Genomic DNA, 139,478 nt, shown 5'->3' with positions numbered 1-139,478 from the left:
TGTCTGTGTGTGAGGGGGGGGGGGTTGGATGGGGGTCAGTGTCTGTGAGGGGGAGTTGGATGGGGGTCAGTGTCTGTGTGGGAGGGGGGAGTTGGATGGGGGGTCAGTGTCTGTGTGTGAGAGGGGTGTTGGATGGGGGTCAGTGCCTGTGCGTGAGGGGGGTATTGGATGGGGATCAGTGTCTGTGTGTGAGGGGGAGTTGGATGGGGGTCAGTGTCTGTGTGTGAGGGGGGAGTTGGATGGGGGTCAGTGTCTGTGTTTGAGGGTGGGTTGGATGGGGGTCAGTGTCTGTGTGTGAGGGTGGGTTGGATGGGGGTCAGTGTCTGTGTGTGAGGAGGGAGTTGGATGGAGGTCAGTGTCTGTGTGTGAGGGGGTGTTGGTTGGGGGTCAGTGACTGTGTGTGAGGGGGGAGTTGGATGGGGATCAGTGTCTGTGTGTGAGGGGGGAGTTGGATTGGGGTCAATGTCTGTGTGTGTGAGGGGGAGTTGGATGGGGGTCAGTGTCTGTGTGAGGGGGGCGTTGGATTGGGGTCAGTGACTGTGTGTGAGGGGGGTGTTGGATGGGGGTCAGTGTCTGTGTGTGAGGGGGGTGTTGGATGGGGGACAGTGTCTGTGTGTGAAGGGGGAGTTGGATGGGGGTCAGTGCCTGTGTTGGGGGGGTGTTGGATGGGGGTCAGTGTCTGTGTGTGAGGGGGGTGTTGGATGGGGGACAGTGTCTGTGTGTGAAGGGGGAGTTGGATGGAGTCAGTGTCTGTGTGTGAGGGGGGTGTTGGATGGGGGACAGTGTCTGTGTGTGAGGGGGGAATTGGATAGGGGTCAGTGTCTGTGTGGGGGGGGTGTTGGATGGGGGTCAGTGTCAGTGTGAGAGGGGGGAGTTGGATGGGGGTCAGTGTCTGTGTGTGAGGGGGAGTTGGATGTGGATCAGTGCCTGTGCGTGAGGGGGGAGTTGGTTGGGGGTCAGTGTCAGTGCGTGAGGGGGGAGTTGGATGGGGGTCAGTGTCTATGTGTGAGGGGGGAGTTGGATGGGGGTCAGTGTCTGTGTGTGAGGGGGGAGTTGGATGGGGGCCAGTGTCTGTGTGTGAGGGGGGGAGATGGATGGGGGTCAATGTCTGTGTGTGTGAGGGGGAGTTCGATGGAGGTCAGTGTCTGTGTGTGAGGGGGGTGTTGGATGGGGGTCAGTGTCTGTGTGTGAGGGAGGAGTTGGATGGGGGTCAGTGTCTGTGTGAGGGGGAGTTGGATGGGGGTCAGTGTCTGTGTGTGAGGGGGGTATTGGATGGGGATCAGTGCCTGTGTGTGAGGGGGGAGTTGGATGGGGGTCAGCGTCCGTGTGTGAGGGGGGAGTTGGATGGAGGTCAGTGTCTGTGTGTGAGGGGGGAGTTGGATGGGGGTCAGTGTCTGTGTGTGAGGGGGGAGTTGGATGGGGTTAGTGTCTGTGTGTGAGGGGGAGTTGGATGGACGTCAGTGTCTGTGTGCGAGGGGGGAGTTGGATGGGGGTCAGTGTCTGTGAATGAGGGGGGAGTTGGATGAGGATCAGTGTCTGTGTGTGTGACGGGGAGTTGAATGGGAGTCAGTGTCTGTGTGTGAGGGGGGAGTTCGATGGAGGTCAGTGTCTGTGTGTGAGGGGGGTGTTGGATGGGGATCAGTGTCTGTGTGTGAGGGCGAGTTCGATGAGGGTCAGTGTCTGTGTGTGAGGGGGGAGTTAGATGGGGGTCAGTGTCTGTGTGTGAGGGGGGAGTTGGATGGGGGTCAGTGTCTGTGTGTGAGTGGGGAGTTGGATTTGGGTCAATGTCTGTGTGTGAGGGGGAGTTGGATGGGGGTCAGTGTCTGTGTGTGAGGGGGTGTTTAATTGGGGTCAGTGTCTGTGTGTGAGGGGGGAATTTGATAGGGGTCAGTGTCTGTGTGTGAGGGGGGAGTTGGATGGGGTTCATTGTCTGTGAGGGGGTGTTGGATGGGTGTCAGTGTCTATGTGTGAGGGGGGAGTTGGATCGTTGTCAGTGTCTGTGTGTGAGGGGGGAGTTGGATGGGGGTCAGTGTCTATGTGTGAGGGGGTGTTGGATGGGTGTCAGTGTCTATGTGTGAGGGGGGTGTTGGCTGGGGATCAGTGCCTGTATGTGAGGCGGATGATGGATGGGGGTCAGTGTCTGTGTGTAAGGGGGGAGTTGGATGGAGGTCAGTGTCTGTGTGTGAGGAGGGGGTTGGATGGAGGTCAGTGTCTGTGTGTGAGGGGGGAGTTGGATGGGGACAGTGTCTGTGTGTGAGGGGGTGTTGGATGGGGGTTCAGTGTCTGTGTGTGAGGGGGGAGTTGGATGTGGATCAGTGCCTGTGTGTGAGGGTGGGTTGGATGGGGCGTCAGTGTCTGTGTGTGAGGGTGGGTTGGATAGGGGTCAGTGTCTGTGTGTGAGGGGGGAGTTGGATGGGGGTCAGTGTCTATGTGTGAGGGGGTGTTGGATGGGTGTCAGTGTCTATGTGTGAGGGGGGTGTTGGCTGGGGATCAGTGCCTGTATGTGAGGCGGGTGATGGATGGGGGTCAGTGTCTGTGTGTGAGGGGGGCCTTGGATGGGGGTCAGTGTCTGTGTGTGAGGGGGAATTTGGATGGGGGTCAGTTCCTGTGTGTCCGGAGAGTTGGATGGGGGACAGTGTCTGTGTGTGAGGGGGGAGTTGGATGGGGCGTCAGTTTCTGTGTGTGAGAGGGGTGTTGGATGGGGATCAGTGCCTGTGTGTGAGGGGGGACTTGGATGGGGGTCAGTGTCTGTGTGTGAGGGGGAAGTTGGATGGGCGTCAGTGCCTGTGAGTCGGGGGAGTTGGATGGTGGACAGTGTCTGTGTGTGAGGGGGGAGTTGGATGGGGGACAGTGTCCTGTGTGTGAGGGTGGTGTTGGATGGGGGACAGTGTCTGTGTGTGAGGGGGGTGTTGGATGCGGTTCAGTGTCTGCGTGTGAGTGGGGACTTGGATGGGGGTCAGTGTCTGTGTGTAAGGGGGGAGTTGGATGGAGGTCAGTGTCTGTGTGTGAGGAGGGAGTTGGATGGGGCGTCAGTGTCTGTGTGTGAGGGTGGGTTGGATAGGGGTCAGTGTCTGTGTGTGTGAGGGGGAGTTGGATGGGGGTCAGTGTCTGTGTGTGAGGGGGGAGTTGGATGGGGGTCAGTGTCTGTGTGTGAGGGGGGAGTTAATGGGGGTCAGTGTCTGTGTGTGAGGGTGGGTTGGATGGGGGTCAGTGTCTGTGTGAGGGAGGAAGTTGGATGGGGGTCAGTGTCTGTGTGTGAGGGGGAGTTTGATGGGGGTCAGTGTCTGTGTGTGTGAGGGGGGTGTTGGATGGGGGTCAGTGTCTGTGTGTGAGGGGGGTGTTGGATGGGGGTCAGTGTCTGTGTGTGAGGGGGGAGTTGGATGGGGGTCAGTGTCTCTGTGTGTGAGGGGGAGTTGGATGGGGGTCAGTGTCTGTGTGTGAGGGGGGAGTTGGATGGGGGACAGTGCCTGTGTGTGAGGGGGGAGTTGGATGGGGGTCAGTGTCTGTGTGTGTCAGGGGGAGTTGGATGGGGGTCAGTGTCTGTGTGTGAGGGGGTAGTTAGATGGGGGTCAGTGTCTGTGCGTGAGGGGGAGTTGGATGGGGGTCAGTGTCTGTGAGTGAGGGGGGTGTTGGATGGGGATCAGTGTCTGTGTGTGAGGTGGGTTTTGGATGGGGGTCAGTGTCTGTGTGTAAGGGCAGAGTTGGATGGGGGTCAGTGTCTGTGTGTGAGGGGGGTGTTGGATGGGGGTCAGTGTCTGTGTGTAAGGGCGGAGTTGGATGGGGGTCAGTGTCTGTGTGTGAGGGGGGAGTTAGATGGGGGTCAGTGTCTGTGTGTGAGGGGGGTGTTGGATGGGGATCAGTGCCTGTATGTGAGGCGGGTGTTGGATGGGGGTCAGTGTCTGTGTGTGAGGGGGGACTTGGATGGGGGTCAGTGTCTGTGTGTGAGGGGAGAGTTGGATGGGGGTCAGTGTCAGTGTGTGAAAGGGGAGTTGGATGGGGGTCAGTGTCTGTGTGTGAGGGGGTGTTGGATGGGTGTCAGTGTCTATGTGTGAGGGGGTTTTGGATGTGTGTCAGTGTCTATGTGTGAGGGGGGAGTTGGATGGGGGTCAGTGTCTATGTGTGAGGGGGTGTTGGATGGGTGTCAGTGTCTATGTGTGAGGGGGGAGTTGGATGGGGGTCAGTGTCTGTGTGTGAGGGGGAAGTTGGATGGGCGTCAGTGCCTGTGTGTCGGGGGAGTTGGATGGGGGACAGTGTCTGTGTGTGAGGGGGGAGTTGGATGGGGGACAGTGTCTGTGTATGAGGGGGGAATTGGATGGGGGACAGTGTCCTGTGTGTGAGGGCGGAGTTGGATGGGGGACAGTGTCTGTGTGTGAGGGGGGTGTTGGATGGGGGACAGTGTCTGTGTGTGAGGGGGGTGTTGGATGCGGTTCAGTGTCTGCGTGTGAGTGGGGACTTGGATGGGGGTCAGTGTCTGTGTGTAAGGGCGGAGTTGGATGGAGGTCAGTGTCTGTGTGTGAGGAGGGAGTTGGATGGAGGTCAGTGTCTGTGTGTGAGGGGGGAGTTGGATGGGGACAGTGTCTGTGTGTGAGGGGGTGTTGGATGGGGGGTCAGTGTCTGTGTGTGAGGGGGGAGTTGGATGGGGGTCAGTGTCTGTGTGTGAGGGGGGAGTTGGATGTGGATCAGTGCCTGTGTGTGAGGGTGGGTTGGATGGGGGTCAGTGTCTGTGTGTGTGAGGGGGAGTTGGATGGGGGTCAGTGTCTGTGTGTGAGGGGGGAGTTGGATGGGGGTCAGTGTCTGTGTGTGAGGGTGGGTTGGATGGGGGTCAGCGTCTGTGTGTGAGGGTGGGTTGGATGGGGGTCAGTGTCTGTGTGAGGGGGGAAGTTGAATGGGGGTCAGTGTCTATGTGTGAGGTGGAGTTGGATGGGGGTCAGTGTCTGTGTGTGAGGGGGGTGTTGGATGGGGGTCAGTGTCTGTGTGTAAGGGCGGAGTTGGATGGGGGTCAGTGTCTGTGTGTGAGGGGGGAGTTGGTTGGGGGTCAGTGTCTGTGTGTGAGGGGGGAGTTGGATGCAGGTCAGTGTCTGTGTGTGAGGGGGAGTTGGATGGGGGTCAGTGTCTGTGTGTGAGGGGGAGTTAGATGGGGGTCAGTGACTGTGTGTGAGGGGTGTGTTGGATGGGGGTCAGTGTCTGTGTGTGAGGGGGGTGTTGGATAGGTGTCAGTGTCTGTGTATGAGGGGGGAATTGGATGGTAGACAGTATCCTGTGTGTGAGGGCGGAGTTGGATGGGGGACAGTGTCTGTGTGTGAGGGGGGTGTTGGATGGGGGACAGTGTCTGTGTGTGAGGGGGGTGTTGGATGGGGGTCAGTGTCTGTGTGTGAGGGGGGAGTTGGATGGGGGTCAGTTCCTGTGTGTCCGGGGAGTTGGATGGGGGACAGTGTCTGTGTGTGAGGGGGGAGTTGGATGGGGGACAGCGTCTGTGAATGAGGGGGGAGTTGGATGGGGGTCAGTTTCTGTGTTTGAGAGGGGTGTTGGATGGGGATCAGTGCCTGTATGTGAGGCGGGTGTTGGATGGGGGTCAGTGTCTGTGTGTGAGGGGGGACTTGGATGGGGGTCAGTGTCTGTGTGTGAGGGGAGAGTTGGATGGGGGTCAGTGTCAGTGTGTGAAAGGGGAGTTGGATGGGGGTCAGTGTCTGTGTGTGAGGGGGTGTTGGATGGGTGTCAGTGTCTATGTGTGAGGGGGTTTTGGATGTGTGTCAGTGTCTATGTGTGAGGGGGGAGTTGGATGGGGGTCAGTGTCTATGTGTGAGGGGGTGTTGGATGGGTGTCAGTGTCTATGTGTGAGGGGGGAGTTGGATGGGGGTCAGTGTCTGTGTGTGAGGGGGAAGTTGGATGGGCGTCAGTGCCTGTGTGTCGGGGGAGTTGGATGGGGGACAGTGTCTGTGTGTGAGGGGGGAGTTGGATGGGGGACAGTGTCTGTGTATGAGGGGGGAATTGGATGGGGGACAGTATCCTGTGTGTGAGGGCGGAGTTGGATGGGGGACAGTGTCTGTGTGTGAGGGGGGTGTTGGATGGGGGACAGTGTCTGTGTGTGAGGGGGGTGTTGGATGCGGTTCAGTGTCTGCGTGTGAGTGGGGACTTGGATGGGGGTCAGTGTCTGTGTGTAAGGGCGGAGTTGGATGGAGGTCAGTGTCTGTGTGTGAGGAGGGAGTTGGATGGAGGTCAGTGTCTGTGTGTGAGGGGGGAGTTGGATGGGGACAGTGTCTGTGTGTGAGGGGGTGTTGGATGGGGGGTCAGTGTCTGTGTGTGAGGGGGGAGTTGGATGGGGGTCAGTGTCTGTGTGTGAGGGGGGAGTTGGATGTGGATCAGTGCCTGTGTGTGAGGGTGGGTTGGATGGGGGTCAGTGTCTGTGTGTGTGAGGGGGAGTTGGATGGGGGTCAGTGTCTGTGTGTGAGGGGGGAGTTGGATGGGGGTCAGTGTCTGTGTGTGAGGGTGGGTTGGATGGGGGTCAGCGTCTGTGTGTGAGGGTGGGTTGGATGGGGGTCAGTGTCTGTGTGAGGGGGGAAGTTGAATGGGGGTCAGTGTCTATGTGTGAGGTGGAGTTGGATGGGGGTCAGTGTCTGTGTGTGAGGGGGGTGTTGGATGGGGGTCAGTGTCTGTGTGTAAGGGCGGAGTTGGATGGGGGTCAGTGTCTGTGTGTGAGGGGGGAGTTGGTTGGGGGTCAGTGTCTGTGTGTGAGGGGGGAGTTGGATGCAGGTCAGTGTCTGTGTGTGAGGGGGAGTTGGATGGGGGTCAGTGTCTGTGTGTGAGGGGGAGTTAGATGGGGGTCAGTGACTGTGTGTGAGGGGTGTGTTGGATGGGGGTCAGTGTCTGTGTGTGAGTGGGGTGTTGGATGGGGGTCAGTGTCTGTGTGTGAGGGGGGAGTTGGATGGGGATCAGTGTCTGTGTGTGAGGGGGGAGTTGGATGGGGGTCAGTGTCTGTGTGTGAGGGTGGAGTTGGATGCAGGTCAGTGTCTGTGTGTGAGGGGAAGTTGGATGGGGGTCAGTGTCTGTGTGTGAGGGGGGAGTTGGATGGGGATCAGTGTCTGTGTGTGAGGGGGGAGTTGGATGGGGGTCAGTGTCTGTGTGTGAGGGTGGAGTTGGATGCAGGTCAGTGTCTGTGTGTGAGGGGGAGTTGGATGGGGGTCAGTGTCTGTGTGTGAGGGGGGAGTTTGATGGGGGTCAGTGTCTGTGTGTGAGGGGGGTGTTCGATGGGGGTCAGTGTCTGTGTGTGAGGGGGGAGTTGGATGGGGGTCATTGTCTGTGTGTGAGGGGGTGTTGGATGGGTGTCAGTGTCTATGTGTGAGGGGGGAGTTGGATGGTTGTCAGTGTCTGTGTGTGAGGGGGAGTTGGATGGGGGTCAGTGTCTATGTGTGTGGGGGTGTTGGATGGGTGTCAGTGTCTATGTGTGAGGGGGGAGTTGGATGGGGGTCAGTGTCTGTATGTGACAGGGGTGTTGAATGGGGTTCAATGTCTGTGTGTGAGGGGGGAGTTGGATGGGGGCCAGTGTCTGTGTGTGAGGGGGGTGTTGGATGGGTGTCAGTGTCTGTGTATGAGGGGGGAATTGGATGGTAGACAGTATCCTGTGTGTGAGGGCGGAGTTGGATGGGGGACAGTGTCTGTGTGTGAGGGGGGTGTTGGATGGGGGACAGTGTCTGTGTGTGAGGGGGGTGTTGGATGGGGGTCAGTGTCTGTGTGTGAGGGGGGAGTTGGATGGGGGTCAGTTCCTGTGTGTCCGGGGAGTTGGATGGGGGACAGTGTCTGTGTGTGAGGGGGGAGTTGGATGGGGGACAGCGTCTGTGAATGAGGGGGGAGTTGGATGGGGGTCAGTTTCTGTGTTTGAGAGGGGTGTTGGATGGGGATCAGTGCCTGTATGTGAGGCGGGTGTTGGATGGGGGTCAGTGTCTGTGTGTGAGGGGGGACTTGGATGGGGGTCAGTGTCTGTGTGTGAGGGGAGAGTTGGATGGGGGTCAGTGTCAGTGTGTGAAAGGGGAGTTGGATGGGGGTCAGTGTCTGTGTGTGAGGGGGTGTTGGATGGGTGTCAGTGTCTATGTGTGAGGGGGTTTTGGATGTGTGTCAGTGTCTATGTGTGAGGGGGGAGTTGGATGGGGGTCAGTGTCTATGTGTGAGGGGGTGTTGGATGGGTGTCAGTGTCTATGTGTGAGGGGGGAGTTGGATGGGGGTCAGTGTCTGTGTGTGAGGGGGAAGTTGGATGGGCGTCAGTGCCTGTGTGTCGGGGGAGTTGGATGGGGGACAGTGTCTGTGTGTGAGGGGGGAGTTGGATGGGGGACAGTGTCTGTGTATGAGGGGGGAATTGGATGGGGGACAGTATCCTGTGTGTGAGGGCGGAGTTGGATGGGGGACAGTGTCTGTGTGTGAGGGGGGTGTTGGATGGGGGACAGTGTCTGTGTGTGAGGGGGGTGTTGGATGCGGTTCAGTGTCTGCGTGTGAGTGGGGACTTGGATGGGGGTCAGTGTCTGTGTGTAAGGGCGGAGTTGGATGGAGGTCAGTGTCTGTGTGTGAGGAGGGAGTTGGATGGAGGTCAGTGTCTGTGTGTGAGGGGGGAGTTGGATGGGGACAGTGTCTGTGTGTGAGGGGGTGTTGGATGGGGGGTCAGTGTCTGTGTGTGAGGGGGGAGTTGGATGGGGGTCAGTGTCTGTGTGTGAGGGGGGAGTTGGATGTGGATCAGTGCCTGTGTGTGAGGGTGGGTTGGATGGGGGTCAGTGTCTGTGTGTGTGAGGGGGAGTTGGATGGGGGTCAGTGTCTGTGTGTGAGGGGGGAGTTGGATGGGGGTCAGTGTCTGTGTGTGAGGGTGGGTTGGATGGGGGTCAGCGTCTGTGTGTGAGGGTGGGTTGGATGGGGGTCAGTGTCTGTGTGAGGGGGGAAGTTGAATGGGGGTCAGTGTCTATGTGTGAGGTGGAGTTGGATGGGGGTCAGTGTCTGTGTGTGAGGGGGGTGTTGGATGGGGGTCAGTGTCTGTGTGTAAGGGCGGAGTTGGATGGGGGTCAGTGTCTGTGTGTGAGGGGGGAGTTGGTTGGGGGTCAGTGTCTGTGTGTGAGGGGGGAGTTGGATGCAGGTCAGTGTCTGTGTGTGAGGGGGAGTTGGATGGGGGTCAGTGTCTGTGTGTGAGGGGGAGTTAGATGGGGGTCAGTGACTGTGTGTGAGGGGTGTGTTGGATGGGGGTCAGTGTCTGTGTGTGAGTGGGGTGTTGGATGGGGGTCAGTGTCTGTGTGTGAGGGGGGAGTTGGATGGGGATCAGTGTCTGTGTGTGAGGGGGGAGTTGGATGGGGGTCAGTGTCTGTGTGTGAGGGTGGAGTTGGATGCAGGTCAGTGTCTGTGTGTGAGGGGGAGTTGGATGGGGGTCAGTGTCTGTGTGTGAGGGGGGAGTTGGATGGGGATCAGTGTCTGTGTGTGAGGGGGGAGTTGGATGGGGGTCAGTGTCTGTGTGTGAGGGTGGAGTTGGATGCAGGTCAGTGTCTGTGTGTGAGGGGGAGTTGGATGGGGGTCAGTGTCTGTGTGTGAGGGGGGAGTTTGATGGGGGTCAGTGTCTGTGTGTGAGGGGGGTGTTCGATGGGGGTCAGTGTCTGTGTGTGAGGGGGGAGTTGGATGGGGGTCATTGTCTGTGTGTGAGGGGGTGTTGGATGGGTGTCAGTGTCTATGTGTGAGGGGGGAGTTGGATGGTTGTCAGTGTCTGTGTGTGAGGGGGAGTTGGATGGGGGTCAGTGTCTATGTGTGTGGGGGTGTTGGATGGGTGTCAGTGTCTATGTGTGAGGGGGGAGTTGGATGGGGGTCAGTGTCTGTATGTGACAGGGGTGTTGAATGGGGTTCAATGTCTGTGTGTGAGGGGGGAGTTGGATGGGGGCCAGTGTCTGTGTGTGAGGGGGGAGTTGGATGCGGGTCATTGTCTGTGTGTGAGGGGGTGTTGGATGGGTGTCAGTGTCTATGTGTGAGGGGGGAGTTGGATGGTTGTCAGTGTCTGTGTGTGAGGGGGAGGTGGATGGGGGTCAGTGTCTATGTGTGTGGGTGTGTTGGATGGGTGTCAGTGTCTATGTGTGAGGGGGGAGTTGGATGGGGGTCAGTGTCTGTGTGTGAGAGGGGTGTTGGCTGGGGATTAGTACCTTTATGTGAGGCAGGTGTTGGATGGGGGTCAGTGTGTGTGAGGGGGAAGTTGGATGGGGGTCAGTGCCTGTGTGTCCTGGGAGTTGGATGGGGGTCAGTGTGTGTGAGGGGGAGTTGGATGGGGGTCAGTGTCTGTGTGTGAGAGGGGTGTTGGATGGGGATCAGTGCCTGTATGTGAGGCGGGTGTTGGATGGGGGTCAGTGTCTGTGTGTGAGGGGGGACTTGGATGGGGGTCAGTGTCTGTGTGTGAGGGGGGAGTTGGATGGGGGTCAGTGTCTGTGTGTGAGGGGGGTGTTGGATGGGGGTCAGTGTCTATGTGTGAGGGGGTGTTGGATGGGGGTCAGTGTCTATGTGTGAGGGGGAGTTGGATGGGGGTCAGTGTCTGTGTGTGAGGGGGAAGTTGGATGGGCGTCAGTGCCTGTGTGTCGGGGGAGTTGGATGGGGGACAGTGTCTGTGTGTGTGGGGCGAGTTGGATGGGGGACAGTGTCTGTGTATGAGGGGGAAGTTGGATGGGGGACAGTGTCCTGTGTGTGAGGGGGGAGTTGGATGGGGGACAGTGTCTGTGTGTGAGTGTGCTGTTGGATGGGGGACAGTGTCTGTGTGTGAGGGGGGTGTTGGATGCGGTTCAGTGTCTGCGTGTGAGTGGGGTCTAGGATGGGGGTCAGTGTCTGTGTGTGAGGGGGGAGTTGGATGGAGGTCAGTGTCTGTGTGTGAGGGGGGAGTTGGATGGGGATCAGTGTCTGTGTGTGAGGGGGGAGTTGGATGGGGGTCAGTGTCTGTGTGTGAGGGGGGAGTTGGATGGGGGTCAGTGTCTCTGTGTGAGGGGGGAGTTGGATTGGGGTCAATGTCTGTGTGTGTGAGGGAGAGTTGGATGGGGGTCAGTGTCTGTGTGTGAGGGGGTGTTTAATTGGGGTCAGTGCCTGTGTGTGAGGGGGATGTTGGATGGAGGTCAGTGTCTGTGTGTGAGGGGGGAGTTGGATGGGGATCAGTGTCTGTGTGTCGGGGGAGTTGGATGGGGGTCAGTGTCTGTGTGTGGGCGGGGAGTTGGATGGGGGGTCAGTGTCTGTGCGTGAGGGGGAGTTGGATGGGGGTCAGTGTCTGTGTGTGAGGGGGGAGTTGGATGGGGGTCAGTGTCTGTGTGTGAGGGGGGAGTTGGATGGGGGGTCAGTGTCTGTGTGTGAGGGGGGAGTTGGATGGGGGGTCAGTGTCTGTGTGTGAGGGGGGAGTTGGATGGGGGTCAGTGTCTGTGTGTGAGGGGGGAGTTGGATGGGGGTCAGTGTCTGTGTGTGAGGGGGTGTTGGATGGGGGTCAGTGTCTGTGTGTGAGGGGGGAGTTGGATGGGGGTCAGTGTCTGTGTGTGAGGGGGGAGTTGGATGGGGATCAGTGTCTGTGTGTGAGGGGGTGTTGGATGGGGGTCAGTGTCTGTGTGTGAGGGTGGAGTTGGATGCAGGTCAGTGTCTGTGTGTGAGGGGGAGTTGGATGGGGGTCAGTGTCTGTGTGTGAGGGGGGAGTTTGATGGGGGTCAGTGTCTGTGTGTGAGGGGGGTGTTCGATGGGGGTCAGCGTCTGTGTGTGAGGGGGAGTTGGATGGGTGTAAGTGTCTGTGTGTGAGAGGGGTGTTGGATGGGGATCAGTGCCTGTGCGTGAGGGGGGTGTTGGATGGGGGTCAGTGTCTGTGTGTGAGAGGGGAGTTGGATGGGGGACAGTGTCTGTGTGTGAGGGGGTGTTGGATGGGGGGTCAGTGTCTGTGTGTGAGGGGGGAGTTGGATGTGGATCAGTGCCTGTGTGTGAGGGTGGGTTGGATGGGGGTCAGTGTCTGTTTGTGAGGGGGAGTTGGATGGGTGTAAGTGTCTGTTTGTGAGGGGGAGTTGGATGGGTGTAAGTGAGTGTGTGTGAGGGGGGAGTTGGATGGGGGTCAGTGTCTGTGTGTGAGGGGGGAGTTGGATGGGGGGTCAGTGTCTGTGTGTGAGAGGGATGTTGGATGGGGATCAGTGCCTGTGCGGGAGGGGGGTGTTGGATGGGGGTCAGTGTCTGTGTGTGAGAGGGGAGTTGGATGGGGGACAGTGTCTGTGCGTGAGGGGCTGTTGAATGGGGGATCAGTGTCTGTGTGTGAGGGGGGAGTTGGATGGGGGATCAGTGTCTGTGTGTGAGGGGGGAGTTGGATGTGGATCAGTGCCTGTGTGTGAGGGTGGGTTGGATGTGTGTCAGTGTCTGTTTGTGAGGGTGGGTTGGATGGGTGTAAGTGAGTGTGTGAGAGGGGGGAGTTGGATGGGGGTCAGTGTCTGTGAGGGGGTGTTGGATGGGGGTCAGTGTGTGTGTGTGTGTGTGTGTGTGTGTGTGGGGGGGGGGGAGTTGGATGGGAGTCAGTGTCTGTGTGTGAGGGGGGAGTTGGATTGGGGTCAGTGTGTGTGTGTGTCTGTGTGTGAGGGGGGAGTTGGATGGGGGTCAGTGTCTGTGTGTGAGGGGGGAGTTGGATTGGGGTCAGTGTCTGTGAGGGGGTGTTGGATGGGGGTCTGTGTGTGTGTGTCTGTGTGTGAGGGGGGAGTTGGATGGGGGTCAGTGTCTGTGTGTGAGGGGGGAGTTGGATGGGGGTCAGTGTCTGTGTGTGAGGGGGGAGTTGGATGGGGGTCAGTGTCTGTGTGTGAGGGGGGGGTTGGATGGGGGTCAGTGTCTGTGTGTGAGGGGGGAGTTGGATGGGGGTCAGTGTCTGTGTGTGAGGGTGGGTTGGATGGGGGTCAGCGTCTGTGTGAGGGTGGGTTGGATGGGGGTCAATGTCTGTGTGTGTGAGGGAGAGTTGGATGGGGGTCAGTGTCTGTGTGTGAGGGGGTGTTTAATTGGGGTCAGTGCCTGTGTGTGAGGGGGGAGTTGGATGGGGGTCAGTGTCTATGTGTGAGGGGGGAGTTGGATGGGGGTCAGTGTCTATGTGTGAGGGGGGAGTTGGATGGGGGTCAGTGTCGGTGTTTGAGAGGGGTGTTGGCTGGTGATCAGTGCCTGTATGTGAGGCGGGTGTTGGATGGGGGTCAGTGTCTATGTGTGAGCGGGTGTTGGATGGGAGTCAGTGTCTGTGTGTGAGGGGGGAGTTGGATTGGGGTCAGTGTCTGTGTGTGAGGGGGGAGTTGGATTGGGGTCAGTGTCTGTGAGGGGGTGTTGGATGGGGGTCTGTGTGTGTGTGTGTCTGTGTGTGAGGGGGGAGTTGGATGGGGGTCAGTGTCTGTGTGTGAGGGGGGAGTTGGATTGGGGTCAGTGTCTGTGAGGGGGTGTTGGATGGGGGTCTGTGTGTGTGTGTGTGTCTGTGTGTGAGGGGGGAGTTGGATGGGGGTCAGTGTCTGTGAGGGGGAGTTGGATGGGGGTCAGTGTTTGTTTGTGAGGGGGAGTTGGATGGGGGTCAGTGTCTGTGTGTGAGGGGGAGTTGGATGGGGGTCAGTGTGTGTGAGGGGGGAGTTGGATGGGGGTCAGTGTCTGTGAGGGGGAGTTGGATGGGGGTCAGTGTGTGTGAGGGGGGAGTTGGATGGGGGTCAGTGTGTGTGAGGGGGTGTTGAATGGGGTTTCAGTGTCTGTGTGTGAGGGGGGAGTTGGATGTGGATCAGTGCCTGTGTGTGAGGGTGGGTTGGATGGGTGTCAGTGTCTGTTTGTGAGGGGGAGTTGGATGGGTGTAAGTGAGAGTGTGAGAGGGGGGAGTTGGATGGGGGTCAGTGTCTGTGAGGGGGTGTTGGATGGGGGTCTGTGTGTGTGTGTGTGTGTGTGTGTGTGTGAGGGGGGAGTTGGATGGGAGTCAGTGTCTGTGTGTGAAGGGGGAGTTGGATTGGGGTCAGTGTCTGTGAGGGGGTGTTGGATGGGGGTCTGTGTGTGTGTGTGTCTGTGTGTGAGGGGGGAGTTGGATGGGGGTCAGTGTCTGTGTGTGAGGGGGGAGTTGGATGGGGGTCAGTGTTTGTGTGTGAGGGGGGAGTTGGATGGGGGTCAGTGTCTGTGTGTGAGGGGGGAGTTGGATTGAGGTCAGTGTCTGTGTGTGAGGGGGAGTTGGATGGGGGTCAGTGTCTGTGTGTGAGGGGGGAGTTGGATGGGGGTCAGTGTCTGTGTGTGAGGGTGGGTTGGATGGGGGTCAGCATCTGTGTGTGAGGGTGGGTTGGATGGGGGTCAGTGTCTGTGTGTGAGGAGGGAGTTGGATGGAGGTCAGTGTCTGTGTGTGAGGGGGTGTTGGATGGGGGTCAGTGACTGTGTGTGAGGGGGGAGTTGGATGGGGATCAGTGTCTGTGTGTGTGGGGGGAGTTGGTTTGGGGTCAATGTCTGTGTGTGTGAGGGGGAGTTGGATGGGGGTCAGTGTCTGTGTGTGAGGGTGGGTTGGATGGGGGTCAGCGTCTGTGTGTGAGGGTGGGTTGGATGGGGGTCAGTGTCTGTGTGAGGGGGGAAGTTGAATGGGGGTCAGTGTCTATGTGTGAGGTGGAGTTGGATGGGGGTCAGTGTCTGTGTGTGAGGGGGGTGTTGGATGGGGGTCAGTGTCTGTGTGTAAGGGCGGAGTTGGATGGGGATCAGTGTCTGTGTGTGAGGGGGTGTTGGATGGGGGTCAGTGTCTGTGTGTGAGGGTGGAGTTGGATGCAGGTCAGTGTCTGTGTGTGAGGGGGAGTTGGATGGGGGTCAGTGTCTGTGTGTGAGGGGGGAGTTTGATGGGGGTCAGTGTCTGTGTGTGAGGGGGGTGTTCGATGGGGGTCAGCGTCTGTGTGTGAGGGGGAGTTGGATGGGTGTAAGTGTCTGTGTGTGAGAGGGGTGTTGGATGGGGATCAGTGCCTGTGCGTGAGGGGGGTGTTGGATGGGGGTCAGTGTCTGTGTGTGAGAGGGGAGTTGGATGGGGGACAGTGTCTGTGTGTGAGGGGGTGTTGGATGGGGGGTCAGTGTCTGTGTGTGAGGGGGGAGTTGGATGTGGATCAGTGCCTGTGTGTGAGGGTGGGTTGGATGGGGGTCAGTGTCTGTTTGTGAGGGGGAGTTGGATGGGTGTAAGTGTCTGTTTGTGAGGGGGAGTTGGATGGGTGTAAGTGAGTGTGTGTGAGGGGGGAGTTGGATGGGGGTCAGTGTCTGTGTGTGAGGGGGGAGTTGGATGGGGGGTCAGTGTCTGTGTGTGAGAGGGATGTTGGATGGGGATCAGTGTCTGTGCGTGAGGGGCTGTTGAATGGGGGATCAGTGTCTGTGTGTGAGGGGGGAGTTGGATGGGGGATCAGTGTCTGTGTGTGAGGGGGGAGTTGGATGTGTGTCAGTGTCTGTTTGTGAGGGTGGGTTGGATGGGTGTAAGTGAGTGTGTGAGAGGGGGGAGTTGGATGGGGGTCAGTGTCTGTGAGGGGGTGTTGGATGGGGGTCAGTGTGTGTGTGTGTGTGTGTGTGTGTGGGGGGGGGGGAGTTGGATGGGAGTCAGTGTCTGTGTGTGAGGGGGGAGTTGGATTGGGGTCAGTGTGTGTGTGTGTGTCTGTGTGTGAGGGGGGAGTTGGATGGGGGTCAGTGTCTGTGTGTGAGGGGGGAGTTGGATTGGGGTCAGTGTCTGTGAGGGGGTGTTGGATGGGGGTCTGTGTGTGTGTGTGTCTGTGTGTGAGGGGGGAGTTGGATGGGGGTCAGTGTCTGTGTGTGAGGGGGGAGTTGGATGGGGGTCAGTGTCTGTGTGTGAGGGGGGAGTTGGATGGGGGTCAGTGTCTGTGTGTGAGGGGGGGGTTGGATGGGGGTCAGTGTCTGTGTGTGAGGGGGGAGTTGGATGGGGGTCAGTGTCTGTGTGTGAGGGTGGGTTGGATGGGGGTCAGCGTCTGTGTGAGGGTGGGTTGGATGGGGGTCAGTGTCTGTGTGAGGGGGGAAGTTGAATGGGGGTCAGTGTCTATGTGTGAGGTGGAGTTGGATGGGGGTCAGTGTCTGTGTGTGAGGGGGGTGTTGGATGGGGGTCAGTGTCTGTGTGTAAGGGCGGAGTTGGATGGGGATCAGTGTCTGTGTGTGAGGGGGTGTTGGATGGGGGTCAGTGTCTGTGTGTGAGGGTGGAGTTGGATGCAGGTCAGTGTCTGTGTGTGAGGGGGAGTTGGATGGGGGTCAGTGTCTGTGTGTGAGGGGGGAGTTTGATGGGGGTCAGTGTCTGTGTGTGAGGGGGGTGTTCGATGGGGGTCAGCGTCTGTGTGTGAGGGGGAGTTGGATGGGTGTAAGTGTCTGTGTGTGAGAGGGGTGTTGGATGGGGATCAGTGCCTGTGCGTGAGGGGGGTGTTGGATGGGGGTCAGTGTCTGTGTGTGAGAGGGGAGTTGGATGGGGGACAGTGTCTGTGTGTGAGGGGGTGTTGGATGGGGGGTCAGTGTCTGTGTGTGAGGGGGGAGTTGGATGTGGATCAGTGCCTGTGTGTGAGGGTGGGTTGGATGGGGGTCAGTGTCTGTTTGTGAGGGGGAGTTGGATGGGTGTAAGTGTCTGTTTGTGAGGGGGAGTTGGATGGGTGTAAGTGAGTGTGTGTGAGGGGGGAGTTGGATGGGGGTCAGTGTCTGTGTGTGAGGGGGGAGTTGGATGGGGGGTCAGTGTCTGTGTGTGAGAGGGATGTTGGATGGGGATCAGTGTCTGTGCGTGAGGGGCTGTTGAATGGGGGATCAGTGTCTGTGTGTGAGGGGGGAGTTGGATGGGGGATCAGTGTCTGTGTGTGAGGGGGGAGTTGGATGTGTGTCAGTGTCTGTTTGTGAGGGTGGGTTGGATGGGTGTAAGTGAGTGTGTGAGAGGGGGGAGTTGGATGGGGGTCAGTGTCTGTGAGGGGGTGTTGGATGGGGGTCAGTGTGTGTGTGTGTGTGTGTGTGTGTGTGGGGGGGGGGGAGTTGGATGGGGGTCAGTGTCTGTGAGGGGGAGTTGGATGGGGGTCAGTGTTTGTTTGTGAGGGGGAGTTGGATGGGGGTCAGTGTCTGTGTGTGAGGGGGAGTTGGATGGGGGTCAGTGTGTGTGAGGGGGGAGTTGGATGGGGGTCAGTGTCTGTGAGGGGGAGTTGGATGGGGGTCAGTGTGTGTGAGGGGGGAGTTGGATGGGGGTCAGTGTGTGTGAGGGGGTGTTGAATGGGGTTTCAGTGTCTGTGTGTGAGGGGGGAGTTGGATGTGGATCAGTGCCTGTGTGTGAGGGTGGGTTGGATGGGTGTCAGTGTCTGTTTGTGAGGGGGAGTTGGATGGGTGTAAGTGAGAGTGTGAGAGGGGGGAGTTGGATGGGGGTCAGTGTCTGTGAGGGGGTGTTGGATGGGGGTCTGTGTGTGTGTGTGTGTGTGTGTGTGTGTGAGGGGGGAGTTGGATGGGGGTCAGTGTCTGTGTGTGAGGGGGGAGTTGGATTGGGGTCAGTGTCTGTGAGGGGGTGTTGGATGGGGGTCTGTGTGTGTGTGTGTCTGTGTGTGAGGGTAGGAGTTGGATGGGGGTCAGTGTCTGTGTGTGAGGGGGGAGTTGGATGGGGGTCAGTGTCTGTGTGTGAGGGGGGAGTTGGATGGGGGTCAGTGTCTGTGTGTGAGGGGGGGGTTGGATGGGGGTCAGTGTCTGTGTGTGAGGGGGGAGTTGGATGGGGGTCAGTGTCTGTGTGTGAGGGTGGGTTGGATGGGGGTCAGCGTCTGTGTGAGGGTGGGTTGGATGGGGGTCAATGTCTGTGTGTGTGAGGGAGAGTTGGATGGGGGTCAGTGTCTGTGTGTGAGGGGGTGTTTAATTGGGGTCAGTGCCTGTGTGTGAGGGGGGAGTTGGATGGGGGTCAGTGTCTATGTGTGAGGGGGGAGTTGGATGGGGGTCAGTGTCTATGTGTGAGGGGGGAGTTGGATGGGGGTCAGTGTCGGTGTTTGAGAGGGGTGTTGGCTGGTGATCAGTGCCTGTATGTGAGGCGGGTGTTGGATGGGGGTCAGTGTCTATGTGTGAGCGGGTGTTGGATGGGAGTCAGTGTCTGTGTGTGAGGGGGGAGTTGGATTGGGGTCAGTGTCTGTGTGTGAGGGGGGAGTTGGATTGGGGTCAGTGTCTGTGAGGGGGTGTTGGATGGGGGTCTGTGTGTGTGTGTGTCTGTGTGTGAGGGGGGAGTTGGATGGGGGTCAGTGTCTGTGTGTGAGGGGGGAGTTGGATTGGGGTCAGTGTCTGTGAGGGGGTGTTGGATGGGGGTCTGTGTGTGTGTGTGTGTCTGTGTGTGAGGGGGGAGTTGGATGGGGGTCAGTGTCTGTGAGGGGGAGTTGGATGGGGGTCAGTGTTTGTTTGTGAGGGGGAGTTGGATGGGGGTCAGTGTCTGTGTGTGAGGGGGAGTTGGATGGGGGTCAGTGTGTGTGAGGGGGGAGTTGGATGGGGGTCAGTGTCTGTGAGGGGGAGTTGGATGGGGGTCAGTGTGTGTGAGGGGGGAGTTGGATGGGGGTCAGTGTGTGTGAGGGGGTGTTGAATGGGGTTTCAGTGTCTGTGTGTGAGGGGGGAGTTGGATGTGGATCAGTGCCTGTGTGTGAGGGTGGGTTGGATGGGTGTCAGTGTCTGTTTGTGAGGGGGAGTTGGATGGGTGTAAGTGAGAGTGTGAGAGGGGGGAGTTGGATGGGGGTCAGTGTCTGTGAGGGGGTGTTGGATGGGGGTCTGTGTGTGTGTGTGTGTGTGTGTGTGTGTGAGGGGGGAGTTGGATGGGAGTCAGTGTCTGTGTGTGAAGGGGGAGTTGGATTGGGGTCAGTGTCTGTGAGGGGGTGTTGGATGGGGGTCTGTGTGTGTGTGTGTCTGTGTGTGAGGGGGGAGTTGGATGGGGGTCAGTGTCTGTGTGTGAGGGGGGAGTTGGATGGGGGTCAGTGTTTGTGTGTGAGGGGGGAGTTGGATGGGGGTCAGTGTCTGTGTGTGAGGGGGGAGTTGGATTGAGGTCAGTGTCTGTGTGTGAGGGGGAGTTGGATGGGGGTCAGTGTCTGTGTGTGAGGGGGGAGTTGGATGGGGGTCAGTGTCTGTGTGTGAGGGTGGGTTGGATGGGGGTCAGCGTCTGTGTGTGAGGGTGGGTTGGATGGGGGTCAGTGTCTGTGTGTGAGGAGGGAGTTGGATGGAGGTCAGTGTCTGTGTGTGAGGGGGTGTTGGATGGGGGTCAGTGACTGTGTGTGAGGGGGGAGTTGGATGGGGATCAGTGTCTGTGTGTGTGGGGGGAGTTGGTTTGGGGTCAATGTCTGTGTGTGTGAGGGGGAGTTGGATGGGGGTCAGTGTCTGTGTGTGAGGGGGTGTTTAATTGGGGTCAGTGCCTGTGTGTGAGAGGTAATTTGGATGAGGGTCAGCGTCTGTGTGTGAGGGGGGTGTTGGATGGGGGTCAGTGTCTGTGTTTGAGGGGGGAGATGGATGGGGGTCAGTGTCTGTGTGTGAGGGGGGAGTTGGATGGGGGTCAGTGTCTATGTGTGAGGGGGTGTTCGATGGGTGTCAGTGTCTATGTGTGAGGGGGGAGTTGGATGGGGGTCAGTGTCGGTGTGTGAGAGGGGTGTTGGCTGGGGATCAGTGCCTGAGTGTCGGGGGAGTTGGATGGGGGACAGTGTCAGTGTGTGAGGGGGTGTTGGATGAGGGGTCAGTGTCTGTGTGTGAGGGGGGAGTTGGATGTGGATCAGTGCCTGTGTGTTAGGGTGGGTTGGATGGGGTTCAGTGTCTGTTTGTGAGGGTGGGTTGGATAGGGGTCAGTGTCTGTTTGTGAGGGGGAGTTGGATGGGTGTAAGTGAGTGTGTGTGAGGGGGGAGTTGGATGGGGGTCAGTGTCTGTGTGTGAGGGGGGAGTTGGATGGGGGGTCAGTGTCTGTGTGTGAGAGGGGTGTTGGATGGGGATCAGTGCCTGTGCGTTAGGGGTTTTTGGATGGGGGTCAGTGTCTGTGTGTGAGAGGGGAGTTGGATGGGGGACAGTGTCTGTGTGTGAGGGGGTGTTGGATGGGGGGTCAGTGTCTGTGTGTGAGGGGGGAGTTGGATGGGAGACAGTGTCTGTGTGTGAGGGCGGGTTGGATGGGTGTCAGTGTCTGTTTGTGAGGGTGGGTTGGATGGGGGTCAGTGTCTGTTTGTGAGGGGGAGTTGGATGGGTGTAAGTGTCTGTTTGTGAGGGGGAGTTGGATGGGTGTAAGTGAGTGTGTGTGAGGGCGGAGTTGGATGGGGGTCAGTGTCTGTGTGTGAGGGGGGAGTTGGATGGGGGTCAGTGTCTGTGTGTGAGGGGGGTGTTGGATGGGGATCAGTGCCTGTGCGTGAGGGTGGTGTTGGATGGGGGTCAGTGTCTGTGTGTGAGGGGGGAGTTGGATTGGGGTCAGTGTCTGTGAGGGGGTGTTGGATGGGGGTCTGTGTGTGTGTGTGTCTGTGTGTGAGGGGGGAGTTGGATGGGGGTCAGTGTCTGTGAGGGGGAGTTGGATGGGGGTCAGTGTCTGTGTGTGAGGGGGGAGTTGGATGGGGGTCAGTGTCTGTGTGTGAGGGGGGAGTTGGATGGGGGTCAGTGTCTGTGTGTGAGGGTGGGTTGGATGGGGGTCAGCGTCTGTGTGTGAGGGTGGGTTGGATGGGGGTCAGTGTCTGTGTGTTAGGAGGGAGTTGGATGGAGGTCAGTGTCTGTCTGTGAGGGGGGAGTTGGATGGGGGTCAGTGTCTGTGAGGGGGAGTTGGATGGGGGTCAGTGTCTGTGTGTGAGGGGGGGAGTTTGTCTTCTGCTCTTTTGGTAAGGGGAGTATCGTTCTGAATAGCTTCATGAACTGTGTGTGCACATATCTTGCATGAATAAAGTATATTTTTGCGAGGGGGGAGTTTGATGGGGATCAGTGTCTGTGTGTGAGGGGGGAGTTGGATTGGGGTCAATGTCTGTGTGTGAGGGGGAGTTGGATGGGGGTCAGTGTCTGTGTGTGAGGGGGTGTTTAATTGGGGTCAGTGTCTGTGTGTGAGAGGTAAGTTGGATGAGGGTCAGTGTCTGTGTGTGAGGGGGGTGTTGGATGGGGGTCAGTGTCTGTTTGAGGGGGGAGATGGATGGGCGTCAGTGTCTGTGTGTGAGGGGGGAGTTGGATGGGGGTCAGTGTCTATGTGTGAGGGGGTGTTGGATGGGTGTCAGTGTCTATGTGTGAGGGGGGAGTTGGATGGGGGTCAGTGTCGGTGTGTGAGAGGGGTGTTGGCTGGGGGTCAGTGTCTGTTTGAGGGGGGAGATGGATGGGCGTCAGTGTCTGTATGTGAGGCGGGTGTTGGATGGGGGTCAGTGTCTATGTGTGAGCGGGTGTTGGATGGGTTTCAGTGTCTATGTGTGAGGGGGTGTTGGATGGGTGTCAGTGTCTATGTGTGAGGGGGAGTTGGATGGGGGTCAGTGTCTGTGTGTGAGGGGGAAGTTGGATGGGGGGTCAGTGTCTGTGTGTGGGAGGGGTGTTGGATGGGGATCAGTGCCTGTGTGTCGGGGGAGTTGGATGGGAGACAGTGTCTGTGTGTGAGGGTGGGTTGGATGGGTGTCAGTGTCTGTTTGTGAGGGTGGGTTGGATGGGGGTCAGTGTCTGTTTGTGAGGGGGAGTTGGATGGGTGTAAGTGTCTGTTTGTGAGGGGGAGTTGGATGGGTGTAAGTGAGTGTGTGTGAGGTGGGAGTTGGATGGGGGGTCAGTGTCTGTGTGTGAGAGGGGTGTTGGATGGGGATCAGTGCCTGTGCGTGAGGGTCGTGTTGGATGGGGGTCAGTGTCTGTGTGTGAGGGGGGAGTTGGATGGGGGTCAGTGTCTGTGTGTGAGGGGGGAGTTGGATGGGGGTCAGTGTCTGTGTGTGAGGGGTGAGTTGGATGGGGGGTCAGTGTCTGTGTGTGAGGGGGGAGTTGGATGGGGGACAGTGTCTGTGTGTGAGGGGGTGTTGGATGGGGGGTCAGTGTCTGTGTGTGAGGGGGGAGTTGGATGTGGATCAGTGCCTGTGTGTGAGGGTGGGTTGGATGGGTGTCAGTGTCTGTTTGTGAGGGTGGGTTGGATGTGGGTCAGTGTCTGTTTGTGAGGGGGAGTTGGATGGGTGTAAGTGAGTGTGTGTGAGGGGGGAGTTGGATGGGGGTCAGTGTCTGTGAGGGGGTGTTGGATGGGGGTCTGTGTGTGTGTGTGTCTGTGTGTGAGGGGGGAGTTGGATGGGGGTCAGTGTCTGTGTGTGAGGGGGGAGTTGGATGGGGGTCAGTGTCTGTGTGTGAGGGGGGAGTTGGATGGGGGTCAGTGTCTGTGTGTGAGGGGGGAGTTGGATGGGGGTCAGTGTCTGTTTGTGAGGGGGAGTTGGATGGGGGTCAGTGTCTGTGAGGGGGAGTTGGATGGGGGTCAGTGTCTGTGTGTGAGGGGGAGTTGGATGGGGGTCAGTGTGTGTGAGGGGGGAGTTGGATGGGGGTCAGTGTCTGTGAGGGGGAGTTGGATGGGGGTCAGTGTGTGTGAGGGGGGAGTTGGATGGGGGTCAGTGTGTGTGAGGGGGGAGTTGGATGGGGGTCAGTGTCTGTGAGGGGGAGTTGGATGGGGGTCAGTGTCTGTGTGTGAGGGGGGGAGTTTGTCTTCTGCTCTTTTGGTAAGGGGAGTATCGATCTGAATAGCTTCATGAACTGTGTGTGCACATATCTTGCATGAATAAAGTATATTTTTGCGATAATCGGAATTGTTACAGGATGAGTCTATCTGATTGCACTTTGGATGTGCTGATGCCTTCAATATCTGCACATGAGCAAAACCAGTCTCCAAAGTCTCTGGCACTGGGGGACTGGGTTTGCACCCTGCCCTGCTTTTCATACTGAGAATAGACTTTGCTCTGAAAACAACAAATGCCCGAGATCACAGTGACTCAGTCAGCATCCAGGGAGGGAGAGCAGTCAAACATTTCAAGTCTCGGATGCTCTGTAAATGTAAAACTTGTATAGCACGATCTTCTACAGTACACTTTCTATTACACGATTTTCTACAGTGTGATTTTCTGCAGCACAATTTTCTCTAACACTCTTCTACAGCGTGACTTTCGAAAGTGATTTTCCGTAACACACTTATCTATCGCACTGGCTTCTGCAGCACCATTTCCTATCATTATTTTATGTTGTAGGACTCCCTCATTTCTATCACAGGATTTTCTGTAGCAATCATCTACAATGTGATTTTCTATGGAGACCCTCTACATAGTAATCTTCTGCTGCGTGACTTTGTAAAATGATTTTCTGTAGCACCATTTTCTATAGCACTGCCTTTTACTGAGTGAACTTCTATCGCACAATTTTCTGTAACATGATCTTCTAGAGTGATCTTCTACAGCACGACATTTTACAATACGGTTTTCGATAGCACGATCTTATACAGCATCCTTTTCTGGTGCAATTTTCTACAGCACGATTTCACATTGTAATTTCTGTCGCACAATTATCTGTAACACGATCCACGTCAGCATGATTTTCTGTAACGCAATTTTTTGCAGCAACCTTTGACAGTGTAATTTTCTATAACAACAGCTCCCACAGCACGATTTCGTATAACATAATCTTCTACAGCGCGATTTTGTATAACATAACCTTCCACTGTGAAATTTTCTACAGCATAATCTTCCACAGTGCGATTTTCTATAACATAATTTTCCGCAGTGTGTTTTCTATAACAGTATCTTCCACAGTGCATTTTTCTGTAACATAATCTTGCACAGTGTGATTTTCTATAACATAATCTTCTGCAACGCGATTTTACAAAACACGGTTCTCCATAGCGCAATTTTCTATAACATGATTTTCTACAATGGTTTTGTGCAGCACAATCTTCTACAGAGTGATTTTCCATAACACAGTTTTCTATAACACAGTTTTCTACAGCATCATTTTCCATAACATGATTTTCCATAGTGCAATCATCGACAGCCTGATTGTCTATAGGGCAATCTTGTACAGGGCAGTTTTTATAGCACGATTTTCTATCGTAATTTTTCTACAGCATGATTTTCTACAATAGTTTTATTTAGGATGACCTTTCCTCTGCAATCTTAAATTAGATTCCCTCCGGTATGAAAACAGGCCTTTCGGCCCAACAAGTCCACACCGACCCTCCGAAGGGTAACCCACCCACACCCATTCCTCTACCCCATATTTACCCCTGACTAACTCACCTAACACGATGGGCAATTTGGTGTTGCCAATTCACCTGCCCTGCATATCTTTGGAGTGTGGGAGGAAACCGGAGCACCCAGAGGAAACCCACGCAGACACGGGGAGAATGTGCAAACTCCACACAGTCAGTCGCCTGAGGTGGGAATTGAACCCGGGTCTCTGGCGCTGTGAGGCAACAGCACTAACCACTGTGCCGCTACCACCACCCCATGTCCCCATGTGAGAGATGTGAAGCACTCGCTCTCTGTCGTTGTTGTACGTGGTGGAGGTCTAGCCCATTCTCCGAAAACTGTGCTGTTGCAGTCACCCAAACCACCTTCCACTTCACCGTGTCTGCAGGAACTCCACATTCAAAGGATAACGGGCAGGAAAGAATGTACTCAACGCTGCCCTCACCCTGATAGCCACCTTTGTGTTTAGCTGCATCAATCTGTACATAGACACTTGGTACACAAACACCAAGTGTCACTACATACTGAGGTTTGACCTCTCCCCAGGGTCGGGATGCTTGGGACTGGCCTCGCAGCTGCACAACACTCTGAGTAGTTGGACCATTCCATATCTCTCCTGTCCCTCGTGGAGAAATTTGCAAAGAAAATCACCTTTGACCATAAGTCCCCATCAGGAAGTGGTCAACACGTAGTGTCCCCGAGACCCTCCGAGATAAGGAGAGGGTGGATCCTGTCGCGTAGTTCCCTGAGCAGACTGTCAAAGTCATTCGGCAGAATGCTTCATCGCCAGAACTTGCCACCAAGAATCAAGACATGGCTTGGCTGGTGGTGAGAAGGGCACTGTCCGTCAGATCCTTCATGTACACCCGGTCAGTCTGCACCACCGCACACTGCCCTCAAAGCAGCCATGAGGGGCCGGTAGAGACTGTCACACACCTCCCTCTGGAAGGTGCATTTGTAAAGGGAGTCTGGAGGGAGGTGTATTGGTTTGTGTTGGGGTGGGTCCCGAGCAGCTCTGTGACTCCGTGCTCTACGGCTTGTTCCCCGGAACGCACATAAACATCGACTGCGCCTGGAGGACCATCAGCTCAGTGAGAGGCGCTCTCTGGTCTGCCCGAAACGTGTTGGTCTTCCAGAGCAAGGAGTTGACCCCTGACTCAGTGTTGCAGACTGGGACGTCCTGAGGTTCAGGACTAGGTGCTGAGGGACGCACTGAAGCTTGGGGCAGCTGCTGCCAAAGGGCAGGGGGATAAACCATTGACTGAGGGCTTCCAGCTGAAGGGAAATGGGAATCTGTCCAGTTATCAGATCCTCCCAATGCCTCAAATCTTATCTATGTAAGAGATGTCTTCGGTTTGTTTGGGTAGAGTCAAACTCCAATTTTTGTTCCCTTCCCTTGATTTGCTCACTGTGCAGAAACAAAGAGCACTGTTGACCACGTGTACATACAGAGAGGTTTTTTTTAAATGAATAAAGTATATTTTTGAAATTTAAAAGGAATGTAATTCCGGGGAGAGGTGGCTGCAGGGAATGCCGTAGCATGGAGAGTGTGGAGCTGGCAGTGTAACAGTTGGGAGGTGGGAGTAGAGAGTGCGGTGCTGGAAAAGCACAGCCGGTCAGGCATCATCCGAGGAGCAGGAGAATTGAGCATAGGCCCTTCATCAGTGGGTAAGTGGGATCTGCTGTAGGTGCGGGGTTGGGGGGGTGGGGGGGGGGGGGGGGGTGCGGGGGGAGCCAGTGTGGCTGCACTGCTGCAGGAGTACCTATAACAGGGAAAGGTTTGGAAGGAGGGTTTGGGGTACAGCGCTGCTGTCAAACGGCATAGATCCTTTCACCAGCTCTTCCGAATATTTGGATAAGCTGCTCCATCCAATGTACAGAAAGGAATCCTCCTTCAGAACAACTAAATCCAGAAATCCAAAATGAAGACATGTAAGATTTATTTCATACTGACCTGTCTCTGAAGACTGGCCAACAATATCAAAAGAAAAGCTTCATTGTGAGTATTGAAATCTATATGTATCCAGTCCTTCCCGCTAAGCCATTTATTGGGGTTCATCCTTCCCACTGAGTCTAGCCTGGATGAGCGATTTACCTTTAGCCAGTATTTTCAGGTAATTATGCTGCAACATGAGGTTTGAACACGTGGACCAGTCCAAAGATCTTGAAGCAAGGGCGCTGTTAATTCCACTGGCAAAGGTTATTGGAAATCAGGAAGGTGAAATCAAGGATAAACAAGGAGCTATTTGCAGTATATGTGTGTGTGTGTGGAATGACCATATGGGTTACATTGGCCTGAGGAATTTCTTTATCTCTCTCTTCCAATTTCCAACAAGGCTCTCTCTTTCTTTTCCAATGAGAATCTGTCCCAGACTCTGCAAAGGTCTCTCACAGTCGCCAGCTCACGGCTTCACGGCTTCCCCCACTCCCTTCCCCCCCCCCCCCCCCCCCCGCTCTGCTGCTGTTGGGGGTCTCGCTGCAATCCAGTCCCCTCCTGGATGTTTTGAATGACCCTGCACCCACCTCTGGACCTGAACACTTGGAAATGCTTACTTTCCCCAGTGCCTTCCCTGCTCCTTTTCTGTCAATGCGCACCTCCACCAGTTGATGGCAGTGTTTACCAGGCCTGAGACATGTTGCTCTGACTGACAGTAATCCCATTTTGCCCACATTTTTGCCTCTTGCGAGATAGCACTTCCTTGAGATGTGTTCCAGAATCCCTGTGGTGCAGGAGTGTTCCTGGTGGATACTCTTCATGGGGCGGATTGACAGTGAACAAACCTGAGGCTGGGAATTCAGACACACACAGAGTAAAGCAAGTGCTTTGCATTTATGAATTAGATTCCCTACAGTGTGGAGACAGGCCCTTCGGCCCAACAAGTCCACACTGACCCTCTGAAGAGTAACGCACCCAGACCCATTCCCCTATCCTATATTTACTCCTGACTTAATGCACATAACCTACACATCCCTGAACACTGGGCAATTTCCCACGGCCAATCCACCCTGACCTGCACATCTTTGGACTGTGGGAGGAAACCAGAGCAAACCCACGCTGACACGGGGGGAGAATGTGCAAACTCCACACAGACAGTCGGCCGAGGCTGAAATCAAACCCAGGTCCCTGGTGCTGTGAGTTGCCGTGCCACACCCAACTGTGGCACCATTCACCATCTGCACCAAAACGCTGGTTGTGCTGTGATCAAGACAGCGGCCAATTCACGTTCAGCGGATTCTCTTCAAGCGATCTGATGTTGCACCTTGGGGGAGTGGGTAGATTAGATTAGATTCCCTACAGTGTGGAAACAGGCCCTTTGGCCCAACAAGTCCACACCGAGCCTCCGAAGAGAAACCCACCCAGACCCTAAGCACCTAACACTATGGGCAATTTAGAATGGCCAATTCACCTGACCTTTGGGAGGAAACCCACACAGACACAAGGAGAACATGCAAACTCCACACAGACGGCCACCCAAGGCTGGAATTGAATCTGGGTCCCTGGCACTGTGAGGCAGCAGTACTAACCATTGAGCCACCGTGCCACCCCCTTGGGGTGTCAGTTCAATGGCGAGTCTGTGCAGTGTAGATTCACACTAATGTTGTAGATTCAAAATGCTTTCTGTCCTACAAAACAGATGGATGCATTGTTTCTCCACAGCACGCCTTACTGACTTACCACTGGTTGAAGCAAGATTGAAAGTTACCCTTGCGTGCACCACCTCACTGGGCCACCTTCCACATTCAATCCGTCTCAGTAGCTGCAATGTGTACCATCTACAAGCTGTCCTGCAGGGATTCACCAAGGTACTCCTAGGCAGTATGATCACTACTATCTCTAAGGACAAGATGTGGCACAGTGGCTCAGTGGTTAGCCCTGCTGCCTCCCAGGGGCCCGGGTTCGATTCCACGCCTCGGGTGACTGTCTGTGTGGAGTTTGCACATTCTCCCCGTGTCTGCGCGGGTTTCCTCTGGGTGCTCCGGTTTCCTCCCACAGTCCAGAGGTGTGTAGGTTAGATAAATTGGCCGTGCTAACTTGCCCGTAGTGTCAGGGGACGTTAGTTTAGGGGAATGGTGGGATATTCCTCGGAGGGTTAGTATCAACCTGTTGGGCCGAAGAGCCTATTTCCACATTGCAGAGTTTCTTTCTTTCTATGCATGAAAACACCGTAGAATCTCTACAGTGTGAAAACAGGCCATTCAGCCCATCGAGTTGACCCCAACTCTTCCCCGGTCACCAATGATTTCAATCCTCATCTTCCTTTGTCACAGTGAATCAGATTGGAGGACTAACACCCTCATCTTCCGCCTGGGCAGCTGACAGCCCGGAGGACTCAACACTGAGTTCTCCAATTTCAAATAATTTCCCTTCCCATCCCCCAGCTCCGGTTCCAGCCCTTCCGCCTCATCAGCTTCACTGTCTCCCGAAGAGACAGTGAGCTCTGCAGATGCTGGAGAGCAGAGTTGAGAGGGCGGTGCTGGAAAAGCACAGCAGGTCAGGCAGCATCCGAGGAGCGGGAGAATCGGCGTTTCCGGCCGGAACCCTTCATCAGGAATTTCCTGCTCCTCGGATGCTGCCTGACCTGCTGTGCTTTTCCAGCACCACACGCATTACCTCCCGAGCCCCACCCTCATCCCTTACACTCCTCCCTACCTCCTTGCTCTGTCCATCTTCCTTCCCATCTATCCGCTCCACCCTTCCCACTGGCCAATCACAATAACCCTGAATCCACCAATAGCTATCCCACCTACCTTTCTCCCAACCCCACACTCCTCCCTCTATTTATTTCTGATGTGGAGGAGCCGGGGTGGACAAAGTTAAAAATCACACAGCACCAGGTTATAGTCCAACAGGTTTATTTGGAAGCACACTAGCTTTCGGAGCGACGCCCCTTCATCAGGTGGCTGTGGAACAGGATCATAAGACACAGCATTTATAGCAAAATGTTATAGTGCCATGCAACTGAAATGATATACTGAACAAACCTAGATCGCTGTTCAGTTTTTCCGCCTTTTGAATGAGTTGCAGGTTTCGGTTCATTAATATGTAAATCCCAGAATACCTTCTAAGTCACATTCTCGAGATAAGTTAAGATTTTGTATTTAAAAAAGGTGACCATCTCAGCTCAGGCAATGCATTGAAGGTGTGAGGTTAGAGTCTGTCAGTATCCCAATCTTGAGTCAGACTGGTTCTATTCCAAAGTGGAATTTATAAAATATTACATGGATTGACTGTCTGCTTTTTGAGCAAACCAGATTGTATCTGTAAATATGAATCTGCAAACACAAATTCACCCCATAGATCTATGTGTGTGTGTGTGTGTGTGGATGAGAGACCTATCTATTTCTGAGCTCCTTTCACCCTCCCCAACTCCGAAGAAGCGTCTCCACCTCCTGACGCTGCCTGGCTCGCTGTGTCCTTCCAGCCTCCTGCCTGTCTACTTTGGTTTCCAGCATCTGCAGTTTGTTTTGTCTCTACCCAACACTCTCCCAGGCAGCGCATTCCAAACCCTAACAACTCTTTGAGTGAAGATGTTCCTCCTCATCTCACTCCGAGCTCTCTCACTGAGAATTAAGACTAGATTCGCTACAGTGTGGAAACAGGCCCTTCGGCCCAACAAGTCCGCACCGATCCTCCGAAGAGTAACCCACCCAGACCCATTTCCCTCTGATTAATGTACCTGACACTGTGGGCAATTTAGCATGACCAATTCACCCTGATCTGCACATATTTGGATTGTGGGAGGAAACCGGAGCACCCGGAGGAAACCCACGCAGACACGGGGAGAACGTGCAAACTCCACACAGACAGTCGCCCGAGGCTGGAATCAAACCCAGGTCCCTGGTGCTGTGAGTTACCGTGCCACACCCAACTGTGGCACCATTCACCATCTGCACCAAAACGCTGGTTGTGCTGTGATCAAGACAGCGGCCAATTCACATTCAGCGGATTCTCTTCAAGCGATCTGATGTTGCACCTTGGGGGAGTGGGTAGATTAGATTAGATTCCCTACAGTGTGGAAACAGGCCCTTTGGCCCAACAAGTCCACACCGAGCCTCCGAAGAGAAACCCACCCAGACCCTAAGCACCTAACACTATGGGCAATTTAGAATGGCCAATTCACCTGACCTTTGGGAGGAAACCCACACAGACACAAGGAGAACATGCAAACTCCACACAGACGGCCACCCAAGGCTGGAATTGAACCTGGGTCCCTGGCACTGTGAGGCAGCAGTACTAACCATTGAGCCACCGTGCCACCCCCTTGGGGTGTCAGTTCAATGGCGAGTCTGTGCAGTGTAGATTCACACTAATGTTGTAGATTCAAAATGCTTTCTGTCCTACAAAACAGATGGATGCATTGTTTCTCCACAGCACGCCTTACTGACTTACCACTGGTTGAAGCAAGATTGAAAGTTACCCTTGCGTGCACCACCTCACTGGGCCACCTTCCACATTCAATCCGTCTCAGTAGCTGCAATGTGTACCATCTACAAGCTGTCCTGCAGGGATTCACCAAGGTACTCCTAGGCAGTATGATCACTACCATCTCTAAGGACAAGATGTGGCACAGTGGCTCAGTGGTTAGCCCTGCTGCCTCCCAGGGGCCCGGGTTCGATTCCACGCCTCGGGTGACTGTCTGTGTGGAGTTTGCACATTCTCCCCCCGTGTCTGCGCGGGTTTCCTCTGGGTGCTCCGGTTTCCTCCCACAGTCCAGAGGTGTGTAGGTTAGATAAATTGGCCGTGCTAACTTGCTCGTAGTGTCAGGGGACGTTAGTTTAGGGGAATGGGTCTGGGTGGGATATTGCTCGGTGGGTTAGTATCAACCTGTTGGGCCGAAGAGCCTATTTCCACATTGCAGAGTTTCTTTCTTTCTATGCATGAAAACACCGTAGAATCTCTACAGTGTGAAAACAGGCCATTCAGCCCATCGAGTTGACCCCAACTCTTCCCCGGTCACCAATGATTTCAATCCTCATCCTCCTTTGTCACAGTGAATCAGATTGGAGGAATAACACCCTCATCTTCCGCCTGGGCAGCCGACAGCCCGGAGGACTCAACACTGAGTTCTCCAATTTCAAATAATTTCCCTTCCCATCCCCCAGCTCCGGTTCCAGCCCTTCCTCCTCGTCAGCTTCACTGTCTCCCGAAGAGACAGTGAGCTCTGCAGATGCTGGAGAGCAGAGTTGAGAGGGCGGTGCTGGAAAAGCACAGCAGGTCAGGCAGCATCCGAGGAGCGGGAGAATCGGCGTTTCCGGCCGGAACCCTTCATCAGGAATTTCCTGCTCCTCGGATGCTGCCTGACCTGCTGTGCTTTTCCAGCACCACACGCATTACCTCCCGAGCCCCACCCTCATCCCTTACACTCCTCCCCACCTCCTTGCTCTGTCCATCTTCCTTCCCATCTATCCGCTCCACCCTTCCCACTGGCCAATCACAATAACCCTCTACCTGAATCCACCAATAGCTATCCCACCTACCTTTCTCCCAACCCCACACTCCTCCCTCTATTTATTTCTGATGTGGAGGAGCCGAGGTGGACAAAGTTAAAAATCACACAGCACCAGGTTATAGTCCAACAGGTTTATTTGGAAGCACTAGCTTTCGGAGCGATGTTCCTTCATCAGGTGGCTGTGGAACAGGATCATAAGACACAGCATTTATAGCAAAATGTTATAGTGTCATGCAACTGAAATGATATACTGAACAAACCTAGATCGCTGTTCAGTTTTTCCGCCTTTTGAATGAGTTGCAGGTTTCGGTTCATTAATATGTAAATCCCAGAATACCTTCTAAGTCACATTCTCGAGATAAGTTAAGATTTTGTATTTAAAAAAGGTGACCATCTCAGCTCAGGCAATGCATTGAAGGTGTGAGGTTAGAGTCTGTCAGTATCCCAATCTTGAGTCAGACTGGTTCTATTTCCAAAGTGGAATTTATAAAATATTACATGGATTGACTGTCTGCATTGACTGCCTGCTGTTTGAGCAAACCAGATTGTATCTGTAAATATGAATCTGCAAACGCAAATTCACCCCATAGATCTATGTGTGTGTGTGTGTGTGTGTGTGTGGATGAGAGACCTATCTATTTCTGAGCTCCTTTAACCCTCCCCAACTCCGAAGAAGCGTCTCAACCTGAAACGTTGACTTCTCCACCTCCTGACGCTGCCTGGCTCGCTGTGTCCTTCCAGCCTCCTGCCTGTCTACTTTGGTTTCCAGCATCTGCAGTTTGTTTTGTCTCTACCCAACACTCTCCCAGGCAGCGCATTCCAAACCCTAACAACTCTTTGAGTGAAGATGTTCCTCCTCATCTCACTCCGAGCTCTCTCACTGAGAATTAAGATTAGATTCGCTACAGTGTAGAAACAGGCCCTTCGGCCCGACAAGTCCGCACCGATCCTCCGAAGAGTAACCCACCCAGACCCATTTCCCTCTGATTAATGTACCTGACACTGTGGGCAATTTAGCATGACCAATTCACCCTGATCTGCACATATTTGGATTGTGGGAGGAAACCGGAGCACCCGGAGGAAACCCACGCAGACACGGGGAGAACGTGCAAACTCCACACAGTCAGTCGCCTGAGGCTGGAATCGAAACTGGGACCCTGGTGCTGTGAGGCAGCAGTGCTAACCACTGAGCCACCATGAGACCCACAATCTCGAATTAATAACTGCCTAGTCACTGCCAGACCAACAGAATGCCCTTCCTTACCCTGTGAAAATTGTCCATAATTGTGAACACCTCAGCAAGGTCACCTCTTAGGCTGCTATCCTTCAAGGAGAATAAGCCTATTCTCTCAAATCTTCCCTTGCATCTAAAATCCCTTATTCCTGCCATTTCTAGTAAATCTCCTTCCCGTTCTCTCCAGGGCCCCAACATCCTAGCTTAACTCAGGTGCACAGAACTGACCAAAGTGCTCCAGATGTGGTGTGACCAATGAAATACAGATGTGTGGCATAACTTCCTTTGTTTTAATACTCTATGTCTATAGTTATAAACCCAAGGATCCTGTAAGCCCTCTGAACAGCTGTCTCAACTTGCCCGTCTGTCTTCAGAGAATCAGGTCCGTGAACTCTGAGGTGCCCCTGCTCCCTGTATGACCCTCAGGTTTATGCCACTATCTCTCCATGTTTTTTCTACCACAACGGAGTTCCTCACATTCCTTTGCATTGAAATCCATCTGCCAGGGGTCTGCCATTTCACCGACTTGGCAATATCCTACTGGGGTTGCTCTGCATCATCCTCGTAATTCACTGGTCTCCCTAGTTTTGATCGTCTGCACATTTAAACACTTTATCCCTCGACAGCCGTCTCTGAATCATTTATGTAATTCAGATCAACACCGATCCCCGGGGAACCGCGCTCACAACTCACCTCCAGTCTGAGAAAAGCCGCTCTATACCTACCCTCGCTTTCATATCTTTTAGCCAACTTCTAATCCACATTCCCACGGACCTTTCAATCCCAAATGTTCCCAATTTGCTAACCAAACTGCCATCTGGCGCTGCATCAAATGCTTTCTGAAAGACCAAATATACAACATCCACAGCACTTCCCTCATCGACTGCCTGCATCACCTCACCAGAAAACTCAAATTTCTCTGGCATGTCCTACCCTTGACAAAACCATGAGGGCTCGGAGAAAATGAGGACTGTTGACTGTCTAGTATTAATGAGGGTGACAGATTGAATGGATGTGTTCAAATTTTTATTCATTGAATCTACATGCCGCCCTCCCCCCCCCCCCCTCCCCCCACTATACATTAACAGCACGGAGGTGGAATGAGTGGAGAGTGTCAAGCTCCTGGGAGTGATCATCCACAACAAGCTTTCTTGGGCTCTTCATGTGGACGCACTGGTTACAAAAGCCCAACAACGTCTCTTCTTCCTCAGGCAGCTGAGGACGTTTGGCATGACGGCGAATACCCTGGCCAACATTTATAGGTGCACCATCGAGAGCATTCTGTCTGGGTGTATCACTACCTGGTATGGCAACTGTACCATTACCAGATCGGAGATGGTTACAGAGAGTGGTGAACTCGGCCCGGACAATCACAAAGGCCAACCTCCCATCTATAGAATCCATCTACCAGGCCCGCTGTCAAGGAAAGGCCGCCAGCATTCTCAAAGATCCATCCCACCCTGGCAATGATTTTCTATAACCTCTGCCATCGGGGAGAAGGTACAGAAACCTGAACACACGCACCATCCGGTTTCGAAACAGTTTCTACCCGACTGCTGTTAGAATACTGAATGGACTCATAAACTCTTAACATTTCCCTGTACCTGTGTTTTTGTTTTTGCTGCTGTTTCCCTATTATTTACTATCTGTGCTACTTAACTCTGTGATCTGCCTGTACCGCTCGCAAGGCAAAGCTTTTCACTGTGCCTCGGGACACGCGACAATAAATTCAACTCAATTGCAGCAGCGGCAGTGGTGAGATTTGAACCTGGTTCCTCAGACAGTCAGTCTGGGCCTCTGGATTGTTAATGCAGTGACATTGAATAACAGACCAATGGATATAGGCTGTCGGGGGGAGAATGGTTAAATGGTCTCCTCCCATCCCTATTGTATGGTTTCCCTCACGTGGTTGTTATTATATCAGCTTAATATGAGTTAGTTTTGGAATCCACATCACAGGAGGTAAGGGATAGCACTGGGGAGGGGGCGGGGGAGATTTTCCGGAACGTTCCCTGGGCTGGAGAGTTTCCGTTATAACAAGAGCTTGGGCAGACTGGGGTTGTCTACCTTGGAGCGGAGGAGATTGAGCGGGGACATGATTGAGGTGCATAAAATTCGGGGGGGACGTAGGTAGGGCAGGCAGGAAGGAACGTTTGCCCCTTGTTGACGGGATTAATGGTTTTGGGGGAGGGGGTGGGGGCAGAGGTAAGGGGGAATGTGAGGAGAAGCTTTTCCCCTGGTGGGGATGGTGAGGAATCTGCCACTCACTGCCTACATGGGTGCTGGAGGCAGGAACCCTCATAGTATTGAGGATGTGAGGAGCTGGGAGGTCATGTTGTAACTGTACAGGATATTAGAGTCTAGATTAGAGTGGTGCTGGGAAAGCACAGCAGGTCTGGCAGCAGCCGAGGAGCAGGATATTAGTACAGGATATTAGTTAGGCCGCTTTTGCAATATTGCAATCAGTTCTCGCCTCCTTCCCATTGGAAGGATGTTGTGAAAGTTGAAAGGGTTCAGAAAAGATTTACAAGGATGTTGCCAGGGTTGGAGGGTTTGGAGCTACAGGGAGAGGCTGAACAGGCTGGGGCTGTTTTCCCTGGAGCATCGGAGGCTGAGGGGGTGGCCTTATAGAGGTTTATTAAATCATGAGGGGCATGGATAGGGTAAATAGACAAAGTCTTTTCCCTGGGGTGGGGGGTCCAGAACTGGAGGGCATAGGTTTAGGGTGAGAGGGGAAAGATATAAAAGGGATCTAAGGGGCAACTTTTTCACACAGAGGGTGGTACGTGTATGGAATGAGCTGCCAGAGGAAGTGGTGGAGGCTGGTACAATTACAACATTTAAAAGGCATCTGGATGGGTATATGAATAGGAAGGGTTTGGAGGGATGTGGGCCAGGTGCTGGCAGGTGGGACTGGATTGAGTTGGGATATCTGGTCGGCGTGGACTGGTTGGACCGAAGGGTCTGTTTCCGCGCTGTACATCTCTATGATGCTATGACTCTACAGGCTGTTCACCGGGATGCATAAACATTGAGCAAGCCTGGTGGGTCATCAACTCTTTGGTCCACCCTTTGGCTGGTTTTCCAATGCAAGTTGCAGACATTCCGAGGTGCCAGGCTGTGTGCTGAGGGATCCACGAAAGCTTGGGAAAGCTAACACAAAGGCAATGGGGCAGAAGGCATGGGGAGCATTTGGGATGTGTGACATACTACAGAGCCATGATTGCAGTTGCTGAGTGAAGAGTACTAACATAGAATCGAGGCACCGCAGACTGGAACATAGTGTACGGAGAAAAAAATAAACTGTTACATCTTGCTGTAATTTCAAACTTGAAATGGTTTTGTCCTTGGAGCTTTTATTTCACCTGGAACCGAATGTATTTTCCAAATATTTGGTCTATTACAATCTCTTCAAGTGGAATGTATTGAATGGGGACAAGTTGAATTCTCTTAGGAATCTTGTGATAGAGTTGCCTTGAATTGTTTCGCAATGTAATTTTACACACGTCACGAATGTTTTCAGAACGAAGGAGAGAATGAAATATTAAACTAGGGCCCCACCTGTGTAGGTTAGGGTGGATTGGCCGTGCTAAATTGTCCCATAGTGTTCAGGGATGTGTAGGTTAGGGTGGAATGGCTGTGCTAAATTGTCCCATAGTGTTCAGGGATGTGTAGGTTAGGGTGGATTGGCCGTGCTAAATTGTCCCATAGTGTTCAGGGATGTGTAGGTTAGGGTGGATTGGCCGTGCTAAATTGCCCCATAGTGTTCAGGGATGTGTAGGTTAGGGTGGATTGGCCGTGCTAAATTGTCCCATAGTGTTCAGGGATGTGTAGGTTAGGGTGGATTGGCCGTGCTAAATTGCCCCATAGTGTTCAGGGATGTGTAGGTTAGGGTGGATTGGCCGTGCTAAATTGTCCCATAGTGTTCAGGGATGTGTAGGTTTTAGGGTGGTTTGGCCATGCTAAATTTTCTGGGGAACAGGAGAATCGACGTTTCAGGCATAAGCCCTTCTTCAGGAATGCCCGAAACGTCAATTCTCCTGTTCCCTGGATGCTGCCTGACCTGCTGCGCTTTTCCAGCAACACATTTTCAGCTCTGATCGCCAGCATCTGCAGACCTCACTTTCTCCCCATGCTAAATTTTTCCATAGTGTCCAGGGACCTGTAGGTCTGGTGTATTTACCGTGGGGGGCGGCGGGATGCAGGATTATAGGGTAAAGGGGTGGGTCCGGTGGGATGCTCTTTGAACGGTTGGTCTGGACTCGATGGGCCGAACGGCCTGCCTCCACACTGGAAGGATTCTTCAACTGGGACAAAGGGAACAGTTTCAGGGTTGTGTGTGGGTGTGTGGGTATGTGGGTGTGTGGGTATGTGGGTGTGTGTGTGTGTGTGTGTGCGTGTGCGTGTGGGTGTGGGTGTGGGTGTGTGTGTTGGTGTGTGTGTGGGTGCGTGTGTGTGGGTGGGTGTGTATGTGGATGTGTGTGTGGGTGGGTGTGTGTGTGTGTGTGTGTGTGGGTGCATGGGTGTGCGTGGGGGTGCGTGGGGGTGGGTGTGTGTGGGTGTGTGTGTGGGTGGTTGTGTGCGTGTGTGGGTGTGTGTGTGTGGATTTGTGGGTGTGCGTGGGGGTGAGTGTGTATGGGTGTGTGTGTGGGTGGGTGTGTGTGTGAGTGTGGGTGTGTGCGTGGGTGTGTGTGAATGTGTGGGTGTGTGTGTGGGTGTGTGTGTGGGTTTGTGTATGTGTGTGTGTGAGTGTGTGTGTGTGTGGGTGTGTGTGTGTGTGAGTGTGAGTGTGTGTGTGTGTGAGTATGTGTGTGTGTGTGAGTGTGTGTGTGAGTATGTGTGTGTGTGTGAGTGTGTGTGTGTGTGTGTGTGTGTGTGTGTATATGTGTGTGTGTATGAGTGTGTGTGTGTGTGTGTGTATTGTGTGTGTGTGTGTGTGCGTGTGAGTATGTGTGTGTATTGTGTGTGTGTGTGCGTGTGAGTATGTGTGTGTGTGTATATGTGTGTGTGCGTGTGAGTATGTGTGTGTGTATATGTGTGTGTGTGAGTGAGTATGTGTGTGTGTGTATATGTGTGTGTGTGTGAGTATGTGTGTGTGTATATGTGTGAGTGTGTGTGTGAGTATGTGTGTGTGTATATGTGTGAGTGTGTGTGTGAGTATGTGTGTGTGTATGTGTGTGTGTGTATATGTGTGTGTGAGTGTGTGTGTGTGTATGTGTGAGTATATTTGTGTGTGTGTGTGTGTATGTGTGTGTGTGAGTATATTTGTATGTGTGTGTGTGTGTGTATGTGAGTGTGTGAGTATATTTGTGTGTGTGTGTGTGTATGTGAGTGTGTGAGTGTGAGTGTGTGGGGAGGGGGAGGGGAGAGACACAAACAGGACAGTGTGTACTTCACACAAATATGGGACTGACGCCCATTCCGTTCCCAAGGACAGTCCCTGCCCGAGTTTCTGGAGGAGGAGAGGGGAGGCTCAGAGAAATGAAACAAAGCCTTATCTCGGGGCTTTCTCTCGGCCGGTTACAGTGGCAGGAAGGGGCCTGTTCGAACAAAGTCCCCAGGATCTGGTCACAGGCGGGATGAGCAATGTTCCCTGGCTGTGTCCCTTTGGCAACGGGTTTGGGGTTTTTGGAGGAGGGCAGCGAATGCTGAAAGTCAGCGCACTGTACAGTTGCTGTGAGCTGGAATAAAGTGATTAGGACACGTTTTTTCTGCTGTGTTACCGACTGTATTGGATGTGGCTCAATATCCAACATCGTGGTGACTGACTCCCACGGTCTGGGGGGTGCAGTAGCGATCTGCACTTTTACGTGCCTGTCGTGGTCCCAAGCTATACTGTGTGGCGCTGGACAAGCTCAGCAGGTCAGGCAGCATCCGAGGAGCAGGAGAATCGACTTCATCAGGAAGCTGCTACTGTAACTAGCATCAGGAAACTGCATCCTGATGAAGGTCTTATAGCCGAAACGCTGTTTCTCCTGCTCCTCGGATGCTACCCTGACCTGCTGTGCTTTTCAGACTCTGGTGTCCAGCATCTACAGCCCTCCCTTTCTCCTAGTACTCCCGAGCTCTGCAGGGTCATGTTGGAAGCATTTACAGTCAGTCGAAGGTCCACAGGCTGGTGACAAAAGGGTTTGGCACGCTGGCACTTGATTGCTCAGTGCGTTAGGTAGAGACAGAGAGAGAGAGAGAGAAAGTAAGACAAATTAAGAGAGAAATAGAGAGACAGAGAGAGAGAGAGAGAAAAAAAACAACAGATAAAGTAAAAGAGAGAGACAGGGACAGAAAAAGTGAGTGCAAAAGGGGTAAGAGAAAAGGGAAATACATGAAGTAAAGACAAGAGGAAAGTCTTGCAATATGTTCATTAAGGAGGCAACTGGTGTCGGCAAGTCAGATCTCACCACAAGCAAGGATTTTAAAAAAGTGAACATTTATCGTGGTGCAATTAGTTGAGAATACACAGGACCCAAGACCCGCATTGTTCCCCATCGCAATAAGGAACTGTGTCAGGCAGTTGGGTGGGCAGAGGCAGAGTCCTGATTTGGGACGTTTGGTTTGAGGTCTGCCCCCCCCCTGCCGGGAGGTGCTGCTCTCCCTCAGTACTGCATTCGGGTAGCACCCGGGGTAGTGTGGTCCAAAGTCTTTGACCGGAGACTTCGGTTACAGAACTTCTGGACTTAATGGACATGGCGCCGATGGAAGTTAAGGTCAGGAGATTCACTGGGGCCTAACTTATACAATCGATCAAAGTCAGAGCAGGCAAAAAGGGGCCAGAGGATGATGCTGAACACCAGGGCATATTCAGACTGAGCCATGTTCATGTTGTAGAAGAACTACAACGCGGAATAAAAGGCCACTCTGCCCATCATGTCTGCGCCACCAGCCTAATCTACTATTAGGCGTGGTTATTCGGTGACTCTGTAAGAGGATGTTCGGCCCATTGTGTCTGCACTGGCCCTTCATTGCCGACTGCCAATGTCCAGCTTTCTCCCCGTATCCTAGAGGCCTCTGGTCTCGCAGGTCACAGTACCTGAGCTGCAGGGTCCAGGCACTTTGGAAATGAAGCGGGGAAGGGGGGTGGGTTCCAGGCAGAGAGCTCCAGCTCCCCGGCACCCTCTGCAAGGTGGTTTTACCTATCGGTGGCGGGTGTAATAGGCAATTGGTGCAAAAATGCTGCAAAGCAGAGAAGTGCGGATTCAGTGGTATTAATCCAGAAACTCAGCTAATCCACTGAAAGAAAACATCCTTCCTCATTTCGCCTTTGCCTGCCCATCCCTTTAGCCCACAGCACCCCCCCCCCCTCCCCCGTCACTGATGCCTCTGTTAAGGTGAGTGGACCTTTCCCACCTACTCCACCCAGACCCCTCACAATTCTAGTACACCTCAACCCAACCTCCCTTCAGCATCCCCCGTCCCAAGGTCAATAACTCCAACTTTTTCCATCCTGGCAACATCCGCGTGAAGACAAGTTTAGTCCCGTCTCTCGGTGCGCGATTACGGAATTTCTGTCCCGAGGTGTCGCCTGACTGATTGATTTAGACCGTTTCAGCACAGCCTCACTGCGTTTATATTGTAAACCTCAGGGAAAGGGCTCCGTCTCCCTTCTTAACCATCTTACCCGTGACTTCCAGGGTCTCCATTTCCAAGGTCGCTCACCTCCTCTACAACTCGCCCACTTATTCCTGTGACTTGTCAGACACCCCTGAACGCATCCCCTGAACATTTCTCCGTTGGCTGCACCTCTTTGCTCATGTGACCGGTTCACTGATGCCCTCCCGTCATCACCAGGTTACCCTCCTCACTGTCAGCCACACGGCCAATTCAGGTGGCTTCATCTGGAGATGTCCCGTACAGTCAGTCCACTGTTCTCCTCATTCTCAAAGAGGCTGAAGGGAGGGAACGGTTTTTTAAAGAGAGGGAAAGAGGACGAGAAAGAGAGAACGGGGCCTAAACGAAGGAATGAGACTCCACACTTTGAATTAATTGTTTTCTGGTCAGGCGAGCCCGATGGCTATTCATTATCCATTGTTAAACGAATACTTACACTGTCATTTACTGAACGTATCTGTCGGTGGTGGGTGTAATAGACAATTAGTGCAAAAATGCCGCAAAGCAGAGAAGTGTGGGGGAGGGGGGGCAGTGGTATTAATCCAGAAACTCAGCTAATGCTCTGGGGACTCCCAGCCCAAATCCCACCAAGACAGATGGCGGAATTTGACTTCAATGAAAGGATTCTGTCATTACAAGTCTAATGGTGGCCATGACACTGCTGTCAGGGGGGAAAAAAAAAACCCCACCTGGCTCACTCATGTCCCTCAGGGAAGAAAATCTGCCAAGCCGACTAGCACTGCTCCCAGGGACCCGGGGCTCGATCCCAGCCTCCGGCCGCCTGCCTGTGTAAAGTTTGCACATTCTCCCCCGTGTCTGCCTGGGTTTCCTCCGGGTGCTCCGGTTTCCTCCCACAATCCAAAGATGTGCAGGTTAGGGTGGGTTGGCAGTGGGAAATTGCCCCATAGTGTTCAGGGATGTGTAGGTGAGGGTGGATTCGTCAAGGGACAATGTCGGGGATGGGTGGGTTACTCTTCAGAGGGTCAGTGTGGACTGGTTGGGCTGAATGGCCTGTTTCCACACTGAAGGGATTCTACGATGAGATTCTATGATTAGAACATAGAACATAGAACAGTGCAGCACAGAACAGGCCCTTCAGCCCACAGTGTTGTGCCGACCACTGACCCTCATGTATGCACCCTCAAATTTCTGTGACCATGTCCAGCAGTCTCTTAAATGTCCCCAATGACCCTGCCTCCACAACTGCTGCTGGCAACACATTCCATGCTCTCACAACTCTCTGTGTAAAGAACCCGCCTCTGACATCCCCTCTATACTTTCCTCCAACCTGCTTAAAACTATGACCCCTCGTGTTAGCCATTTCTGCCCTGGGAAATAGTCTCTGGCTATCGACTCTATCTATGCCTCTCATTATCTTGTATACCTCAATTAGGTCCCCTCTCCTCCTCCTTTTCTCCAATGAAAAAAGTCCGAGCTCAGTCAACCTCTCTTCATAAGATAAGCCCTCCAGTCCAGGCAGCATCCTGGTAAACCTCCTCTGAACCCTCTCCAAAGCATCCACATCTTTCCCATAATAGGGCGACCAGAACTGGACACAGTATTCCAAGTGCGGTCTAACCAAAGTTTTATAGAGCTGCAACAAGATCTCACGGCTCTTAAACTCAATCCCCCTGTTAATGAAAGCCAAAACACCATATGCTTTCTTAACAACCCTGTCCACTTGGGTGGCCATTTTAAGGGATCTATGTACCTGCACACCAAGATCCCTCTGTTCCTCCACACTGCCAAGAATCCTATCCTTAATCCTGTACTCAGCTTTCAAATTCCACCTTCCAAAATGCATCACTTGACTCTTACACGTGACTCCAGACCCACAGCAATGTGTTTGATTTCTAAGTGCCCTCTGGGCAATTCGGGATGAGTAATAAATACTGGATTAGCCAGATACGCCATGCAGCCCGTGATCCCAGCGAGGAGGTGGGGACTGGGGATTGTTGGCGATTACCTGCATTAACTGCAAGATTTTCACAAAGCGTTTCAGATTATCCAGCTGCCTGTTGGAATAATGTAACTGGGTCCACACGCCCCGCTCAGCTTCTTACTCTGGGCCTGTGTGCATGTTTGTTCACCGTTATGTTTCTCAACGAGGCCTGGCTCACTCTCTGATGGCTCCCTCTCACCATAAAACTCAACAGTACACGTTGCTATGTCACATCATAGCTCTCAGGGGCTCTCGATGTAGGTGGCAGTGGCCCTACCTATGGTCAGGGTGCCTGGGTTCGTGTCCCGTCCTCTCTAGAAGTGTGTGAAAACATCTCGGTAATTCGAAAACCAGGGTCTCCTTCACTTAACTCACTCAAATGGCCAGACTGGAAGCCCAGTGTTTATATAGTAACAATGCCATCAGACGAACAGCCCGTACACAGTGGCCAGTACGTATGAAGTTTACCAGTGCCCTGTCCCTCACCATGCTGCTAGCTGAGGTCTCTCTGATACCATTTGTTACAGAAGGCTTTGTTCACAACAAACTTACTCTTCAAAACAGTAAGGTTCTGAAACACATAATCTTGTATTTATTAATCAAACAGTACATGTCACAGCACTGAAACACACACGTAAAAGGCAGCATTCAGCAACAAAGCCTAATACGTTGTGGGGGGCGCTGGGTATTCAAACATATGACAGTCCCCCAGTCAACTGGTGCGAATCCAAATACTCATCACAATCAGAAAAGAGAGTTTGCTTAAATCTCTCCACACGCAGCAATCCACCATAAATCTGCATCCCACGGCAAAATAAAAAAATTCCATCCAACAGAGAGGTGGGACTGACTCGTCTCTTTGCAATTTCCCTCCGCCAGCACCCCCCCCCCCCACCCTGACTGAGCTAACAAACATAACCTCTCTTATTTACCCAGCTCATTCTCAATTGTTACAGTTGCAGTGCTAGTGAGGGGAACCAGTCATTCTAAACACTGTTCTCACTTCACAGGGACAAATGGGTGAAAGGACGATGTGTGGCCTACAGGTTTCAACACCCCCCCCCCCCCCCCCCCGCACTGATGCAGTGCCATGGTTTTTCCATTAAAGCATGCACCAGTCCACACCTGCTGCTCAGTTCTGGCCTGGAGAGTGACATTCTGAGTTAGACTTCCCTGCTGGACGTGAACGAGGCGGGTCTGACTTCAACTGGTGGGGGGGGGGGGTGCAGTCTGGTTAAGCTTAGCCCTCCTCTCTCACACACCTCCAACCTTCCCCGCACCCACCCACACACACACCCACACACACATAACTGTGACTGAAACTGAGATTCAACACCTCTGTGCCGCAGTTGTAAGGGATGATGGTGGTGGTGGTGGTCACTCGGGAAGGTGGATAAACTGGGGCTCCTCGTGTTAATGTGTTTCAGGTTCCACCACCAGATGAGAACGACCTAACTGAGGGCTGCAGGGGAACGCAGTTTGCTGCTGGCTTGAAGCTGAGTTTAAAAATAAACTGAGCACAGTTACGGGGCCCCCATCGCTAAATAGTGGCCGTGAGTGTTTCACACAACTACATACCATCACATCGGTGGTTAGCACTACTGCCTCAGGGACCCAGGTTCGATTCCAGCCTCGGGCCACTGTCTGTTGGGGCGGTTATACATACTCCCCGTGTCTGCGTGGGTTTCCTCTCAGTGTCCAAAGACGTGCAGGTCGGGGTGGATTAGATTCCATACACAGTGTGGAAACAGGCCCTTCGGCCCAACAAGCCCACACCGACCCTCCGAAGAGCAACCCACCCAGACCCAGTCCCCTACATTTTACCCCTTCACCTGGCCAATTCGGCTAACCTGCACATCTTTGGATTGTGGGAGGAAACCGGAGCACCCGGAGCAAACCCACGCAGACTCCACACAGTCAGTTGCCTGAGGTAGGAATTGAACCCAGGTCCCTGGCGCTGTGAGTCACCCACTGTGCCACCATGTCACTCTGCTAAATGGATTGGCCATGCTAAATTGCCCATAGTGTTCGGAGATGTGTAGGTTAGGTTAGGCGCATTACGGGGGGGGTAAGTATAGGATAATGGGTTAGGGGAATGGGTCTGAGTTAGTTACTCTTTGGAGGGTCGGTGTGGCCTTTTCCACACTGTAGAGATTCTATGGCATGAGGAATTTCACCTTGTAAAGGGAGACTGGTGGTGTGTTCATGGAATCCCCATAATTTGGAAGCAGGCCATTCGGCCCATCGACTCTGTACTGACCGTCCAAAGAGCATCGCACCCAGACCTCTCCCATACCTGTAACCCTGCATTTCCCATGGCTTACTCAGCTAACCTGGACACTACGGGGCAATTTAGCCTGGCCAATCCACCCTAACCCGCACACGTCTGCACTATGGGGAGAACCCGGAGCACCGAAAGGAAATCCACGGGGAGAACGTGCCAACTGTGGTACTGTTGCTGGTCCAAGTAAGCTAGAACTAACAAAGTCCTGGGTTCGCACCCCAATCATGGAGGTACAGAAATTTGTGTTCAATTTAAAAGTCAAGTTGAATAGCCAAAGTCTTTTTCCCCAGGGGAGGGGGAGTCCAGAACTAAAGGGCATGGGTTTAGGGTGAGAGGGGAAAGATATCAAAGAGGCCTCAGGGGCAACTTTTTCACACAGAGGGTGGTAGGTGTATGGAATGAGCTGCCAGAGGATGTGGTGGAGGCTGGTACAATTGCAACATTCAAGAGGCATTTGGATGGTTATATGAATAGGAAGGCTTTGGAGGGATATGGGCCGGGTGCTGGCAGGTGGGACTAGATTGGGTTGGGATATCTGGTCGGCATGGATGGGTTGGACTGAAGGGTCTGTTTCCGTACTGCATGACCCAAAAGACAAAAGTCAGAAACTAAAAGCTACTCTAACCGTTAGCTGTTACCAGACTCTGGTTCAATGACGCCCCTCCCGGGAAAGAAATCGGGCAGACCCACAGCAGCGCGGTTGACTCTAAACCGTCCTCTCTGCGAACAGCCATGTTGTGCGGGAATTGGGCGATTGAGGAAGGCTACCCAAACAGTGAAGTGCCCAGCCTCTTGCTTATCCTTTCTGCATGCAACCCCCTCCTCAAACACCCAGCAACCCGCCCACCCCCAAACCCCCAACCCCACTGCTTAAAGGGTCATCAGCAGCGAGAGAGAGAGAGAGAGAGAGAGAGAGAGAGAGCGCCCCCTTTGGAGTGTTACCAAGAATTACAGCCTCAGGGTGACCAACCTCAGAGGTTCGGTCCGGCTCTCGGTGCTGAAGTAAGGGTAGACTGTCTCGGTGAAGGACTCTGTGAAGGTGTAGATATGGGCCATGGAATTGGCGTTGTAGAACGAGACCTGGCCCTCCTCATAGTCCAGGTAGACCCCCACCCGCTTGGGGGCCATGCTCCCCAGATGCAGCACGGTGCGGGGGTGGGTGAAGGCGGTGTACTCCTTGTCCCACAGGCCCACTGCCCAGATCCCGTTCTCTGGGATGGCCTTCCTCTCCACCGAAGATTTGGCGGCACCCACGTCCCAGGCCGTGTTGTCGCCCACGTCGATCTCCCAATAGTGGCGGCCGGCGTTGAAGCCCTGGGTCGCCAGCACGCTCAGCAGGAAGTTGAAGCGCTCGGGGAACTCAGGCACCTTCTTCCACTCACCCCGCCTCACCTGGGTGTCCTCGTCCGACAGAAGGAGACGGGGGTGCGCCGTCTGGGGGTTCAGTGTCAGCAGGGCTGGAACTGAAGGCAGGAACGGAAAGGGTGAAAACCCGCAGCACGTCCCCAGGCCGCACCCGCGACCCCGCCTGGCTCATTCCTAAGGACGCACAGGAGCAGCAGTCGGCCATTCGGCCCACCGAGTCTGCTCCGCCATTCTGAGCTGATCAGCCTCACCCTCACTTTCCTGCCTACTCCTCGACTGAAATCCTGTCTGTCCCAGCCTTGAATATGCTTATCCACCCTGGAAGGTTAAGGATTCCACAGATACACCACCCTCCGACTGGAGAAATTCATAGATTTCATGGAAGCAGGCCATTCGGCCCATTAAATCCACCAGTCACCATCTGGAGACCGTCTCAACCACCTCCTCCACCGTTTTCTGAAATGGGTGAATGTTTAGTCTTAGCTTATGCAATCCTCTCCCATGTTTGGGGGGGAAGACATCGTCTCTACAACACCCTGTCCAAGCCTCACTAAGAGACTTGTATGGTTTAATAAGGTCACCTCTCATTGTTCTAAATCTCAATGAGTACAGTTCCAACTTATTCTACCTCTCCTCAAAGGACAGTCCCTCCTGGTATCAGCTAAATGAACTTTCTCTGGACTGCCTCCGACATCTTATATCTTTCCTTAGATTAGGAACCCAGAGTTCCTCCTATTGTGCATTCCTCATTAAGCTCTGGTGCCTTGTTTACCTGCTGTTTAGTCAGATTTCCAGCCTCACATCCTGAGGGAGTTATTACTCCATACTTCATGAGGGAAACAGGTGGAAGGAAAATTTCCAAATGTTCCTCAAGTCTCCCCAAAAATTTGCTCTGCTGGGGATTTATGGGCGGGAAATTGGCTGGGTTGTCTTCCTACCAGAGGGAACCATGTTCAACGGCCTACTCTATCTCCTGTTTTAAGGAGATGGTGGTGAGTGGTCCCCTTCAACTGCTACAGTCCAATTGGTACCAGAACATTCAAGAATGCTTTGAAGGAGGGAGTACCAAGATTTCGACCCAGCATCAGTACAGGAACAGCGATATATTTCCGAGTCAGGATGGTGAGCAGCGGGGGTGGGGGGGGGGCTTGCGGGGGAGGTGGTGTTCCCACGTACCTGCTGTCCCTGTCCAGGTTTGGCAGGAGTCTGGGTGAGTTGCTGCACTGTGCATCTCGTAGATGGCTGACACTGCTGCTTCTAAGCGTCAGCGGTCGAGGACATGTATAGGCACGGACGTCATGCTTGTGAAGTGGGCTGCTTCCTCCCACTTTCGGAGGGAAACAGCAGCGAAACGATTAAGGTATTGGACTGATAACCCAGGAGACAGCTGGAGCGATTGACTGAAAAATAAGAGTGCTGATCCCAACTTCGGCAGCCAGTGGAAATTTGGGTTTAATTAACCAAACAAAAAGTGGTCACAAAACCAGACATCAGTTCGGTTGGGCCTTTAAGGACATAGAGTGTTACCCAGTCAGGCTGAAACCTGTGACTCCAGACCCATTGTAATGCCCTCTGAAATGGTCCAGTAAGGCCAAGTCATTGCACCCCACGCAATTGAGGGAGGAGATGACCTAGTGGCGTTAACACTGGATTGTTAATCCAGAGACCCAGGTGACGTCCTGCTGTGGTAGGTGGTGGAAGTTCACTCCAGCAAAAAAAAATCTGGAATTGAGAATCTAATGAGGACCATGAATCCATTGCCAGATTATAGCAAAACCCATCTGGCGCATCAACTCCCTTTAGGGATAGAGTGGCCTACATGTGACTCCAGTCCCACAGCAATGGAGTTGACTCTTCACTGCCTATGGGCAATAAATGCTAGCGTGGCCAGCGATGCCCAGAGGCAATGAGTTAAAAATAAAAGCCCACTTTGGATGGTAGGTTATTTGAGAAACTGCTTCTAACAACGTAAACGTCAAAGGTATGTGGGGCCACCATTGAGTGAAACTGGGCTTGGATGGAAATAGATAAGAGGGAACAAGAAAAGATATTCGTTTCACGATGGGTATTTATTATCATTGACATTGCAACAGCCCTTGACGTCTCACTGCACTTCATTTACACGAACGGTCAATATCACAGGCCTTCCCTCCAGACTCACCCCTGGTGAGTTCTATTGCACTCCTAGCAAGGACAGTGTCAGGCAAGGGATACCTCCAGCATGTCCAGCTCTGTCCCACTAATTCTGACTCTACAAAGTGTGACGCTGGATAAATGAAAGACACAGAGTCCAGGGAAGAACGCCGAGCTCTGCGTCCTCTCAGTTGGCACAACATGGACATTTTGTACTCAATCCTTTAGAGAACACTGCGAAACATTCAGACAATTCGCTGTATTTCATGCTGATTCTGTGTAAACATGAGCCCGGTGATAATACAGAAGGGTCACGCTGTTTCTGATGACTTTGGGAACAATTTTAAACAGCAGAGGAATTTTGACTGAGAAAGGATTTTTTTTAAAAAAGGGCATGATTAAAACATTAAATAGAGCCAATTTTCTGGGGAATTAGTCATTCTGCACAGAAAGAGACCAGAGTACTCATGTTGTTTCTGCGAGAGAGCTCTGCAATTAGTCTCAAACGTTTGCTCCTTCCCCCAGACTCCCCCTTCAAGTATTGACGAATTCCCTTTTGCAAGTTACTGCGATTCCATCGTTTGTTTGACCACAACCCCATCAAAACGTCTTGCTGCTTTCAACAAACCCTATCATTTCCCTCCCTTTTCTTTTGGTTAACTATCCAAAATCTGCATCACCTGTGAATCTCCCTCCCATTGGAAAGAAATCTTTCTTATCGACTTGATCGAAACCCTTCCTGACTTTCATACGTCAACTCTTCCCTCAGCTTCCCCAGTTTATGGCGCACAATCTCAGCTCCTCTGGTCTCTCCATTTCCCGGAAGCCTCTGATCCCAGCTTCCACCCCGGAAAATCTACCCTGCACTCTCTCTCTCTCTCTGTCTCTCTCTCTCAGGTTCACACAATCATATATCTCCCTGATGTGACCTATGAAATCGCAATCAATCTGTTACAAAACCTGCAGGGACATCGATAGAATCACTTCCTTTCAAGGGGTCAGCCTTACCTGGATTAATAACCTTTAGCATTCGTTTCCAGACTATATACTGCAGCGGGCCAATGGGATCGTATAGATTCAGATTTAATTTGGTTTCCGTGGGTTTGATTTTAGATGTCTCCGCTCTGCGTAAACATAATGTTGTTAAATCAGAGTCTGTTTTCTTCTGTTACAAACGCGCAAATGCAGGAATATATGAATAAGCAGCATGGCATATTCCATTCTAACTTAGTTGTGGCATCAACACAGACTGCTGAAGGATCAGTTCGACAATGTTGAGATGTTAGTGCAACACCTCAATGCTCTGGATAAGTACACACTGGCAGTGGCCATTGACTAACACAGTCGAACTGGGCTTGAATTAGTCACATCCAGACAGATCATGGGGTTGCAATGTGGTATAATGCAGAAATAGGTTAATCATAGAATCTCTACAGTAAGGGACCAGGCCATTTGGCCCATTGAATCTGCACTAATCTTCCAAATAGCAGCCCACCTAGACCTATCCTATCACTGTTACCCTGCAAAACCCCATGTCTAACCCACACAACCTACATTTCCCCATGGCTAACCCACCTAGCCAGCATTTCCCCATGGCTAACCCACCCAAACTGCGTTTCCCCCCGGGTAACCCACCCAAACTGTATTTCTCCATGGCTAACCCACCCAAACTGCGTTTCCCCATGGCTAACCCACCCAAACTGCGTTTCCCCATGGCTAACCCACCCAAACTGCGTATCCCCATGGCTAAACCACCCAAACTGCGTGTCCCCATGGCTAACCCACCCAAACTGCGTTTCCCCCGGGGTAACCCACCCAAACTGCGTTTCCCCATGGCTAACTCACCCAAACTGCGTTTCCCCCGGGGTAACCCACCCAAACTGCGTCTCCCCATGGCTAACCCACCCAAACTGCGTTTCCCCCGGGGTAACCCACCCAAACTGTATTTCTCCATGGCTAACCCACCCAAACTGCGTTTCCCCATGGCTAACCCACCCAAACTGCGTTTCCCCATGGCTAACCCACCCAAACTGCGTATCCCCATGGCTAAACCACCCAAACTGCGTGTCCCCATGGCTAACCCACCCAAACTGCGTTTCCCCCGGGGTAACCCATCCAAACTGCGTTTCCCCATGGCTAACCCACCCAAACTGCGTTTCCCCCGGGGTAACCCACCCAAACTGCGTCTCCCCATGGGTAACCCACCCAAACTGCGTTTCCCCATGGCTAACCCACCCAAACTGCATTTCCCCATGGTTAACCCACCCAAACTGTGTTTCCCCCGGGGTAACCCACCCAAACTGTGTTTCCCCATGGCTAACCCACCCAAACTGCGTTTCCCCATGGCTAACCCACCCAAACTGCGTTTCCCCCGGGCTAACCCACCTAGCCAGCATTTCCCCATGGCTAACCCACCTAGCCAGCATTTCCCCATGGCTAACCCACCCAAACAGCACTTCACCATGGCTAACCCACCCAAACTGCATTTCCCCATGGCTAACCCACCCAAACTGCATTTCCCCATGGCTAACCCACTCAAACTGCACTTCCCCATGGCTAACCCTCACAACCTGCATTTCCCCATGGCTAACCCACCCAAACTGCGTGTCCCCATGGCTAACCCACCCAAACTGCATTTCCCCATGGCTAACCCACCCAAACTGCGTTTCCCTATGGCTAACCCACGCAAACTGCGTGTCCCCATGGCTAACCCACCCAAACTGCGTTTCCCCATGGCTAACACACCCAAACTGCGTTTCCCCCGGGCTAACCCACCTAGCCAGCATTTCCCCATGGCTAACCCACCTAGCCAGCATTTCCCCATGGCTAACCCACCCAAACTGCACTTCACCATGGCTAACCCACCCAAACTGCATTTCCCCATGGCTAACCCACCCAAACTGCATTTCCCCATGGCTAACCCACCCAAACTGCATTTCCCCATGGCTAACCCACACAACCTGCATTTCCCCATGGCTAACCCACCCAAACTGCGTTTCCCCCGGGGTAACCCACTCAAACTGCATTTCCCCATGGCTAACCCACCCAAACTGCATTTCACCATGGCTAACCCACACAACCTGCATTTCCCCATGGCTAACCCACCCAAACTGCGTTTCCCCATGGCTAACCCACCCAAACTGCGTTTCCCCCGGGCTAACCCACCTAGCCAGCATTTCCCCATGGCTAACCCACCCAGCCAGCATTTCCCCATGGCTAACCCACCCAAACTGCACTTCACCATGGCTAACCCACCCAAACTGCATTTCCCCATGGCTAACCCACCCAAACTGCATTTCCCCATGGCTAACCCACTCAAACTGCATTTCCCCATGGCTAACCCTCACAACCTGCATTTCCCCATGGCTAACCCACCCAAACTGCGTGTCCCCATGGCTAACCCACCCAAACAGCGTTTCCCCATGGCTAACCCACCCAAACTGCGTTTCCCCATGGCTAACCCACCCAAACTGCGTGTCCCCATGGCTAACCCACCCAAACTGCGTTTCCCCATGGCTAACCCACCCAAACTGCGTTTCCCCTGGGCTAACCCACCTAGCCAGCATTTCCCCATGGCTAACCCACCTAGCCAGCATTTCCCCATGGCTAACCCACCCAAACTGCACTTCACCATGGCTAACCCACCCAAACTGCATTTCCCCATGGCTAACCCACCCAAACTGCATTTCCCCATGGCTAACCCACCCAAACTGCATTTCCCCATGGCTAACCCACACAACCTGCATTTCCCCATGGCTAACCCACCCAAACTGCGTTTCCCCCGGGGTAACCCACCCAAACTGCATTTCCCCATGGCTAACCCACCCAAACTGCATTTCACCATGGCTAACCCACACAACCTGCATTTCCCCATGGCTAACCCACCCAAACTGCGTGTCCCCATGGCTAACCCACCCAAACTGCGTTTCCCCATGGCTAACCCACCCAAACTGCGTTTCCCCCGGGGTAACCCACCCAAACTGTATTTCTCCATGGCTAACCCACCCAAACTGCGTTTCCCCATGGCTAACCCACCCAAACTGCGTTTCCCCATGGCTAACCCACCCAAACTGCGTTTCCCCCGGGGTAACCCACCCAAACTGCGTCTCCCCATGGGTAACCCACCCAAACTGCGTTTCCCCATGGCTAACCCACCCAAACTGCATTTCCCCATGGTTAACCCACCCAAACTGTGTTTCCCCCGGGGTAACCCACCCAAACTGTGTTTCCCCATGGCTAACCCACCCAAACTGCGTTTCCCCATGGCTAACCCACCCAAACTGCGTTTCCCCCGGGCTAACCCACCTAGCCAGCATTTCCCCATGGCTAACCCACCTAGCCAGCATTTCCCCATGGCTAACCCACCCAAACAGCACTTCACCATGGCTAACCCACCCAAACTGCGTCTCCCCATGGCTAACCCACCCAAACTGCGTTTCCCCCGGGGTAACCCACCCAAACTGTATTTCTCCATGGCTAACCCACCCAAACTGCGTTTCCCCATGGCTAACCCACCCAAACTGCGTTTCCCCATGGCTAACCCACCCAAACTGCGTATCCCCATGGCTAAACCACCCAAACTGCGTGTCCCCATGGCTAACCCACCCAAACTGCGTTTCCCCCGGGGTAACCCATCCAAACTGCGTTTCCCCATGGCTAACCCACCCAAACTGCGTTTCCCCCGGGGTAACCCACCCAAACTGCGTCTCCCCATGGGTAACCCACCCAAACTGCGTTTCCCCATGGCTAACCCACCCAAACTGCATTTCCCCATGGTTAACCCACCCAAACTGTGTTTCCCCCGGGGTAACCCACCCAAACTGTGTTTCCCCATGGCTAACCCACCCAAACTGCGTTTCCCCATGGCTAACCCACCCAAACTGCGTTTCCCCCGGGCTAACCCACCTAGCCAGCATTTCCCCATGGCTAACCCACCTAGCCAGCATTTCCCCATGGCTAACCCACCCAAACAGCACTTCACCATGGCTAACCCACCCAAACTGCATTTCCCCATGGCTAACCCACCCAAACTGCATTTCCCCATGGCTAACCCACTCAAACTGCACTTCCCCATGGCTAACCCTCACAACCTGCATTTCCCCATGGCTAACCCACCCAAACTGCGTGTCCCCATGGCTAACCCACCCAAACTGCATTTCCCCATGGCTAACCCACCCAAACTGCGTTTCCCTATGGCTAACCCACGCAAACTGCGTGTCCCCATGGCTAACCCACACAAACTGCGTTTCCCCATGGCTAACACACCCAAACTGCGTTTCCCCCGGGCTAACCCACCTAGCCAGCATTTCCCCATGGCTAACCCACCTAGCCAGCATTTCCCCATGGCTAACCCACCCAAACTGCACTTCACCATGGCTAACCCACCCAAACTGCATTTCCCCATGGCTAACCCACCCAAACTGCATTTCCCCATGGCTAACCCACCCAAACTGCATTTCCCCATGGCTAACCCACACAACCTGCATTTCCCCATGGCTAACCCACCCAAACTGCGTTTCCCCCGGGGTAACCCACTCAAACTGCATTTCCCCATGGCTAACCCACCCAAACTGCATTTCACCATGGCTAACCCACACAACCTGCATTTCCCCATGGCTAACCCACCCAAACTGCGTTTCCCCATGGCTAACCCACCCAAACTGCGTTTCCCCCGGGCTAACCCACCTAGCCAGCATTTCCCCATGGCTAACCCACCCAGCCAGCATTTCCCCATGGCTAACCCACCCAAACTGCACTTCACCATGGCTAACCCACCCAAACTGCATTTCCCCATGGCTAACCCACCCAAACTGCATTTCCCCATGGCTAACCCACTCAAACTGCATTTCCCCATGGCTAACCCTCACAACCTGCATTTCCCCATGGCTAACCCACCCAAACTGCGTGTCCCCATGGCTAACCCACCCAAACAGCGTTTCCCCATGGCTAACCCACCCAAACTGCGTTTCCCCATGGCTAACCCACCCAAACTGCGTGTCCCCATGGCTAACCCACCCAAACTGCGTTTCCCCATGGCTAACCCACCCAAACTGCGTTTCCCCTGGGCTAACCCACCTAGCCAGCATTTCCCCATGGCTAACCCACCTAGCCAGCATTTCCCCATGGCTAACCCACCCAAACTGCACTTCACCATGGCTAACCCACCCAAACTGCATTTCCCCATGGCTAACCCACCCAAACTGCATTTCCCCATGGCTAACCCACCCAAACTGCATTTCCCCATGGCTAACCCACACAACCTGCATTTCCCCATGGCTAACCCACCCAAACTGCGTTTCCCCCGGGGTAACCCACCCAAACTGCATTTCCCCATGGCTAACCCACCCAAACTGCATTTCACCATGGCTAACCCACACAACCTGCATTTCCCCATGGCTAACCCACCCAAACTGCGTGTCCCCATGGCTAACCCACCCAAACTGCGTTTCCCCATGGCTAACCCACCCAAACTGCGTTTCCCCCGGGGTAACCCACCCAAACTGTATTTCTCCATGGCTAACCCACCCAAACTGCGTTTCCCCATGGCTAACCCACCCAAACTGCGTTTCCCCATGGCTAACCCACCCAAACTGCGTTTCCCCCGGGGTAACCCACCCAAACTGCGTCTCCCCATGGGTAACCCACCCAAACTGCGTTTCCCCATGGCTAACCCACCCAAACTGCATTTCCCCATGGTTAACCCACCCAAACTGTGTTTCCCCCGGGGTAACCCACCCAAACTGTGTTTCCCCATGGCTAACCCACCCAAACTGCGTTTCCCCATGGCTAACCCACCCAAACTGCGTTTCCCCCGGGCTAACCCACCTAGCCAGCATTTCCCCATGGCTAACCCACCTAGCCAGCATTTCCCCATGGCTAACCCACCCAAACAGCACTTCACCATGGCTAACCCACCCAAACTGCATTTCCCCATGGCTAACCCACCCAAACTGCATTTCCCCATGGCTAACCCACTCAAACTGCACTTCCCCATGGCTAACCCTCACAACCTGCATTTCCCCATGGCTAACCCACCCAAACTGCGTGTCCCCATGGCTAACCCACCCAAACTGCATTTCCCCATGGCTAACCCACCCAAACTGCGTTTCCCTATGGCTAACCCACGCAAACTGCGTGTCCCCATGGCTAACCCACCCAAACTGCGTTTCCCCATGGCTAACACACCCAAACTGCGTTTCCCCCGGGCTAACCCACCTAGCCAGCATTTCCCCATGGCTAACCCACCTAGCCAGCATTTCCCCATGGCTAACCCACCCAAACTGCACTTCACCATGGCTAACCCACCCAAACTGCATTTCCCCATGGCTAACCCACCCAAACTGCATTTCCCCATGGCTAACCCACCCAAACTGCATTTCCCCATGGCTAACCCACACAACCTGCATTTCCCCATGGCTAACCCACCCAAACTGCGTTTCCCCCGGGGTAACCCACTCAAACTGCATTTCCCCATGGCTAACCCACCCAAACTGCATTTCACCATGGCTAACCCACACAACCTGCATTTCCCCATGGCTAACCCACCCAAACTGCGTTTCCCCATGGCTAACCCACCCAAACTGCGTTTCCCCCGGGCTAACCCACCTAGCCAGCATTTCCCCATGGCTAACCCACCCAGCCAGCATTTCCCCATGGCTAACCCACCCAAACTGCACTTCACCATGGCTAACCCACCCAAACTGCATTTCCCCATGGCTAACCCACCCAAACTGCATTTCCCCATGGCTAACCCACTCAAACTGCATTTCCCCATGGCTAACCCTCACAACCTGCATTTCCCCATGGCTAACCCACCCAAACTGCGTGTCCCCATGGCTAACCCACCCAAACAGCGTTTCCCCATGGCTAACCCACCCAAACTGCGTTTCCCCATGGCTAACCCACCCAAACTGCGTGTCCCCATGGCTAACCCACCCAAACTGCGTTTCCCCATGGCTAACCCACCCAAACTGCGTTTCCCCCGGGCTAACCCACCTAGCCAGCATTTCCCCATGGCTAACCCACCTAGCCAGCATTTCCCCATGGCTAACCCACCCAAACTGCACTTCACCATGGCTAACCCACCCAAACTGCATTTCCCCATGGCTAACCCACCCAAACTGCATTTCCCCATGGCTAACCCACCCAAACTGCATTTCCCCATGGCTAACCCACCCAAACTGCATTTCCCCATGGCTAACCCACCCAAACTGCATTTCCCCATGGCTAACCCACCCAAACTGCATTTCCCCATGGCTAACCCACCCAAACTGCATTTCCCCATGGCTAACCCACACAACCTGCATTTCCCCATGGCTAACCCACCCAAACTGCGTTTCCCCCGGGGTAACCCACCCAAACTGCATTTCCCCATGGCTAACCCACCCAAACTGCATTTCACCATGGCTAACCCACACAACCTGCATTTCCCCATGGCTAACCCACCCAAACTGCGTGTCCCCATGGCTAACCCACCCAAACTGCGTTTCCCCATGGCTAACCCACCCAAACTGCGTTTCCCCCGGGGTAACCCACCCAAACTGTATTTCTCCATGGCTAACCCACCCAAACTGCGTTTCCCCATGGCTAACCCACCCAAACTGCGTTTCCCCATGGCTAACCCACCCAAACTGCGTATCCCCATGGCTAAACCACCCAAACTGCGTGTCCCCATGGCTAACCCACCCAAACTGCGTTTCCCCCGGGGTAACCCACCCAAACTGCGTTTCCCCATGGCTAACCCACCCAAACTGCGTTTCCCCCGGGGTAACCCACCCAAACGGCGTCTCCCCATGGCTAACCCACCCAAACTGCGTTTCCCCCGGGGTAACCCACCCAAACTGCATTTCCCCATGGTTAACCCACCCAAACTGTGTTTCCCCCGGGGTAACCCACCCAAACTGTGTTTCCCCATGGCTAACCCACCCAAACTGCGTTTCCCCATGGCTAACCCACCCAAACTGCGTTTCCCCCGGGCTAACCCACCTAGCCAGCATTTCCCCATGGCTAACCCACCTAGCCAGCATTTCCCCATGGCTAACCCACCCAAACTGCACTTCACCATGGCTAACCCACCCAAACTGCATTTCCCCATGGCTAACCCACCCAAACTGCATTTCCCCATGGCTAACCCACTCAAACTGCATTTCCCCATGGCTAACCCTCCCAACCTGCATATCCCCATGGCTAACCCACCCAAACTGCGTGTCCCCATGGCTAACCCACCTAGCCAGCATTTCCCCATGGCTAACCCACCCAAACTGCATTTCCCCATGGCTAACCCACTCAAACTGCATTTCCCCATGGCTAACCCTCCCAACCTGCATATCCCCATGGCTAACCCACCCAAACTGCGTGTCCCCATGGCTAACCCACCTAGCCAGCATTTCCCCATGGCTAACCCACCCAAACTGCACTTCACCATGGCTAACCCACCCAAACTGCATTTCCCCATGGCTAACCCACCCAAACTGCATTTCCCCATGGCTAACCCACCCAAACTGCATTTCCCCATGGCTAACCCACCCAAACTGCATTTCCCCATGGCTAACCCACACAACCTGCATTTCCTCATGGCTAACCCACCCAAACTGCGTTTCCCCCGGGGTAACCCACCCAAACTGCATTTCCCCATGGCTAACCCACCCAAACTGCATTTCCCCATGGCTAACCCACACAACCTGCTTTTCCCCATGGCTAACCCACCCAAACTGCGTGTCCCCATGGCTAACCCACCCAAACTGCGTTTCCCCATGGCTAACCCACCCAAACTGCGTTTCCCCATGGCTAACCCACCCAAACTGCGTGTCCCCATGGCTAACCCACCCAAACTGCGTTTCCCCATGGCTAACCCACCCAAACTGCGTTTCCCATGGCTAACCCACCCAAACTGCATTTCCCCATGGCTAACCCACCCAAACTGCATTTCCCCATGACTAACCCACACAACCTGCATTTCCTCATGACTAACCCACCCAAACTGCATTTCCCCATGACTAACCCACCCAAACTGCATTTTCCCATGGCTAACCCACCCAAACTGCATTTCCCCATGACTAACCCACCCAAACTGCGTTTCCTCATGACTAACCCACCCAAACTGCATTTCCCCATGGCCAAACCACCCAACCTACATTTCCCCATGGATAACCCCCACAACCTACATTTCCACATGGCTAAGCCACCCAGCCTGCATTTCCCCATGGCTAACCCACCCAGCCAGAATTTCCCCATGGATAACCCACCTAGCCAGCATTTCCCCATGGCTAATCCACCCAAACTGCGTTTCCCCATGGCTAACCCACCCAGACTGCGTTTCCCCTGGGCTAACCCACCCAAACTGCTTATCCCCATGGCTAACCCACCCAAACTGTGTTTCCCCCGGGCTAACCCACCCAAACTGCGTTTCCCCTGGGCTAACCCACCCAACCTGCATTTCCCCATGGCTAACCCACCCAAACTGCGTATCCCCATGGCTAACCCACCCAAACTGCGTTTCCCCCGGGGTAACCCACCCAAACTGCATTTCCCCATGGCTAACCCACCCAAACTGCGTTTCCCCCGGGCTAACCCACCCAAACTGCGTTTCCCCATGGCTAACCCACCCAAACTGCGTTTCCCCCGGGGTAACCCACCCAAACGGCGTCTCCCCATGGCTAACCCACCCAAACTGCGTTTCCCCCGGGGTAACCCACCCAAACTGCATTTCCCCATGGTTAACCCACCCAAACTGTGTTTCCCCCGGGGTAACCCACCCAAACTGTGTTTCCCCATGGCTAACCCACCCAAACTGCGTTTCCCCATGGCTAACCCACCCAAACTGCGTTTCCCCCGGGCTAACCCACCTAGCCAGCATTTCCCCATGGCTAACCCACCTAGCCAGCATTTCCCCATGGCTAACCCACCCAAACTGCACTTCACCATGGCTAACCCACCCAAACTGCATTTCCCCATGGCTAACCCACCCAAACTGCATTTCCCCATGGCTAACCCACTCAAACTGCATTTCCCCATGGCTAACCCTCACAACCTGCATATCCCCATGGCTAACCCACCCAAACTGCGTGTCCCCATGGCTAACCCACCTAGCCAGCATTTCCCCATGGCTAACCCACCCAAACTGCACTTCACCATGGCTAACCCACCCAAACTGCATTTCCCCATGGCTAACCCACCCAAACTGCATTTCCCCATGGCTAACCCACCCAAACTGCATTTCCCCATGGCTAACCCACACAACCTGCATTTCCCCATGGCTAACCCACCCAAACTGCGTTTCCCCCGGGGTAACCCACCCAAACTGCATTTCCCCATGGCTAACCCACCCAAACTGCATTTCCCCATGGCTAACCCACACAACCTGCTTTTCCCCATGGCTAACCCACCCAAACTGCGTGTCCCCATGGCTAACCCACCCAAACTGCGTTTCCCCATGGCTAACCCACCCAAACTGCGTTTCCCCATGGCTAACCCACCCAAGCTGCGTGTCCCCATGGCTAACCCACCCAAACTGCGTTTCCCCATGGCTAACCCACCCAAACTGCGTTTCCCATGGCTAACCCACCCAAACTGCATTTCCCCATGGCTAACCCACCCAAACTGCATTTCCCCATGACTAACCCACACAACCTGCATTTCCTCATGACTAACCCACCCAAACTGCATTTCCCCATGACTAACCCACCCAAACTGCATTTTCCCATGGCTAACCCACCCAAACTGCATTTCCCCATGACTAACCCACCCAAACTGCGTTTCCTCATGACTAACCCACCCAAACTGCATTTCCCCATGGCCAAACCACCCAACCTACATTTCCCCATGGATAACCCCCACAACCTACATTTCCACATGGCTAAGCCACCCAGCCTGCATTTCCCCATGGCTAACCCACCCAGCCAGAATTTCCCCATGGATAACCCACCTAGCCAGCATTTCCCCATGGCTAATCCACCCAAACTGCGTTTCCCCATGGCTAACCCACCCAGACTGCGTTTCCCCTGGGCTAACCCACCCAAACTGCTTATCCCCATGGCTAACCCACCCAAACTGCGTTTCCCCCGGGCTAACCCACCCAAACTGCGTTTCCCCTGGGCTAACCCACCCAACCTGCATTTCCCCATGGCTAACCCACCCAAACTGCGTATCCCCATGGCTAACCCACCCAAACTGCGTTTCCCCCGGGGTAACCCACCCAAACTGCATTTCCCCATGGCTAACCCACCCAAACTGCGTTTCCCCCGGGCTAACCCACCCAAACTGCGTTTCCCCTGGGCTAACCCACCCAACCTGCATTTCCCCATGGCTAACCCACCCAACCTGCATTTCCCCATGGCTAACCCACCCAAACTGCGTATCCCCATGGCTAACCCACCCAAACTGCATTTCCCCATGGCTAACCCACCCAAACTGCATTTCCCCATGGCTAACCCACCCAAACTGCGTTTCCCCCGGGCAAACCACCCAAACTGCGTTTCCCCATGGCTAACCCACCCAAACTGCGTGTCCCCATGGCTAACCCACCCAAACTGCGTTTCCCCATGGCTAACCCACCCAAACTGCGTTTCCCCCGGGCTAACCCACCTAGCCAGCATTTCCCCATGGCTAACCCACCTAGCCAGCATTTCCCCATGGCTAACCCACCCAAACTGCACTTCACCATGGCTAACCCACCCAAACTGCGTTTCCCCCGGGCTAACCCACCTAGCCAGCATTTCCCCATGGCTAACCCACCCAAACTGCATTTCCCCATGGCTAACCCACACAACCTGCATTTCCCCATGGCTAACCCACCCAAACTGCGTTTCCCCCGGGGTAACCCACCCAAACTGCATTTCCCCATGGCTAACCCACCCAAACTGCATTTCCCCATGGCTAACCCACACAACCTGCATTTCCCCATGGCTAACCCACCCAAACTGCGTGTCCCCATGGCTAACCCACCCAAACTACGTTTCCCCATGGCTAACCCACCCAAACTGCGTTTCCCCATGGCTAACCCACCCAAACTGCGTGTCCCCATGGCTAACCCACCCAAACTGCGTTTCCCCATGGCTAACCCACCCAAACTGCGTTTCCCATGGCTAACCCACCCAAACTGCATTTCCCCATGGCTAACCCGCCCAAACTGCATTTCCCCATGACTAACCCACACAACCTGCATTTCCTAATGACTAACCCACCCAAACTGCATTTCCCCATGACTAACCCACCCAAACTGCATTTTCCCATGGCTAACCCACCCAAACTGCATTTCCCCATGACTAACCCACCCAAACTGCATTTTCCCATGACTAACCCACCCAAACTGCGTTTCCTCATGACTAACCCACCCAAACTGCATTTCCCCATGACTAACCCACCCAAACTGCATTTCCCCATGGCCAAACCACCCAACCTACATTTCCCCATGGATAACCCCCACAACCTACATTTCCACATGGCTAAGCCACCCAGCCTGCATTTCCCCATGGCTAACCCACCCAGCCAGAATTTCCCCATGGATAACCCACCTAGCCAGCATTTCCCCATGGCTAATCCACCCAAACTGCGTTTCCCCATGGCTAACCCACCCAAACTGCGTTTCCCCTGGGCTAACCCACCCAAACTGCTTATCCCCATGGCTAACCCACCCAAACTGTGGTTCCCCCGGGCTAACCCACCCAAACTGCGTTTCCCCTGGGCTAACCCACCCAACCTGCATTTCCCCATGGCTAACCCACCCAAACTGCGTATCCCCATGGCTAACCCACCCAAACTGCGTTTCCCCCGGGGTAACCCACCCAAACTGCATTTCCCCATGGCTAACCCATCCAAACTGCGTTTCCCCCGGGCTAACCCACCCAAACTGCGTTTCCCCTGGGCTAACCCACCCAACCTGCATTTCCCCATGGCTAACCCACCCAACCTGCATTTCCCCATGGCTAACCCACCCAAACTGCGTATCCCCATGGCTAACCCACCCAAACTGCATTTCCCCATGGCTAACCCACCCAAACTGCATTTCCCCATGGCTAACCCACCCAAACTGCGTATCCCCATGGCTAACCCACCCAAACTGCATTTCCCCCGGGCTAACCCACCCAAACTGCATTTCCCCCGGGCTAACCCACCCAAACTGCGTTTCCCCCGGGCTAACCCACCCAAACGGCGTTTCCCCATGGCTAACTCACCCAAACTGCGTTTCCCCCGAGCTAACCCACCCAAACTGCGTTTCCCCATGGCTAACCCACCCAAACTTCGTTTCCCCGGGCTAACCCACCCAAACTGCATTTCCCCATGGCTAACCCACACAGTCTGCATTTCCCCATGGCTAACCCACCCTAACCAGCATTTCCCCATGGCTAACCCACCCTAACCTGCATTTCCCCACGGCTAACCCACCCAACCTGCATTTCCCCATGGCTAACCCACCCTAACCTGTATTTCCCTATGGCTAACCCACCCAACCTGCATTTCCCCATGTCTAACCCACCCATCCAGCATTTACCTATGTCTAACCCACCCAACCTGCATTTCCCCATGGCTAACCGACCCTAACCTGCATTTCCCTATGGCTAACCCACCCAAACTCCGTTTCCCCGGGCTAACCCACCCAAACAGCATTTCCCCATGGCTAACTCACCCAACCTGCATTACCCCATGACTAACCCACCCAACCTGCATTTCACCATGGCTAACCCACCCAACCTGCATTTCCCCATGGCTAACCCACCCAACCTGCATTTCCCCATGGCTAACTCACCCAACCTGCATTTCACCATGGCTAACCCACACAACCTGCATTTCCCCATGGCTAACCCACCATAACCTGCATTTCCCCATGGCTAACTCACCCAACCTGCATTTCACCAAGGCTAACCGACACCATCTGCATTTCACCATGGCTAACCCACACAACCTGCATTTTACCATGGCTAACCCACACAACCTGCATTACCCCATGGCTAACTCACCCAACCTGCATTTCCCCATGGCTAACTCACCCAACCTGCATTTCCCCATGGCTAACCCACCCAACCTGCATTACCCCATGACTAACTCACCCAACCTGCATTTCCCCATGGCTAACTCACCCAACCTGCATTACCCCATGGCTAACCCACCTAACCTGCATTTCACCATGGCTAACCCACCTAACCTGCATTTCCCCATGGCTAACCCACCTAACCTGCATTTCCCCATGGCTAACTCACCCAACCTGCATTTCCCCATGGCTAACTCACCCAACCTGCATTTCCCCATGGCTAACCCACCCAACCTGCATTTCCCCATGGCTAACTCACCCAACCTGCATTACCCCATGGCTAACTCACCCAACCTGCATTTCCCCATGGCTAACTCACCCAACCTGCATTTCCCCATGGCTAACCCACCCAACCTGCATTAACCCATGACTAACCCACCCAACCTGCATTTCCCCATGGCTAACTCACCCAACCTGCATTTTCCCATGGCTAACTCACACAACCTGCATTACCCCATGACTAACCCACCCAACCTGCATTTCCCCATGGCTAACCCACCCAACCTGCATTTCCCCATGGCTAACCCACCCAACCTGCATTACCCCATGGCTAACTCACCCAACCTGCATTTCTCCATGGCTAACCCACACCATCTGCATTTCACCATGGCTAACCCACACAGCCTGCATTTCCCCATGACTAACTCACCTAACCTGTATTACCCCATGACTAACCCACCCAACCTGCATTTCCCCATGGCTAACCCACCCAACCAGCATTTCTCCATGGTTAACTCACCCAACCTGCATTTCCCCATGGCTAACCCACCCAACCAGCATTTCTCCATGGTTAACTCACCCAACCTGCATTTCCCCATGGCTAACCCACCCAACCAGCATTTCTCCATGGTTAACTCACCCAACCTGCATTACCCCATGGCTAACCCACCTAACCTGCATTTCACCATGGCTAACCCACCTAACCTGCATTTCCCCATGGCTAACCCACCCAACCTGCATTTCCCCATGGCTAACTCACCCAACCTGCATTTCCCCATGGCTAACCCACCCAACCTGCATTTCCCCATGGCTAACTCACCCAACCTGCATTACCCCATGACTAACCCACCCAACCTGCATTTCACCATGGCTAACACACCCAACCTGCATTTCCCCATGGCTAACTCACCCAACCTGCATTACCCCATGACTAACTCACCCAACCTGCATTTCCCCATGGCTAACTCACCCAACCTGCATTTCCCCATGGCTAACCCACCCAACCTGCATTAACCCATGACTAACCCACCCAATCTGCATTTCCCCATGGCTAACTCACCCAACCTGCATTTTCCCATGGCTAACTCACCCAACCTGCATTACCCCATGACTAACCCACCCAACCTGCATTTCCCCATGGCTAACCCACCCAACCTGCATTTCCCCATGGCTAACCCACCCAACCTGCATTACCCCATGGCTAACTCACCCAACCTGCATTTCACCATGGCTAACCCACACCATCTGCATTTCACCATGGCTAACCCACACAGCCTGCATTTCCCCATGACTAACTCACCTAACCTGTATTACCCCATGACTAACCCACCCAACCTGCATTTCCCCATGGCTAACCCACCCAACCAGCATTTCTCCATGGTTAACTCACCCAAACTGCATTTCCCCATGGCTAACCCACCCAACCAGAATTTCTCCATGGTTAACTCACCCAACCTGCATTTCCCCATGGCTAACCCACCCAACCAGCATTTCTCCATGGTTAACTCACCCAACCTGCATTTCCCCATGGCTAACCCACCCAACCAGCATTTCTCCATGGTTAACTCACCCAACCTGCATTTCCCCATGGCTAACCCACCCAAACTGAATTTTCCTATGGCTATCTCACCCAACCTGCATTTCACCATGGCTAACCCACCTAACCTGCATTTCACCATGGCTAACCCACCTAACCTGCATTTCCCCATGGCTAACCCACCCAAACCGAATTTTCCTATGGCTAACCCACCCAACCTGCATTTCCCCATGGGTAACCCACTCAACCTACATTTCCCCATGGCTAACCCACCTAACCTTCATTTCCCATGGCTAACCCACCTAAACTGAATTTTCCTATGGCTAACCCACCCAACCTGTATTTCCTCATGACTAACCCACACAGCCTGCATTGCCCCATGGCTAACCCACCCAAACTGAATTTTCCTATGGCTAACCATGGTGCATCCCTCGCTAAAAATGGCTGACCAACAGGCCTGAAAGATGCAAAGGGAAAATAAGGCTCAAGTGTCAGCAGAACATGAGAATAGGTGGTCTGGTGTGTATGACCATAGGAACATCAATAAGAGTAGACCATTCAGCCCACCGAACCTGCCCCACTGTTCAATTTTGGTCACATCTCATCGTCTACATCAACACCATTTTCCAACACTATCTCCAATTAACGTCATGGGTTTCCAGAAACCTACTGATTTCTGTCTTGAGCCCACTCGATGGTTGAGCTGCCACAGATCTTTGGGGTAGAGAATTCTCAAGGGTTCACCAACCCCCGAGTGGAGAGTTTCCTCCCCACCTCAGTCCGGATCGGCCTTCCTCTTATTCCGAGACTCTGTCCCCCCTGGTTCCAGCGTCAGGGAGATAATGCTGGCTTTAGCTAATCAATTGATTTTGTTGGCAGTTCAAGGATGAGGTGATTGGGTGCTGCTGTTATCTATTCAGGAATGGAACCATCTGAGTGGGAGATGGATCAGGAAGTATAGGTTTGGCTGAAATTATCAGAATTATTTAAGATGATAAAGCAATTTAAGGTGAAGGATTGGAGGGGATGTGTAGAAAAACTCCTCACCTGAAGGGGAATCCAGAACATCCTGTCAGGGAGGGTGGAAAACCTCACAAACACTGAAAAAAGAGCTTGGAAGAGCACTTCAAATGTCATAACATTGAAGCCTGGAAATTGGGACAGGTGCAGACGCGACGGGCTGAAGGGTCTCTTCAGGAGCCTGAAGGGGCAGCATGGTGGCTGGGTGGTTTACACCGCTGCCTCACAGCGCCAGGGACCTGGGTTCAATTCCCACCTCGGGCAACGTCTGTGTGGAGTTTGCACATTCTCCCCGTGTCTGCGTGGGTTTCATCAGCGTGCTCTGGTTTCCTCCCACAGTCCAAACAAGATGTGCAGTTTAGGGTGGATTGGCCATGCTAAATTACCCATGGTGTCCAGGGATAGGTAGGTTAAGTGGGCTTGTCAGAGGAAATAGGTCTGGATGGGTTACTCTTCGGAGGGGCCAGATGGCCTACTTCCACACTGCAGGGAGCAGGAAGGTGCAGGCTATTAACCATGGGAAATGCAGGGTTACTTGGATAGAGTAAGAGGGGTAGGTCTGGATGGGATGCTCTTTGGTGGGTCAGTGTGGACTCAATGGGCTGAATGGCCTGCTTCCACACTGCAGGGATTCTATAATTCCATTCAATGTGTCTCTAATATCTGGGGAGAAAATGGATTTGCTGTCCCTGTTCACCCTCCTGCCAAAGCAAGCGATTCAGAAATCAATTTGCCCTGGCAATGTGCGCTCGTTCGCCGAATTTGTTCGGAGTGGTAATTGCAACGAAATCACGACTAGCCGACAGAGCTAAAAGCTGAAATGTAGAGAAAAGATTACATACCCATCAAGCAATTGTTTTATGTCCTAAACACCAAAATAAAATACAGCAGGTTAGAGGTGGCAAGGATGGAAATAGACAGGCAAACGTTACAAAATCCAAACGTATTCAAGAACAACTTATCATCATGAAGGACCTTTACCTTAATAGGTTGTCCCCAGGGCAATCACAGAAGCAATTAAGAAGCTAAATTAAACATCGAGCCACATAAGGGTTGAGATCTCACTTTCTTTATCAATTTCTTTGCCCTCCTTGCAAATTCTAAATATCTCCCAATTGTTGAGGGCTACAATTTCCTGGCTGCTTTGTAAAGTCTCAGACCATTGAGTACAGGAGTTGGGTCATCATGTCGAGGTGGTGCAGGGTGCTGGTGAGGCCTCTCCCGGAGTACTGTGCGTAGTTCGGGTCACCCCGTCAGAGGAAGGACATTACCGAGCTGGAGAGGGTGAGGAAAAGATTTACCAGGGTGGTGCCAAGGGTAGAGGGTTCGAGTCATGAGGAGAAGCTGGTTAGGCTGAGGACAATTTTTCACTGGAGCGTAGGAGAGGTGATCTTATAGAGGTTTGTAAAATCATGAGGGGTATGGATAAGGTGAATAGCAAGGGTATTTTCCCCTTGGGTATGGGAGTCCAAAACTAGAGGGGGATACTATTAAGGTGAGAGGAGCAAGATTTTAAAGGGACACAAGGGACAACATATATTTACACAGAAAGTGGTTCTATGACTCTATGTCCATAAGCTATGTCAAAGATTTGGGTTTTAAATCATTGTTTAAAGCAGGAGAGGATGATGGAATGGGGGTTATGAAGAGAATTCCAGAGCTTGGGATATTGTCAGGGGAAGGCGCCATCACTAACGGTGGAACAATTAAAATCAGGGATGTAGAACAGGCCCAGCATCAGAGGGGCAGAGACAACGCAGAGGGCTCTGGAGGTGATTAGAGGGCAAGTTTAAAAGGAAGGAATTCAACTTCGAAAATCAAGGCGAGACCTGACCAGTAGCCAACGTCGGCGAGCGAGCGCAGAGTACTTCAATCGGCCCGGCCCAACCTTATTAAACCTCAGCAGTATGGGATCCACTTCCCAACTCGAGGCTGCGATAACCTCAGCATCCGAGCCTAAATTCAACCTCTAACCCTCACTGAGACCCACCCCAGAATACATCCAACTGACTGCATGGTACTGTTGACCCTTGGGATTTATACCTGGGGAACCTTCTGGAATATTCCCCTCCCGGCATCAGCTCGATCGAATTCCTCCCCACCACTTCCCCCGTGATTGACCACCGTTTAGCGGACGGCCTGTAACTCTCCCCCTACCACCACTAGGACCTTCTAGTCCATCCTGCCATTGAGATTCCCTGTGACCCTTTGTAAGGGTGAACTGGCCTCTGGATTATAACTGGCTCCAACCCGTAAGCGTACGGCCACATGTCCGTGAGCACTACCACGTCTCAGACACTTCATCCTGAGGTGGGGTGGGTGGTTTTAGCTTAAGAGGGGCCTTAACTACCACCCAATCCCCCAAACAGCTCCTCCCTCTGAAGTCAACCAAGAGCAGGTTGGTGTCATGTCATCGTAGTCTTACCAGACCACAGGGACTGCTCTCTCATTACAGAGAGAAATGACTGGTGGTGATTTATAACCTGAGGGCCACCAGACCTCAGGCGAGGGAAGAGGTTAAGGAGGAGAGCCCTTCATGGTAACCTCAAACCAGTGATGGGAGTTGAACCCCCGCAGTTGGCGTCCCACTGCTCTGCAAACCAATGATCCAGCCAACTGAGCTAAACCGATTCCCAGGAGTAAGTTTGGCCCAAATTATGCCCTCAACTCGACCCTTCCCAGACGGCATGTCTGGACATTGGTCCGAGGCGCAACGGCGTCTTACCTTGAGGATCTCAGCATCCTTCATTGTCATCCTCTGCTGTATATCCATGATGCGTTCATTCAGCATGGCCCTCTCTGTCGACACAGCCTTGAGGTTGTCCTCCAGCTGCTGCAGGATGTTGTCTTCCTTCTTCTTAATCTTACCCATCAGGACCTTCTCCTCATCCCGCAGGTACTGGCGCAGCTTGGTAAACTCCGACTCGATGTTCTTCCTCATGGCGTCAGCTTGTTTCTGGGAAGAGAGAGCACAGACCAGCGGGGAAATGTGAGCTTCCCAAATCCTGAGTCACAAGTCTTGCGCCAGTCTGAGACTGATTTGATTTCCCTCAGAGTAACGCGTTGGTGCCAGTAGTCTCAAAGTGGGCACTGGTTTTAGTAACAATGCTTTCTCCAATTACGTCTGCTCTGTCTCATCGTCCAAGCTTAATAGTCAAGCCCAGTGAGCACAGATCACTCATCCTTCCTGCTGAAGGGCTTTTGCCCGAAACGTTGGTTTTCCTGCTCCTCGGATGCTGCCTGACCTGTTGTGGTTTTCCAGCACCACTCTAATCTTGACGTAGATCACTTACCAGACTAACGTAAACAAACACAGAATAACTAAGTCCAGAACAACCGCAGTTATCCGAAAGAGACCTGCGGGGAGTATTTTACTTGGATAACTGATTGTTTGGATAACTGATTGTTCGGATAATGGATAATGTTTTTATGTGACCTTGAGATCTTGTTCAGATCATCCGAAATTCGGATAATCGATGTTTGGACAAATGAGGTTGTTCTGTCAAGCTGATGACCGTTATGTGTCACAATTCACCCTGCAGTGTGAGGGGGAGGAGCTGGAATCAGATGTAATGGGATTATAACTGAGTAAAGGTAACTACAAAGAGGGAGGGGGCGGGCCTGAGGTGATTGGACAGGGGAGTCAAGGAACGAAGATGGTGGAGCAGCAATGGCAGGAAGCTCTGGGGGTAATTCGGGAGGGACAGCAGAAATTCATCCCAAGTGTCACGGGCACTGAATTAACCACACGCTAAGGGCAGGACTGTGGTTCTGCAATGACATGAAAGTTTTGTGAAGTTAATTGTATTAACTCCTTCCAATTGACGTGTGCCTCGGTTTACTGCCCCCCGAGTTATACTTACCAGAAAGATTTCTGGCATTTTTTTAAAAAATGTAAAACCGGAATAACTATTCAATACTAAGGAAAAAGCACTTTACAAAAGACTAGAACGGCTGCTATAGGAAGGATGTTAGTAAAATTATGAGGGGCACGCACAGGGTGAATAGCCAAGGTCCAAAACTAGAGGGCAAAGGATTAAGGTGAGAGGGGAAAGATTTAAAAGGGACCTGAGGGACAACCTTATCACACAGAGGGTGGTGTATGTCTGGAACAAGCTGCCAGAGGATGCAATAAATGCAGGTACATTTAATAGATGTTTGGATAGGCACACGGATAGGAAAGATTTAGAGAGATACGGACCAGATGTAAGCAAATGCGACCAGTTTTGTTGGAAAACCAGTGGACAAGAATGGGCCGAAAGGTCTGTTTCTGTGCTGTATGGCTCTATGACTGTAAACGCTGGGGATGCTGGAAATCTGAACCAGAAGCAGAAAATGCTGGAAAGACTCAACAGGTCTGGCAGCATTTGTGAAGAGGGAAAGAGAGTTAAAGTCTTGAGTCCGGATGGCTCTTATCCAGAACTCGACAACCCTGCTGAGGAAGAGAGACACACTGGATTGGAGACGTTGACTCTGTTCATCTCTCCCTGGAGTAAGTAACCCACTGAACACAATGGCAAACGCCTCTCCCACACTCGACAGTCCACGGGTCCAATGTGGAACAGCACTTTGTGCTTTCAGACCGGCCTGGTTAATGTTTAACACATGGCACTGAACTCAAAGCATTGTGTGTGATGCCACGACCATCTCCAATGATAGAGGGTGAGCACTGTTTGTCCCAGATGGAGGGCAGCAGGATCCGAAAACACAGAGGCTAAATCCCACTATCTCTTAATAGTGAAGGGGGAGAGTTCCCAGGACTTTTATAATTGATCTTTTAATCTAGAAGTTTCTTAGGCCACCTCCCATTCTTGTTTCCATGATATAAATTACCCCTGAACAATAACAGGAAACTGTCTCACACGTTTAGCCTCTGACCTGTCCACCCCAGTGCAATCCCTTGCTTCTCCCTGCGCTGAAAGGTATCAGAGAGGCCACTGGAAATCTTCCTTCTCGGAATATCCCATCCCACATTCCTTGCACCCTCCGGGATCTCAGACGGGTTTTCCTCGTGCAGTGACTGAGTCAGGGAGTCGTTTTAATCTAACTGGGGCAGCACGGTGGCTCAGCGGTTGGCACTGCTGCCTCACCGCGTCAGGGACCGTAAATTGTCTGTAGTGTTCAGGGATGTGTGGGTTTAGGTGCATTAGTCGAGGGTAAACGTGGATCTGTTGGGCTGAAGGGCCTGTTTTCACACTGTAGGGATTCTATCGAGCCACCACATGAACACAGTCCACTGATTTCTCAGCAACAAACCAAACAAGCAGACAAAACACATCCAGAAACCCTAGCCACACCCCCCCCCCAGAAGCTATTTTCAGCACAGTCAGCTCATTTTCACTTCCTCATGGTCCCTATTAACAGCTTCACTTCCTACCTGGCCTACCACTGTCCACCCTTTTGTCTGCCTAACTGTCTTCCTCTGCCTGTGGGCGCTGTCTCCACGACTACTTACACCATACCTCCCTCTCCCCCAGTTTTCAGCATATTTAGGCGGCGCAGTGGCTCAGTGGTTAGCCCTGCTGCCTCACAACGCCCGGGATCCGGGTTCGATTCCAGCCTCTGGCGACCGTCTGTGTGTAGTTCATACATTCTCCCCGTGCCTGTGCGGGTTTCCTCCCTCAGTCCAAAAGTGTGCAAGGCCTGGGTGAGTTAGCCATGCTAAATTAGGTGCATTAGTCAGGGGCAAATGGCGAGTAATAGGGTAGGGTAATAGGTCTGGGTGGGATACTCTTCGGAAGGTCAGTGCGGACCTGTTGGGCCTGTTTCAACACCCAATGAATACGATGATCTATTGTACGATACCAACCTTCTCCTAGCTACCATCAGTCTTGAAGAAGGGTTACCGGATCCGAAACATTAACTCTGCTTATTCTCTCTTTTGCCACGGAACCTGTTGAGTTTCCCCAACACCTTTTTTCCATCTTCGTTTCAGCCGGGTTTTGACAACACAGGTCGTTCCGTGACAACGTGTGTTTCGTCAGCGCGGATCAAGGACGCCGTTTATAAAGCGCGAATTTGGAAAGCGTGTGTCAGCTGTGACGCGATTAACATCGCCAGCACGTCCAGCACCGTTTCCAAGTCGCGATTTTTCTGCAACGCGGGGTTGCTCAAGAACACAACCATCGCGTTGCAGGAAAACCACCTGTAGGTCAATGACGGTTGCCGTGGTCACCGCGACAGAGACTCACTTTAATAGCCTGGGTCTGTTAACTGAACTTTAATCCCGTCGGTTGCCAGGGTCACTGACCCCTTGCCCCTGGAGCATTAGCCTCTGGATTACGTGACCATTGAGGTTACCAGTGCAACACCATCATTTCCCCCCACCCCCAGTTCCCAACTTGGTTTTCATTTCCTGTTGACGTTGTAGGCCTGGGCTTTACCCCTCTGCCTGGCCTTTACCCCTCTGCCTGGCCATTTCGCCATCACCCCACTTGGAGCCATTGTCCACCTCAGGCCCGCCAGACATTGACAGCAGAACCCAGAGCTGGTCAGCGGCCGGATTGCATGCCTCACCTTCAGCTCGGCTATGTTGGCCTGCTGGTTGCTCTGACTGTTGGAGATTTCGTCCACTTGCTTGTTCAGTACATCCAGAGCGGCCTGCAGCTTCCCCTGTAAGGACAGTGCACACAGAGGATGTTTAAAAAAAAACAGCACAGTCCCCTCGAACAGCGCAGGGCAGGCTTCAGGATTTGGGTGTGCGGCATCGTTGGAACCGGAGTGGAAAATTGGGATCCCGTGACAAACCACCGCCCATTCCTATACCCTCACCCCTGCTCCTCCCTCCATTATAAACATCTCAGTTAGCAACTCCAAAGTGTGTGATGAGGGAGTGTTCCCCTGAAATCCGGTCACTGACGTATGAAGGAAAGAGGCAGTCGATTGGGACTGTCAATCCCGCGACATCAATGACCAGTGAGCTTTTACGTTTACTCTGGGAATTTCAGAGGAAAATATTAACCAGAGCAAAGGAGGGAACTGCTCTTGCTCTTCTTCAGAGTGGTGGTTAAAGGGTCTTTTACCGGGAAAAGCAGGTCTTCATCCGAAACATGTGGCAAAGTTACACTCCCTCAGTACTGACCCTCTGACAGTGTGGCACTCCCTCAGCACTGACCCTCTGACATTGCGGCACTTCCTCAGTACTGACCCTCTGACAGTGCAGCACTCCCTCAGTACTGACCCTCTGACAGTGCGGCACTCCCTCAGCACTGACCCTCTGACATTGCGGCACTTCCTCAGTACTGACCCTCTGACAGTGCGGCACTTCCTCAGTACTGACCCTCTGACATTGTGGCACTCCCTCAGTACTGACCCTTTGACAGTGCGTCACTCCCTCAGCACTGACCCTCTGACAGTGCGGCACTCCCTCAGTACTGACCCTCCGACAGTGGGGCACTCCCTCAGCACTGACCCTCTGACAGTGCGGCACTCCCTCAGCACTGACCCTCTGACATTGCGGCACTTCCTCAGTACTGACCCTCTGACAGTGCGGCACTTCCTCAGTACTGACCCTCTGACATTGTGGCACTCCCTCAGTACTGACCCTTTGACAGTGCGTCACTCCCTCAGCACTGACCCTCTGACAGTGCGGCACTCCCTCAGTACTGACCCTCCGACAGTGGGGCACTCCCTCAGCACTGACCCCTGACAGTGCGGCACTCCCTCAGTACTGACCCTCTGACAGTGCAGCACTCCCTCAGTACTGACCCTCTGACAGTGCAGCCCTCCCTCAGTACTGACCCTGTGACAGTGCGGCACTCCCTCAGTACTGACCCTCTGACAGTGCGGCACTCCCTCAGCACTGACCCCTGACAGTGCGGCACTCCCTCAGTACTGACCCTCTGACAGTGCGGCACTCCCTCAGTACTGACCCTCTGACAGTGCGGCACTTCCTCAGTACTGACCCTCTGACAGTGCGGCACTCCCTCAGTACTGACCCTCTGACAGTGCGGCACTCCCTCAGTACTGACCCTCTGACAGTGCGGCACTCCCTGAGCACTGACCCTCTGACAGTGTGGCACTCCCTCATTACTGACCCTCTGACAGTGCGGCACTCCCTCAGTACTGACCCTGTGACAGTGCGGCACTCCCTCAGTACTGACCCACTGACAGTGCGGCACTCCCTCAGTACTGACCCTCTGACAGTGCGGCAGGAGCAAGTGAATGAAGATCAGGCAGTCTCGCTGTGAGGAGCAGGAAAGATGTGGAACCTGGGACAGGCAGTGAACATCCCAGAGGAGCAGGGGACTAAAGGAGCCAGAGACAGAGCTACATTTGTTGGAGCCATTTGGAATTGTTTCTTGCTGTACTGCAGAGAAATGAGCTCGCTGATTGGAGTGTTTCTGGTAAATGGTTAAGGCTTTGCTACTATTTGTAAATGAACAGAATTGTTTCTTGAATTGATTCCAACGAGGCCAATGTCCTGTTACTAATTCACCCTTCATTTATATGTGGAGAGTCCTTGACAGTGACCTGGCTGTCCCAGAGTATGCTCTCAGAGTAAACCGATCCTCTCACACTCCTGTTTATTCTTTTTTCCCCTGAACTAAGGAGATTTTGGTTTGTTCTTGTTCTTCCCCCCTCCCACCCCCACCCACACTACTGCCATACAGCAGTAGTGCTAATATTCCCCAGCACCCATGGGTGTGTGGATGTCGGTGTAAGACACAGTGATAACACCAAGTGAAAATAACTGTGGTAATATTCCACCACCGCAAAAGACACCCATGCGACCAAAGAACCAGTAACAAGCAAAGCCCAGAGCGAGCAATACCTACGTCAAATGGTGAAGGGGAGGAGAGGGACTAAATCAAAATAGAATTGGGGGTGGGGGGAGGAATAAAGCACTCCTGTCACCGCGGTTCCCAACTCTCCCTAAAGGTATCAACATTCCTGTCAGCCAGGGCTCTCCAACTGGAACAGATTAACAGCCCCAATCAGGGAACTCATATTCTCTGAGAACCACCTGGCTGTCCACGTTACAATTACTACACCCCCACCCCCTCTGAGTCCGGGGGCGGAGAGCTGTTCTTTCTCTTGTAGCTCCTCCTGGGGCGTTTTCGTTATGGGTCCGTTTCCTCCGACAAGGTACCGCCGCGCGCCTTGTGGCCAAACTGCTTTGGAAACAAATTCACCCCCTTCATCGGGGTGGGGGGTAAAGGCATCGAGGCTGCAACATCTGCTGTGCCCTGCCCAGATTCCGATGTCGCTTCATTGCCGGACGGAGAGGCCGGGATTCCGAGCGCTTTCCTTCAGGAAGGTCTGAGGAGCCAGGGAATGTTACGCTCCTGCACCGTTTGCCAGGTTGCAGCTTTCGTGTGGGTCCACATGCTGGTTCAGGACGGCGTCATGCGACCTTGCGTTAACCTTGGCCGGTTTCAACACTGGGCTGTGTCCCCTGAAGCGAGCCATGTCTCTCAATTAGATTACTTACAGTGTGGAAACAGGCCCTTCGGCCCAACAAGTCCACACCGACCCGCCGAAGCACAACCCACTCAGACCCATTCCCCTACATTTACCCCTGCCCCTAACACTACGGGCAATTTAGCATGGCCAATTCACCTGACCTGCACATTTTTGGACTGTGGGAGGAAACCGGAGCACCCGGAGGAAACCCACGCAGACAAGGGGAGAACGTGCAAACTCCACACAGTCAGTCGCCCGAGGCGGGAATTGAATCCGGGTCTCAGGCACTGTGAGGCAGCAGTGCTAACCACCGTGCCGCTTAGCGGTGTCTTGTCTGGTGTTGGCATTCCTGATGTCGTTCCAGCCTTCCCCAAGGTCAGGGCCGATCGGGTTGAACCTGGTGAGGGGTCTTCTGCAGGAGATATCTCTGTTGTAGCATGAGGGATGGTTCTATAACCAAAGAGGAGACAGTTTGGTATCTAATGAAGCTGTCGGCTGCTTCTTTCAGCCCACCTTCAACGTTTGGACTGCTATTTCTGCCAGACCATTGGACGCTCCATGGTATGGAGCTGTCATTATATGTGGACTTGAGGAAATACTCAACGTCCCCGTGCTGGTTAGTGATGACCCATTGTCTGTGACTAACGCCTCCAGGAGCCCATGTATTGCAAAAGATGCTCACAGCTTTCCTATGAACCGTTCCCATGTTTGCCAAATGAACTGCACTCACATCCAACCACTTCATGTGGGTGTCCAGGATGACTAAGAATGTTGAGCCCATGACAAGACTGGGATAGTCAACGTGCAACCCAGTCAAAGGTTTACCCGGCCATTCCCACGAATGTGGGGGAGCTGCTGGCGCTAATCTGCGCTCCCGTTGGCACTCCGGGCACTGCCCCGGCACCGCGGCCGTGACTGCATCCAACCTCGGCCGCGGGGTGGTCATAACCTCCCGCCAACATCCGCGTGTTGGAAACCCCAGGTGGAGTTCTGCCGGTGTCCGGCAGCGACGATCGCCCTCGCTTCCCGGGAAGAAGATGGCGTCCTCCACGGTGGGGTGTGGTCTTGCCGGGTCCAGGAGGGTTTCAATCCCAGTTGGGACGGCCCTTTCACTTTCCCTATCGCTGCCAACTGTTTTTGTTTCACCGGGATGGGATGCTTTTGTCTCCACGGTTTGATATTGTCAGCAGTGACCAGAGGCATGTCCAGAAAATCTAAAACCAGAGTGAACTCATCCAGTGGTGGTACCATTGGTTATGTACCTGCTAGTGGGAGCTGGCTCAAGACATGTGCATTTGCCACTGTCCTCCTGGGCGGTGTTACAATAGAATAGAATAGAGTCCCTGCACTTTGAAAACAGGCCCTTCGGATCAACAAGTCCACACTAACCCTCTGAAGAGTAACCCACCCAGATTCATTCCACTACATTTATCCCTGACTAATGCACCTAACACTACGGGACAATTTAGCCTGGCCAATTCACCCCAACCTACACGTCTTCGGACTGTGGGAGGAAACCGGAGCACCCGGAGGAAACCCACCCAGACACGGGGAGAATGTGCAAACTCCACACAGACACAGTCTGCCCGAGGCTGCGATCAAACCCGGGTCCCTGGCGCTGTGAGGCAGCAGTGCTAACCCACTGTGCCACCGTGCCATTGGTATTGTCGAGGTATTGGAGGAACTTTCTCGCACCAAAAGATGACCGCCAAACCCTCCTTCTCTATCTGAGCGTACTGGCACTCTGCACCATCCAAAGTCGCAGGAGATTATGCTATCGGGCGTGCCTCTCCATTGGGTCATCTGTGAGCCAACGCCACCCTGATACCGTGAGGGGGGCATCGCATCGCGGGCCAACACCTTGGATGATGATTGTTGTTTCGTCACTTCCCTTAGCTATGAGAACATTCCCAAGGCTGACCCTTTCTCAGTGGCTGATAGAAGGGTGCCAGGATGGAGGCCAGGCTACCTATGAATTTTCTGCATTAATTGACCAGCTCAAGGAAAGTCCCAAGCTCTGGGAACCGGGACACCATTAATCACCCTCACGTTTTATGCCAATGGGTGTAACTGAGTCTTGTCGACACAGAGTGCCTGGAACACACACTTCTCCCTCCTGAGGCATACACCTACCTTGGAGAAATGTCTAAGGACTACGTCCAAGTTCTCTCAGTGCTCCTTATTGGTGTTCCCGGTTATGAGCATATAAATGGTGACCTGGGGTAGACCTTGTAAAATATTCTTCACTGACCACTGGAAAATAGCACAGGCTGATGATACCCCAATTGGCAGTCTCATATACTGGTACAAACCTTAATGGGTATTAATGATAGCATACTTCAGGGAATCCTCATCTAACCCCAGGTACACATGGCTCATGCTCAGCTTGGTCATGGATAGCCCCCAGCTTTGGGTATAATCCTCTATGCGAGGGATTGGGTATTTATCCAGCCACAAGAAGCAGTTTAGTATTCACTTAAAATCCCCACAAAGGTGACCCGACCCGTCAGACTTCACAGTCGGTATGACCAGTGCTGCCCCATCCACAAACCCGCCCAGTTTGATGACTCCAGCCTCCGGGTTTCTGCCTCTACTTTCGCCCGTAAGGCAAGAGGTAATGGGCGGGGCCTTGCAGGATCGGGGAATTGCTTCCTGGTCAACTACGCAAGCTGCCCTTGGCTCTCTGATAGTCCCTGAAAAACTAGCAGATATTTAGTTCACTCAGGCAGCCGTTTTCTAAGCTGTTGAGTGAAAAGTGTTGAGCCAATCAGGGTGAACCTTTCTCAACCAACTTTGCCCCATCAAGCCTGGGCCTGGGGCCTTTCATTACAATCAGTGGTAACTGAACAAGCTGCTTCTCCTAAGAGACCAGGACCAAGTTGTCCCCTTCATCTGTAATGGCTCCCGAGTCTTACACAAACATAAGGGTTGGAGGGCAGAGGGAATTTTGTTAAAGACTGGTTCTGCGATCCAGTCACAGCTGCACTGGTCTCGACCTCCATTAGAACCGGGCGACCATTAAACCAGACGTTTATTTTGATTGGTTCGGAGTTGGAGGTTGCTAAGCAATGTAACTGTTCCAAGCCAGATGTAGCTGGGCCTGCCAGGGTGTGCACTCGCTCTTGGATAACTGGTGTATGAGTTCTCTTACTCAGTTCAGGTCTAGTGGGACTCTTTCACTGTCTCAGGTGCATGGCCTACAGCAGCTCCAACAGCCTCCTGGCCCGGATCCTGAAGAAAACGTTAGCCCTTTGGCCAAGGCTTGGCTTTGCTTTGGGGTTTTGCTGTGGGCTGACCCAGAGACCCCGTCTGTTCAGGATATGTGCTGAGTGAGGCTGTGTAACTGCCTTCGCTCATCATGTCCCCCCAAACTCAGTCAGACCACTTCCATCGGAATGCCCAGTAACTCATGCTTCCCCCATTTTCCCATGTCAAGGCTAGTCGTATTGCCTGTTTGAAATCGAGTTGGGCTTCAGCTAGTCAGCGCTTTCGCATGGTTATATTGTTAATCCCACATACCAAACAATCTCTCAGCATCTCATTAAGGGTTAAACCAAAGTCACAGGCCTCTGCCAGTCGTCGCAACATTATCACAAATCCCGAAACAGATTCCTCTAGCTCTCGAACTGCCGAGTAAAACCAATCGCGTCTCAGAATTAGAGGCGGCTTCTAGACACAATATTCCTTTAACTATATCCATCCACTCTTGAAAGGTTTTAGTATCTGGTGCCTCAGGAAACGCCGGGCTCCTAATAACTGAAAAAGCTGCAGGAGCGCAAGCTGTCAGGAGAATTACTCGTTGCTTTTCATGTGCCCTTAGAAAATGGTGCATTCTTTCCACATCCTGGGCTCAGTCTTCAACAGCAGGATCAAACAAGTCAATCTTCCCAAATAATGGCAGAAATGCTTGCCCCTAACTCAAAGATGACAGTTGCGAGTAAATTTCTTTCAGGAGCATTTTTTTTCCCTCTCATCACCACCTCATAGAGGCCATGGAGGTGTAGCTCTGCTAATCAAGGAGAGCATTTGTGTAATTGCTAGAGTTGACCACAGTTTAAGACATCAAAGTATAGGAGCAGCTCAGGTGGAGATGAGGATTAGTGTGGGGAAGAAGTCACAGGTGGGAGTACCCTACAGACCCCCTAACAATATCTGGGACAAAGTATACAAGAAGGAATATTGGAATAAAGAGATGGCAATAATCGTGGATGACTTTAATTGATACATCAATTGGAAAAATCAGATTAGCAGGAGAAGCCCGGACGCGGAGTTTTAGAATGTGTTTGAGCTTTTTTCTTACAGCAGCACATTGCCAGAAGATAAAACAGCCACTTAGCATGGTCAATCCACTTAACCTGGGCACCTTTGGACGGTGAGAGGGAACCAGAGAACTCACAGGAAATCCCATGCAGACATAGGGAGAACAGACAAACTCAACACTGGCAGTTACCAAAGGCTGGAATCAAACCCCAGGACCCTAATGTCGCAAAGGCACTAGCGCTAACCACTGCACCACCGCTAGCTATCAACACCTAGATAGCTAGAGATAGGTTGTGTGAATGGCCAAAAATCTGGTACGTGGAGCATTATGTGGACAAATTCGAGGTTGTTCACTTTAACCTTTTTTTGTTCTTCCTGACAAGAAGAACAAATTAGAGTAGCTAGAAATGTAAAAAAAATGGATAGCAAGAGTTTCCACAGCTTCCTCAAAGGGAAAAGAGGAAGTGTTTGTCTTTGAGAGAGAGAGAGAACTTCCAAAGAATTATTTAAATGGAGAAAAAGTGCAGAATTCTCCAAGGTGGGGAAGAATTTGGGTGTTCCGATGAGTGAGTCACAGAATAATAGTATATACCTCTGCTGCTATTTCACATGTTTGTCTGCTCCCTCAGCATTGACCACCTTCTGACAGCACAGAGCTGCCTCAGCACTAAGCCTCCAACAGTGCAGCAGCTCATCATAAAAACATAACAAACTAGGAGCTGGAGTCAAGATTGTGGTGCTGGGATGACCTGATGAAAGGCTTATGCCCGAACCGTCGATTCTCCTGCTCCTCGGACGCTGCCTGACCGGCTGTGCTTTTCCAGCACCACACTCTCGACTCTGATCTCCAGCATCTGCAGTCCTCACTTTGTACCAGGAGCAGGAGTAGGCCATTCACCCCCTCGGGCCTGTCCCGCCGTTTGACACGATCATGGCTGATCTCATCTCAGCCTCAACTCCACTCTCATACCCGCTCTCCATAACCCTTCAACCTATTGCTAATTAAAAATCTGTCTACCTCCTCCTTAAACTTGTTCAACACCCCAGCATCCCTCTGGGACAGTGAAATTCCAGAGAAGTTATTTCTCCTCGTGTCTATTTCAAACCTGCTCCTCCTCATTGGAAAACGATGGCCTCTCATTCTAGATAGCCCCACACAAGAAAACATCCACTCCACGTTGACTTTGTCAGTCCCCATCAGCAGTTAGATCTCCTCTCACTCTCCTAAATCTCGAGAATTTAGAGATGCAGCATGGAAAGCATACTGTCCGGGTGCATAACACCCTGGTCTGGTAACGGCTCTGCCCAGGACTGTACCAAAGTACAGAAAGCTGTGTGCACAGCCCAGACCATCGCGGAAGCCAACCTCCCATCCATGGACTCCATCTCCACTTCTCATTGTCCCGGAAAGGCTGTCAACATCATCAACGACCCCTCCCACCCTGGTAACGATCTACTACAACCTCTTCCATCAGGCAGAAAGTACAGAGGCAGGTACACACGTACACACACGTGTACACACACGCGCACACACACGCACGCACACACACTTCCCTGCTGTTACTAGACTGCTGAATGGACCTCTCTAACTTGAAATAATGTACCTCCTGTGCAACTGAAATCATGTATGGTTCACTCTGTCTAAGCACCCTATGATCTGTATCTCTTTGCTATAATCTGCCTGTCCTGCTCACAAAACAAAGCTTCTCACTGTACTTAGGTACACATGACTACAATAAATCAAATCAAATTTCACTGGAGAGTAGGAGGTTGAGAGGTGACCTAATCAAAGTTTATGAAATGCTGAGGGGTTTAGATGGAGTTAATGAAAGGTATCTTTTCCCGAGGATGGGGGATTTCAAGACTCGGGAGCACATTCTTAAAGTAACAGGAGAGAGATGACGGGCAAACCCTTTTACGCAGAGTGTGGTTCGCGTGTGAAATGAGCCTCCTGAGGAAGTGGTGGGTACAAGTAACATTTAAAAGACATTTGGACAAGTACCTGAAGTGGAATGGGCCCGGAGCAGGCAGTGGGATTAGTTTAGTTTGGATTATGTTAGGCATGGACTGGTTGGACCAAAAGGTCTGTGTCCATACTGTACGACTCTATGAATATAGATCTGAAGACTTTAGTCACTCTTTATCAGACACACCTTCATCTCTGGTATAAAAGGTTGTAGGGCAGGGTTCCTTGTTGCTTGGTATGCTTTCCTTTATTAGTCAGTGCACTGAGTATAGGAGTTGGGAGGTCATGTTGCGGCTGTACAGGACATTGGTTAGGTCACTGTTGGAATATTGCGTGCAATTCTGGTCTCCTTCCTATCGGAAAGATGTTGTGAAACCTGAAAGGGTTCAAAAAAGATTTACAAGGATGTTGTCAGGGTTGGAGGGTTTGAGCTGCAGGGAGAGGCTGAACAGGCTGGGGCTGTTTTCCCCGGAGCGTCGGAGGCTGAGGGGTGAGCTTATAGAGTTTTATAAAATCATGAGAGGCATGGATAGGGTAAACAGACAAGGATTTTTCCTCAGGGTAGGGGAGTCCAAATTGAGAGGGTATAGGTTTAGGGTGAGAGGGGAAAGATATAAAAGGGACAACTTTTTCCACGCAGAAGATGGTACGTGTATGGAATGAGCTGCCAGAGGAAGTGGTGGAGGCTGGTACAATTACAGTATTTATAAAGCATCTGGATGGATATATGAATAGGAAGGGTTGGGAGGGATTTGGCCAAATGCTGGCAAATGGGACTAGATTTATTTGGGGTACCTGGTTGGCAAGGACAGATTGGACTGAAGGGATGACTTTGTGAACATAGACCTGAAGGCACCCATCTCTGTTTACGGGACAGCCCTTCATCAGAGGTGTGGGGAGCCTGCTGACTCTGTGAACATAGACCAAAGGAACTCACTCTCTGTTTACAAGCCATGACGTTGAGGTGTCAGTGTCAGACTGGGGTGGACAAAGTTAAAAACCACACAACACCAGGTTATAGTCCCAACAGGTTTATTTGAAAGTACGACCTTTTGGAGTACGGCTTCGACATCAGTTAGGACTGTTTGGACTATAACCTGGTGTCATGTGGTTTTTAATTCTCTTTGTGAGACAATCCTTCATCAGAGGTTGGGAGGGCTGTTGGGATGGGGAGTGGGGAGTGGGGAGTGGGGAGGGTTCCCTGTTGACTGTGTGAACATAAACCTGAAGACCTCAGTCTCTCTTTAGAAGACATTACTTAATCAGAGATGGGGAGTGGGTGGTAGGATGGGAGGGTGGGGTAGTATGGTGGTGGAGTGGGCGTGGGGTGATGGGGGTGTGGGGTGGTGTGATGGGGGTGAGGTGGTGGGATGGGTGAGGGTAGTGTGGGGTTGGGATGGGGGTGAGGTGGTGAAGTAGGGGATTTGAGGTGGTGGTGGGGCTGAGATGGGCGTGCAGTGGTGAGTGGAGTGAGAGTGATGGTGGGGGTTGCGGGCTGGTGGGATGGGGATGGGGATGGCGTGTGTACCTTGTAGATACTGGCAATATCCTTCGGGGGCTGATCTTAGTGGGATGGGGGGGGGGGGGGGGGGGGGGGCGGGGGAGTGGTGGGATGGTTGGATTTGGTGTGGTGATGGGTTTGGGGTGAGGGTGCTGGTGTACCTTGTAGACCTCTGCGACATCCTTGAAGGGGCTGGTCTAGCTGGGAATGAGGGTGGAGGATGGTGGGATGGTTGGGGTTGGTGGGTTTAGGGTGGTGGTACGGGTTTACCTTGTAGACCTCCGCGACATCCTTGAGAGGACTGATCTTGGTCGGATTGGGGATGGAGAGTGGTGGGATGGTTGGGTTTGGGGTGGGTGTGCTGGTGGGTTTGGGGTTGTTGGGTTCGGGGTTGGTGTGGTGGTGGGTTTGGGGTTGGTGTGGTGGTAGGTTTGGGGTTGTTGGGTTCGGGGTTGGTGTGGGGGTGGGTTTGGGGTTGTTGGGTTCGGTGTTGGTGTGGTGGTGGGTTTGGGGTTGGTGTGGTGGTGGGTTTGGGTTGTTGGGTTCGGGGTTGGTGTGGGGGTGGGTTTGGGGTTGTTGGGTTCGGGGTTGGTGTGGTGGTGGGTTTGGGGTTGATGTGGTGATGGGTTTGGGGTTGGTGGGTTCGGGGTTCGATGTTGGTGTGGTGGTGGGTTTGGGTTGATGGGTTTGGGTTGATGGGTTTGGGGTTGGTGTGGTGGCGGGTTTGGGGTTGTTGGGTTCGAGGTTGGTGTGGTGGTGGGTTTGGGTTGATGGGTTTGGGGTTGGTGTGGTGGCGGGTTTGGGGTGGGGCTGTTGGGATGGCAGGTGGTGGGTTTGGTGTGGTGGTATTGGGACGGGAGATGGTGGGTTTGGGGAGGGGGTGTTGGAATGGGAGGTGGTGGGTTTGGTGTGGTGGCATTGGGTTGGGAGATGGTGGGTTTGGGGTGGGGGTGTTGGGATGGGAGGTGGTGGGTTTGAGTTTGGTGTGGTGGTGGGTTTGGGGTTGGGTTGTTCGGTTTTTGTGGAGGGTTTGGTGTTGGTGTGGTGGTGGGTTTGGTGTGGTGGTGGGTTTGGTGTGGTGATGTTGGGTTGTTGTGGTGGGTTTGAGGTTGGGGGGGTTGGGGTTGGTGTGGTGGTGGGTTTGGGGTGGGGGTGTTGGGTTGTTGTGGTGGGTTTGAGGTTGGGGGGTTTGGGGTTGGTGTGGGGGTGAGTTTGGTTTGGGGGTTGGTTTGGGGTGGGGTTGGTGTGGGGGTGGGTTTGGGGTGGTGCTGGGTTTGGGGTGGGGGTGGATTTGGGGTGGGGGTGGGGTGGGAGTGGGTGTGGGGGGGACGGTTTGTGGTGGTGGGTTTGGCGTGGGGGTGGGTATGGAGTGGGGGTGCGTTTGGGATGATGGTGGGTTGGGTATGGGGGTGGGTTTGGCGTGGGGGGTGGGTTTGGCGTGGAGGCGGGTTTGGCATTGGGGTGGGTTTGGTGGGGTGGATTTGGAGTGGGGGTGGGTTTGGTGTGGTGGTGGGTTTGGGGTGGGGGTGGTGGGTTTGGGTGGGGGTGGGTTTGGTGTGGGGGTGGGTTTGGGGTGGTGCTGGGTTTGGGGAGGTGCTGGGTTTGGGGGTGGGTTTGAGGGTGAGAGAGGGTTTGTGGTAGTGGTGGGTTTGGTGTGGGGATGGGTTTGCCGTGGGGGTTTGGTTATGGTGTGGCGGTTGGTTTAAGATTGGGGGTTTGGGTTTGGTGCGGTGCTGGGTTTGATGTGGTGGTGGGATCGGTGTGGGGGTGGGTTTGAGGTTGGGGGTTTGGGTTTGGTGTGGTGCTGGGTTTGGTGTGGGGGTGGGTTTTTGGTTGGGGATTTGGGTTTGGTGTGCGGGTGGGTTTGGGGTGGTGCTGGGTGTGGGATGGTGCTGGGTTTGGAGTTGGGGATTTGGGGTGGGGCTGGGTTTGGGATTGGGGATTTGGGTTTGGTGTGGGGGTGGGTTTGGTGTGGGGGTGGGTTTGAGGTTGGGGATTTGGGTTTGGTGTGATGCTGGGTTTGGGGTGGGGGTGGATTTGGGGTGTGGTGGGTTTGGGATAGTGGTGGGTTTGGGTTGTTGTGGTGGGTTTGAGGTTGGGGTTGGTGTGGTGGTGGGTTTGGGGTGGGGGTGTTGGGTTGTTGTGGTGGGTTTGAGGTTGGGAGGTTTGGGGTTGGTGTTGGGGTGCGTTTGGTTTGGGGTGGGTTTGGGGTAGGGTTGGTGTAGGGGTGGGTTTGGGGTGGCGCTGGGTTTTGGGTGGTGCTGGGTTTGGGTTGGGGGTGGGTTTGTGGTGGGTTTGGGGTGGTGCTGGGGGGGAACAGTTTGTGGGGGTGGGTTTGGCATGGGGGTGGGTAAGGGGTGGGGGAGATTTTGGTGAGGTGGGTTTGGCATGTGGGTGGGTTTGGCGTGGGGGTGCGGTTAGCATGGGGGTGCATATGGCATGAGGGTGCATTTGGCATGAGGGTGCATTTGGGGTGATGGGTGGGTTTGGGGTGCGGTTGGGTTTGGGGTGCGGTTGGGTTTGGGGTGGGGTTGGGTTTGGGGTGGGGTTGGGTTTGGGGTGGGGTTGGGTTTGGGGTGGTGCTGGGTTTGGGGTGGTGCTGGGTTTGGGGTGGTGCTGGGTTTGGGGTTGGGGATTTGGGTTTGGGGTGGGGCTGGGTTTGGGGTGGGGCTGGGTTTGGGGTGGGGCTGGGTTTGGGGTGGGGCTGGGTTTGGGGTTGGGAATTTGGGTTTGGTGTGGTGCTGGGTTTGGTGTGGTGCTGGGTTTGGGGTGGGGGTGGATTTGGGGTGGTGGTGGGTTTGGCATAGTGGTGGGTTTGGGATAGTGGTGGGTTTGGGTTGTTGTGGGTTTGGGGTTGGGGTTGGTATGGTGGTGGGTTTGGGGTGTGGGTGTTGGGTTGTTGTGGTGGGTTTGAGGTTGGGAGGTTTGGGGTTGGTGTTGGGGTGCGTTTGGTTTGGGGTGGGTTTGAGGTGGGATTGGTGTAGGGGTGGGTTTGGGGTGGCGCTGGGTTTTGGGTGGTGCTGGGTTTGTGGTGGGGGTGAGGTGCGGGGGGAACAGTTTGTGGTGGTGGGTTTGGCGTGGGGGTGGGTAAGGGGTGGGGGTGGGTTTGGTGTGGGGGTGACTTTGGTGAGGTGGGTTTGGCATGTGGGTGTGTTTGGCGTGGGGGTGTGGTTAGCATGGGGGTGCATATGGCATGAGGGTGCAATTAGCATGAGGGTGCATTTGGGGTGGTGGGTGGGTTTGGGGTGGGGGTGGGTTTGTGGAGTGCTGGGTTTGGTGTGGGGGTGGGGTGGGAGGGAACAGTTTGTGGTGGTGGGTTTGGCGTGGGGTGGGTAAGGGGTGGGGGTGGGTTTGGTGTGGGGGTGATTTTGGTGAGGTGGGTTTGGCATGTGGGTGGGCTTGGCGTGGGGGTGCGGTTAGCATGGGGGTGCATATGGCATGAGGGTGCATTTGGGGTGGTGCTGGGTTTGGTCTGGTGCTGGTTTTGTCGGGTGGTGGGTTTGTGGTGGTGCTGGGTTTGGGGTGGTGCTGGGTTTGGTGCGGGGTTGGGGATTTGGGTTTGGGGTGGTGCTGGGTTTGGGGTGGTGCTGGGTTTGGGAGTGAGGGAGGGTTTCAGGTGGGGGTGGGTTTGAGGATGAGGGAGGGTTTGGTGTGGTGCTGGGTTTGGTATGGTGCTGGGTTTGGGGTTGGTGTGGGTGTGGGTTGGGGTGGTGCTGGGTTTGGGGTGGTGCTGGGTTTGGGGTGGTGCTGGGTTTTGGGGGAGATGGTGGGTTTGGGGGAGACGGTGGGTTTGGGGGTGGTGCTGGGTCTGCGGGTGGTGCTGGGTCTGCGGGTGGTGCTGGGTCTGCGGGTGGTGCTGGGTCTGCGGGTGGTGCTGGGTCTGGGGGTGAAGGCGGGTTTGGTGTGGTGCTGGGTTTGGGGTGGTACTGGGTTTGGGGTGGTACTGGGTTTGGGGGTGAGGGTGGGTTTGGTGTGGTGCTGGGTTTGGTGTGGGGCTGGATTTGGGGTGGGGCTGGGTTTGGGGTGGGGGGAGTGGGTTTGGTGTGGGGGTGGGTTAGAGGTTGGGGATTTGGGTTTGGTGTGGGGGTGGGTTTGGTGTGGGGGTGGGTTTGAGGTTGGGGATTTGGGTTTGGTGTGCGGGTGGGTTTGGGGTGGTGCTGGGTTTGGGGTGTTGCTGGGTTTGGTGTGGGGGTGGGTTTGAGGTAGTGGTTTTGGGTTTGGGGTGGTGGTGGGTTTGGGGTGGTGGTGTTGGGTTGTTGTGGTGGGTTTGAAGTTGGGGGATTTGGGGTTGGTGTGGTGGTGGGTTTGGGGTGCGGGTGTTGGGTTGTTGTGGTGGGTTTGAGGTTGGGGGTTTGGGTTTGGTGTTGGGGTGCGTTTGGTTTGGGGGGGTGTTTGGGGTGGGGTTGAGTTTGCGGTGGTGCTGGGTTTGGGGTGGTGCTGGGTTTGGGGTGGGGGTGGGGCGGGGATGGGTTTGGCATGGTGGTGAGTATGGGCTGGTAGTGGATTTGGGGGGTATGGTTTGTGGTGGTGGGTTTGGCGTGGGGTGGGTATGAGGTGGGTGTGGGTTTGGTGTGGGTGTGGGTTTGGTGTGGGGGTGGGTTTGGTGATGTGGGTTTGGTGTGGGGGTGGGTTTGGGGTGGTGCGGGTTTGGGGTTGGGGTGGGTTTGAGGGTGAGGGAGAGTTTGGGGTGGTGCTGGGTTTGGTCTGGTGCTGGTTTTGTCGGGTGTTGGGTTTGTGGTGGTGCTGGGTTTGGGGTGGTGCTGGGTTTGGTGCGGGGTTGGGGATTTGGGTTTGGGGTGGTGCTGGGTTTGGGGTTGGGGTGGGTTTGGGGTTTGGGTGGGTTTGGGGTGGTGCTGGGTTTGGGGTGGTGCTGTGTTTGGGAGTGAGGGAGGGTTTGAGGTGGGGGTGGGTTTGAGGATGAGGGAGGGTTTGGTGTGGTGCTGGGTTTGGTATGGTGCTGGGTTTGGGGTTGGGGTGGGGGTGGGTTTGGGGTGGTGCTGGGTTTGGGGGTGACGCTGGGTTTGGGGGTGACGCTGGGTTTGGGGGTGACGCTGGGTTTGGGGGTGACGCTGGGTTTGGGGGTGGTGCTGGGTCTGGGGGTGAGGGCGGGTTTGGTGTGGTGCTGGGTTTGGGGGTGAGGGTGGGTTTGGTGTGGTGCTGGGTTTGTGGTGGGGCTGGGTTTGGGGTGGGGCTGGGTTTGGGGTGGGGCTGGGTTTGGGGTGGGGCTGGGTTTGGGGTGGGGCTGGGTTTGAGGGTGAGGGAGGGTTTGGGGTGGGGCTGGGTTTGGTGTGGTGGTGGGTTTGGGGTGGGGCTGGGTTTGAGGGTGAGGGAAGGTTTGGGGTGGGGCTGGGTTTGAGGGTGAGGGAAGGTTTGGGGTGGTGCTGGGTTTGGGGTGGAGCTGGGTTTGGGATGGAGCTGGGTTTGGGGTGGGGCTGGGTTTGGGGGGGGTGGATTTGAGGTTGGGGATTTGGGTTTGGGGTGGTGCTGGGTTTGGGGTGGGGGTGGGTTTGAGGGTGGTGCTGGGTTTGGGGTGGGGCTGGGTTTGGGGGTGAGGGTGGGTTTGGTGTGGTGCTGGGTTTGTGGTGGGTATGGGTTGGAGGGTGAGGGAGGGTTTGGTGTGGGGGTGGGTTTAGGGTTGTGCTGGGTTTGAGGGGGAGGGAGGGTTTGGTGTTGTGCTGGGTTTGGGGTGGGTATGGGTTTGAGGGTGGGAATGGGTTTGAGGGTGAGGGAGGGTTTGGGGTGGTGCTGGGTTTGGGGTTGGGGATTTGGGTTAGGGGTGGTGCTGGGTTTGGGTTAGTGCTGGGTTTGGGTTAGTGCTGGGTTTGGGGTGGTGCTGAGTTTGGGGTTGTGGTTGGTTTGGAGTGGGGCTGGGTTTGGGCTGAGGGAGGGTTTGGGGTGAGGGAGGGTTTGGTGTGGTGCTGGGTTTGGTGTGGGGGTGGGTTTGGGATGATGCTGGGTTTGGGGTGGCGCTGGGTTTGGGAGGGAGATTTGGGTTTGGTGTAGGGGTGGGCTTGAGGTTGGGCATTGGTGTGATGAGGTTGGTGTGGTGGTGGGTTTGGTGTGGAGGTGGATTTGGGGTTGGGGATTTGGTTTTAGGGTGGCGCTGGGTTTGAGGTTGGGGATTTGGGTTTGGGGTGGAGGTGGGCTTTGGGTGGTGCTGGGTTTAGTGTGGGGGTGGGTTTGGTGTGGAAGTGGGTTTGGGGTGATGCTGAGTTTGGATTGGGGCTGGGTTTGGGGTGGGGCAGAGTTTGGGGTTGGGGATTTGGGTTTGGGGTGATGCTGAGTTTGGATTGGGGCTGGGTTTGGGGTGGGGCAGAGTTTGGGGTTGGGGATTTGGGTTTGGAGTGGTGCTGGGTTTGGGTAGGGGCTGGGTTTGGGGTGGGGCAGGGTTTGGGGTGGGGGATTTGGGTTTGGGGTGGTGCTGGGTTTGAGGTTGGGGATTTGGGTTTCGAGTGGGGGTGGGCTGGGGGTGGTGCTGGGTCTGGGGTGGTGCTAGGTTTGGGGTGGCGCTGGGTTTGGGGTGGCGTTGGGTTTGGGGTTGGGGATTTGGGTTTGGTGTGGTGCTGGGTTTGTTGTGGTGCTGGGTTTGGGGTTGGGGTGGGTTTGGGGTTTGGGCGGGTTTGGGGTTTGGGCGGGTTTGGGCGGGTTTGGGTTGGTGCTGGTTTGGGGTGGTGCTGGGTTTGGAGGTGAGGGAGGGTTTGGGGTGGGGGTGGGTTTGAGGTTGAGGGAGGGTTTGGTGTGGTGCTGGGTTTGGTATGGTGCTGGGTTTGGGGTGGTCCTGGGTTTGGGGTTGGGGTGGATTTGGGTTGGGGTGGGTTTGGGGTGGTGCTGGGTGTGGGGGTGAGGGAGGGTTTGGGGTGGTGCTGGGTCTGGGGGTGAGGGTGGGTTTGGTGTGGTGCTGGGTTTGGGGTGATACTGGGTTTGGGTTGGTACTGGGTTTGGGGTTGGGGTGGGTTTGGTGTGTGGCTGGGTTTGGTGTGTCGCTGGGTTTGGGGTGTGGCTGGGTTTGGGGTGTGGCTGGGTTTGGGGTGTGGCTGGGTTTGGGGTGTGGCTGGGTTTGGGAGGGAGATTTGGGTTTGGTGTAGGGGTGGGCTTAAGGTTGGGCATTGGTGTGATGAGGTTGGTGTGGAGGTGGGTTTGGGGTTGGGGATTTGGTTTTGGGGTGGTGCTGGGTTTGGGGTGGTGCTGCATTTGGGGTGGCGCTGGGTTTGAGGTTGGGGATTGGGGTTTGGGGTGGGGTTGGGCTTTGGGTGGTGCTGGGTTTGGTGTGGAAGTGGGTTTGGTGTGGAAGTGGGTTTGGTGTGGAAGTGGGTTTGGTGTGGAAGTGGGTTTGGGGTGATGCTGGGTTTGGGGTGATGCTGGGTTTGGGGTGATGCTGGGTTTGGGGTGATGCTGGGTTTGGGGTGATGCTGGGTTTGGGGTGATGCTGGGTTTGGATTGGGGCTGGGTTTGGGGTGGGGCAGAGTTTGGGGTTGGGGATTTGGGTTTGGGGTGGTGCTGGGTTTGAGTTGGGGCTGGGTTTGGGTTGGGGCAGGGTTTGGGGTTGGGGATTTGGGTTTGGAGTGGGGGTGGGCTGGGGGTGGTGCTGGGTTTGGGGTGGCGCTGGATTTGGGGTTGGGGATTTGGGTTTGGGGTGGTGCTGGGTTTGGGTTGGGGCAGGGTTTGGGGTTGGGGTGGGGCAGGGTTTGGGGTGGGGCAGGGTTTGGGGTGGGGCAGGGTTTGGGGTGGGGCAGGGTTTGGGGTGGGGCAGGGTTTGGGGTGGGGCAGGGTTTGGGGTGGGGCAGGGTTTGGGGTTGGGGATTTGGGTTTGGGGTGGTGCTGGGTTTGAGGTTGGGGATTTGGGTTTGGAGTGGGGGTGGGCTGGGGGTGGTGCTGGGTTTGGGGTGGTGCTGGATTTGGGGTTGGGGATTTGGGTTTGGTGTGGTGCTGGGTTTGTTGTGGTGCTGGGTTTGGGGTTGGGGTGGGTTTGCGGTTTGGGCGGGTTTGGGTTGGGGTGGGTTTGGGGTGGTGCTGGTTTGGGGTGGTGCTGGGTTTGGAGGTGAGGGAGGGTTTGGGGTGGGGGTGGGTTTGAGGGTGAGGGAGGGTTTGGTGCGGTGCTGGGTTTGAGGTGGTCCTCGGTTTTGGGGTTGGGGTGGGTTTGGGTTGGGGTGGGTTTGGGGTGGTGCTGGGTTTGGGCTGGTGCTGGGTTTGGGCTGGTGCTGGGTTTGGGCTGGTGCTGGGTGTGGGGGTGAGGGTGGGTTTGGTGTGGTGCTGGGTTTGGGGTGGTACTGGGTTTGGGGTGGTACTGGGTTTGGGGTGGGGAATGAGTTTGGGGGTGGGGAATGAGTTTGGTGGTGGGGCTGAGTTTGGGGGTGGGGCTGAGTTTGAGCGTGAGGGAGGGTTTGGGGTGGTGCTGGGTTTGGGGTGGTGCTGGGTTTGGGGTGGTGCTGGGTTTGGGGGTGAGGGAGGGTTTGGGGTGGGGGTGGGTTTGCTATGGTGCTGGGTTTGGGGTTGGGGTGGGTTTGGGTTGGGGTGGGTTTGGGGTGGTGCTGGGTTTGGGGTGGTGCTGGGTTTGGGGTGGTGCTGGGTTTGGGGTGGTGCTGGGTTTGGGGTGGTGCTGGGTTTGGGGTGGTGCTGGGTCTGGGGTGGTGCTGGGTCTGGGGTGGTGCTGGGTCTGGGGTGGTGCTGGGTCTGGGGTGGTGCTGGGTCTGGGGGTGAGGGTGGGTTTGGTGTGGTGCTGGGTTTGGGTTGGTACGGGGTTTGGGGTTGGGGTGGGTTTGGGGTGTGGCTGGGTTTGGGGTTGGGATGAGTTTGGGGTTGGGATGAGTTTGGGGTTGGGATGAGTTTGGGGTTGGGATGAGTTTGGGGTGGGTGATGAGTTTGGGGTGGGTGATGAGTTTGGGGTGGGTGATGAGTTTGGGGTGGGTGATGAGTTTGGGGTGGGTGATGAGTTTGGGGTGGGTGATGAGTTTAGGGTGGGTGATTAATTTTGGGGTGGGTGATTAATTTTGGGGTGGGTGATGAGTTTGGGGTGGGGCTGGGTTTGGGGGTAGGGCTGGGTTAGGGGGTAGGGCTGGGTTAGGGGGTAGGGCTGGGTTTGGGGGTAGGGCTGGGTTTGGGGGTAGGGCTGGGTTTGGGGGTGGGGCTGGGTTTGGGGGTGGGGCTGGGTTTGGGGGTGGGGCTGGGTTTGGGGTGGGGCTGGGTTTGGGGTGGGGCTGGGTTTGGGGTGGGGCTGGGTGTGAGGGAAGGTTTGGGGTGGTGTTGGGTCTGGGGTGGTGCTGGGTTTGGGGTGGTGCTGGGTTTGGTGTGGTGCTGGGTTTGGGGTGGGGCTAGGTTTGGGGTGGGGCTAGGTTTGGGGTGGGGCTAGGTTTGGGGTGGGGCTGGGTTTGGGGGTGGGGCTGGGTTTGGGGGTGGGGCTGGGTTTGGGGGTGGGGCTGGGTTTGGGGGTGGGGCTGGGTTTGGGGGTGGGGCTGGGTTTGGGGGTGGGGCTGGGTTTGGGGGTGGGGCTGGGTTTGGGGGTGGGGCTGGGTTTGGGGAGGGGCTGGGTTTGGGGAGGGGCTGGGTTTGGGGAGGGGCTGGGTTTGGGGTGGGGCTGGGTTTGGGGAGGGGCTGGGTTTGGGGAGGGGCTGGGTTTGGGGTGGGGCTGGGTTTGGGGTGGGGCTGGGTATGGGGTGGTGCTGGGTTTGGGGTGGTGCTGGGTTTGGGGTGGTGCTGGGTTTGGGGCTGAGGGAGGGTTTGTGAGTGGGGCTGGGTTTGAGAGTGGGGCTGGGTCTGTGAGTGGGGCTGGGTTGGGGGTGGGGCTGGGTTGGGGGTGGGGCTGGGTTGGGGGGTGGGGGTTTGGGTTTGGGGATGGGGCTGGGTTTGGGGATGGGGCTGGGTTTGGGGATGGGGCTGGGTTTGGGGATGGGGCTGGGTTTGGGGATGGGTTTGGGGGTGGGGCTGGGTGTGGGGGTGGGGCTGGGTGTGGGGGTGGGGCTGGGTGTGGGGGTGGGGCTGGGTGTGGGGGGGTGGGGCTGGGTGTGGGGGTGATGCTGGGTTTAGTGTGGGGCTGGATTTTGGGTGGTGCTGGATTTGGGGTGAGGAAGGGTTTAGGTGTGGTGCGGGGTTTGAGGGTGGGGCTGGCTTTGGGGTGGGGCTGGGTTTGAGGTGCTGCTGGGATGGTGCTGGGTTTGGCATGTTGCCTGGTTTGGGGGTGAAGGGGGGTTTGCCGGGTGAGGGGGGGTTTGCCGGGTGTACCTTATAGACCTCGGCGACATCCTTGAGTGGGCTGATCTTGTGGTCCTTGTGTTCGTGGGGTGGGGCTGGGTTTGGGGGTTGTGCTGGGTTTTGGGGTGGTGCTGGGTTTGGGGTGGTGCCTGGTTTGAGGGTGGTGCTGGGTTTGGGGTGGGTTTGGGGTGTGTGCTGGGTTTGGGGTGGGGCTGGGTTTGAGGGTGGGGCTGGGTTTGTGGTGGGGCTGGGTTTGTGGTGGGGCTGGGTTTGAGGGTGCAGGTGGGTTTGAGGGTGAGGGTGGGTTTGCGGTGGGGCTACGATTGGGGTGGGGCTACGATTGGGGTGGGGCTAGGTTTGAGATGAGGGTGGGTTTGGTGTGGTGCTGGGTTTGGGGTGGGGCTGGGTTTGGGGTGGGCTGGGTTTGAGGGTGAGGGTGGGTTTGAGGGTGAGGGTGGGTTTGGGGTGGGGCTGCATTTGGGGTGGGGCTGCGTTTGGGGTGGGCGTTTGTGTTTGGGGTGGTGCCGGGTTTGGGGTGGTGCCGGGTTTGGGGTGGTGCCGGGTTTAGAGTGGGGCTGGGTTTGGAGTGGGGCTGGGTTTGGAGTGGGGCTGGGTTTGGGGGTGAGGGAGGGTTTAGGGGGGGTGCTGGGTTTGGGGATGGTGCTGGGTTTGGGGATGGTGCTGGGTTTGGGGGTGAGCGAGGGTTTGGGGGTGAGCGAGGGTTTGGGGGTGAGCGAGGGTTTGGGGGTGAGCGAGGGTTTGGGGGTGAGCGAGGGTTTGGGGGTGAGCGAGGGTTTGGGGGTGAGCGAGGGTTTGGGTGTGGGGCTGGGTTTGGGGTGGGGCTGGGTTTGGGGTGGGGCTGGGTTTGGGGGTGGGGCTGGGTTTGGGGGTGGGGCTGGGTTTGGGGGTGGGGCTGGGTTTGGGGGTGGGGCTGGGTTTGGGGTAGGGCTGGGTTTGGGGTAGGGCTGGGTTTGAGGTGGTGCTGGGATGGTGCTGGGTTTGGCGTGTTGCCTGGTTTGGGGGTGAAGGGGGGTTTGCCGGGTGAGGGGGGGTTTGCCGGGTGTACCTTGTAGACCTCGGCGACATCCTTGAGGGGTCTGATCTTGTGGTCCTTGTGTTCGTGGGGTGGGGCTGGGTTTGGGGTGAGGCTGGGTTTGGGGGTGATGCTGGGTTTGGGGGTGATGCTGGGTTTGGGGTTGGTGCTGGGTTTGGGATGGGTTTGGAGTGGTGCTGGGTTTGGGTGGGGCTGGGTTTGTGGGTGGTGCTGGGTTTGGGGTGGGGCTGGGTTTGGGGTGGGGCCGGGTTTGGGGGTGGGGCCGGGTTTGGGGGTGGGGCCGGGTTTGGGGGTGGGGCGGGTTTGGAGTGGTGCTGGGTTTTGTGGTGGGGCTGGGTTTGGGGGTGGGGCTGGGTTTGGGGGTGGGGCTGGGTTTGGGGGTGGGGCTGGGTTTGGGGATGGGGCTGGGTTTGGGGATGGGGCTGGGTTTGGGGATGGGGCTGGGTTTGGGGTTGGGATGAGTTTGGGGTTGGGATGAGTTTGGGGTTGGGATGAGTTTGGGGTTGGGATGAGTTTGGGGTTGGGAGATGAGTTTGGGGTGGGTGATGAGTTTGGGGTGGGTGATGAGTTTGGGGTGGGTGATGAGTTTGGGGTGGGTGATGAGTTTGGGGTGGGTGATGAGTTTGGGGTGGGTGATTAATTTTGGGGTGGGTGATTAATTTTGGGGTGGGTGATGAGTTTGGGGTGGGGCTGGGTTTGGGGGTAGGGCTGGGTTAGGGGGTAGGGCTGGGTTTGGGGGTAGGGCTGGGTTTGGGGGTGGGGCTGGGTTTGGGGGTGGGGCTGGGTTTGGGGGTGGGGCTGGGTTTGGGGTGGGGCTGGGTTTGGGGTGGGGCTGGGTTTGGGGTGGGGCTGGGTGTGAGGGAAGGTTTGGGGTGGTGTTGGGTCTGGGGTGGTGCTGGGTTTGGGGTGGTGCTGGGTTTGGGGTGGGGCTAGGTTTGGGGTGGGGCTAGGTTTGGGGTGGGGCTAGGTTTGGGGTGGGGCTAGGTTTGGGGTGGGGCTAGGTTTGGGGTGGGGCTAGGTTTGGGGGTGGGGCTGGGTTTGGGGGTGGGGCTGGGTTTGGGGGTGGGGCTGGGTTTGGGGGTGGGGCTGGGTTTGGGGGTGGGGCTGGGTTTGGGGGTGGGGCTGGGTTTGGGGGTGGGGCTGGGTTTGGGGAGGGGCTGGGTTTGGGGAGGGGCTGGGTTTGGGGAGGGGCTGGGTTTGGGGTGGGGCTGGGTTTGGGGTGGGGCTGGGTTTGGGGTGGGGCTGGGTTTGGGGTGGGGCTGGGTATGGGGTGGGGCTGGGTATGGGGTGGGGCTGGGTATGGGGTGGTGCTGGGTTTGGGGTGGTGCTGGGTTTGGGGTGGTGCTGGGTTTGGGGCTGAGGGAGGGTTTGTGAGTGGGGCTGGGTTTGAGAGTGGGGCTGGGTCTGTGAGTGGGGCTGGGTTGGGGGTGGGGCTGGGTTGGGGGGTGGGGCTGGGTTTGGGGGTGGGGGTTTGGGTTTGGGGATGGGGCTGGGTATGGGGATGGGGCTGGGTTTGGGGATTGGGCTGGGTTTGGGGATGGGTTTGGGGGTGGGGCTGGGTGTGGGGGTGGGGCTGGGTGTGGGGGTGGGGCTGGGTGTGGGGGGGTGGGGCTGGGTGTGGGGGTGATGCTGGGTTTAGTGTGGGGCTGGATTTTGGGTGGTGCTGGATTTGGGGTGAGGAAGGGTTTAGGTGTGGTGCGGGGTTTGAGGGTGGGGCTGGCTTTGGGGTGGGGCTGGGTTTGAGGTGCTGCTGGGATGGTGCTGGGTTTGGCATGTTGCCTGGTTTGGGGGTGAAGGGGGGTTTGCCGGGTGAGGGGAGTTTGCTGGGTGTACCTTATAGACCTCGGCGACATCCTTGAGTGGGCTGATCTTGTGGTCCTTGTGTTCGTGGGGTGGGGCTGGGTTTGGGGGTTGTGCTGGGTTTTGGGGTGGTGCTGGGTTTGGGGTGGTGCCTGGTTTGAGGGTGGTGCTGGGTTTGGGGTGGGTTTGGGGTGTGTGCTGGGTTTGGGGTGGGGCTGGGTTTGAGGGTGGGGCTGGGTTTGTGGTGGGGCTGGGTTTGTGGTGGGGCTGGGTTTGAGGGTGCAGGTGGGTTTGAGGGTGAGGGTGGGTTTGCGGTGGGGCTACGATTGGGGTGGGGCTACGATTGGGGTGGGGCTACGATTGGGGTGGGGCTAGGTTTGAGATGAGGGTGGGTTTGGTGTGGTGCTGGGTTTGGGGTGGGGCTGGGTTTGGGGTGGGCTGGGTTTGAGGGTGAGGGTGGGTTTGAGGGTGAGGGTGGGTTTGGGGTGGGGCTGCATTTGGGGTGGGGCTGCGTTTGGGGTGGGCGTTTGTGTTTGGGGTGGTGCCGGGTTTGGGGTGGTGCCGGGTTTGGGGTGGTGCCGGGTTTGGGGTGGGGCTGGGTTTGGAGTGGGGCTGGGTTTGGAGTGGGGCTGGGTTTGGAGTGGGGCTGGGTTTGGGGGTGAGGGAGGGTTTAGGGGGGGTGCTGGGTTTGGGGATGGTGCTGGGTTTGGGGGTGAGCGAGGGTTTGGGGGTGAGCGAGGGTTTGGGGGTGAGCGAGGGTTTGGGGGTGAGCGAGGGTTTGGGGGTGAGCGAGGGTTTGGGGGTGAGCGAGGGTTTGGGTGTGGGGCTGGGTTTGGGGTGGGGCTGGGTTTGGGGGTGGGGCTGGGTTTGGGGGTGGGGCTGGGTTTGGGGGTGGGGCTGGGTTTGGGGGTGGGGCTGGGTTTGGGGTAGGGCTGGGTTTGGGGTAGGGCTGGGTTTGAGGTGGTGCTGGGATGGTGCTGGGTTTGGCGTGTTGCCTGGTTTGGGGGTGAAGGGGGGTTTGCCGGGTGAGGGGGGGTTTGCCGGGTGTACCTTGTAGACCTCGGCGACATCCTTGAGGGGTCTGATCTTGTGGTCCTTGTGTTCGTGGGGTGGGGCTGGGTTTGGGGTGAGGCTGGGTTTGGGGGTGATGCTGGGTTTGGGGGTGATGCTGGGTTTGGGGTTGGTGCTGGGTTTGGGATGGGTTTGGAGTGGTGCTGGGTTTGGGTGGGGCTGGGTTTGTGGGTGGTGCTGGGTTTGGGGTGGGGCTGGGTTTGGGGTGGGGCCGGGTTTGGGGGTGGGGCCGGGTTTGGGGGTGGGGCCGGGTTTGGGGGTGGGGCGGGTTTGGAGTGGTGCTGGGTTTGGGGGTGGGGCTGGGTTTGGGGGTGGGGCTGGGTTTGGGGGTGGGGCTGGGTTTGGGGGTGGGGCTGGGTTTGGGGATGGGGCTGGGTTTGGGGATGGGGCTGGGTTTGGGGATGGGGCTGGGTTTGGGGATGGGGCTGGGTTTGGGGATGGGGCTGGGTTTGGGGATGGGGCTGGGTTTGGGGATGGGGCTGGGTTTGGGGATGGGGCTGGGTTTGGGGATGGGGCTGGGTTTGGGGATGGGGCTGGGTTTGGGGATGGGGCTGGGTTTGGGGATGGGGCTGGGTTTGGGGATGGGGCTGGGTTTGGGGATGGGGCTGGGTTTGGGGATGGGGCTGGGTTTGGGGATGGGGCTGGGTTTGGGGATGGGGCTGGGTTTGGGGATGGGGCTGGGTTTGGGGATGGGGCTGGGTTTGGGGATGGGGCTGGGTTTGGGGATGGGGCTGGGTTTGGGGATGGGGCTGGGTTTGGGGATGGGGCTGGGTTTGGGGATGGGGCTGGGTTTGGGGATGGGGCTGGGTTTGGGGATGGGGCTGGGTTTGAGGGTGGGGCTGGGTTTGAGGGTGGGGCTGGGTTTGGGGATGGGGCTGGGTTTGGGGATGGGGCTGGGTTTGGGGGTGAGGCTGGGTTTGGGGGTGAGGCTGGGTTTGGGGGTGAGGCTGGGTTTGGGGGTGAGGCTGGGTTTGGGGGTGAGGCTGGGTTTGGGGGTGAGGCTGGGTTTGGGGGTGAGGCTGGGTTTGGGGGTGAGGCTGGGTTTGGGGGTGAGGCTGGGTTTGGGGGTGAGGCTGGGTTTGGGGGTGAGGCTGGGTTTGGGGGTGAGGCTGGGTTTGGTGTTGGGCTGGGTTTGGTGTTGGGCTGGGTTTGGTGTTGGGCTGGGTTTGGTGTTGGGCTGGGTTTGGTGTTGGGCTGGGTTTGGTGTTGGGCTGGGTTTGGTGTTGGGCTGGGTTTGGTGTTGGGCTGGGTTTGGTGTTGGGCTGGGTTTGGTGTTGGGCTGGGTTTGGGGTGAGGAAGGGTTTGAGTGTGGTGCTGGGTTTGAGGGTGGGGCTGGCTTTGGGGTGGGGCTGAGTTTGAGGTGGGGCTGGGATGGTGCTGGGTTTGGCGTGTTGCCTGGTTTGGGGGTGAAGGGGGGTTTGCCGGGTGAGGGGGGGTTTGCCGGGTGTACCTTGTAGACCTCGGCGACATCCTTGAGGGGGCTGATCTTGTGGTCCTGGTGTTCGTGGGGTGGGGCTGGGTTTGGGGGTGATGCTGGGTTTGGGGTTGGTGCTGGGTTTGGGATGGGTTTGGTGTGGTGCTGGGTTTGGTGTGGTGCTGGGTTTGGGGTGGTGCTGGGTTTGGGGGTGAGGGAGGGTTTGGGGGTGAGGGAGGGTTTGGGGGTGAGGGAGGGTTTGGGGGTGGTGCTGGGTTTGAGGGTGGGGCTGGGTTGGGGTGGGGCTGGGTTTGAGGGTGAGGGTGGTTTTGGGCTGGGGCTGGGTTTGGTGTGGTGCTGGGTTTGGGGTTGGGGCTGGGTTTGGGGGTGGGGCTGGGTTTGGAGGTGGGGCTGGGTTTGGAGGTGGGGCTGGGTTTGGAGGTGGGGCTGGGTTTGGAGGTGGGGCTGGGTTTGGTGTGGTGCTGGGTTTGGGATGGGGGTTTGGGTTTGGGGTGGGCTGGGTTTGGGGGTGGGGCTGGGTTTGGAGGTGGGGCTGGGTTTGGAGGTGGGGCTGGGTTTGGAGGTGGGGCTGGGTTTGGAGGTGGGGCTGGGTTTGGAGGTGGGGCTGGGTTTGGTGTGGTGCTGGGTTTGGTGTGGTGCTGGGTTTGGGATGGGGGTTTGGGTTTGGGGTGGTGCTGGGTTTGGGTTTAGGGTAGTGCTGGGTTTGGGGTGGGGCAGGATTTGGGGTGGGGCAGGATTTGGGGGTGGGGATTTGGGTTTGGGGGTGGGGCTGGGTTTGGGGGTGGGGATTTGGGTTTGGGGGTGGGGCTCGGTTTGGTGGTGGGGCTGAGTTTGAGGGTGGGGCTGAGTTTGAGGGTGGGGCTGAGTTTGGGGGTGCAGGTGGGTTTGAGGGTGAGGGTGGGTTTGGGGTGGGGCTACCATTGGGGTGGGGCTACGATTGGGGTGGGGATAGGTTTGAGATGAGGGTGGGTTTGATGTGGTGCTGGGTTTGGGGTGGAGCTGGGTCTGGTGTGGTGCTGGATTTGGGGTGATGCTGGGTTTGAGGTTGGGGATTTAGGTTTGGGGTGGTGCTGGGTTTGGGATGGTGCTGGGTTTGGGGGTGGTGCTGGGTTTGGGGGTGGTGCTGGGTTTGGGGGTGGGGCTGGGTTTGGGGGTGGTGCTGGGTTTGGGGGTGGTGCTGGGTTTGGGGGTGGGGCTGGGTTTGGGGGTGGGGCTGGGTTTGGGGGTGGGGCTGAGTTTGGGTTTGGTGTGGTGCTGGGTTTGGGGGTGGTGCTGAGTTTGGGGTGGTGCTGAGTTTGGGTTTGGTGTGGTGCTGGGTTTGGGTTGGGGGTTTGGGTTTGAGTTTGAGGTTGGGGATTTGGGTTTGGGATGATGCTGGGTTTGGGATGATGCTGGGTTTGGGGATGATGCTGGGTTTGGGGATGATGCTGGGTTTGGGGATGATGCTGGGTTTGGGGATGATGCTGGGTTTGGGGATGATGCTGGGTTTGGGGATGATGCTGGGTTTGGGGATGATGCTGGGTTTGGGGATGATGCTGGGTTTGGGGATGATGCTGGGTTTGGGGATGATGCTGGGTTTGGGGATGATGCTGGGTTTGGGGATGATGCTGGGTTTGGGGATGGGGCTGGGTTTGGGGATGGGGCTGGGTTTGGGGATGGGGCTGGGTTTGGGGATGGGGCTGGGTTTGGGGATGGGGCTGGGTTTGGGGATGGGGCTGGGTTTGGGGATGGGGCTGGGTTTGGGGATGGGGCTGGGTTTGGGGATGGGGCTGGGTTTGGGGATGGGGCTGGGTTTGGGGATGGGGCTGGGTTTGGGGATGGGGCTGGGTTTGGGGATGGGGCTGGGTTTGGGGATGGGGCTGGGTTTGGGGATGGGGCTGGGTTTGGGGATGGGGCTGGGTTTGGGGTGGGGCTGGATTTGGGGTGGGGCTGGATTTGGGGTGGGGCTGGATTTGGGGTGGGGCTGGATTTGGGGTGGGGCTGGATTTGGGGTGGGGCTGGATTTGGGGTGGGGCTGGATTTGGGGGTGGGGCTGGATTTGGGGGTGGGGCTGGATTTGGGGGTGGGGCTGGATTTGGGGGTGGGGCTGGATTTGGGGGTGGGGCTGGATTTGGGGGTGGGGATTTGGGTTTTGGGTGGGGCTGGATTTGGGGGTGGGGCTGGATTTGGGGGTGGGGATTTGGGTTTTGGGTGGGGCTGGGTTTGAGGGTGCAGGTGGGTTTGAGGGTGCAGGTGGGTTTGAGGGTGCAGGTGGGTTTGAGGGTGAGGGTGGGTTTGCAGTGGGGCTACGATTGGGGTGGGGCTACGATTGGGGTGGGGCTACGATTGGGGTGGGGCTACGATTGGGGTGGGGCTACGATTGGGGATGGGGCTACGATTGGGGATGGGGCTACGATTGGGGATGGGGCTACGATTGGGGATGGGGCTGGGTTTGGGGATGGGGCTGGGTTTGGGGATGGGGCTGGGTTTGGGGATGGGGCTGGGTTTGGGGATGGGGCTGGGTTTGGGGATGGGGCTGGGTTTGGGGATGGGGCTGGGTTTGGGGATGGGGCTGGGTTTGGGGATGGTGCTGGGTTTGAGGGTGGGGCTGGCTTTGGGCTAGGGCTGGGTTTGAGGTGCTGCTGGGATGGTGCTGGGTTTGGCGTGTTGCCTGGTTTGGGGGTGAAGGGGGGTTTGCCGGGTGAGGGGGGGTTTGCCGGGTGTACCTTGTAGACATCGGCGACATCCTTGAGGGGGCTGATCTTGTGGTCCTTGTGTTCGTGGGGTGGGGCTGGGTTTGGGGTGAGGCTGGGTTTGGGGGTGGTGCTGGGTTTGGGGATGGTGCTGGGTTTGGGGATGGTGCTGGGTTTGGGGATGGTGCTGGGTTTGGGGATGGTGCTGGGTTTGGGGATGGGGCTGGGTTTGGGGATGGGGCTGGGTTTGGGGATGGGGCTGGGTTTGGGGATGGGGCTGGGTTTGGGGATGGGGCTGGGTTTGGGGATGGGGCTGGGTTTTGGGGTGCAGGTGGGTTTGAGGGTGCAGGTGGGTTTGAGGGTGCAGGTGGGTTTGAGGGTGAGGGGCTAGGTAGGTTTGGGGTGGGGCTAGGTATTGGGTGGGGTGGGTTTGGAGTGGGGCTAGGTATTGGGTGGGGCTAAGTTTGGAGTGGTGCTGTATCTGGGCTGTTGCTGGGCTTGAGGTGAGGGAGGGTAAGGGGTCGTGCTGGGTTTGGGGTGGAGCTGGGTTTGGGGATGGAGCTGGGTTTGGGGGTGGAGCTGGGTTTGGGGGTGGAGCTGGGTTTGGGGGTGGGGATTTAGGTTTTGGGTGGTGCTGGGTTTGGAGTGGGGCTGGGTTTGGAGTGGGGCTGGGTTTGGGGGTGGGGCTGGGTTTGGGGGTGGAGCTGGGTTTGGGGTGGGGCTGGGTTTGGGGTGGGGTTTGGGTTTGGGGTGGTGCTGGGTTTGGGTTTGGGGTTGTGCTGGGTTTGGGGTGGGGATGGGTTTGAGTTGGGGCAGGGTTTGGGGTTGGGGATTTGGGTTTGGGGTGGGGCTGGGTTTGGGTGTGGGGCTGGGTTTGAGGGTGGGGCTGGGTTTGGGTTGGGGCTGGGTTTGAGGGCGCAAGTGGGTTTGAGGGTGGGGCTATGATTGGGGTGGGGCTACGATTGGGGTGGGGCTACGATTGGGGTGGGGCTAGGTTTGAGATGACGGTGGGCTTGGTGTGGTGCTGGGTTTGAGGATGAGGGTGGGTTTGAGGATGAGGGTGGGTTTGAGGATGAGGGTGGGTTTGAGGTGGGGCTGGGTTTGTGGTGGGGCTGGGTTTGTGGTGGGTTGCATTTGAGGGTGGGCGTTTGTGTTTGGGGTGGTGCTGGGTTCGGGGTGGTGCCTGGGTTGGGGGTGGTGCCTGGGTTGGGGGTGGGGCTGGGTTTGAGGGTGGGGCTGGGTTTGAGGGTGGGGCTGGGTTTGGGGTGATGCCTGGTTTGGGGTGGGGCTGGGTTTGAGGGTGGGGCTGGGTTTGAGGGTGGGGCTGGGTTTGAGGGTGGGGCTGGGTTTGAGGGTGGGGCTGGGTTTGGGATGGGGCTGGGTTTGGGATGGGCGTTTGTGTTTGGGGTGGTGCCTGGGTTGGGGGTGGTGCCTGGGTTGGGGGTGGTGCCTGGGTTGGGGGTGGTGCCTGGGTTTGAGGGTGGTGCTGGGTTTGAGGGTGGTGCTGGGTTTGAGGGTGGTGCTGGGTTTGAGGGTGGTGCTGGGTTTGGGGTCGGTTTGGGTGTTGTGCTGGGTTTGGGATGGTGCTGGGTTTGGGGGGTGAGGGAGGGTTTGGGTGTGGTGCTGGGTTTGAGGGTGGGGCTGGGTTTGGGGCGTTGTCTGGTTTGAGGGTGAGGGGGGTGGGGTTTGCCGGGTGTACCTTGTAGACCTCTGCGACATCCTTGAGGGGGCTGATCTTGTGGTCCTTGTGTTCGTGAAGTGGGGCTGGGTTTGGGGTGAGGCTGGGTTTGGGCGTGGTGCTGGGTTTGGGGTGGTGCTGGGTTTGGGGGGGGTGCCGGGTTTGGGGGGGGTGCCGGGTTTGGGGGGGGTGCCGGGTTTGGGGGGGGTGCCGGGTTTGGGGGGGGGTGCCGGGTTTGGGGGGGGTGCCGGGTTTGGGGGGGGGGGGGTGCCTGGTTGGGGGGGGTGCTGGGTTTTGGGGGGGTGCTGGGTTTGGGGGTGGTGCTGGGTTTGGGGTGGTGCTGGGTTTGGGGGTGGTGTTGGGTCTGGTGTGGTGCTGGGTTTGAGGTTGGGGATTTAGGTTTGGGGTGGTGCTGGGTTTGGAGTGGGGGTGGGTTTGAAGGTGTGGGTGGGTTTGAGGGTGTGGGTGGGTTTGAGGGTGTGGGTGGGTTTGAGGGTGCGGGTGGGTTTGAGGTGAGGGAGGGTTTGGGGTGGGGCTAGGTTTGGAGTGGTGTTGTATCTGGGCTGTTGCTGGGTTTGAGGTGAGGGAGGGTTTGGGGTGGTGCTGGGTTGGGGGTGGGTTTGGGGTGGGGGTGGGTTTGGGGTGGGGATTTGGGTTTGGGTTGGGGTGGGGCAGGGTTTGGGGTGGGGCAGGGTTTGGGGTGGGGCAGGGTCTGGGTTTGGGGGTGGGGCTGGGTTTGGGGGTGGGGCTGGGTTTGTGGTGGGGCTGGGTTTGAGGGTGACGGTGGGTTTGAGGGTGGGGCTACTAGTGGGGTGGGGCTAGGTTTGAGATGAGGGGGTGGGTTTGGTGTGATGCTGGGTTTGGGGTGAGGCTGCGTTGGGTTGGGGCTGAGTTTGAGGGTGAGGGTGGGTTTGCGGTGGGGCTGGGTTTGGGGGTGGGGCTGGGTTTCCGGGTTGGGCTGGGTTTGGGGTGGTGCTGGGTTTGGAGTGGGGCTGGGTTTGAGGGTGAGGGAGGGTTTGGGGTGGGGCAGGGTTTGGAGTGGGGCAGGGTTTGGAGTGGGGCTGGGTTTGGAGTGGGGCTGGGTTTGAGGGTGAGGGAGGGTTTGGGGTGGTGCTGGGTTTGAGGGGAAGGGAGGGTTTGGTGTGGTGCTGTGTTTGGGGTGGTGCTGTGTTTGGCGTGGTGCTGGGTTTGGGTGGGGGTTTGGGTTTGGGGTGGGGCAGGGTTTGGGGTGGGGGATTAGGGTTTGGGGTGGGGGATTAGGGTTTGGGGTGGTGCTGGGTTTGAGGTTGGGGATTTCGGATTGGGGTGGTGCTGGGTTTGGAGTGGGGCCGGATTTGGGGAGGGGCAGGGTTTGGGTGGGGCCGGATTTGGGGAGGGGCAGGGTTTGGGTGGGGCAGGGTTTGGGTGGGGCAGGGTTTCCGGGTGGGGCAGGGTTTCCGGGTGGGGCAGGGTTACCGGGTGGGGCAGGGTTACCGGGTGGGGCTGCGTTTGGGGTGGGGCGGGGTTTCCGGGTGGGGCTGGATTTCCGGGTGGGGCTGGGTGTGGGGTGGGGCAGGGTTTGGGGTAGTGCTGTGTTACCGGATGGGGCTGGGTTTGGGTTGGGGCTGGGTTTGAGGGTGAGGGAGGGTTTGGGGTGGTGCTGGGTTTGGTCTGGGGGTTTGGGTTTGGGATGGTGCTGGGTTTGGGGTGGGGGTTTGGGTTTGGGGTGGTGCTGGGTTTGGGGTAGGGGTGGGTTTGGGGTGGGGCAGGGTTTGGGGTGGGGGACTTGGCTTTTGGATGGTGCTGGGTTTGGGGTGGGGCTGGGTTTGAGGGTGGGGCTGGGTTTGAGGGTGAGGGTGAGTTTGAGGGTGACGGTGGGTTTGGGGTGGGGCTACGATTGGGGTGGGGCTACGATTGGGGTGGGGCTAGGTTTGAGATGAGGGTGGGTTTGGTGTGGTGCTAGGGTTGGGGTGGGGCTGGGTTTGAGGGTGGGGCTGGGTTTGAGGGTGAGGGTGGGTTTGAGGATGAGGGTGGGTTTGAGGATGAGGGTGGGTTTGAGGATGAGGGTGGGTTCGGGGTAGGGCTGGGTTCGGGGTGGGCGTTTGTGTTTGGGGTGGTGCTGGGTTTGGGATGGCGCTGGGTTTGGGGGTGGTGCTGGGTTTGGGGGTGGTGCCGGGTTTGGGGTGGGTTTGGGTGTGGTGCTAGGTTTGGGATGGTGCCGGGTTTGGGGGTGGTGCCGGGTTTGGGGTGGGGGTTTGGGTTTGGGGTGGGGGTTTGGGTTTGGGTTTGGGGTGGTCCTGGGTTTGGGCTGGTGCTGGGTTTGGCGTGGGGGTGGGTTTGGGGTGGGGCAGGGTTTGGGGTTGGGGATTTGGGTTTCGGATGGTGCTGGGTTTGGGGATGGGGTTTGGGGATGGGGCTGGGTATGGGGATGGGGGTGGGGCTGGATTTGGGGGGTGGGGCTGGGCTTGGGGGAGGTGCCGGGTTTGGGGGAGGTGCCGGGTTTGGGGGAGGTGCCGGGTTTGGGGGAGGTGCCGGGTTTGGGGTGGGTTTGGGTGTGGTGCTGGGTTTGGGATGGTGCTAGGTTTGGGGTGGTGCTGGATTTGGGGATGGTGCCGGTTTTGGGGTGGGTTTGGGTGTGGTGCCAGGTTTGGGATGGGGCTGGGTTTGGGGTGGGGCTGGGTTTGGGGTGGGGCTGGGTTTGGGTTTGGGGATTTGGGTTTCAGATGGTGCTGGGTTTGGGGATGGGGCTGGGTTTGTGGGTGGGGCTGGGTTTGGGGGTGGGGATTTGGGTTTGGGGGTGGGGCTGGGTTTGTTGGTGGGGCTGGGTTTGAGGGTGCAGGTGGGTTTGAGGGAGAGGGTGGGTTTGCGGTGGGGCTACAATTGGGGTGGGGCTACGATTGGGGTGGGGCTAGGTTTGAGATGAGGGTGGGTTTGGTGTGGTGCTGGGTTTGGGGTAGGGCTGGGTTGGTGTGGGGCTGGGTTTGAGGGTGAGGGTGGGTTTGAGGGTGAGGGTGGGATTGAGGGTGAGGGTGGGATTGGGGTGGGGCTGGATTTCTGGTGGGGCTGCAATTGGGGTGGGCATTTGTGTTTGGGGTGGTGCTGGGTTTGGGGATGGGGCTGGGTTTGGGGATGGGGCTGGGTTTGGGGATAGGGCTGGGTTTGGGGATGGGGCTGGGTTTGGGGATGGGGCTGGGTTTGGGGATGGGGCTGGGTTTGGGGATGGGGCTGGGTTTGGGGATGGGGCTGGGTTTGGGGATGGGGCTGGGTTTGGGGATGGGGCTGGGTTTGGGGATGGGGCTGGGTTTGGGGATGGGGCTGGGTTTGGGGATGGGGCTGGGTTGGGGTGGGGCTGGGTTTGAGGGTGAGGGTGGTTTTGGGCTGGGGCTGGGTTTGGGGATGGGGCTGGGTTTGGGGGTGGGGCTGGGTTGGGGTGGGGCTGTGTTTGAGGGTGAGGGTGGTTTTGGGCTGGGGCTGGGTTTGGGGATGGGGCTGGGTTTGGGGATGGGGCTGGGTCTGTGAGTGGGGCTGGGTTTGGAGGTGGGGCTGGGTTTGGAGGTAGGGCTGGGTTTGGAGGTGGGGCTGGGTTTGGAGGTGGGGCTGGGTTTGGAGGTGGGGCTGGGTTTGGAGGTGGGGCTGGGTTTGGAGGTGGGGCTGGGTTTGGAGGTGGGGCTGGGTTTGGAGGTGGGGCTGGGTTTGGAGGTGGGGCTGGGTTTGGAGGTGGGGCTGGGTTTGGAGGTGGGGCTGGGTTTGGGGATGGGGCTGGGTTTGGGGATGGGGCTGGGTTTGGGGATGGGGCTGGGTTTGGCATGTTGCCTGGTTTGGGGTGAAGGGGGGTTTGCCGGGTGAGGGGAGTTTGCTGGGTGTACCTTATAGACCTCGGCGACATCCTTGAGTGGGCTGATCTTGTGGTCCTTGTGTTCGTGGGGTGGGGCTGGGTTTGGGGGTGGTGCTGGGTTTGGGGGTGGTGCTGGGTTTGGGGGTGGTGCTGGGTTTGGGGGTGGTGCCTGGTTTGAGGGTGGTGCTGGGTTTGGGGTGGGTTTGGGGTGTGTGCTGGGTTTGGGGTGGGGCTGGGTTTGAGGGTGGGGCTGGGTTTGTGGTGGGGCTGGGTTTGAGGGTGCAGGTGGGTTTGAGGGTGAGGGTGGGTTTGCGGTGGGGCTACGATTGGGGTGGGGCTACGATTAGGGTGGGGCTACGATTGGGGTGGGGCTAGGTTTGAGATGAGGGTGGGTTTGGTGTGGTGCTGGGTTTGGGGTGGGGCTGGGTTGGGGTTGGGCTGGGTTTGAGGGTGAGGGTGGGTTTGAGGGTGAGGGTGGGTTTGGGGTGGGGCTGCATTTGGGGTGGGCGTTTGTGTTTGGGGTGGTGCCGGGTTTGGGGTGGTGCCGGGTTTGGGGTGGTGCCGGGTTTGGGGTGGTGCCGGGTTTGGAGTGGGGCCGGGTTTGGGGTGGGGCTGGGTTTGGAGTGGGGCTGGGTTTGGAGTGGGGCTGGGTTTGGAGTGGGGCTGGGTTTGGAGTGGGGCTGGGTTTGGAGTGGGGCTGGGTTTGGAGTGGGGCTGGGTTTGGAGTGGGGCTGGGTTTGGGGGGGGCTGGGTTTGGGGGTGAGGGAGGGTTTAGGGGGGGTGCTGGGTTTGGGGATGGTGCTGGGTTTGGGGATGGTGCTGGGTTTGGGTATGGTGCTGGGTTTGGGGGTGAGCGAGGGTTTGGGGGTGGGGCTGGGTTTGGGGGTGGGGCTGGGTATGAGGGTGGGGCTGGGTTTGAGGGTGGGGCTGGGTTTGAGGGTGGGGCTGGGTTTGAGGGTGGGGCTGGGTTTGGGCTAGGGCTGGGTTTGAGGTGGTGCTGGGATGGTGCTGGGTTTGGCGTGTTGCCTGGTTTGGGGGTGAAGGGGGGTTTGCCGGGTGAGGGGGGGTTTGCCGGGTGTACCTTGTAGACCTCGGCGACATCCTTGAGGGGTCTGATCTTGTGGTCCTTGTGTTCGTGGGGTGGGGCTGGGTTTGGGGTGAGGCTGGGTTTGGGGGTGATGCTGGGTTTGGAGTTGGTGCTGGGTTTGGGATGGGTTTGGAGTGGTGCTGGGTTTGGGGTGGGGCTGGGTTTGTGGGCGGTGCTGGGTTTGGGGTGGGACTGGGTTTGGGGGTGGGGCCGGGTTTGGGGGTGGGGCCGGGTTTGGGGGGGGCTGGGTTTGGGGGTGAGGGAGGGTTTAGGGGGGGTGCTGGGTTTGGGGATGGTGCTGGGTTTGGGTATGGTGCTGGGTTTGGGTATGGTGCTGGGTTTGGGGGTGAGCGAGGGTTTGGGGGTGGGGCTGGGTTTGGGGGTGGGGCTGGGTTTGGGGGTGGGGCTGGGTTTGGGGGTGGGGCTGGGTTTGAGGGTGGGGCTGGGTTTGAGGGTGGGGCTGGGTTTGAGGGTGGGGCTGGGTTTGAGGGTGGGGCTGGGTTTGAGGGTGGGGCTGGGTTTGGGCTAGGGCTGGGTTTGAGGTGGGGCTGGGATGGTGCTGGGTTTGGCGTGTTGCCTGGTTTGGGGGTGAAGGGGGGTTTGCCGGGTGAGGGGGGGTTTGCCGGGTGTACCTTGTAGACCTCGGCGACATCCTTGAGGGGTCTGATCTTGTGGTCCTTGTGTTCGTGGGGTGGGGCTGGGTTTGGGGTGAGGCTGGGTTTGGGGGTGATGCTGGGTTTGGAGTTGGTGCTGGGTTTGGGGTTGGTGCTGGGTTTGGGATGGGTTTGGAGTGGTGCTGGGTTTCGGGTGGGGCTGGGTTTGTGGGTGGTGCTGGGTTTGGGGTGGGGCCGGGTTTGGGGGTGGGGCCGGGTTTGGGGGTGGGGCCGGGTTTGGGGGTGGGGCCGGGTTTGGAGTTGGGCTGGGTTTGGGGTGGGGCTGGGTTTGGGGTGGGGCTGGGTTTGGGGTGGGGCTGGGTTTGGGGGTGGTGCTGGGTTTGGGGTTGATGCTGGGTTTGGGGTTGATGCTGGGTTTGGGGAGGTGCCGGGTTTGGGGGGGGCTGGGTTTGGGGATGGGGCTGGGTTTGGGGATGGGGCTGGGTTTGGGGATGGGGCTGGGTTTGGGGATGGGGCTGGGTTTGGGGATGGGGCTGGGTTTGGGGATGGGGCTGGGTTTGGGGATGGGGCTGGGTTTGGGGATGGGGCTGGGTTTGGGGATGGGGCTGGGTTTGGGGATGGGGCTGGGTTTGGGGATGGGGCTGGGTTTGGGGATGGGGCTGGGTTTGGGGGTGGGGCTGGGTTTGGGGATGGGGCTGGGTTTGGGGGTGAGGCTGGGTTTGGGGGTGAGGCTGGGTTTGGGGGTGAGGCTGGGTTTGGGGGTGAGGCTGGGTTTGGGGGTGAGGCTGGGTTTGGGGGTGAGGCTGGGTTTGGGGGTGAGGCTGGGTTTGGTGTTGGGCTGGGTTTGGTGTTGGGCTGGGTTTGGTGTTGGGCTGGGTTTGAGGGTGGGGCTGGCTTTGGGGTGGGGCTGGGTTTGAGGTGCTGCTGGGATGGTGCTGGGTTTGGCATGTTGCCTGGTTTGGGGGTGAAGGGGGGTTTGCCGGGTGAGGGGGGGTTTGCCGGGTGTACCTTATAGACCTCGGCGACATCCTTGAGGGGGCTGATCTTGTGGTCCTTGTGTTCGTGGGGTGGGGCTGGGTTTGGGGGTGATGCTGGGTTTGGGATGGGTTTGGGGTGGTGCTGGGTTTGGGGTGGTGCTGGGTTTGGGGGTGAGGGAGGATTTGGGTGTGGTGCTGGGTTTGAGGGTGGGGCTGGGTTGGGGTGGGGCTGGGTTTGAGGGTGAGGGTGGTTTTGGGCTGGGGCTGGGTTTGGTGTGGTGCTGGGTTTGGGGATGGGGCTGGGTTTGGGGATGGGGCTGGGTTTGGGGATGGGGCTGGGTTTGGAGGTGGGGCTGGGTTTGGGATGGGGGTTTGGGTTTGGGGTGGTGCTGGGTTTGGGGTGGGGGTTTGGGTTTGGGTTTAGGGTAGTGCTGGGTTTGGGGTGGGGCAGGATTTGGGGTGGGGCAGGATTTGGGGTGGGGCTGGGTTTGGGGGTGGGGATTTGGGTTTGGGGGTGGGGCTGGGTTTGGGGGTGGGGATTTGGGTTTGGGGGTGGGGCTCGGTTTGGTGGTGGGGCTGAGTTTGGTGGTGGGGCTGAGTTTGGTGGTGGGGCTGAGTTTGGTGGTGGGGCTGAGTTTGAGGGTGGGGCTGAGTTTGAGGGTGGGGCTGAGTTTGAGGGTGGGGCTGGGTTTGGGGGTGCAGGTGGGTTTGGGGGTGCAGGTGGGTTTGAGGGTGAGGGTGGGTTTGGGGTGGGGCTACCATTGGGGTGGGGCTACGATTGGGGTGGGGATAGGTTTGAGATGAGGGTGGGTTTGGTGTGGTGCTGGGTTTGGGGTGGAGCTGGGTCTGGTGTGGTGCTGGATTTGGGGTGATGCTGGGTTTGAGGTTGGGGATTTAGGTTTGGGGTGGTGCTGGGTTTGGAGTGGGGGTGGGTTTGGGGGTGGAGCTGGGTTTGGGGGTGGTGCTGGGTTTGGAGTGGGGGTGGGTTTGGGGGTGGTGCTGGGTTTGGGGGTGGTGCTGGGTTTGGGATGGTGCTGAGTTTGGGGTGGTGCTGAGTTTGGGTTTGGTGTGGTGCTGGGTTTGGGTTGTGGTGCTGGGTTTGGGTTGGGGGTTTGGGTTTGAGTTTGGGGTGGGGCAGGGTTTGAGGTTGGGGATTTGGGTTTGGGATGATGCTGGGTTTGGGATGATGCTGGGTTTGGGGATGATGCTGGGTTTGGGGATGATGCTGGGTTTGGGGATGATGCTGGGTTTGGGGATGATGCTGGGTTTGGGGTGGGGCTGGATTTGGGGTGGGGCTGGATTTGGGGTGGGGCTGGATTTGGGGGTGGGGATTTGGGTTTTGGGTGGGGCTGGGTTTGAGGGTGGGTCTGGGTTTGAGGGTAGGGCTGGGTTTGAGGGTAGGGCTGGGTTTGAGGGTAGGGCTGGGTTTGAGGGTGCATGTGGGTTTGAGGGTGAGGGTGGGTTTGCAGTGGGGCTACGATTGGGGTGGGGCTACGATTGGGGTGGGGCTACGATTGGGGTGGGGCTACGATTGGGGTGGGGCTACGATTGGGGTGGGGCTAGCTTTGAGATGAGGGTGGGTTTGGTGTGGTGCTGGGTTTGGGGTGTGGCTGGGTTTGGGGTGGGGATGGTTTTGGGGTGGGCGTTTGTGTTTTGGGTAGTGCTGGGTTTGGGGGTGAGGGAGGGTTTGGGTGTGGTGCAGGGTTTGGGTGTGGTGCTGGGTTTGAGGGTGGGGCTGGGTTTGGGGTAGTGCTGGGTTTGAGGGTGGGGCTGGGTTTGGGGATGAGGGAGGGTTTGAGTGTGGTGCTGGGTTTGAGGGTGGGGCTGGGTTTGGAGTGGTGCTGGGTTTGGGGTGGGGCTGGGTTTGAGGGGTGGGGCTGGGTTTGGGGATGGGGCTGGGTTTGGGGATGGGGCTGGGTTTGGGGATGGGGCTGGGTTTGGGGATGGGGCTGGGTTTGGGGTGAGGAAGGGTTTGAGTGTGGTGCTGGGTTTGAGGGTGGGGCTGGCTTTGGGCTAGGGCTGGGTTTGAGGTGCTGCTGGGATGGTGCTGGGTTTGGCGTGTTGCCTGGTTTGGGGGTGAAGGGGGGTTTGCCGGGTGAGGGGGGGTTTGCCGGGTGTACCTTGTAGACATCGGCGACATCCTTGAGGGGGCTGATCTTGTGGTCCTTGTGTTCGTGGGGTGGGGCTGGGTTTGGGGTGGGGCTGGGTTTGGGGTGAGGCTGGGTTTGGGGGTGGTGCTGGGTTTGGGGGTGGTGCTGGGTTTGGGGGTGGGGCTGGGTTTGGGGGTGGGGCTGGGTTTGGGGGTGGGGCTGGGTTTGGGGGTGGGGCTGGGTTGGGGGTGGGGCTGGGTTGGGGGTGGGGCTGGGTTGGGGGTGAGGGTGGGTTGGGGGTGGGGCTACGATTTGGGTGGGGCTACGATTGGGGTGGGGCTACGATTGGGGTGGGGCTACGATTGGGGTGGGGCTACGATTGGGGTGGGGCTAGCTTTGAGATGAGGGTGGGTTTGGGGTGGTGCTGGGTTTGGGATGATGCTGGGTTTGGGGATGATGCTGGGTTTGGGATGATGCTGGGTTTGGGGATGATGCTGGGTTTGGGATGATGCTGGGTTTGGGGATGATGCTGGGTTTGGGATGATGCTGGGTTTGGGATGATGCTGGGTTTGGGATGATGCTGGGTTTGGGATGGTGCTGGGTTTGGGGATGGTGCTGGGTTTGGGGTGGGGCTGGGTTTGGGGTGGGGCTGGGTTTGGGGTGGGGCTGGGTTTGGGGTGGGGCTGGGTTTGGGGGTGGGGATTTGGATTTTGGGTGGGGCTGGGTTTGAGGGTGGGTCTGGGTTTGAGGGTAGGGCTGGGTTTGAGGGTAGGGCTGGGTTTGAGGGTGCAGGTGGGTTTGAGGGTGAGGGTGGGTTTGCAGTGGGGCTACGATTGGGGTGGGGCTACGATTTGTGTGGGGCTACGATTTGTGTGGGGCTAAGATTGGGGTGGGGCTACGATTGGGGTGGGGCTACGATTGGGGTGGGGCTACGATTGGGGTGGGGCTACGATTGGGGTGGGGCTACGATTGGGGTGGGGCTAGCTTTGAGATGAGGGTGGGTTTGGTGTGGTGCTGGGTTTGGGGTGTGGCTGGGTTTGGGGTGGGGATGGTTTTGGGGTGGGCGTTTGTGTTTTGGGTAGTGCTGGGTTTGGGGGTGAGGGAGGGTTTGGGTGTGGTGCAGGGTTTGGGTGTGGTGCTGGGTTTGGGGTAGTGCTGGGTTTGGGGTAGTGCTGGGTTTGAGGGTGGGGCTGGGTTTGGGGTAGTGCTGGGTTTGGGGTGGTGCTGGGTTTGAGGGTGGGGCTGGGTTTGGGGATGAGGGAGGGTTTGAGTGTGGTGCTGGGTTTGAGGGTGGGGCTGGGTTTGGAGCGGTGCTGGGTTTGGGGTGGGGCTGGGTTTGAGGGTGGGGCTGGGTTTGGGGATGGGCCTGGGTTTGGGGATGGGCCTGGGTTTGGGGATGGGCCTGGGTTTGGGGATGGGCCTGGGTTTGAGTGTGGTGCTGGGTTTGAGGGTGGGGCTGGCTTTGGGCTAGGGCTGGGTTTGAGGTGCTGCTGGGATGGTGCTGGGTTTGGCGTGTTGCCTGGTTTGGGGGTGAAGGGGGGTTTGCCGGGTGAGGGGGGGTTTGCCGGGTGTACCTTGTAGACATCGGCGACATCCTTGAGGGGGCTGATCTTGTGGTCCTTGTGTTCGTGGGGTGGGGCTGGGTTTGGGGATGGTGCTGGGTTTGGGGATGGTGCTGGGTTTGGGGGTGGGGCTGGGTTTGGGGGTGGGGCTGGGTTTGGGGGTGGGGCTGGATTGGGGGTGTGGCTGGGTTGGGGGTGCATGTGGGTTTGAGGGTGAGGGTGGGTTTGGGGTGGGGCTACGATTGGGGTGGGGCTAGGTTTTAGATGAGGGTGGGTTTGGGGTGGTGCTGGGTTTGGGGGGGTGTCTGGTTTGGGGGTTGGGGGGTTTGGGGTGGGGGTGGGGGTGGGGCTGGGTTTGAGGTGGTGCTGGGTTTGGGGGGGTGTCTGGTTTGGGGGGGGTGCTGGGTTTGGGGAGGGTGCTGGGTTTGGGGGGTGTGCTGGGTTTGGTGGGGGTGTCTGGTTTGGGGGTTGGGGGGGGCGGTTGCCCGGGGGGGGGTTGCCCGGGGGGGGGGGGGGTTGCCGGGTGTACCTTGTAGACCTCGGCCACATCCTTGAGGGGGCTGATCTTGTGGTCCTTGTGTTCGTGGGAGACGGCGCACACCACACAGATGGCCGCACGGTCGGTCTCGCAGAACAGCTTGAGCTTCTCGTCGTGTTGCTCACAGCGGGGGGAGAGGTCTGCCTCCCGGGGCTTGGAGCTCAGCCTGCGGACACTTTCCACCATGTTGGCCGCGAAGCGGTTCAGTCTGACATTGCGGTGGGAGAACTCCTGCCCGCACTTGGGGCAGGCGATGCTGTCGCTGTTCTTGTCCCAGTAGCTCAGGATGCAGCCCCTGCAGAAGTTGTGCCCGCAGTCGATCATCACGGGCTCGGAGTAAAACTCCATACAGATCGGGCAGATCACTTCATTGACCAGGTTCTCCAGTTCCTTGTCGCTGGCCATTCCCGCTCTCCCTTTCTTAATATTATTTGCTTTTTTTAAAAAAAAAATAATCAAAACCCCCTTTAACAAAAAAAGGACACAGATATTTCTGCAATCTCCCCTCTTTTACAAGCAAATCCCCCTCAAGTGCTTTAAAACAAACCTAAATTGTCCACGCTTTCCCATCCTCCTTCATGCCGCCCAAAGGGTTTTGAGTTCCCCTTTGCTTTTCTCTTTTCTTTCCCCTTTAAGAAAGCGGCGCCCGGACTCGAACCGCCGCCCTCCCTCTCTCTCTCTCCCTCTTCCCCCCGGCGCTGTCGCCGGTCTCTTTGACGTCTCCAGGGATCGTCTCGCTCTGCTGCTGCTGTCGTCCCCATGGTCCACCGAGAGGCGGCGCTGCGCCCGACCGGAAATCAATAGAAACCCCCCCCCCCCCAGGTCGGGAGCTGGAGAGGGGCGACGAAGAGGTTTGCATTTAAGTAGCGCTTCCCACCAGCACCAGGAAGGCCTCCAGCAGCCAGATCTGAAGAAGGTCCCTGGCCTCAAAACGTTAACTCAGCCCTTTTTGCTTCCCCCTCTCCGCGGATGCTGCCAGACCTGCTGGGGGGAGAAAGTGGGGGAATAAGGGGTTGAGAAACTTATCACCCATGATTGAATGGTGGAGCAGAATCATAGAATCCCTACAGTGTAGAAACAGGCCATTGGGCCCAACACGTCCATGACCACCTTCCGAAGAGTAACCCACCCAGACCCTATTGCTCTAAATTTACCCCTGAGTAATGCATCTAACCTACACATCCCTGGACACTATGGGACAATTTAGCACGGCCAATCCACCCTAACCTACACGTCCCTGAACACTATGGGACAATGTAATATAGCCAATCCACCCTAACCTACACATCCCTGAACACTATGGGGCAATTTAGCACGGCCAATCCACCCTAACCTACACACCCCTGAACACTATGGGACAATTTAGCACGGCCAATCCACCCTAACCTACACATCCCTGAACACTATGGGACAATTTAGCACGGCCAATCCACCCTAACCTACACATCCCTGAACACTATGGGACAATTTAGCATGGCCAATCCACCCTAACCTACACATCCCTGAACACTATGGGACAATTTAGCACGACCAATCCACCCTAACCTACACATCCCTGAACACTATGGGACAATTTAGCACGGCCAATCCACCCTAACCTACACATCCCTGAACACTATGGGACAATTTAGCACGGCCAATCCACCCTAACCTACACATCCCTGAACACTGTGGGGCAATTTAGCACGGCCAATCCACACTAACCTACACATCCCTGAACACTATGGGACAATGTAGCACGGCCAATCCACCCTAACCTGCACATCCCTGAACACTATGGGACAATGTAGCACGGCCAATCCACCCTAACCTGCACATCTTTGGATTGTGGGAGGAAACCGGAGCAAACCCACACAGATACAGGGAGAATGTCTGAATGGGCTAATTTCTGCTCCTAAGTCTTATGGTTTTCTCCAGCACTTCCCGGGATAGATTCAAGAGAAGTAAATCTCTTTGGTGGGTTCTGACACAGAGCAGGTGCAGGCGTGATGGGGAGAATGGCCTCCATGAGCATTTTGGAATACATTCCCTCCAGTGTGGAAGCAGGCCATTCAGCCCATTGATTCCACATTGACCTTCCCAAGAGCCTTCCAAGCCCGTACCCCATCCCTGCATTTCCCTATACCGCACATCCCTGAACGCTAAGATGGCAAATCCACCCTGACCGGCACATCTTTGGACAGTGGGAGGAAACCCACGCAGACATGGGGGAAGAACGTGCAAACTCCAAACAGACAGTCGCCCGAGGGCTGGAATCGAACCCGGGTCGCTGAGGCAGTGCGATAGAAGTGCTAACCACTGAGACACCCTCCGTGGCACCGTTTGGAGTGCGTTAAACCCAGTGATGCATTATTCTGGTCTTCTGGAGCTCACTTAACAGAGCTGAACTGGCAGAGGAGAACTTTCCAGAACTTCCCCTCCCCCCCCCCCATGTGAAACTGGCCACGGGCGTCCCTTGACCTTGAAGTCGATACAGAGAAATTGCAGCCTCAGGATGAAGGACAGGGGTTTGGATTCAGATGAGGAAACGTTTCTTGACTTGGGGGATGGTGCATCTTTGGGATTCCAACCCCAGGAGAGCTGTGCTTTGTGGCTGAGTGCCAGTTCAAGACAGAGGTCCAGAAACAAGGAAAATCAAACGGTATGCAGATAATGCAGGATGTTGGAAAATCTTGTTCAGTCCTACCCCCTCCCTGTCTTTCATCTTTCTGCTTTACTTAGCCATTTGCTGCCAATCATTTCTGTGCACGTGTTTGCACCATCTACTGGCTACTGCAGGAACTGTTTGTGGTTCCTTTGCAATGCTGGCATGTTCTGGAGTGATGTGGAGGAGCCAGTGGGGTGGGCAAAATTGAAAGTCACCCAACACCAGGTTATTATCCAACAGGTTTATTTGGAAACACAAGCTTTCAGAGTGTTGCTCCTCCACCAGGTGGCTGTGGAGCAGCACCATAAGAGACAGAATTTATAGCAAAAGATTACAGTGTCATGCAACTGAAATGATACGTTGAACAAACCTAGATTGCTATTAAGTGTTTCATTTTTTTTAGAATGGGTTGCAGGTTTCGCTTCATTAATATGAAAATCCCAGATCTACTTTTAAGTCGCATTCTCGAGATAACAAGGTTTTATTTTTAAAAGTGACATCTCAGCTCGGTCAATGTATCAAAGGTAGAGTTAGAGTGTGCCTGTATCCTAATCTTGAGTCAGACTGGTTCTATTTCCAAAGTGGAATTTATAAAGTATTACATGGATTGACTGTCTGTATTGACTGCTTGCAGATTGTGTGCTTTTTGAGCGAAATAGAATGTATCTGCAAATATAATTCTGCAAATGCACTAGAATACCACTTTAACATATTGTCTGAGCTGAGATGTCATCTATGTTACAGAGTTAGGATCAGAGTAGTGCTGGAGAAGCACAGCAGGTCAGGCAGCATCCGAGGAGCAGGAAAGATCAATGTTTCGGGCAAAAGCCCTTCATCAGGAGTGAGGCTGGGAGCCCTCGGGGGTGGAGAGATAAATGAGAGGGGGTGGCGCTGGGGAGAAGGTGTTTGAGAGTGCAATAGGTGGATGAAGGTAGGGGGTAAAGGTGATAGGTTGGAGAGGAAGGTGGAGTAGATAGGTGGGAAGGAAGATTGACAAGTCATGAGGACGGTGCTGAGCTGGAAGGTTGGAACTGGGGTGAGGTAGGGTGGGAGGGGAAATGAGGAAACTGGTGAAGTTATAGAGTTCTTAAATGCTAATTGTGTTCTCTACACAGGGATGCTATCACACACCGCTGAGTATTTTCGTTTCATAAACATTACCTGTGTTTTTAATTAAAGAGACAGTTTACAAGCAGAGATAATTGGGGCAGTCTGAGGACAACAAAAGTGAGTGCAAGGTAGGAAGATGGACTGGGAGGGGACTAAATTAAAATAGATTTGCATGTTAATAAACCAACCCACCTGTATTTGAATCAGCTGTTCTGCCCAATATTTCAACAGAATCTGTTCCCAGCACAAAACCTATCACTGTGATCTGTCTGCGCACACAGAGTTGTACATATGGTTTCATGGAATAGAATCCGTACAGCGTGGATGCAGGCCATTCAGCCCATCGAGCCGACACCGACCGTCCGAAGAGAATCTTGCCTATCCCTGTAACCCTGCGTTTCCCGCGGCTAACCTACCTAGCCTGCACATCCTTGGACTATAGGAGGAAACCGGAGCACCCGGAGGAAACTAAGCAGCCTGTCTGTGCAAAGTCTGGAACTGAACCAGGGTCCGTGACGCTATGGGATAGCAGCGCTAACTACTGAGCGATCATGCCCGCATAACATGAAACTTTAAAGTAGTTGTAGGATTTGGGAACAGACAGCAACAACTCTGATCAGTCTGTAAGCTTTTGTTGCAAGATGACACTTAGTCCTGGTCTATGTGAAATTGACATGTTAAATTGTAACTCAGAGGCTGTTTGGGTGCTGTTTTCTTCTGTTTAGGGTATACGTCCAGTCAAGTCCAGCACAGGATCGAGGAACTGCACCTTATCTTCTGATGGGCGTAGTCCTCTTACAGGGCTCAACGGGGACAGACACTAGAAGGACATTTGTCTTGGTTGAATAAATCTAGAACAAGGTAGTACAGTCTCTGAAAAAGAGGCAAGCCATTTAGTAGAGTCATGGCGTTGTACAGCACAGAAACGAGCCCTTTGGGAGTGTCGCTGGACAAAGAGACCTTGAGTGCAGGTTCATTGTCCCTTTAAGGTGGAGTCGCAGGTAGACAGGGTAGTGAAGAAGGCATTCGGTACGCTTGCCTTTATTGCCCAGTGGTAAAAACAATGACTGCAGATGCTGGGAACCAGATTCTGGATTAGAGTGGTGCTGGAAAAGCACAGCAGTTCAGGCAGCATCCGAGGAGCAGGAAAATCGACGTTTCGGGCAAAAGCCCTTCATCAGGAATACAGGCAGAGAGCCTGAAGGGTGGAGACATAAATGGGAGGAGGGTGGGGGTGAGGAGAAAGTAGCATAGAGTACAATAAGTGAATGGGGGTGGGGATGAAGGTGATAGGTCAGGGAGGAGGGTGGAGTGGATAGGGGGAAAAGAAGATAGGCAGGTAGGACAGGTCATGGGGACAGTGCTGAGCTGGAAGTTTGGAACTGGGGTGAGATGGAGAAGGGGAAATGAGGAAACTGGTGAAGTCCACATTGATGCCCTGGGGCTGAAGTGGATTGGGAGGTCATATTGCAGCTGTTCACGACGTTGGTAAGTCCACTTTTGGAATATGGTGTGCAATTCTGCTGCTCTCGGAGAGATGTTATTAAACTTAAAAGGTTCAGAAAAGATTTACAAGGATGTTGCCAGGGTTGGAAGGTTTGAGCTGTAGGGAGAGGCTGAACAGGCTGGGGCTGTATTCCCTGGAGCGTCGGAGGCTGAGCGGTGACCTTGTAGAAGTTTACAAAATCATGAGGGGCGTGGATAGGGTGAATAGTCACGGTCTTTTTCCCCAGGATAGAGGAGTCCAAAAGTAGAGAGTCTTGGTTTAAAGTGGGAGGGGAAAGATTTAAAAGTAACCTGAGGGGCAACTTTTTCACGCAGAAGGTGGTGCGTGTATGGAATGAGCTGCCAGAGGAAGTGGTGGAGGCTGGTACAATTACAACATTTAAAAGGCATCTGGATGGGTATATGAATAGGAAGGGTTTGGAGGGATATGGGCCGGGTGCTGGCAGGTGGGACCAGATTAGGTTAGGGTATCTGGTCAGCATGGATGAGTAGGACTGAAGGGTCTGTTTCCGTGCTGTACATCTGTATAACTCTACTAAATGACTTGCCTCTTTCTCTGTTCTAGATTTCCTCAACCAAGAGAAATTTTCTTCTACTGTCTGTCCCTGTTAAGCCCTGCAAGGGATCTGTACACATCAGAAGATGAGGTGCCTCAATGCAATTTCAATACCTAGAAGCTTACAAAGTCCAAGAAGGGCTTGTGGCATAGTGGTGATGCCAAAACCCCCTTCCCAGGCTAATGTTTTGCAATACAGGTTCAAGTCCTACTTTAACAGATATTTGTAATGGACCAGACCAGATCTCTCAAACTATATTAAGAGGGTAGAGTAGGCCCTATCCTTCTTATTTTGAAGGTAAATGTCAGATGCTGCATTCCAGATGCAATTCAATTGGTCAAACTACTCGACATTAAGTAAAACAGAATTTATTCAAAGACCATTGTTAAAACATAACAAAAGAAAGAAGAACATAGAATAACAACTCTATTGGAAAACTTAAAAGAATAATAGATACAGTAATTATTACGAATAAACTGTTCAAATATAGTAACATCCTATAAACACCCCCCCTTAGTTAAAAAGGCAAATTCAAAACTGATTGTCTTACATGCAGTTCTCCAATCCAGGGGGAAGGAACATAAAAATAACAATTCTGAGAGAGAGAGAGTGTGTAGCAGCTGGGAGAGATTTACTGCCTTCCAATGCTGCTGAGACCCCAGCAACAGCCGCAGAAAGCTAACTAAAAATCCTGGATCTGTGAGAGCTTCACCACACCCAGTCAGGCTGCTTGTATTGTTCCAACTTTTTTTTAAAAAACCAAGGCTTCATAAGTTGTTTATCTTCTCATAGACTGCTCAGCAGCTGTCCCCCAAAATCTCTCTTTAAAATAAACCAGGACCAAAACACACCCCTTAAAGTCACAGCATTGTCACAAGTTGAAAAGCCAGTGGAGATCCGCTGCCTGTGCGATGTTTGCTGGTATCAGGTGTCCAATGTTGGCACTGCCCTTCATGCGCTGGCCTGGTTTGCCAAAGCGAGGTCAAATAGGTGCATGCTCCTACTTGCCTCGGAGCCCACCCCCACCCACCCCATTCCCTTTCTGGAAACTCTCCAGCCTTTCCACTGGTGGGAGGGTGAGTCATTAGAGGACCCAGATGGACAAAGAGGTTGGAGGAGGAGCACCGAAAAATAATGCTGGAGAAATCCAGCAGGTCTGGCAGGGAGCAGAGGTCAGAGTCTCTTCTGAACCTAGATACCTTCATACCATCGCACATAAGTGATGACTTGTAAACTTTCCACATGTGACAATGAAGCGAATGCAGTGAAGGAGTCATACCACAGGACTCAAAATGTTAACTGTTGATTTCCTCCCTCTCTGCACAGATGCTGCCAGACCTGCTGTCACATTCTCTGCGTCTGTTTCACATTTCTAGCCCCCATGGTACATTGCCTCCCTTTGAGGAGAAGAGGGGAACTGTTTTGCACAATAAAATCCATCTAGAAAGTGGCATCAGTGTGGGTGGCTGGAAGGGAGCTTTCGCAAGTAGTTCTGGCAGTAGTATATACTCAAAGGGGAGCAATTTCCAGGGGGGAAAGAGCACGGCAGTTGGGTGCGACAGGATCAGAATTTTTCACAGAGGCAGCGCTGTCACAATTCCGTTACGTCAGTGTCCCTGCCGTAGTGGAACAAAAAGATCTTCTCCTGTGTTCAGCCTGTATACACCTTGGCTCAGTGAGACCCAACAGCCTTTTCACACCTTTTCTTAATATCACATGTAACGAGTTATTATTTGTACAACGTGTTGAAATCTTGGCAGGGCTTCAGCCAAACACTGTCAGGCCAGATTCAATCTCATACAAGATTAAAGGATTTACTAATGCCTCTATTTCAAAGCTACATTGTCTATTCCATCTCTAGTGTGAAGGGTATATTAATTCCACTTCCATTGAATTTGCACTTGGTTGAATTTAACAAGATCCACCGACCCCACCCCGGTCATGCAAACGTAGAACTTAAAAAGTCAGCTTCAATTAAATTGGCTCCCCCCTGCAATGTCCTGATTTTAAAATTGTCCTGCTCGTTTTCAAAACTCTCTGAGGCCTCACCACTCCCTTTCTCTGTAACCTTCCCCAGTGTCACAACCCTCTGAGACATCTCTGCTTCTCTCATTCTGAGCACTCCAACATGCCCAAAACACCCCTCCATTAGTGGCCGGTCCTTCAGTTCTGGCATTGCCTCCCTGCACCTCTCTACCTCCTGGCCTTGCTTGCTTCCTGTAATGCTCTCTTTAAAACCTACCTCCATGTCCAAGCTTATGACCAGCTGACCCAACACTTCCTTCTATGGCTCCGTATCAGGTCATAGAGTTGTACAGCAGGGAAACAGATCCTTCGGTCCAACTCATCCATGCCAACCAGATATCCCAAAGTCATCCAGTCCCATTTGCCAGCACTTGGCCCATATCCCTCTCAATCCTTCCTATTCATGTACCCAGATGCCTTTTAAATGCTTTAATTGCACCAGCCTCCACCACTTCCTCTGGCAGCTTATTCCACACATGCAGCACGCTTTGCATGAAGAAGTTGCCCCTCAGGTCCCTTTTAAACCTATGGTCCCTAGTTTTGGACTCCCCTACCCTGGGGGAAAAGGCATTGACTATTCACTCTATCCATGCATCTCACAATTTTACAAAGCTTCATGAGGTCACCCCTCAGCTCCCGACACTCCAGGGAAAACAGCCCCAGCCTATTCAGCCTCTCCCTGTAGCTCAAATCCTCTATCCGTGGCAACATCCTTGTAAATCATTTCTGAACCCTTCCAAGTTTCACATCTTTCCTACAGCAGGTTTTGAACCATGACATTCCTGTGAAATACTATGCATATCTAAGTTGTTATTTCCATACATTAACACTACTGTGTATTTTATAGATATAATATATATATATATATATATAAATATTTTAAAGTCTAGCTACTTCAAATCTTTCCCTTCCCTGTATGCGGTTAAAGTGATTAACAGGTCAGTGGTTTGAGCCGGTACCACATCCTTTCTGTGTCTCTAATGTCACCGGTTCCCCTGCTCTTTGGCTATTTCTAGTCTCCAGGCTGATACCTGCAGTTTGACTGGCAACTTTGCAACAGTTCACTTTGCAACCAGCCCCTTGCTGACACAGTGTGAAGCAGACTGCAGGACAGGAATGTTCCCTGAGCCTATTATCTCACTGATTTGCTTCATGAGTGGACAATGGGTGAGTTTGGACATTCAATTGATTGACTGCACTGAAGTATACCTGTCGAAGCAGTGAATATGTTTCTTTCTAAATACAATTTGACATTCGGCTATCAGTGTTGGGGATGGACTCGGTTCTGTGTTGTTAATGCAAGATTATTAACTACTGTTTAATAGCATCTAATATGTTATTAACAGAAGGGAAAACTGTCTTTACTGTCAACACTTACCTACAATTGCTGCCTCATGTACTAGACGTGCTCCTGTTAAAAGAGTTGAGTCGTTACACGAAATTCAGTAGTTTTGGCAAATTTCTCAGTAACCATTGCTGAGTATTCAGCCTGAGTGACATACCATGGTCATGAATGATATTAATTAATCTATTGAAGTATACTGCACTCTCTTGTTCTACCAATGGTCTCATTAGGCTGTAAGTCTAAAATTTATGCAAGTAAATCAGGCTGTTTAGCATTTCTCCTTCAATTTACCTTTGTTCATCAAATGTAAGTATTAGTTAACATTTGGCTGGCACAGTGGCCCAGTGGTTAGCACGGCTGCCTCACAGCTCCAGGGAGCCAGGTTCAATCCCATCCTTATGTGGAGTTTGTACACTCTCCCAGTGTGGGTTTCCTCTGGGTGGTCCAGTTTCCCCCCAGAGTCCAAGGATGTGCAGGTTAGGTAGATTGGCCAGGCTAAATTACTCCATAGTGTCCAGGGATGTGTAGGCTAGGTGGGTTAGCTATGGGAAATGCGGGATTATAGGGATAGGGTGGATCTGGTTGGGATGCCCTTTGGAGGGTTGGTGTGGGCTTGATGGGCTGAATGGCCTATTTCTGTGATGTAGGCATTCTGCGAGTTGTTCCCCATCCCAGATTGTCCTTGAGAAGCTGGTGTTGAGCTGCCTGCTTGCACCACGGCATTCCATGGGATGTGGGTGCAGTTACAGAGGAAGTTACAGGAATTTTGACCCAGCGATAGTGAAGGCGCAGCGATGTGTTTCCGAGTCAGGGTGGTGGGCAGTTTGGAGGGGGAGCGGTGGGCTTTCCACACATTTGCCGTTCCTGTCCCTCTGGGGAGTAGAGGTCACAGGTTCAGAAAATAGGAAACTGGAGTAGGCCATTCAGTCCATCGCAGTGTCACTGGGACTGTAGCCTGCTTCCATTTGGAAGGACTTGCTGCAGCAGAGCCATGCTGTGGCCATCAGGATCACTTGCCACCATTGTGTCACCTTATTTGGGTTTTTTGTTTCTGTCCTTGAATTGCCGCTGTTGGATGACGTTTGACTTTGGGATGTAGATTCAAACCAGCTTCTTTCAGTTTTGGATAGGTTGGGTGAGCTCGGCTGAAGTTCTCGTGCAGCAGAACCAAGTGAGTGGGATCGAAAATCAGTCCGTCCTTCTGCCGGTCTCCTACAGCGCTCGGGACCAGCGATTCATAAAGATCTCCTGGGCTTACCAATCCTTCCGGACCCCATTCCTGATCTGGAGCTCCGTGAACGCCTCCGGGAACTATAGCACGCACTTCTTTACCTGGAAATCCTACAGGCATCGCACCACTTTTTTCCCTGGAAATGCCTCTCTGCTCCTCGAGGATCTGCAGCTAAGTGACACTGGGACCTATTCCGTAAAGGTCAAGGGGGAATCAGGGTCATCCTTGGGTCAAATCAAACTAAAGGTTCTTCTGGGAGCAGGTAATCTTCATTTCTTACACTTTGATTTGATTTATCATTGTCACATGTACCTAGGTACAGTGGAAAGTTTTGTTTTGTGTGCAGCTCGAGCAGATCATTCCATACAAAGATCATAGGGTGATTGAACAGAGGGAGGACAGAGCGAGGAATATAGTGTTACAGCTGCAGAGAAGGTGCACAAAGACTGAGGCCAGCATTAGATTTCAAAATTGAGAGGTCCATTCAGAAGTCTAATAATAGCAGGGAAGATGCTGTTCTTGAATCTGTTGGTTTAAGCCTTTGTATCTTCTGTCTGATGGAAGAGGTTGGAAGAGATTATCACTGGGGTGGGAGGGGTCTTTGATGATGTCGGCTGCCTTCCTACTGCAGTGAGAAGTGTAGATGGAGTCAGTGGATGGAAGGTTGGCTTGTGTGATTGACTGGGCTGCGTTCACAACTCTCTGTAGTTTCTTACTGGTCCAGGCAGAAGAGTTGCCATACTGCATCCAGATACAGTACTTTCTATGGTGCACCTATAAAAGTTGATAAAAGTCATTGTGGACCCACTGAATTTCCTTAGCCTCCTGGGGAATGCATTGGTGTGCTTTATTGACTGTTGTGTCAACTTGAGTGGCTTAGTGGTCAGCACCGCTGCCTCACAGCAGCAGGGACCCAGGTTCAATTCCACCCTCAGGCAGACTGTCTGTGTGGAGTTTGCACATTCTCCCCGTGTCTGTGTGAGTTTCCTCCCACAGTCCAAAGATGTGCAGGTTAGGTGGACTGGCCAAACTAAATTGTCCGTAGTGTTCAGGGACGTGTAGGTTAAGTGCATTAGTCAGGGGAAATGTAGAGTAATGTTGTAGGGAATGGGTATGGGTGGGATGCCCTTCGGAGGGTCGGTTTGGACTTGTTGGGCCGAAGGGCCTGTTTCCACACTGTAGGGGTTTTATGAATGTACCAGCAGAGATTGTTGGTCATTATCACTCCTAGGAACTTGGCGTATTAATGTAGGTGGATGTTAAAATGCACACTTTGAACAATGTGAGGCAGTAGAAAGACTAAACACATCTTTCACAAGCCGATGGAATAAGTTCAGAGGCCTGGTCAGATTGCTATTTGCCGGATCTTGCTCTGCGCCAACTGGCCGTCGGCTTTCCCACACCAAAGCAGACTGCATTTTCTGTAACATGTTTTGCAGTATCCTGAGGTCATTGAGTAAACGTAAGTTACTTTCTTACCCCTTTGAGAGACAGCCGAGAGAAGGGAGTATGACTCGCTTCTTTTTTGTTCATTTTCCAGTCACTGAGGAGAAATTCCCAAATACATCCCAGACTGGAACGGTCAGCTCTGTCAGAACAGGAAACATCATCAGGATGGCTCTGGCTTCTCTCGTTCTGTGCCTTGGCTTTGTTGCAACTCTTGTGGACGCATTTCTGAAATAATGGCTAGTTCCTCTGGTCTGCCCAAAACTTGTCGGTCTTCCAGAACAAGGGGGTGACCTCAACCGAGTGTTGCAGACTGGCATATCCCAAGGCCCAGGACTACGTGCTGAGGGAGGAACTAAAGCTTGGGGCAGCTGCTGCCAAGGGGCAGTGGGGAAAGACCACCCTCTGAGAGCTTCCTGCTTAAGGTAAACTGTTCAGTTATAGGATCCCCCCGGTGCCTCAATTAAATGTAAATATAATCTTGCACAAGTAAGAGATGCCTTTGGTTTATTTGTTGGATAGAGTCAAATTCCATGGCGAATGGTGGCTCAGTGGTTAGCCCTGCTGCCTCTCAGCGCCTGGGACCTGTATTCAATTCCTGCCTTGGTTGACTGTCTGTGTGGAGTTTGCACATTCTCCCCGTGTCTGCATGGGTTTGCGTCGGTTTCATCCCATAGTCCATAGGAGAATTTGCCATGCTAAAGTGCCCATAATGTTTGGTGCATTAGTCAGAGGGAAATGGGTCTGGGTGGGTTACTCTTTGGAGGGTCGGAGTGGATTTGTTGGGCCGAAGGGCCTATTTGCACACTGTAGGGAATCTAATGTAATCTAAAATATGCTACTGTATTGAACTGAACTGCGTTTGTGACTGTGTATCTATAAAGACTTTTTCTGAATAATGTAAATTTTTGATATGAAATAAAATGGCTGATTTGAGTACTTAAAATTACTTTGGAGAACTTTGTAACAGGCTATGGCATCCTTACCTTGTTAGTCCAGTAGTCTAATGGTTAGAATTTATAGTACACCAAGGGGCTGGAAAATGTTTAACTCTTTGCTGTTTGTTTGACAAGGAATATCCTTTCTTTTATTATTCATTAAATTTAGGTGTCATTGGCTCAGGCAGTATTTAATGTCCATCACTTATTAGTCTTAGACTGAGTGGCTTCCTTGGCTATTTTGGAGGGCAGTTCAGGGTCAATCATATTGCTATGGATCTAGAGTCATGTATAGGGCCGACCTGGTAAGATTTGTTCCAAAAGGACATTAGGGTTGTTATGACAACCAACAGTGGTCAACATTAGTGTCGTTCTTCAAAGGGACAGCAGAGTGGGTCAGTGGTTAGCCCTGCTGCCTCACAGCACCAGGGACCCAGGTTCGATTCCAGCCTTGGGTGAGTGTCCGTGTGGAGTTTGCACATTCTCCCCGTGGCTTCCCTCCGGGTGCTCTGGTTTCTTCCCACAGTCTGAAGATGTGCAGGTCAGGTGAATTGGCCGGGCTAAATTGCCCGTAGCGTTAGGTGCATTAGTCAGAGGGAAATGGGTCTGGGTGGGTTACTCTTCAGAGGGTCGGGTGTGGACTTGTTGGGCTAAAGGGCCTGTTTCCACATTTTAGGGAATCTAATCTAATTAAATTGTGAGGTATGACGATGCTATGACTTTAAGAAGCTATTTGGTCCTTTTTTTTGGAAGAGAAGTTGTAAGGCAGATATACCGAGCAGTCTACCAGAACCAGCTTGGGACACCTTGTTTTTTTAAATGGATGTGGTGAATTTTTGGTTTTCTTGAGTAGGATCAGAAGCTATTGAGGTCTGCAAAGAGTCAGAAGTTTCAGTGATTGGCTCCTGGCTGCTACTCTCTCTGAAACCTCTCTTGATTTTTGTTTTCCTCTTCGATTGGAGAACTGCATGTGAGAATCTGTGTCTGAATTTGCCTTTTTACCAAGGGGTGTGTTTATGGGACATTACTATATTGGAACAGTTACCTAGTAATAGTCACTGTATATGTTATTCGATTAAGTTTTCCAATAGGTAAGTTATACTAAATTCCTCTTCCTTTTGTTTGTATTTTAACTATTGTATTTAAATAACTTGTGTTTTGCTTCACATTGAGTTATTTGACCAGCTGTTTGACGCATCTGGAGCACTGTGCTTCACATCTACATTAAAAACAAGAAAAGGTTAGGGTCTAGTCTACCTTCTTAAAATATTTTGAGGGGGTGTACCACGTAGCAGAACCACAAGTCCCAGGTGCATTTTTTTCAATATTTAAGTCAGTTGTTTTTAAGCACAAAATCTGCCTTGCGGAGCAATTCTCCAAGCATTTACAATGAAGACAGCTAACATTGTATTGCACATTGACTTTACTTCCTGCCTTCTGTTCTAGGTGGGCCCGTAAACGACTTTTGGAATACTGTGTTCAATTCCGGTCTCCCTGCTGAAGAAAGAATGTTGTGAAACTTATAAAGGGTTCAAAAGAGATTTACAAGGATGTTGCCAGGGTTGGAGGGTTTGAGCTACAGGGAGAGGCTGAACGGGCTGGGGCTGTTTTCCCTGGAGTGTCGGAGGCTGAGGGGTGACCTTATAGCGGTTTACAAAGTCATGAGGGGCATGGATAGGGTAAATAGACAAGGTCTTTTCCCTGGGGTCGGGGAGTCCAAAACTAGAATATGCCAGTTTCAGGTGAGAGGGGAAAGATATGAAAGGGACCTAAAGGGCATCTTTTTCACACAGAGGGTGGTGCGTGTATGGAATGAGCTGCCGGAGGAAGTGGTGGAGGCTGGTACAATTATAGCATTTACAAGGCATTTGGATGAGTATATGAATAGAGTCATGGAGTCAATACACCGCAGAAACAGAGCCTTCGGTCCAACCAGTCCATGCAAAACAACCCCAAACTAAACTAGTCCCATCTACTAGCTTCTGGCCCATATCCCTCTTAAACATTCCTATTCATTACTTATCTAAGTGTCTTTTAAAGTCGTAATTGTGCCAACACCCACCACTTCCTCAGGAAGCTCATTCCACACACAAACCACTCTGTGTAAAATATTTGCCCCCCCACCATCTCTTTTTAAAACCTTTCTCAAAATGTGTCCCTTAGACTTGAAATTCCCCATCCGAGGGAAAAGATACCCGCCATTAACCCTATCTATACCCCTCATGTTTTTATAAACCTCTATCAGGTTAACTCTCAAACTCCAATGCTCCAGTGAAAAAAGTTCCAGCCTACCCAGCCTTTCTCTATAACTCAAACCTTCCATACCTAGCAACATCCTGGTCAATCTCTTCTGAATCCTCTCCAGCCCTAATAATACCCTTCCCATAACTGGGCAACCAGAACTGGACACATAGTACACCAGAAGAGGCCTCATAGGAAAACTTTAGAAGGATAAGGGCCAAAAGGAATTAAAATAATTTAGGATATCCATGCCTAATAATTTAGGCATGGATGGGTTGGGCTGAATGGCCTGTTTCCGTGCTGTACATCTCTATGACTCTGCGTCCTGTCCCACTCCTATCCCAAACCTGCCCATGTCACCTCCCTGCTCAAAAACACAAAATGCCCTTGACTTCTCTATCCAAGCAAACTACGCCCCACTTCCAACAGGGCAGTTAGGATTGGAGAATAAATATTAGCCCACCCTATGACGTCCACTTTCTACAAACAAAGAAAGAAATAAAAATCCCTTTCCTCTCCACAACCTTGGAATGTGTTGCCTATCTGATGTCAAGTCCAGTTAAGTCAATATTTCTGAATTTCCTATTGGGTGTATGAGTGACTATCTTATATTTATGGACTCTAGTTTCAGTCCAGCCCACACAATGGAAGCAAGACTCAATGTCCACCCCTTCAAACACCAACATAAATCTTAAAGAGCTCTATTTATTTGGACACCCCTTGAGATTCCAAAAAAAAACGAGAGCCTGTACATTTTCTCTGGTGTCCTGGTTAACATTTATCTTTCAATTAACATCACAGAGAGGGGTGAAAGTGGGCGGGCGGGAAGTTTACGAAGTCAATATTCCATTACCAATTGTCGGATTTTGCTGTGCTCACATTGGCTTGTTTAAAGAGATGTATTCAAAGGTAAAACTGAGGAAATGGGACTAATATTAAAGGGAGTTGCATATTATGTTAACATGGTCACACTTTTAAGACCCCAAAAATTTCAGAAAGGTCACAAAAGTGCCAGGGCTTTTACTTTTCAACAATTGAGCTGTCAAACTGCCCACTTACTTCTAAGGTCGAAGAGTTGGGCTTAACCGGCTAATTTCTACCTGAACACAAGTCTAACATGCTACAAGTTGCCAAGCGAACGAGAGTGCGGAAGGAGCCATTATGAGATTGAGTTACGGCCTTCCCTATAATTTAAGAAACTATTGCAAACAGGGTTGACGTAAGTCAGAAGGAGCAGCAAACGTCAACAAATCATTGTCGTGCACCACCCCAGAAAGCAGGACAGAGCCCACACAAGGGCAATTCACTTTGTGAATAGTTAAAGCAAAACTGGGAGACTCATTTAGGTTGGGTTGGTGGAAGAGTTGAACCTGGGCTTGCTGCTTCAGAGGGAGGGACACAACCAATGTACTACAAGAGCCCTTCACTGCAATGTGGATATTTTCCAAATCAAACTGTTCAGAAATCTGATGGCACACTTCCAGGGCAGGAGAGATTTGAACCTGGTCTTCCTGGCTTAGACATCGGACACGACCACTACATCACAAGAACCCTATATCTCAGCGTGATGTTCAAGGAGTGACCATCCTCAGCTGCTTCATCAATGACCTTCCTTCCATTATCTGGAATGGAGATGTCCTCTGATGAATGTCTAATGTTCAGCACCATTTGTGACTTCTCAGCTACTCAGCTCATGGCCACATGCAGCAAGTCCTGGACTCGGGCTGTTGAGCAGCAAGTGACCGTTGCCCCTCAGTGTGCCAAGCAACAACCATTGAGCCATTTCCCCATGATGTTCAACGGTATTACCATTGCTGAAACCCTCAATATCAACATACAGCAAGTTGCCAACTGACCAGAAACTAAACTGAACTAGCCATATAAATACAATATGGCTACAAAATCAGGCAGGGGGCTAGCCATTCTTCAGTAACTCATCTCCAAACCCTGTGTGTCATCTACAAATCACTATGAGGGGCAGTTGAGGACTCTTGAGTCTGTACCCAATTGAGTTTTGAAGGATGGGGGGGGGGGGGGGTGAATCTGTGGAACTCATTGCTGCAGAAGGCTGTGAAGGCTAAGTCATTGACTGTATTGAAGACATAGATCATTAGGTTCTCGACTGGTAAGGAGGGAAAGGGTTACAGGGAGAAGGCAAAGGAATAGGGTTGAGAAACGTATCAGCCATGACAGAATGGCGGAGCAGACTCCATGTGCCAGATGGCCTAATTCGGCTTGAATATCCTATGGTCCGAGGTCGGGACACTCTCTACCTGCCCGGATGAGTGAATAACAGTCAAGAAGCTTGATCAGCAATCCAGCATCAAGCATTCGCCCCCTCTACCACTGACAAAATCCATCGAAGTAACTCACCAGGGATGCCATGACAGTACCTTCCAGAAGAGTTCATGAGCTGTATGGAAGGACTATTATCTGCAAATTCCTTTCCAAGCCACAAACATCCAGAGTTTATTATTAATTTGTGGGGTGTGTGTACACACTGGCCAGAGGTGCAGTAACAAATTAGGAGCAAATTCCTGCAGATGCTGGAACCCGTACTGGAAACAGCAAATGCTAGAAATCGCAGCAGGATGTTGATAGAATAGATTCCTCCCCACCCCCCCCCCCCCCCCCCACTCCTCCAATCCAAAGATGTGCCGGTCAGGTGAATTGGCTGTGCTAAATTGCCCATAGCGCTAGGTGCATCAGTCAGAGGGAAATGGGTCTGAGGAGGTTAATCTTCGTGGGGGAGGGGCAGGGGGAAACCTGTTGGGCTGAAGGGCCTGTTTCCACACTGTAGGGAATCTAACCTACCTTATCCCAGATCCAGTCCTCCAACTCGGCACCGCCCTCTTGAACCGTCCTACCTGTCCATGTTCCTTCCCACCTATCCGCTCCACCTATCTCTATGTTCATCTACCTATCGCATTCCTAACTACCTTCCCCCACGCACCCCTCCTCAGGCCCCTTGGCCCCTCCCCCCATTCCTGATGAAGAGCTTGTGCTCGAAACGTTGACTCTCCTGCTCCTGGGATGCTGAGCTGACCTGACCTGCTGTGCTTTTCCAGAGTCACACGTTTTGACTCTCATCTGCAGTCCTCACTTCCTCCAATGTATTGAACTGCCAGATCGGGAAGACCAGACAGTCCGACTGGAGCAGGGGGAAGGGAGAGAGGATATTTAACAAGCAAAGCTGAGAGAGGGAAGGAATGGGAGTGGGTTCACAATTTGAAGGCGTTGAATTCAATATCAAATCGGTCTCTCAATACCCTTTCTCCCCCAGAACCCCATCCTCCCCCGCCCCACACTTCACATCAGCTCTGATGAACAGTCAGCCAGGTTCGAACTGTTAGCTTGCTCTCTCTCTCCATGGATGCGGCCTTTCCCGCTGCGATCTCCAGCATTTTCTGTTTTCAGCACATTTACAAATCCCCATTTGCCATTCAAAAGGTGAGGGTAAGCTGTCTACTTGACGTGCTGCAGTCCCAGGTGCAGGAGGGTAGATACATCCACAGAGTTGTTGGGACCATAATGTCGCTGGGTCAAAACCCTGGAGCTCCCTCCCCAAGCATGGTGGGTTTATCCTCCCCACAAAGACTGCGGTGGTCCAAGTAAGCAGTTCACCATCTTTGGCAGGACAGTTAATAACGGTGGGGGGTGGGGGTCAATTTAGAATGGAAATGAAAAAGTATTTCTTCAGCCAGAGAGTGGTGGGCCCATGGAATTCACTGCCACAGAGTGCATTGGAGGTCGGGACGTTAATTTTATCAGAGATAGATAAATTCTTAATCTCACAAGGAATTAAGGGCTATGGGGAGAGTGTGAGTAAGTTGTGCTTAAATTAGAGTGGTGCTGGAAAAGCACAGCAGGTCAGGCAGCATCCAAGGAGCAGGAGTATCGACATTTCAGGCAGGGGCCCTTCATCAGGAATCTGCCTTCGTCAGAAACGCCCATCAGCCATGATTAAACAGCAGAGTAGACTCGATGGGCCGAACGGCCTTACTTCCACTCCTTATTGTCTTAATAAATATCAGCCCAGCCAGTGATGTGGACATCCTGTTTACAAACCATTAAAAGCAGTATTTGTACTAATTCTGTGATGAATCTGCAAACAGGAGACAACGCTGCACTTTTAAAAATAATTTGCCATTTATGGCTTTTAAATATTCAGATTGACCAAAATGGGATGAGTTGTTAGAATTCTGATGTTCAGAAACATCCCTGTAACTTGCTGAATGCTCTTTCGATTATTGTGGTTAAATGCTATATGACTGTCTTTGGCCAGTACCAAGGAAACAGCCTCAGGGACATCGGTCATTATTGCCAGCAAAACAGAATGCTGGTGGTTGGGTCTGACGTGCAGCAGTTTAAACCACAAGGTAAGATAGAGGACAATAGTGTTCCGATAGTACGTGCCTCAGTGCAGCCTATGTCATCGAACAAAAAGGCTTTAAAATGTACAAGTTCACTTGTAATACAGCCTTGCACCAGTGATTGATTAGATTACTTACAGTATGGAAACAGGCCCTTCGGCCCAACAAGTCCACACCGCCCCGCCGAAGCGCAACCCACCCATACACCTAACCTAACACTACGGGCAATTTAGTATGGCCAATTCACCTGACCTGCACATCTTTGGACTGTGGGAGGAAACCAGAGCACCCGGAGGAAACCCACGCAGAGACGGGGAGAACGTGCAAACTCCACACCGTCAGTCGCCTGAGCGGGACTTGAACCCAGGTCTCTGGCACTATGAGGCAGCAGTGCTAACCACTGAGCCACCGTGGTTTTGTGGGATAATGATATGAGTCCCTTGCTTTGGACCAGAAGTTCCAGGTTCAAGTGCCACTTCAGGCCATAATGTGACCAAGCACGTGCAGGTCATTTGAATAGGCTTGGGACTGGCAATGAGAGTGGGCCTTTCTCCTGTAGTCAGGGAAAACCACATGATAGCAACAGAACTATATCCTCTCCCTAGTAGTAGATGTTGCCGGTGTGGGCTGTCCCTGTTGGAAACATCACCCTCATTTCCAGGGCCTAACCATTGATGAAAATGTTAAAAAATATAGGTTTTGTTTCAGATTGGATTGTCACGTGCACTCGAATACAACAGTGAAAAGTGTATAATGTCACCACACACAGCACCATCGTAGGTAACAAGGTACAAAAAAAAACAAGTTAGGTCAAAGTAGTAAGAGAAAAGAGTTAAAAAGTTGAGCATTATGTCAGTATAGTAGTAAAATAGGTAATAGTTTCTTTAATAATTTAAACAGGAAAAACAAAAGAATAAGTTAGAATTTCAGCAGTCTTTGACAAAAAGTTGGGATTCAAAATAAATTTAAGCCTAGAAAACAAAATAAACAAAAGCTTCCTTCGTGGGTTAATTGGACCACTTGCAATATCATTATTTATTGCTCATCCCTGGGAAGGTAATGATGATCTACTTTCTTAACTGGCTGCAGCACAAGATGTAGGAACAGGGAGTTCTGGGATTGTGACCCAGTTACGGTGATGGGACACCGAGATACATCCAGTCAATGACCTGGAGGGAAACCTGTAAGGTGAAGCATGCTCATGCAACTGCTACCTTTGCCCTTCTTGACAACAGGAGTCAGGGTTACGTAAATTGCTGTCAGCAAAGCCGTGGCAGACGTTTTGTTCCATCACATCTCAGGCATGAAGCAATTCAGTGAATTGCTATTCATATGGAGCACATTGAAGGGAAGGTACCATCTTAAGATAGTGGGCACATTTCCTTCAAAATAAATAACCAACACACTCACTGCTCTCAAAATGGAACAGCCCAGATCTTTAAAAGTAAAGAATAAATCAAGCCTTCATACCTAAAACATTATTGAGCAAGATACCAAAGACAAGTTGAATTAAGCAACAGCAGAAACAGTGTTAGGAGATTTCACTGATCCCCTGCCATTCAGTAAAATCAAATCTGAATCTTGCCTTAACTCCATCTCCCCACCGTACTTCTGATATCCTCAGTAAATGGAGTAGTTACTTTTGTTTAGAAAAAATTCTACGCAACAAAAGGGAATTAAAAACTAAAATGAAGAAGGAAAGCAGCCCACAGAAGTCATTTCTGATGGCACAACACAACAGCAGCATCTCAGAGCAAGTTGGTACTGTATTTCAAATGGGTCATGAGTGGGATAGTTATGATAGTTCAAAACTTGTGGTAAAAGGAAAAGCTAACCACTCAAGACAACTAATGTTTCAAAATACAAGCGACAACGCTGCAGCAACATCTTAAAAGGATTGAGCAGCATTTCACCTTTACAAATTATATCATTATCTGCATTTAATGCTTGCACTTAGTAAATTCATTAATTTTATTTGAGTAACCCAGAGCAGTGTTTTATAATTAGCCTTTACAGGGGAACCTCGATTATCCGAATGTGATGGGCGGGCACCATTTTGTTCAGATAATCAATTATTCAGTTAATCAATTAAATGCCTTTCCTCAGGGGTTCTGGAATTTTTAAGTCTGCTCCCTGTTCAGGAGACTAGCAGCACACAAGGCCCCAACCTCATGCAACACTGCCCCCCCCCCCCCCAGGCCAGGGCAGCTGGATACCAAGACTGCTGATGCTGCAATTGCCTTTATAGGCCAAGTCTCCAAATAGCACGCGCACACACAGCCACAGACAAACTTTTTGACAGGTTCCACCTTTGCCCTGTACAGGACAATGTAGGAGAGATTATCTGGGGAAGGGGGTGCAAGGTACACACCTGTGTAGAACTCCAGGGCAAGTGTGGGGAGAGAGAGGGCGGGAGGTCAGACTGATTAAATCTCTGTAAACAAAAGACGCAATCATTGTTGGAAACACTTCTTTGACGTAATATTTCTATCGGGACCTCGAGATCTGCTTCGGGTAATCCGATTTTTGGATAATTGGCATTCGAATAATCGAGGTTCCTCTGTATCTTGGATAAAACTGGGCACTTTGCTGCTGCTGGTTATTGTTATGTTGAATCCCTCAAAATGACACGGGGTAAAAGAAAAGTAAAATGAATGCACAAGTTCTTAGCTCATATACCTGAGGTCACTGCCATAAAATTGCTTTCACAGTCAGCTCTTTGTACAATCAAACTCGCTTTCACATGGTCATGTCAAACATTAAGATGATTCAACAGTTCACATACTGATGGGTTCGCAATATTGAAGTTAGCATGAAAACCCCGAATGTGAAAACTGTGTAATCAGATGTCCACTATAGCAGAGTAAATGGCAATGGAGGGTCAATCTAAAATTGAACTACTGTAAACATACACTACTGGGGGGAAAAAAAAATCACCATTACTTGTTGCTGGGTCAAACTTCTGTGAATTTCTTCCCCTACACAAAGGCTACAAGAAAGGGCAGGATGTTCTGTTCTCTGAATGCATTGCACTTTGTGAGAGAAAGCATCAAGAAACCTGGCATTCCCTAGACTCTGACCTTCAAACAGGAATGTTACATTCCTGGATCAATGGGCTCGGGAGGAGGATGCCAAGTGATAAAGTGTTGGTCTCGTGACCCAGAAATCGGGCACTCAAACTCACCCGTGGCTTGTGTGCATCGGTTAGGGGCAGGACAGTGGCTTTAGTGGTTAGCACCGCTGACTCGCAGTGCCAGGGATCTGGGTTTGATTACAATCTCAGGTGACTGTGTAGAGCCTTCATATTTCCCCCCACCCTCCTCAGTGTCTGTGGGTTTCCCCCCACAATCCAAAGTTGAGCACTTAGGTGAACTGTCCATGCAAACGTTCCAGAGACGTCAGGCTAGGTGGATCAGCCCTGGTAAATGCGGAGTCCTGGGGATAGGGCAGGGGGCTGGGCTGACTCAATGGCCTCTTTCCGTGCTTTAAGGATTCTAATTCCATGACAAGCCAGGAACACCTTCCTCAAAGGGTCTTCCAGTAGAGACAAGGAAAGAGTATGTGAGTGGAACACTTGATGAAATGGAGGACAATACGACCAGTTTGCAAATTAGCCAACACAGTATGTTTGACAAAACATTTATTGAAACATTTGGTGGATGGAAGTATTTACTTCTTCTTGGACACACCGACTGTGCGTCCTCTCCTGCCTGTGGTCTTTGTGTGCTGGCCACGCACACGGAGACTGTGCAGAGAGAAGAAAACAAAACACAAGGCAACCATTAGAGGGAGGCTCTGGAACACAGTCACAGACTCAGTACAACAGAACGCAGCGCGGGTTTCACAGCGTGGCAACAACTGCAGGCTGGATCACCCAATAAATGAGCAGTACACACGACAGGTAATCCAGTCACCTTGCACTTTTAACTCAGGAAACATTAGTAACAGATGAACACTGACTTCTCAAGTCAGCGAGATTAGGGTCAATTTGCGATCTGGCAAAACACTCGGCCAATTTCAGGAGCAATGGTGAAATAATGTTTGATGCCCGGCCAAAGAGGCACAGGGCACCAGACTGTTTCAGGAAGACGAGATCGAAGAGAATGCAAAAGGCGTTAAAGTGTGGTAACATTTGGCAGGGAAGGAGACTTTGAGACTGTTGAAGAAAAGGGTGGGTGAAGGAGAAAGAAATCGTGTGGTGACTCCATGCTCCAAAGTTTTAATAGGTCTTCGAATACCAAATCACAATTATTTGACAAGATTTTAAAAGGCACACATTCAGAGAACTTTGAAGAAATCAGAAAATAGAAAGTAAAAGGTTTACTGTTTATGAAACTGCCAGAGGGTATATCCCTGACATTAGCCCATCTCCTCTCTCAGGAAAATGAAAGGGACAATTTGGGGGGGGAAAAAAAAAATCAAATCGGAGGAAAGTTCCAACGACAACTAAATATCTCAGTGCAGACGTTAAACAGATTCCCTTTCAGTGCTGAGGAATATACACGGGAGGAGAAAGAATGCAAGGCAGCCCAGATATTTCCAGACACTCCGTCATTGGCAGAGCTGTGTGCTTACTCACTCCACAGTGAATGGGCAAGGACAGTTAAGGTTATCACCCTGGGAACACGCTTTCCTGCTGAGTCTGTAGGTTAGACAGCATCAGTGGGCTGAAGTCTCCAACACCCTTCAGCACTGAAAAGGGCTGACCAGAAAAATAAAAAGCAGACCAACTTTCACAGAATGGCCACAAGACCACTTTGAACGCACAGGCATTCTATCCTGAAGGTACTGGCTCGATGGACCAAAGGGCCTCAAACACTGGTTTCTATGAAAATCAGTCTGATAAAACCTCTAGAATTTTGACCATTTCCAGGAGTAGAGGGATTGAGTTTTGGAGCCATGCTGCAGCTGCATAAAACCCCTGGTGCAGCCACACTTGGAGTATTGCGCACAGTTCTGGTCACCGCATTATAGGAAGGATGTGGAAACATTGGAATGGGTTCAGAGGAGATTTACCAGGATGTTGCCTAGTATGGAGGGAAGGTCTTATGTGGAAGGGCTGAGGGACTTGAAGCTGTTTTTGTTGGAGAAAAGGCGGCTAAGAGGTGACTCAATACAGACACACAAGATGATCAGAGGATTAGATACAGTGTGGATAGGGACAGCTTTTTTCCTTGGATGGTAATGGCTAGTACAGGGGGACAAAGCTTTAATCTGAGGGGTGATAGATATAGGACGTCAGAGGTAGGTTCTTTACTCAGAGGAGTAAGGGCCTGAAACACACTGGCCTGCAACAGTAGTAGACTCGCCAACTTTAAGGGCATTTGAACGGTCATTAGATAAATATATGCATGATAATGGAAGAGCGTAGGATGGATGGGCTCCAGATCGATTTCACAGGTCGGTGCAACTTCGGAGGGTCAAAGGACCTGCACTGCATTCTATCCAACAAGTCCACTTGAGAAAGCAATGCAGAGTGACAGTGCCGAACCAGAGCACTGGCTATCGGTAACGTTAACACTGAACCAGCACAGAACAGTTCTTACCCCCAGAAGTGTCGCAGACCCCTATGTGCACGGATCTTCTTCAATCGTTCCAGATCCTCACGCAGTTTGTTGTCTAGGCCGTTGGCCAAGACCTGAGATAGTGAGAGAAAAAAGACATAAATACACATGTCCAACCAACACAACTGTGCACAACACGACTGTATCTAATCACAATTTAAATACAGTTCCTTTAATGTAAGGAAACAGCCCAACTTCACAAGAATGACAGAACAATGACAATGAAGCACCTTAGGTCAGGTGACCAGCAGTCTGGTGGAAAAGGCAGGGTTTAAAATGAGTCATAGTTATAGAGCTGTACAACATGGAAACAGACCCCTCTGTCCAACCAGTCCATGCTGTACATAATCTCAAACTAAACTAGTCCCACCTACCTGCTCCCGGCCCATATCCCTCCAAACGTTTCTTATTCATGTGCTTATCCAAGTCTCTTTTATACATTGTAACTGTGCCTGCATCCACCATTTGCCCAGCAAGTTCATTCCACACACAAATCACCCGGAGTAATAAATCTCTTTCACCTTCAAAATATGCCTCCTAGTCTATACGCCCCGCCCCCCCCACCCAAGGGAGCATCTATAACCCTCAATTTTATAAACTCTTAATGACAACTCTCATTTGGAGGAGGAAAGGGGGAAAATCGGTGAGCTGTCGAGTGGCAATTCAGAGATGAGGACCAAGGCTACAGAACTCTGACCATCAATGGCAGAGGAATTGTGATAGGGAATGCAGACAGACTGAAATATGGTGAAGCTGGAGGGGATCACAGATGGGAGGGACAAAGGGATGTGAAAACAAGAATCAGCATTTTAAATGTGACAATAACACAAAATCACCATAAAGACAAGATAGCATGCTCAT

General features: G+C 54.1%; 4 protein-coding genes across 4 annotated transcripts in view; 1 reads left to right on the top strand and 3 right to left on the bottom strand.

Annotated features, from left to right (window-relative positions):
* Positions 1-45,562: 45,562 nt before the first annotated feature.
* Positions 45,563-114,290, bottom strand: LOC122541218 (E3 ubiquitin-protein ligase TRIM39-like). The gene is made up of 6 exons (XM_087978861.1): positions 113,626-114,290; positions 72,442-72,537; positions 68,651-68,881; positions 66,768-66,790; positions 49,133-49,248; positions 45,563-46,089 (listed from the first exon to the last, which is right to left on the bottom strand). The coding sequence occupies exons 1-6, from the start codon at positions 114,037-114,039 to the stop codon at positions 45,575-45,577; spliced, it is 1,395 nt and encodes a 464-aa protein (XP_087834987.1). The 5' UTR covers positions 114,040-114,290; the 3' UTR covers positions 45,563-45,574.
* On the bottom strand, positions 78,890-109,322 carry LOC148140405 (uncharacterized; the record flags this gene model as incomplete). The annotated part of the gene is given in 12 exon segments (XM_087979767.1): positions 78,890-79,095; positions 89,974-90,108; positions 90,877-90,983; positions 91,792-91,899; positions 94,069-94,173; positions 97,416-97,528; positions 97,531-98,310; positions 99,893-100,531; positions 106,032-106,264; positions 106,317-106,787; positions 106,864-106,981; positions 108,843-109,322. Coding segments are annotated over 12 exon segments (3,495 nt in total), but the record flags the coding sequence as incomplete, so codon positions are not given.
* A 1,838-nt stretch (positions 114,291-116,128) lies between the features above and the next one.
* LOC148140404 (uncharacterized) lies at positions 116,129-126,178 on the top strand. The gene is made up of 3 exons (XM_087978708.1): positions 116,129-116,275; positions 123,945-124,317; positions 125,596-126,178. The coding sequence occupies exons 1-3, from the start codon at positions 116,129-116,131 to the stop codon at positions 125,736-125,738; spliced, it is 663 nt and encodes a 220-aa protein (XP_087834834.1). The 3' UTR covers positions 125,739-126,178.
* Positions 126,179-136,678: 10,500 nt separating this feature from the next.
* rps18 (ribosomal protein S18) overlaps positions 136,679-139,478 on the bottom strand; it is a 21,984-nt gene continuing 19,184 nt past the window's right edge. Inside the window, exons 6-7 of the mRNA XM_087978707.1 lie at positions 138,600-138,691; positions 136,679-136,798 (exon numbers count right to left, since the gene is read on the bottom strand). Coding sequence (XP_087834833.1) covers positions 136,723-136,798; positions 138,600-138,691 — 168 coding nt within the window. The 3' untranslated portion in view covers positions 136,679-136,722. The remainder of the gene's footprint in view (positions 136,799-138,599; positions 138,692-139,478) is intronic.

This window comes from Chiloscyllium plagiosum, unplaced genomic scaffold (genome assembly GCF_037043375.1).
Source record: "Chiloscyllium plagiosum isolate Xiang-an unplaced genomic scaffold, Cpla_swu_hap1 HiC_scaffold_35, whole genome shotgun sequence".
NCBI lineage: Eukaryota > Metazoa > Chordata > Chondrichthyes > Orectolobiformes > Hemiscylliidae > Chiloscyllium > Chiloscyllium plagiosum.
Note: the sequence above shows the minus strand (reverse complement) of the source record. Positions and strands in the feature narration are given on the sequence as shown.

Excerpts from the sequence above, each read along its gene's own strand:
- LOC122541218 (XM_087978861.1), bottom strand. The coding sequence starts at position 114,039 with ATGGCCAGCGACAAGGAACTGGAGAACCTGGTCAATGAAGTGATCTGC. Across the intron at positions 68,882-72,441 it reads CCAACATAGCCGAGCTGAAG|AAACAAGCTGACGCCATGAG; the intron begins GTGAGGCATGCA and ends CTCTCTTCCCAG. Across the intron at positions 46,090-49,132 it reads GCTAAAGGTTATTAATCCAG|TTCCAGCCCTGCTGACACTG; the intron begins GTAAGGCTGACC and ends TCCTGCCTTCAG.
- LOC148140404 (XM_087978708.1), top strand. The coding sequence starts at position 116,129 with ATGAAGGACAGGGGTTTGGATTCAGATGAGGAAACGTTTCTTGACTTG. Across the intron at positions 116,276-123,944 it reads GAAACAAGGAAAATCAAACG|TTTTGGATAGGTTGGGTGAG; the intron begins GTATGCAGATAA and ends AGCTTCTTTCAG. Across the intron at positions 124,318-125,595 it reads AAAGGTTCTTCTGGGAGCAG|TCACTGAGGAGAAATTCCCA; the intron begins GTAATCTTCATT and ends TTCATTTTCCAG.